Source organism: Xiphophorus couchianus, chromosome 6 (assembly GCF_001444195.1).
Source record: "Xiphophorus couchianus chromosome 6, X_couchianus-1.0, whole genome shotgun sequence".
Lineage (NCBI taxonomy): Eukaryota > Metazoa > Chordata > Actinopteri > Cyprinodontiformes > Poeciliidae > Xiphophorus > Xiphophorus couchianus.
This window is the reverse complement of record NC_040233.1, coordinates 1,456,651-1,567,428: the sequence shown is the minus strand read 5'-3', so window position 1 is coordinate 1,567,428 and position 110,778 is coordinate 1,456,651. Positions and strand designations below refer to the sequence as shown.

Here is a 110,778-nt window from a genome sequence, read left to right as displayed (position 1 = left end):
ACTTGGACATGTAGATATTATTAATTTTGTGCTATGCTCCACAGCAAAGGGAAAAACCGCTAAAGTACAACTCAAAACCACTTATTTCTGGCCCTCTGTATCAGTGCAGCTACGCGCAGACTCGTTGCCATAGCAACTGACAACAACGCCACAAAAAACAAACAAACAAAAAAACACTCAAATATTTCCCACACAAAGAGCATAACATTCAGTGTGTTGCAGTAGTATGGTTTTAGGTTATGGTTTTTGAGATTATTAATAAGTGATTGTTGTGGTAAGAGGAGAAAACTATAAATATATCGCTGCACTTGACTATACGTATGGCTAACTCGCTGTTACTGTCTCTTACTCTGCAGTTGTGGAGCCACAATGTCTGGGATCATGAGCGCCCCCTGCCATGAAGCAAGAGAACTGCCTGCCTCACCTCTAATCTGTTCTCGGCCGTTTCTGATCGCTCCTCAGCACATGAATCACGTTACACACACAGTTGGTGACAAAAAACACTGTACATTATATTATATAAGCTAAATTATGGAAAATCAGTTCATACATTAAATGTTTTTTAACCATTTAATTGGCGACGTACAGACAGGAGGAACATGTTCCCATAGAGTGGCAGCCAGAGAAGTTAGCCAGAGGTTGATCAATCCCAGGTGAGGCTCAGCTTACTGCTGCCTCACAGGCTTCACTTCTGGGCATTTGAATGGGAAAATTCAGCAATTTTGAAGAAAAAAATAATCAGAATTGGTTAAGCTAAATGAAAAATAGGTACTTTATAATACAAACCACAGGGTGAAAATAGCAATATAAATTATTTTATTATTATATATTATTTTTTCATGATGACAGGTGAGGCTCCCCTGACCGCACGTCACTGTGAGAGAGTTTTTGTAAGACATCTCAAAAGTACAGATGAGGGAGAACTAGGTTTGTCAAAGAAATGTACTAGACATGTGCAGAAATATTAAACTTATGTGTTAATAAATCTGTCATCTTCATAGTGAACCTTGGGTAAAAGCAACATGATTTGTTTGCTACACATGATGTTATATTATAAATAACAAGCCAGATGTCCTGAATAGACTAACATTTCTACTATTTGATATATACTTCAATTATTTTCTCTCACTGATAAGTTTGCAAAGATGAACAAATAAAGTCAGGTTCTTGTGATTTGATTATTTAAATTAGCTACCTTATTTTAAATAATCGACATATATCTCTAAGCCCTCATACGCTAACATATGGGAAAGTTGTAAACATTTATATCAGTGCAAAGAACTCTAACAATGATGTGTCAATTTCTGTGGAGATTGCTGTGTTACAAGGTCAAACAAACTGAAGATCTTTATCCTATCTTTGGTGTTTGCAACTGTCAAGGTTAAACCTGGTGATAATATCAATTCAATAAACACTTTGGCACCTTGACCTCATAAAACCTGACAAAACATTTTTCTCTCTTATATTGAGGGCTGCAGTTTTAGGTTGGCAATAGTTAATTTTCCTAATTTATCAGCAAATTCAGGAAGTTGGTTTGTTTCTGGGTGAGTGCTGAGTCACACATGTCACAGGCATGTGAATGTGCACTTGTTTGCATAGCTATAACCAACCTGGTGCAGCTACAACCAGACAGTGACCTTGAATAATAATGAAATTCATTTACTTACTATAAATTATTATTCATTAATTAAAATAAATTTCATAAAATAAAATTGCTCTCAATCAGTATTATTAATAAAGGTAAAGATTAATCAAATTTAAACTGTCCAGGGATAATCGAGCAAACATTACAGGAAACAAAAAAGTTACTTCAATTGAAAATAATCCTAACCCTAACCCTTAAACATAGGAATTTAAGACTGAGATTAATTTTTCGCAGATTTGCAGAGAAATTTGCGCATATAATACAAGCATTACATACAAACAAACAGAGGTTATTTGATAAAGGGCAAATAGATCAAATTTAAAGGGAAAGCTCTGGTGCCACAATAAAAACAATAAATTTTAAATATACTTGATAAAACGTCTTCTCTATGAGGACATTGATGACCTATTTTGATAAATAGTTAGAATTCTTTCCTTACTATTTACAACCAGCTGTAGCCGTTAAACTTTATATTTATAAATGTTTCCTTTTTGTAGTATTATTTGATTTGTTTTCGACTCAGTGACAGAACCTTTCTGTTTCATTCTTGTTTCTTACCGGCGATAAAAACTCTGTTGCGTGAATTTCCGGTTACTTTTCGCTCGCGGGACATGACCGCACTTTTCGTCCAAAAAGGTTTACTGCTAGCTTGCTCAAGTCAATCTGATTAAAGAGTCCGTTAGGGAAACAACTTCATGCAGAAATGAATTCCTTGACGCGGAAAAGGCTCTACGATAAGCTACCTGTGTGGATAGTGGAGGACCACCACCATGTAAGGATGTTTTTCTTCGGTCAGTGACTACAGAACCAACATGAAACTGGTCGAATAGCGCCAGATGTCGTGACAGCAACAAGCTACAAGTAGCTTGACTGTTGAAATACAAACCTTTAAGAACGCATCTTTATTCTTTACTGACCGCTATCCGAAAGAAATTGAATAAGATTCTCTTATATGAATAATGTCAAACTGACTGAATGAAAACCAAGATATTCAGCCCTGAAGAGGATAACAAAAACATTGATACTGAAAGTTCAGGCTAATTTACAGATTACCCATTTAAATGATTACTTCAATAATGTCTGGAGAATAAAAAAATGGACTTTACTGTCGTTCAGTAAAGTCCATTTGCATCAGAACCAAGTGACGGGGATATGGAAACGTACATGTACACATAATGGTAAAAATCAGATGAAGACTGTAAGGAAGAAAGTAAATCCCACCAATACAACAGGCACAGATTTTTTATTTAAATATATGGGTTATTTATCTGTACAATTAACAAATGGTGACAGATTAGAGTAATGCTATATATATATTTTTGTTTTGATAAATGTTATATAGTAAAACTATATTGTGTGTAAATTCTATATATTGTTGCAGGTGGTCCATCACATCTATCGAGCCATTGCATCAAGACATCTTCCACTCAACAACATCAGACTGGTTCATTTAGACTCCCATCCTGACCTTCTTATCCCTGTCAACATGCCTGCTGACACAGTGTTTGATAAGGAGAAACTCCTCAGGTAACAGCAACAGAATAATATAGTGTTTTCCACAGTTAGGAGAAATCAATTTAAAATGTATTGGCACATTTCAGTGCAAGAAGTAGTAGAAGAAAAATATATAGATTCTTAAAAGAATCCTTCTATGAAACGAGACATAAGGCAACAAAACTATTGCAACAAAAATTTGTAAAAAAAAAAAATAATAATAATTATTATGCAATCAGTTTGTTCAATAACTGACCCTGAGACAGGATTATTAGGAAGTAGTTTAGAACATGTTGACAAATCTTTTCAAACATACTATAAAACATTATACGCAAAACTGAAACAAAGATTTTAAAATATTTCTTGATTGAATAGACTAATCAACAATTGGACAATGACAGAATAAAAGTTTAACGAAGCCCAGTGTCAGTCTTCTATACCCAGTATAAAACAGACTTGATGCTAGCGGTAAAAAATTACAATAAAACACCCAGTACCGACGGTCTGCCATCTGGGTAGAATAAGGCTTTTGAAGAAGAATTGTCTTCATATTACAAAAGTCATTAAAATGGATTCTAGTATAAATTACAATACCGCCATCATTGTCTGAAGCAGTTATAACAGTTATGCCCAAAAAAGGCGATAATAAAACATTATGCAGCTTCTATAGACCTATATCATTCGTGAACCAAGATTACAAATAATATGCCTCTGTCATGGCCAATAGGCTGAAGGCAGCTTTCTCAGAGCTGATTGATGAGGACCAAGCTGGTTTTGTCAGTGACCAACAAACTCAGGACAATGTAAGACGTTCCCTTCATTTGATTGAAACCAGGGCAAGATTGCTGCGCCCATGCAAAGTGTAACCCAGGTAGCGCAACCTCTGACAAACAAACATGGCTATAATGGTGAAGGTGGTGATGATGTAGGGAGAAACGACCTCAGCTTTCTGCTCTGTGTTACAACCTAGATAAGGATTTTGCCCATCCAGTCAATGATCAATAACTTTGCGTTGACTTACATGACATACAGCAAGTGTGTTCTCTTCCTCACTAAATACCTGCCAGCAGTGCGCTACTGATCAATTGCTAACAACCTACTGATCTTGGGCAGGAGTTTGTTCACCCAACCAAAGAAACTCTTTTTGCATGCAGTTTGAGAGTTGAACAGATGCACACATTTTGGTTTGGCACATGTAAAAAACTGAACATGTGCCTTATTTGTTCTTGACTATCGTAGAACAAGTTTATGTTTTAAGTAAGTGCAGACTTCTTAAGAGCTGTGAAGATGTTTTAAAAAGTTTTGACACCTTTTAAGTATGTGATAGTTTGACAAACCTCAAGACCTGATTCCTGAAAAAACTGGAACCAGACAAGTAGGGGACTGAGTCATCACACCAGGGACGAATGTCATTTAACTGAGTTTTAGACTGGTACATTTGTTTTTAGAAAACTTTAAAAGGAATCAGGCCTGTTGTTCAAAGGGTTGTGTTTTTTCTCCTACCTTCATTTTGCTGAATCTGCTCAAATATATGGACACTTGATAAGAGTTTTATTTTTCTTTTGTCTTTTAGTGAGCTGAGTATAGAAAACTGGATAATGCCTATGGTGTATGCTGGTCATCTGAGCTACATGGTCTGGCTGCATCCTTACTGGTCTCAACAGATCAGTGAAGGAGAGCACACATTTAATGTTGGCAGAGACTCATCTACCACAACCATCAGGTAAGATAGACACAGATAATAAATGGTTATTTCTGTTGAAACTAGGCCTGTCACGATAGCAAATTTTGCTCAACGATTAATTGTCTCAAAATATTATTGCGATAAACGATAATATTGTTTGAAGACCTTTTTACACTGATTTAATGGAAATGATGTAATAATGCATGTGATTTCCTGCCAAAGATAGATACACTTTATTTTCAAAGGAACACTGAACACTGGAGCTGATAAACAAAATAAACAAAACAACCAAAAACAAAAATAAAATGGATTCTCAGTCTCCATTAACAAAAAATGCACTTGAATAAAAACTAAACAACATAAAGCCAAAGTGGAAATAAATACTGCATTTAACCAAAAGAGTGCAGATTATGAAGTGTGTATATTATGTTGCCCTTCAGTAATAATTAAATTTAAATAGAGAAGATGGGCACATCGACTACCTGATGCAATAGTTCACACTACATGATTTTTTGCTCATATTTTTCCCCTTACAACAATCTTAGAACGTTGATCTTTCTAAGATTGTGTGGTGTGTTGCGGTAGACCGTCGTTGCCGCTAAATCAGGGGTTTTCCCCGACTGGGAGCTTTAACTACACCTGTTGAATGTGACAGGTAGCCAATCAGAAAGCAAGGATTCTCCTCCTTGCTTTCTGAGGGGAAATTACGGAGGAGAATCTCTAACAGCTGACACGGCGCAACCCGAAGTCCAGCGGACATTGGAGATGATATGTGGAAACAACATTAATGTTTATTCAACATGCAAAGAATATAGAAATGACAAGAGGAGGAGTTGGAGCCAAATTGCTACTGCAGTTGATAAACCCGGTAACTGTTCAGCTGTTCTTCGTTAACGTGACGTAAATAGGTTCTAATGATTTTCATTCAGTCAGGACTGACACTAGCCACATGCATTGCAGGTAGATTGAATAAAGCATTGAATAATGCCTGGTTTTAAAATTAGTTCACTGGACTTGTAGCCATTATTTTGTGCCCATTGTTGGACAAACACACGGCAGGAACGAACCCGATCGAACAGTTATACCTAGGATTTCTGTCGGCTAATGTTTGGTCTGTCAGGTTTTGAAACTGGGCCGACAATCGGCTGGCAGATCTAAGATTGTGTAGTGTGCGCTGGGCTTTACACTAAGGAAATGAGGAAGGGAGGGTCAGTGGAGAGCACTGGAGTTTAGCCTTTTTTCATTCAGTGTCATCAACAGAAAGAGAAAAAGGCCGGAAGAGACGATAATGCCGATAATTAAAATGATTTCGATAGTTTTAATTTATCGTACGATTAATTGATTTATCGCCTAGTTGAAAGGAATGCGTATTTATTACTAGGTCAGTCTAGTTCAGGGGTCTGAGAGCTGAGGCTTCAGAACCCCAAGTGGCCCCCTGGTTCCTCCACTGTGGCTCCTTTACAACAAAACAAAATAAAGAATTTGTCTTGAATTATAAAGGTAATAAGACAGTGTAAGACTTGCAGTATCTGCATAGAGTATCTAGAATAGAAGGACAGCAATTCTTTGAGGCTTTTAAAAGTATTTTATTTTTAGGTTCAAGTTATGTGCTTTACATTGTTAAGTGGGCTGTGTATCTTTCATCTTTCTGTTATATAAAGGCATCACTCACCTGGTCTTATTTCACAACTAATATTTAATAGTTTTTTTTCCCTTTGTAAACTTTAAATGATCCACAAATGTTTTAATTTACTTTTTGAAAAACTAAAATTTGTCTTTTTTTGTGGCTCAAGACAAATTTTCTTTTGCGGCAGCGGGGCAAAAGTGTCTCTTTGAATTTAAAAGGTTGCTGACCTCTCTTGTCAGATTCCCCATCCCAAAGTGTCCCAGGACCAAAGGGATGTTTACAGGCAAATGACTGTAAAGCATGTTGGCAAGGGACCATTTGAGCCTAACATGCTTTACATTTGATTTACGGTAATTCATTTTATTAACAAATTGCCAACTGACAACTTGTCATCTCAAGGCACTTTATGAAAAAGACAATTCAAAACATTAATACATCCATTCCAATTAATTCTTGTTACCATCCACAAAAGTCATGTTCAGTTTATTATTACCACTGGTCAAAGTTTTAATATAAGGAAACCCAGCAAATCGCATCGAGTCATTGACTTGCAGAATTCACTCCTTCCGGACGGACATGTAGCAACAGAAGACAACCGCTTGCTTTGTGTCATTGACTATACAGCAATCCCTCATGCCAAGCATGCATGCAGGAAAAACCTCCAATATCTCCAACAACTTCTGCCACATCGTACTGAGTGTTTAAGAATACAGAGCATACACACAAAAGAAACAGAAGCACTGATCCAGGAGTACTTTCAGTGTTAGAGAAAAGTAAAAACATTTGGACGTAGCTTCTTTAGCAGCTTCATTTCAGAGAGAAACACAGCTTAACAAATAAGCTCAGAGCTGGTTTTAAAGGTTATAGGATGCGTGTACTGTTAGTTGTGACAAAATCTCTGCCAATAGTTATGTCTGGGAGAGAGATGGGGTTAAACATCGATTAATCTATATCAAGTTGTTGGGAACAGCAGTTCAGTCGATGACCCCTCCAGGAAGTTGTCACAGCTAAACAGAACCCCAGACTTTGTGTAGTTTTTACAGTAAAAATATGAGATCCTCTATTCTCAGAGTTTCTCTAGTAAAAAACAGAAAGAACAGAAGGTTAAATGTTACGTTATGTCTGTCCTGTTGTTATTTTCCAGGTTGACCAGTACAGAGAACTACTTCCTCAGTGATGGTCTGTATGTTTGTGACGAGCTGCTGGAGAATTCAAAACGTCTCAGACTGAACATAGTCAAAGTAAATCCTGTCAAAACATCAACTGGGCCACTTCCAGGTATCTTCAAGAAGTGATAACATCTTTTAAGTTTGAACTAGCTTTATTTGCGCCAAATTTATTTTCATAGGAAAGATTAGGTGGTTGTGAAATCTATTTTCCGAAAATATTTTAATTGGCATCAACACCTTAACTGTAACCCAACAAATACTTTAATTCAAGTCACTCAATCCTTAAGGACAGCGGTGTTTTATTTTTCCAATAAATTTGCATCTGAACTGTTTTTGGGGTAACAAGTAAGGGCTTAAAAAGCATAAACTTTGATCAGCTAATTTATGCAGAAGCCATTTTTTTTTTGCATGTTTCATTGGTATTTTGACATTTTTCTTACATTCATTCAGGTTCATTCAGATTGAAAGTTCTCCATACCATCAGCACAATCTCCAGCTTCCTGCACAGATTTTCTATCACATGGAAGATGTGACAATCTTTAGTTGACAAATACTACTTATAATCACTAACTAGTATTGACATTCATGAGGTGTTGGCTTTGCATAAATGAAAGTTACAGTTGGGGTTCACATTCTGTCAGTCTGATTCTGCAACAATTGTTCAGCTGGTCCAATGGGCACAGTGTGATACATTCACTACTTGGACTTTAAACATTTTTTTCAGTAAGCTGTCTTGTACAATAAGGAACTGTACATAAAAATCTTTGTTTTCTTGATTGTTAATCGTTTACAAGTAAATGTTACCTATATGGACTGTGATATGAAATGGCATGTCAACAATGGATAGAAGGAGCAGGTCTAAAAAGTGCATAGTGCCCTATGAGAAGCCAGAGTGATGTTTTTTACCCTATGTAAAAAAAACATGATAAACCATTTTTAAACTTTTTATGCTTTTAATGTGACATCAATCCCATACAATTCAACTGCAAAGTAAACAAATGTGTTCATTAGAAATATATAAAATAATACCCTCATGGTGTTTCATGGGGAGAATTATGCTACGTTCACACTGCAGGCTGAAGTGACCTAATTCAGATTTTTTTTTTAACGTAATGCGACCTGTATCTGATCTTTTCATGACAGACTGAACAGAACAGTTAGGATTCTTTTCGAACCACTTGCATATCCGATTCAAATGATTCAAACCTAATGTTCAGGTCACATTCATCCGAACTGAACGTCACTGATACTGGACAAATCTTACTATTCTGCGCCCTGATACGCACAAGCAAGATGTATACCAACAACCACGATGGTCTATAATGAGGATTAAGTTGTTAATATGCTACTCTGGTTGGACAATAGCTTCAAATACGTAAGCTATGCTCCACCGTTAGCCTCCATGTTTACTTCCGCAAACACTGAGCACTTCTTCTTTTTATGGCGGTTGGCAGATCACTGAGAACTCTGACGCTGTTGCGCCCTCTACTGCGCATGCGGGACACTTTCAGGTCCTTTACCCGTTCAGACTGCAGAACAGATACAGGTCGCATATGTGTGGCAGTGTGAATGGCTCCGGCAAAAAAAAATCCGATCTGACAAAAAATCGGATTTGGGTCACTTCAGGCTGCAGTGTGAACACAGCCTAAGATAACTTGCCATTCCGCAACTTGGGAACTTTTGCCCACACTACCTGTCACAGATCTGTATGAATATGGCATGGTTTGTCTACAGTATTTTTTTTTCTGGTGTCGTAAAGGATTTAAAAACAGATGCGTTTCGGAGTTTGACTTTACAAAATAATGAAATTAATTAGGGCAAGTAATCTTCTGGTGAAAACAGTGTTTATTGGTTTGGATTTATGCTTGTACTTCCTAGGTTGTGCTTAATGAACCGAAGACCTTTTTCATGGTCAGGTTTTGGGTTTTGAATTCTTTTTAAAGTCATTCAGCTGAAGCAAAACCTTAGTTCTATGTCAAAAAGTAATCCCAGACCCCACAATTTCCTACCTAATGTTTTAATTTGTTTGTGTGTTCTATGGTAAGTTTAAAGCTGTTCTTTCAGTGTTGAATAACACCTTTTTACAGTGAGTCCCACCGATTATTTGGAAACTCAAAGTTAACTATGCATTTTAGAAAAAATGCTGCTGGTGTTGCAGAACTTTAATTCGCTGTTGGCAGGTATGAATGGAAGACTGAAGGCTAACACTGTTAAAGGGTGTCCACATATGCATTTGTCTGCATGTTTTAAAAGCCACATTTCTTACAAACACATTTCAAAACATCTTTTTTATGTTTTGTCCTTCAAATGTGGAACATTTTTCAGAGCTTATTCATTGTCGTCAATTCTTTTTTTAGTTTTGCTACTTTTTAGAACCAATAACTTTCTGTCAAATAAATGTTAGAAAATAAATGTTCTATTTTTTATTTAATATGTAAATGTTCATATAATTTAACTTCTTATAATTTTCATTTGATGTTTTCTTGTCCATCTGACTCTGGATTTCAGGGCATGACACAGAGAGGGATTCTGTGACACATTTATCCAAAAAAGCTCGGACAGATCTGAGTGAGGATGGGGAGCCTTCATCTGGAACAACTCCTACACTGCTGCCAACAGAGGACAGCGACTTACAGAGAAAACTGAGCAGCAATTGCACAGATTTTGGAGCTGAAGATAAAAATGAAGGATCAACTAGTTATGTTGTTGGGAGATTAGCTACATTTCTCAGTGAAACAGATTCATACGTCCTAGACATTGATTTGGATTTCTTCTCCTGTAAAAACCCATTTAAAGAAATATACACGCAGGTATCTCATCTATGCTTGAATGTTGTTTTTCCAACAAGTTGATCTGTGTTTCCAAATGGTTTTGACCCAGAAAATAGTCAATAATTATTTTGTAAAAAAAAAAAAAAAAAGGTTTGGCTTCTGCAACACTTACAGATAAGCATAAAAATGATTAATACCCCAGGCAGACTGACATTTAGTTTGTTTCCCATTCGACCAAGAAGTTAGATTCTGGTTGGAAATCACATAGACCTTTTCCAAAACACAATAAGACAATGTACAAAGGTTTTTATAGTGGAAAATAACAATTTCAACTGTCATTGACATCTAGAGAAAAATTGCAATGTCTATAAATGATGTTAATACCTTTATCAATTATCAGAGGAACTTGTATTAATCTCATCAGTCATGATGAGATTAATATACATCATGTATTTATCACATGATGTAATAAATACCTGGGATCAGAGAAAATTCTTTATAAATTCAAGCTTGTACATTGATGTACATTCAGAGTGTGTCTATGCTATTTTTATACATGCAACCTATAATAATGATCTTGCTGTAGTCGAGATTCAAAGTATCATTTAAGACTAACCTGATAACTGTAATCCTTTTCCAGGAAGAGTATTCCATCCTCAAGAAGCTCTACTACTTCAGAGAACCAAGGATGGGTGCTGATCAGGTTAGAATAGTCTAACTCATGTCAGTTACAGAAAAATTGTGAAACTTAGTAACAGGAAAATCTATCTGTTTATATTAAACTGTAGGATAAGAAGTAATACATGTAATATTGCTCTGGAAAAAATTAAGAGGCCACTTAAAATGATCAGTTTCTCTGATTTTACTCTTTATAGGTATATGTTTGAATAAAATGAACATTGGTCAAAATAACAAAAAGATGCAGTGCTTTCAGACCTCAAATAAAGTTCATATTCATTTAGAAACAACAATACTAATGTGCTCATGTTTATATATATATAACAGTTTTTCAACACACTTGAAAACTGTTCTGGTAGGCTTTTCCTGAGGTCTTTGTAGCCAAATCTCCCAGAATAAGCCATGGTGTACAGAGCACAGAGCTTCCAAAGCATCAGGCGGACCTCATGATTCAAAGATATCAGTCAGATGAAGACTACAAAAGAATTCCCAAGGAATTAAATATACCATGGAACACAGTGGAGACTGTCATCATCAAGTGGAGAAAATATGGCACAACAGTGACCTTACAAAGAACAGGATATCCATTCCAGGTTGGTGATAAGACGAGAAGAAAACTGGTCAGGGAGGCTGCCAAGAGGCCGACATCAACACTGAAGGAGCTGCTGGAATTTATGTCAAGTACAAGCTGTGTACTACATGTAACAACAACCTCCCATGTTCTTCATATGTTTGGAAATCTCCCAAACACATGTGTGAAAATGCGTTAGGGTCTGATGAAACCAAGGTTGAACTTTTTGGACATAATTCCAAAAAATATATTTGGTGCAAAAACAACACTGCTCATCACCAAAAAAACATCATACCTGCAGTGACGCATGGTGGTGGCAGAATCATGCTTTGGGGATGTTCTTCAGCAGTTGGACCTGGGCCTCAATCCAACTGGAGGGAATTATATACAGTTCCAAGTACCAGTTAGTGTTGACACAAAACATTTGGCCTTCTGTCAGTAAGCTAAAGATGAAGAGGAACTTCATCTTTCAGCAGGACGATGACCCAAAACACACATCTAACAACAAAAGAATGTCCATACCAGAATGAGGTTGAAGCTTTGGAATGGCCAAGTCAGAATAAAGACCTGAATCCCATCGAACATCTGTGGGCTCACCTGAATAGGGCTGTTCACAGGCGATGAACTTGCAATCTGTCAGATTTGGAGGGATTTTGCAAATAAGAGTGGGCAAATATGGCCTCATCCAGATGGGTTATGTTGACAGGCTCCAACCCAAAAAGACTGAGGGCTGTAATAAAAGCCAAAGGTGGTGCAACAATGTATTAGTTTAATGTTGTGCATATTTATGCAACCAGATTATTTTACATTTTCTATTTTGTATTTCTCCCCTTTAAAGGTTTCAGTTTGTTTTTCAATTGCATTATACAGATTATAGGTCACATTAAAGGTGGAAAAAGTTGTAAAATTATTTGTATTGCTGTCATTGTTTTTACATCATGAAAACCTGGCATTTGAACATTTGTATAGACTTTTTTATAACCATTGTATCAATCTCTCTGTAAGGACCATTTCATAACAAATACGATGTTGCATGGACTGACGGCACCTTATGGGGCCCAGATAGAAGTGCTATTTTTGGGTTGGGGGTTAGATTTAGGACTAAGGTTTTAATTATGGTTAGGTTAGGGTTAGGCATGTACAGGGAATAGTACAGGGTTAAGATATATAAGTAAATGAAAAATGAATGGAAGTCAATGCAAAGTCCCGTTGAAGATAGAAAGACACACTGTGTGTGTGTGTGTCTGAAGGCAGAGCTGGAGGAGTGTGTAGATCGCCGTATACATCAGTTAGAGGACCTGGAGGCGGCATTCGCTGATCTGCTGGAAGATGACGGAGAACAGACGGTTACACGATGGGCATCTAAACCAGGGTATAGTCCCTCTGCTTTTATGTCATTAGAAAATGTCTGCAGCTCAGTTGCATATAAGTGAATGATGACAGCTTTGTACAATTTATTATGCATGCCAAATAATGTAAACTTTTTTGTCCACACATTTCTCATCCTCACCCTGATAGATAGGCGAAACAAGTTAATTTGTACAGTACCAATCACACACTGGTTAACTCAAATATAGTATGTCTTTTGAACATAGATATTTGGAAGAACTACTTGAATCTAATAAAAAATAACCTAGACGAGCTAAGTTTCTTACAGCTCTTAAACAGAGCATAGAACAGGATAAAGAAAGTTTTAAACCATTGAGTGCTAATACAACCTTGTGTGTGTAGCTGGGTTCTTATGTACAAAAGTGAATTCCTAAAACTGCTCCCAATTTTAAGCGTACTTCATTATATTTTTATCTAGGAAACCACAATCTGTGGCTGCATGTCGCATGCTGGCAGCTGCTGCTTTATTAATGTCATCTTTATGCTTCAGTTCACAACTCTAAAAATCATCTCTTCTGTCTTGAAACAGTCAGTGTGTCACTCTACTTATTTCTTTTTAGCATGTCTTCATTAGCCCAACTGGTTTCCAGTTTGAAGGCAAGAAATCCTTCACCTGACTATGAAATGGTAAGCATCAAAATATGGTAAGAATTCTTCTAATTTTCCTAAAGCTGCTGTTTACCACCTTGCCATCCATGTTGCCATTCCTATACAAATTGATTTACGAGTCTAAACATGAAGAAATGCTGCCATGTACTTAAAGTCTGTATAATGGTTCAATAGTTTGTATATTGTGCCTGTATTAAAATGAAGCATGTACAGTGTGCTGCTGTGAGAGAATGGGGCATATTACCTTTCAGATCATGTCATTCTGCTTTTATGATTTTGTCATACTTATATCCTGAATATGTGTGATGTTCTGTACACAGCATGTGTTGACCCCAAAGTAGTTAAATAATTGATAGCTGAATTATTTCAGAAAATGGGACAAACCAGCTTAAAGTGCTGTATACTGTACCAGAGGCCCCAATGCTGGCAGGACTGTTCAAAAATGTGATTTAAAATATCAGATTTTAATGAAATGAAAAGTGCTGCACAATGTTGCTTATTGTCGAGGGCTTTAGGGAAATCATTTCTTACATTTTTGAAGCCAGATTAAAACCAAGTAAAGATATCTTTATGAAGAAATCTTTAGATGTTGATGAAAGTTTCTACACCTTTGACTTAATGGAGGGTGTGCTGGATGGTTGTCAAGTGAAGGGCCATTAGAGGGCCCCCAGGAGCAGTTTATTTTTATTTTTAAAGAATGATTTCATGATCAAATATATATTATCGCTTGAACTGCCTTGTTGCTGAAAAAGTGCTATATAAATAAAACTTTTTTTTTTTAATTACAACTCTATCATGAAATTGTGTGTTTTTGTTAATATAAACACATAGAAATTATTTCTAAAAATAATAATAAAAAAATCAGTTAGACTTATAGTGGCCCCCTGGTGGCCCCAAGGTCCTAAGCAGCCACTTACTTTGCTTATGCCCTAGGGTGGTTCTGACCATTGTGACACAGTAATTTGAATGCGTGGTTCTGCAGGTTCATTTTCCTGCTCTGGGTCAGACTCCGACTCCAACATGTTGGATCCAATAAAGTTGGATAGACAAGTCTTTTATTGTTGACATCTTTAATAAACTTGGGAATAAAAAGTTTCTCTGCTGGTGGTTAATTGAATTGCTGCTATAAAACTACAAAAATTGCCAAACGGGGTGAAGTGGAACACTCTGCGACCTGGAGGTGGACAGAGCCTGAAATGTCTCATTCAAATTAAGAAAAAAACAAGTTGCTCAAAAACGAGCCTCAAAACAGGAGTAATCCAGGATCTGTGGAGCCTCAATAATGAGATATTACAATTTATATAGATCATCAGTGAATGATTTATATGTGAAAAGGAAGGATTTAAACACTTTAAAGTGTCACTGGCACAATGAAACCCATCACATGATTTAAAAAGATGAACTACTGTCTAAAAACTGACAGACATGGACAATCAGGATAACAGACTGAATCTGTGTTAAAACATTTTGCTCTCTGCTGTTTTCCTCCTAACCTTTAAATCTGGTTTTATGACATTTTTTTGCCTACTTCGACCAATCACTGCATGACTCAGGTTCACCAAGCAGGCCTGACCTGTGACTCAGTTGAGCTGCCGCACCACATCAGTACCGAGGAGGAGATTGATGGACTGATTTCTGCTGTGCAGCTTGTCCTGAAAGCTCTGCCCATGCCGACTCTGGTGACTATGTCAAGGTAAAGATTAACACTCGGTCCACAAGATCTGATTGGAGAGAAAATGAAGGAGTGAATGTAAATGTCTGTCTTGTGTTGACAGGTCTAGTCTAGATGAATACTGCCCAGCTGAGCAGGTGGATTCAGTTCAAAGTAGAGTTCTGGATGTACTAGAGGCATTGTATGGTGACCTTGATGTGCATAAAGACTACAAAAGCAGCAATAAAGATGCTAAGGACTGCCAGCCAAGCACATCTTAAACTGCCACACAAACAATTTATCATGAATGTTTTAACAACTCAAACAAATTTGGCTCAGAGTGAAAAAAAGAGTTACCGTGAATTGTCCGTTTCAAACTTTTTGTACTTTTTCCAGTTTTGGTCATTTTGTCCCCAAGATTGGGGAATAAAAATTGCTGTCTTTAAGTGACGTTTTGTACCGTCTTCAATAACTGTTGATTTAAAGAAATGTGATTGTATGAGCCCAATAAATAGAATTGATTTGACCAGGAATCATAATTTTTCATGTCAGAGGCATCTTACCTTAGATAAGGAGAAAAGGAACTATACAGTTGCTCACTGGTCCAGAGTCCTGATGTCAGATTAAGGTAAATTCTGCATTTCATGTGGAAACCAAGGATTCCAGGCTCTGCAGGAAGAGTGGAAAGGCACAGAATCCACGCCGCCTGAAGGCAGTTGTGAAGCTTCCACAGTCAATGATGTCTTGGGATGCAATGTCATCTGCTGGCATTGGTCCACTGTGTTTTTTGATGTTCACAGTCAGTATAGCCATCTATCAGGACATTCTAGAGCACTCCATGCTCCCTCTGCTGACAAGCTGCATGGAGATGCTTTTTTTATTTTCCAAAAAGACTTGGCACCTGCTCACACAGCCAAAGGTACTGAAAGTTGATTCAGTGACCATGGTATTCCTGTTCTTGATTGGCCAGCAAGCTCCTCTGATCTTTAACCACATGGAAAATATGTGGGCTGTGGTCAAGAGATCAAGAGAAAGATGAGACATCAGACCCAACAAGGCAGATGACCTGAAGGAAGCTATCAAAGCTATCTGAGCTTCCATTACACCTACGCATAATCACAGGCTGATGGTTGATACAGCAATTCATACGAGGAGGCCTGAGTTCATATAAATGTGTTGCATACTAAAAGTATTTTATTTAAATGATTACTATTTTTTAAAATTTATGGATAAAACATTATTTAATATATTTTATTGCAAGGTTGTTTTTGTTCAGCCAGAGAAACATTGCAGAATCTGAGCTGCTTGCTACGTCCCTGATTGGTTGGGAAAGTGTGTCAGATGGTTAGTTGTACTGTTGTAGCGCAGAAAATAAGAAACATTGTAGCGGTTTTCTGTGCCCGGCTGCTTCTGAGAGGAAACAAATCCAAATTAAAAATACACACAGCGTGGGGCAAATAAAGTTGCCGAAACTGAAGAAGGACTCCTGTCTGTTTTGTGAGTGCAACAAATGCACACTCAAATTCAAAAATACTTTATTGGTCCCAAAGGATAACTAAATGTTGTTGTAACTCATGAATTCAGATTCTTCAAAGAGTTATTGTAGATCTTGATGGCTGTTGGCAGGAAAGATCTCCTGTAGCAGTTTGTATTACAGCAAATCTGAAGAAACCTCTGACTGGAGATTCTCTGTTTTCTCAAGCCAGTCTCCTGAAGAGGATGGTCAGGGTTGTCCATAATTTTATTGATTTTATGAAGAATCCTTCTTTGAATCATCATCTCCAGAGGTTCCACAGTCGTCCCCAGAACAGAACCAGAACCAGAACTGAACCAGAACAGCACCAGCATTCTTTATCAGGTTGTTGAGCCTTTTTATGTCCCTTACATTTCACAAGTTTGTGCTTAAAGTATCAGTTTTTGATTGGTCTATTATGGTCTTCTAATAGGTCCAGTTTGCGCTTTGAAACAGTTTAAACAAATCCACACAGCACATGAATAATAGACCTCTGATCACTGTACTGCCACGTTCAAGAAGGTGGCAATGTAAAGTAGGTCTCAGTGACACTGAGGTGTCTATGTATTCATATCTATGTGTAAAACAATTGTCTTTTTACCCTACAGCCTTTTGCCCATGCATGAAATTTCCAGATGTAAACAATAACATGGAAGTGGTTTGTATAATAATGAAGCTCTATAAAATGACAGTTTCATTATCTGAAATGACTGGAAATATTATAGTTGTTTTTTTTTGACATGTCCTAGTACTCTTATTAGATTCTGTTTCTATTGTGTGTATCTGCTCTGTCTTCTCAAAACCCCTGTTGGTCGTGGCAGATCAGTGTACTCACCCACTTTCTGCTGGAGGTTTCTTCCAGATAAAGACAATGGGGAGTTTTTCCTCCCCATTGTTGAGACATGCATGCTTGGTATTAGGAATTTCTGCAAAGTTAAAGGCAAAATGCAATTAATTATCCACTGTTTAATTCAACTGATTGTAAAAGATGAAGGCTGCAAGACAACATCTGGATACATTCTGTTTGGATTCTTTAGATAGAAAACTTAATTTAACCAATGTGAATAATAATCTGAACATTATATGTATCATTATAATATCACCATATTTATGTTTATATTGTAAGTATTTCTTACTCTGTTTGCACTGCCATTAGTTTTTAGAGTCAGCTTTTTTTACTTTAATCTCATTGTACATGTGTTGTATAAAATGGTTAACAGAGTGATTCCTGGTCTGTCAGCAAATGAAGGTTGTGTCTGGCAGGAAGAAATCTCCATGGAGAAATGCACAAACAGTTACAGTAGATCTGCAAGACAACTAGTTTCTGTGGATATCTAATTCAAATATCATACAATATGAGGGAGATGTGAAAACAACACAGCCAGTCGATCTTTTTAAACGTTTTATTTTTAATCCCATGGCTCTTCAACATTTATGTTGGCTTTCAGGGATTAATCTTTGCTTTGAGATCTGCTTATGGCATCTTGAGATCTATTTCGATCTTCCTTTGATGAGTTTCAACCTCTGAAGCAACACAGAAATCTTCTGCGTAATTCACGTTTTGGTGATTTTGTAGATTAATGTAAAAATAAAAAGGCAACATACCATGTTAGACCAATAAAAGTCTTTCAAATTAGTTATTCCCGAGATCTTAATGGGTGTCTTACGGCATCGGATAGTATTTTTGTAAAAATTTGTAGTCTTTTCAGCTTATTGCATTGTTTACTTCCTGGTTCAGTAAAGGGGTCCTAAAAAGTCACGCCCACGAAAGACAAACATCTGTCTTTCCTAGTTGTAATGCGCGCTCCCGACACAGGGGGAACAGATTTTCACAGGGGAACAGAATTGCGCACAAGACCTCTACCAGTTAATCCATAACACCGGAGGCTGGACGGAGCAACCAAACAAAGCGTTCAAACTTTCTCCACAACACACACGGAATGTCAAATCCCAGAGGAGCAGACCTGAGTAGTTTCTGTTAAACTTGCACCAACAAACATCCACCAGCTCCAACAGAATCCAGCCTGGCCGCCAATTCACCAAACACCCAGCAACTAACCAACACCGCTTCAGCAGCACTAATATAAGAACTCTGGATTACAAGTTTTGGACGCATTAGGATTCATTTACCTGATAGCAGGTCAACAAGTCTACACACGAAAGACAATCAACAAAATTTGCTAGTGTTCCTGTGAATATTTAAAGAAGACATGGCTACTGCAGATCTATGTGGCAGTGTCATTTCTTCTTTATTGTTGATCTTTTTTCTCGTAATTTAATTAAACATCTTTATTCTTTTCATCAAGTGACTCTAAAACTCAACCATAAGAGACAAAAAACTATTGTCTTATATACTTTTATATCAGAAACGGGTTAAAATCTTCATTCAAACTGAGATTCTGAAAGTGTCACCAGTTAATCCAGGTTTGCTTCTTAAAGCGCCAGGTGTCCGTTAGATCAGGATCAATAACAGGTTGGATTATTGGACTTCCGTCGGTCGATATAGTTTAGTGGAGAAAACTTTGCTCTCTGAACTCAGCGACCGCTGGTACAGTTCAGTTAACGCAGTCATCTAATTCAAGTTTTGGACCAGTTTATTTTACTGTCTAAAATAATAAAATCCACTTGCTGCCAACATTTTAAAGGTAACATCGTTTAACAGGTTTGCCAGGCAAACTTTTAACTGTAAGGATTTTGTGAACTTACTAAATTACTCAGCTTTGCGTCTGCAGCCCAATTAAGGTGCAAACGAAATAATGTGGCTTCCATTAAGTGAGCAAAGAATTACCGTAGTTTTCATGATATCAAAACTGTTTACATTTATCGACATGTTAGCAGAACATGTCAGTCAATATAAGACCGAGAAAATGTAAAATAATCATCAGTTCTCTAAATGGTGAGTGATGGTACAAATTCTTACAGTTTAGCACAGCCTCTTCTTGAAGGGTGGCGTATTTTGGTGATATTTAAATATATTCTTGAATATTCCTTCACATACAAAGAATTATTATTGTTTTGAAGATATCATAGAGAAAGAGACATTTTCTAATCCGTTTATTTACGTTTGTCGCGTTTTGATTAGGAAACGACATAGCCACCTAATTTTTTTACATTTTTTTTTACAAACATCTGCGTTGAGGACCCCGTTTGACTGTCACTAGTTAATTTTAATGCGGCTCGTTTTGTTTTTAAGTTTATTTCCCCTCGTCACCAGCCTGCAAACTGTTTCCCAGTAGAGAACACAGACAAATACTGCAGATATGGATCATAATCTGTTGGTGTCTGACAGTATAATGTAGGAACGTTTATTATTATCATTTTGGCTGTTAACGTTATGTCATTTAGACGAGATTTTTATTGCAGTATAACTTAACATTACTTGATATTCCTCTCTAATTGGACACGTAAACTCCACGTAAAGCAACACCATCAGGTATGTGATTTAAATTTGATTAAATATGATGAAACCAACCTCATTGTTTAGCGACACTTCATGTGGGTAGTGTCGCTAAAAGAAGAAAGTTCAGAAACAGAGAGGTTGCATTGCAGGATCTGATCCAAAAACACACACTAGGCTAGAAGTGTTAATAAATCACATTACAGATACTTGAGAGTCAATTCCAATGTTTTTCTGATCAGTGCTGGTTACAAAAAGCAGAAACCTTCCACTTAGGTTTACATTGCGGCTGTTCATGAGATGAAATTAATTTATTCTGGTGAACATGAATGTGAATGGGATTGTGTTACTCATTGATCTGGTTTTGCTCCAATGCGGTGTTTTCGATACACACTGAATGCTGCTCTGTAGAAACTTGTTTTGAAACATAATTTTCACGTGCAACATTGAACATATTTGCTTCAAATGGGATTTATAGTAAAGTTTTGCAAACGGTTTTGTCACATAGTTAGCATTTTTCAACAGGCATTGATGCAGCCACCTACAATTTAGAAACAAATGCGGTGCACATAGATTTCAACCAGTTAATTTAGCCACCAGTTAATCCATAACACCGGTAATAGAGTCAGACTGGCAGCTAAACAAGGTAAGAAGAGAATGTTCTGATATGCTGAGTTATAAAGGCAAATCAATAAGTCATATATTATGTCGGCTACGTTTAAGCCGTCGAAAAGATATGATATCTTAGTTTAAAAGTCTGTTGCTGAGGATAAACCTTCTACTGAACAGACCTGTCAAGTCTCCCGTTTTGGTCGGGAAACTGCCGTTTTCTAACCCCGTTTCCCGCCGCGCTCCCGTGTTATTATTTTCCCGTAAACATCCCTTATTGTGGCGCCCGTTCTCACGTTAGCGCATTCCCAGTATCAGATTTTATTAGAATTAAATTAAACGCAGACAGATCACCGCAAACTCTTTTGCGCATTAATCCTTTGTATGACTTTATCAAATGTGTCCACCGAACTGCGCAGGTCACTGTGCACTTGAAATGACAGGATATGCTTATCATACACTAATATTACACTGCTGTTACACAGCTTCAATCTCACATAGTATCGATAACATCTATTTATCGCGGTTTAATAAAAAAAAGCCTGTAATTAATCTAAAATATCTTAAAGTATAGAGACAGAATAGCCCACAAAACCACATATTTTGTCCTGATTAAACGCCAAACAGTTGGTTAACAAAGCCATTAATAAATATGTTTAAGCTGCCTCTCATGTAAACTTAAAACATGAAGTAATACTTAATGTTACGCCCAAAAGGTCTAGGGGTTCAGGGGCGGTAACATGAAGTTGTGTCCAGAGAAAACAAGTGGAATGTAATTTTTTTTATTACAAAAGATGGTTTCACAAAACCAAAACACAATACAACTTCACCCAATTAAAACAAAAGGACTAACAAATTCAATAATTGTTAAGTGCAAATTAAATTACAAAATGTTCAAACAAGTCAGTCTAAAGTAAACTCAAAACAACCAACCCACAAGAAAGGACACAAGGGAGGACCAAACCTCCCAAACACCAGCGTCTAGCTTATGTAAAGTCAATCTAGAGCAGAGTCAAACTACTTAGCAGAACAAGCAAGAACAAAATAGTTGAAAACTGCCCAAAACAGTTGTAAACACCAAAGGTGGGGAACAGCTTAACAAAACCTCCTCCTACTAACTGCCCCACTGGAGGAATGATTTCAGGAGCCTTTTATAGGGTCCAATGGGGTGGCTGCTCTCCTGCAGCCTCCAAGCAGCCAATCAGGCGGGTGTTCTTTCACAGCTGATCCTGCATAACAAAAGGGAGCCTGCACAGCTTCAAGAGGTAACACATAATGAAAGCCAAGTATAAAATAATTTAAATAAAGCTTTTTTTAATTCTAAAATTTAAAAAAACATATTTTACAGTGTGCACTGGTCACCATCCATCCATCCATTTTCTAACACCCTTGTCCCTAGTGGGGTCAGGAGGTGCTGGTGCCTATCTCCAGCGAGACATTTCAGGCGAGAGGCGGGGTACACCCTGGACAGGTCGCCAGTCTGTTGCAGGGCAACACAGAGACAGACAGGACACACAACCACGCACACACACACTCACACCTAGGGAGAATTTAGAGAGACCAATTAACCTGACAGTCATGTTTTTGGACAGTGGGAGGAAGCAGGAGTACCAGGAGAGAACCCAAAATGCACAGGGAGAACATGCAAACTCCATACAGAAAGAACCCGGGCCGGGAATCGAACCCAGGACCTTCTTGCTGCAAAATGCAAATTACAAAATGTGTGTTAAAATGATTTTTGCAAGATCTAGCAAAAGTCTCTGTACTAAATGAACAAACTCTATGGGATGTTCAGGTTTAGCAACTTTTCAGACAAAAACAAAAATTGGTATCAGCCAAAATCTGAATCAGCCGGTCAGGCTTTTAAAAGATCGGTGATGAGTGACTGTCCAGAAAACTGCAATTGGTGCATTCTTGGTTGTAACTATGTTCTTTTTCTTTGAGGATGACTTCCCAGGTGTTGGATGACCTTAAGGAAGAGGATGAAGAGGAGGAGGAAGATGAAGAGGGTTGTGTTAACCCTACAGAGGTGAAAATGAGTCAGATAGTCATGCCCTGCCACTGTAACCATCAGCAGGAGCTGAGTGTGGGACAGCTGTTGAAATGGATGGACTCCACTGCCTGCCTCTCAGGTGTGCCATGCTGTTAGATGAGTTTCTGGAAACGACATTTCTTGTTGTCAGCAAAGCTAATCCAGACAGGAAATGACTCTTGTTTCATGTGAGCAGCTGAGAGGCATGCTGGAAGTCTCTGTGTCACCGCCTCCATGGATGACATCCACTTTGAACACACCATCAGGTAACAGGAAGGCCATGTGTGTATCAGAATAATGTGACATAAAGTACTGATCCGTCTGCTCCATGTCCTCAGCGTGGGTCAGGTGGTGAATATCAGGGCAAAGGTCAACAGAGCCTTCAGCACCAGCATGGAGGTCAGTGAAGCTGAACTGTGTAAACGGTGCTAATAGCTAATCCTAATGATGTTGAATAATTCTGAAGCGTTGATCACATTTCAAGTGTCACATATGCAGTGCTTTAATTTAATGAAAAGTAAAAAATTAATAACAGAATAGGGACATTTGACTTTTCTGTTTTTGTTACATTTAAATCTTCCAGATTATCAAACTTTACTGTCACACAAAGATAATCTGTAATCAGAAATGATTTAATTGAGTTGGGCAAACAAAACCAAGGCAGCCTGGTCCTAAATGTCCCCTACAGTTAGGCCTGTCGTGATAAACGATAAATCAATTAATTGTACGATAAATTAAAACTATCGAAATCATTTTAATTATCGGCATTATCGTCTCTTCCGGCCTTTTTCTCTTTCTGTTGATGACACTGAATGAAAAAAGGCTAAACTCCAGTGCTCTCCACTGACCCTCCCTTCCTCATTTCCTTAGTGTAAAGCCCAGCGCACACTACACAATCTTAGATCTGCCAGCCGATTGTCGGCCCAGTTTCAAAACCTGACAGACCAAACATTAGCCGACAGAAATCCTAGGTATAACTGTTCGATCGGGTTCGTTCCTGCCGTGTGTTTGTCCAACAATGGGCACAAAATAATGGCTACAAGTCCAGTGAACTAATTTTAAAACCAGGCATTATTCAATGCTTTATTCAATCTACCTGCAATGCATGTGGCTAGTGTCAGTCCTGACTGAATGAAAATCATTAGAACCTATTTACGTCACGTTAACGAAGAACAGCTGAACAGTTACCGGGTTTATCAACTGCAGTAGCAATTTGGCTCCAACTCCTCCTCTTGTCATTTCTATATTCTTTGCATGTTGAATAAACATTAATGTTGTTTCCACATATCATCTCCAATGTCCGCTGGACTTCGGGTTGCGCCGTGTCAGCTGTTAGAGATTCTCCTCCGTAATTTCCCCTCAGAAAGCAAGGAGGAGAATCCTTGCTTTCTGATTGGCTACCTGTCACATTCAACAGGTGTAGTTAAAGCTCCCAGTCGGGGAAAACCCCTGATTTAGCGGCAACGACGGTCTACCGCAACACACCACACAATCTTAGAAAGATCAACGTTCTAAGATTGTTGTAAGGGGAAAAATATGAGCAAAAAATCATGTAGTGTGAACTATTGCATCAGGTAGTCGATGTGCCCATCTTCTCTATTTAAATTTAATTATTACTGAAGGGCAACATAATATACACACTTCATAATCTGCACTCTTTTGGTTAAATGCAGTATTTATTTCCACTTTGGCTTTATGTTGTTTAGTTTTTTTTTCAAGTGCATTTTTTGTTAATGGAGACTGAGAATCCATTTTATTTTTGTTTTTGGTTGTTTTGTTTATTTTGTTTATCAGCTCCAGTGTTCAGTGTTCCTTTGAAAATAAAGTGTATCTATCTTTGGCAGGAAATCACATGCATTATTACGTCATTTCCATTAAATCAGTGTAAAAAGGTCTTCAAACAATATTATCGTTTATCGCAATAATATTTTGAGACAATTAATCGCTCAGCAAAATTTGCTATCGTGACAGGCCTACATACAGTTAAAAACTGGCTGTTCCACCTTTGGCAGCAACAGCTGCCATCAAGTGTTTGGAACTATGGAAATTCTGGAAAACTCCTCCTAGCTACATTGGAGAAGCACGTTAAATCTCAGTGGAATTAAAGTAGCCCACCGTACATTCACATCTACATCTGTCAAGAGTGTGAGTTTCTCCTGTGTGTCCTGTCCCAGGTGGGGATCCATGTGAGCTGTGAAGACCTGTTCTCTGATCGCCACTGGAGGGTGTGCCATTCCTACGCCACCTTTGTGACCCAACGAACCAATACTGGACAAAAAGTACATGTGGATCAGAACTGCTTGCCAAATACCTTTTGAGTCTACTTAGCTACCGTGCTAATGTGTACTGTCCTAATATAAAATTGGTTAGTTGTAAGTGCTAATTTGGACATTTGCTGTAATTATTGGGACAGGACCACACAATAAATAAGGTCGGCAGGGGAAGGAAGGAATAAAACAATCAGGCTTTTGAAAAATCATCATAAAAAATCATAATAACAAAATATTTAAATGAAAAGATGTGAAGCATGTTAATAGGTATAACTATGAATAAAATAAATACTAAGTTTTTGCTCGGAATTTCAGAGACATGTTGTCAGTAGTTCAACAATGTTCATTTTACTCAAACATATGTATAAAGAGTACAATCAGAGGACTGATCATTTTTTCCAGAGCTGTAAATATGTGAAACAGAATCTCAAGACTACATCATACCTGCCAACATCTACTAATATTAATGAGACACAAGCAGCTGTAGAGTGACACAGTCCTAGTGGGGTCTGTTCCCCCAGAAATCAAAATAAAATCTACTCAAAACTATGCATTTTCAGTCATTTGAAGAGCATTTTACTAAATTCATAGGATTAATAAACCTAAAACCAGTTTATTATCCAGGTAGAAGGTGAGGATAATGACTAGAGAAAAGGAGTCATTAACCTGAACTTTATTTGAAAATCATACTTAGAAATTGTATTACCCTTATTTTTATCTGAACGTTATGCGGCTGTTGGCCTTTTTTCTTTAAACAACAATGATTGTCCATCTTTGGAAAAGTAAACATTGTGAATCAGGGTTTTACTATTTCAGTTCACAGATCATGAAGTGGGTCTATCATAGTTTCAGTATCAAACATCTTTCTGTTCACAGACACAGAAACAGCCTAAGATTCTGTACTGTTCTTTAGTTTGACCTTATTTAAGTGACTCCAGAAAGATTTGAGAAATTAATTACAAAACAACAAAACAGTCACTAATCAAACTTCAAAAAAGACCAACAAGAGTAATTAACAAGGCTAAGAACCAGGATCAGGCTAACCCATTATTTATCCAAATATTTTGCACACATACAACATTTTGTACTGAACAACTACAAAATACTCTTCAAATAAATAAAGCCAATACTGTACACAATTTCCATTAATGAATAAAAAATAATTCTAAATTAATTAAGTACTGCATTACCCATTGCAAAAAATCACTAAGCATAATATTTTGCATTACAAATTGCCATCTGAATAAGGATGGCAATTGACTTGAGGATGAAGTCTGGCCTCTTTTAGCTGGTTAAAAAAGTCTATATAATGGTCTTTACTGTTTTCTTTAGAGGCTGGTTCTAGATCAAATTTACCACAGGGGATATTGTAGTCAGAGTGTTTTATGGGGAACACTTAAAAAAGAATTACACAATAAGCATAGCAATATATGATGATATATATATATATATATCAATATATTAAGTCAACGAAAGAGCCACTTGTGTCTCCAGAGACTCAGGTTTCAGGTCCCTGGCCTAGCAGATGGAAAATGTGATCCTATCTAGGGCTGTTCTAAACGAATATTTTAGTAATCCACTAATCTATCGATTATTCTTACGATTGATCGAGTAATCGGATTTAAAAAAACATCAGTAAATCTAACATAACAGCAGTATTACTATTGCATATCAATATCAGTCCAATTTTTCACATTTTAGTTTTCCTAACAATAACTTTTCTTTAGTTTAGAAAATGAACCTGTAGCAATAATGGCTCACTTCCTACGTTAACCTGAAGAAAAAAAAATACAAAAATCTGAAATTATATTCAATTTAATAATAAAGAGGCAAGCTCACAAATAGGCTTACAAAAAATGTCTATACTCCACCTTTTGGTTTATGTATTCATCTCCAGTCAATGCAATAGATGAACTCTCATCTTGCCCAGACATTTATAGCTTTTGTGTCCATGCTAGCGACGGGGATTTGACTCCTGCATTCGTCACACACAGAAACTCATCTACCAAGTGTGTAACGCCACCCATTAGTGGCAACCGGGATGATGTGAAATTTATTTTCCGGTTTGTCTGTAAAGATACGCATCTAAAGCACAGCCGCCCGCAGTGTTCAGTCTATCTGCTCACCTGTATAAATAATCCCGCCGTGCTCGTCCTCGCGGTTCGCTCTGAACCAGCAGCTCCAGGAGGAGAAAAGCTGCCGTACTCCAGGCATCGTGCCAGTCATTTTAAGGATGCTTATTGAACCCCCGAAAAACGACAAAAACCTGGACAGTATCATGGATCAATAAATTCCTCCCAGGCCGAACTTGAAAATTGGACGTTATGCTGCTAACACTTAGCTTTTGTCAACAACTTAGGCGGAAGTGAGAGCGCTGGGCAACGCAAGTAATGACCCGGCCGGAACACGGTGCGCTAAATAATAAAATATAACTTAACGAAGCTTCGAGGCAGATAAATTTTCCTCGAGGAATTTTAATAATTGAGGTACTCGAATCACTCGAGGAATCGTTTCAGTCCTGATCCTATCTCAATACGGCAGCTAAAAATGCAGCACTATAATTTTTAATTCATTGTTAAAGTAAAATTGTGAAGGTTAAAAAAATTCACCACTGAATATTTAAAAAAGACATTTATTTAGTATAATTTCCTCAGTAGCCTCCGTCTAGAACCGCCCCTAGGCTGCAGGTCTGTATCTGGTTCATTTTTGATTAGTATGTTTTTTTTCTTCATTGATAGGAAGTCAGATTATCCAAACTGGTAAACCACATTAATAAAATAATAGTGAAATAATACATTAAATGAACACTGACCAATGTATTCATAAAATATATCAACATTTCTGAATAAAACACACAGAAAGTTCTAAAAAACGTTTTTAATGTTGGAAATATTTATGTACTGTTGATCTATTAGCATGATTTGTTCTGGCCATATAATTTTGGCTAATGCTATTACATATTAAATAAAGTATCATCCAAACTCAACATCCTAAGCAAACAATCAAACCATTATAGTTTACTAAAAGCTCAATAAAAAAATTGATCAATGATAAAATGTGACAGGTGTGTCTATCGGACAGTTATGTATCGGTTCAATACGGGACGTGACATTTAACGGTATTTTACGGAGGGGTGGTAATCCTATTCAGGGGTGCTGAGGTCCAGTTTTAGACCTAAAACAGGGCTAGAATCGCCGCTGTTGGTCCCTTTCTTCACGTTATGCTGTAGGTATAAGAACAGAATAATAATACTCTTAATAAATTGATGAAAACCTGTTTGAAATATTGCTAGACAGTCTCCAGTAATTCTGAGGAAAGTGTGGTTTTAAAACTGGACATTATTGCAGATGACTGTAAGCTCTACCGGTGTATTAGCGAGGATGTTAAAAGTCTAGGATATGTTTCTTCACAGGTGACGCTGAGGCCAGTTGTTCCTCAGACGCAGAGGGAGCATGTGGAATACAGCGTGGCAGCTGAGCGAAGACGGGTCCGGATGCTGCACAGCGACATCGTCAAAGAACTCCTGTCCAGTGGCTCTGTGGAGCAGGGTGGGTGTGATGCACAGCGCCGTCGGGTCAGAAGTGTAGAAGTGTTGTTTGAGCGTGTCTCTCTGTACCAGCTGACAGCTCTGCAGTGTGTAGCGGAGTGGCAGCAGAGAAGACCAGGGTGGAGAGTGTTGAACTGGTTCTGCCTCCTCATGCAAACCACCAGGTTCTTCATGTACTTTTGTTTCTCCAGCTGTAAAGGGAAGAATGATCAATGGTAGCGTTCTTCCAGGGAACATTTGTCATGTGAAAGTAGAGACGTCATTGACTGTAATTCATCTGTATTCAGGTGAATACATTTGGAGGACAGATCATGGCCTGGATGGTGAATGTGGCAACAATTGCTGCCAGGTAACTCCTCACTTTGAATTGTTGCTTTTTTCATTTGCATTTTCAGTTTGATGGAAATGGTCAAACTATTGCATCTAACAATGGTGTAGAGAAACTACAAATGATCAACATGGTCAACAACCCACATTATACACACTCAGAAAATTAGGATGTAACACAAAAATGTTGGCACTGTTCATGTCAAAGGCTGAACTGCTGAGTTGGCAGTGGTCTAGCAACAGTCAGCGATAATGTCAACATGGAAGTGAAGCCACAAAAGGTCACTGTTAAAGGAGCTGGCTGCTCATAGACTTATGCATGCAAGCATATTCATGAAAAGTTATGTGGAAGAAAAAAGTAGAAAAAGCTTCACAAAGCAGGGTTGCTATTCTGTTTTAGAAAGCATGGAACTTCCTTTTATTATTTCAAATTGGTATGGGAAAAATAAAATAAAACATGGAACAAACTGCATTTCTGACCTGTTTGCATATTTAATATCTAAAGACATTCTTGATGTATAAAATATGTAAACCTGAAGCAGCAGCTCACATAGCAGATATGTCAAAAAGTACACTTTAATTGCATATTTAGTTAGAAAATAATGTTCTTACTCATCATTGTTCAGGCCTAAAGCCTTTCATGAATTATGTGTTTAGATTCCTAACAACTAATCAGGATCTGAATCTTCTGGTAAAAATAAAACTTAAGCTTATTTTTACAAAAGAACATTTGAACATTGCAAAACCAAAATCCTGAGATAATGACGACTTCATGAATGTTTCTGGAAAACTGGTTTGTTTGCTTTTAGGACAGTTTGTCTTTGAACTAAGTGTTTGAAAAAAAGACAAAATAATGAAAACATGAAATAAACTGGCAACTAGCAGTATTTTAAAGCAATTGTTATGTGAGGATTAAATAATTCCTATTAGCTTGAATATGATTATTCTATTTTTCTCTCTAATAGAGTTTGGTTTGCTCTTGTTCTAATGTGACTGTTCTGTTATTCTTCCTGTGCTGACCCAGCCGCCTGTGCCAGGCTCATCCGACTCTTCGGACCATTGACATGTTCACTTTCAGAGGACCCTCCCAGGTTGGAGACAGACTCCTGCTGAGGGCTATAGTCAACAACGCCTTCAAAAACAGGTATCCAGGGCTTCTGCTTTGACACAATGTCAGCTCAGATAATGGGAACCTTGCGTTTGGATAGTGTGAGGGCTCAGCACTCTCTCCAAGTGTCTCATTTATGAGACACTTGTAGGCTAATAGATGAGACAATTCCTTGCAGTTTGGAGGTGGGGGTACGTGCAGAAGCCTACCAGGAGGAGGGGCTTAACCGACACATAAACTCCGCCTTCATGACCTTTGAGGTTCTTGGTGACAGCGGGAAGCCATGTACTCTTCCCCGGATACGACCAGAACCCCTGGTGAGTTAGCTATACAGGACCTTAACCTCATAAAGCAACAATTATTCACTGTTTGTGTGTAAAACTCTGTTGACACTCATTGGTCATCAATTTCAATGTCAAATTTATTTCTAAAGCACATTTAAAAGCTACAAAGTGCTTCACAAAGGGTAAAAGCAACATTAAAAACAATAATGAAATCAAAAAATAGGATAAACTTAACAACAGGACAGTGCAACCAAACAGGTCTGATTGAACTCAAACTGAAACCAAAGAAATTAGTTTGCAGGAGAGATTTTTAAAAAAACTGTACAGACTCTGCAGCACAATTATGAAGGAGTTTGTTCCAGAGTCGTGTTTCTGCAATGGCAAAGCCTCGATCTCTACTGGGTTTTAATCTGGTCATCAGCTGCACTAAGAGCATGACGGAGACTTTTTGGATTGTAAAAGTTAAGGAGAACAGTTAGATAATTAGATGCCAAACTTTTATGAGTAAGTAACAATAACATCAATACAAAAATGAACAGGCAGCCAATGTAAATCCTTTAAACTGGAGTGAGAAGGTCATGCCTTCTGGTACCTGTTAAAAGACAAGCAGCAGCGTTTTGGACTAACTCCAAGTGATGGATTGATGATTGATTGATTGATCGATTCCACAATATAAATCCTTGCAATAATCTAATCTGCAGGTAATAAATGCAAGAACAATAGTTGTCAGGCTTTTAGGAAGAATGTAGGATTTGGCAATTTGGTATAACTGATAAAACTAAGTCTTGACTACAGTGGACATTTGTTTCTCAAGTTTAACAGAACTGTCTAAAAACACTCGGAGATTCCTGCCAGTGGGGTGATGGATAGTAGGTAGCCATTGGCCAAGGAATTCACTTTGTCTAGGAAGACGTTGCTCACCAAGCACCATCATGTCAGTGTTGTTGTTTTCCTTCATGTTCAGACAGTTAACCATTCTTTGACATCATGTAGGCAGTTTAATAGAGGCTGCAGAGACATTGAAGTTAGAAGGGAAATGAATTTGAATATCATGAGCAAAGCAATGTAAAGAAATGTTCTATGTCCTAAAAATAGGAGCCATTGTCAGAATGGCACAAAGAAAACAAATTATGACACTTGAAGTACAAGTGTCATATTGAGGCATACTGGTGTGCACGCATCATTGCACCAGCAATAATTTGCTGCTGGTACAAATCATTGCACAAGCAGCACAATGATTTGAAAATTGAACAAGAAGTTTTGAGAAGTTCAATTCTGTTTTGAGAAATCCACCAAAGTGACTGAGGAAAAACTGTGAATCTGTTTTCCTTATATTGACTTTGGAAGTTGTGGGTGGAGTTATCAACTCTTTGAAGTTTCTATTTCAAGTTTTTAAAAGAACCCCTATTACATTTTAACCTCCCATATGTTAACTTGTAAACTGTTAGTAATGTTAATGGCCTGCATGAACAAAGCTCAGAACTGTAAACTGATTAGTTGTGAAATATCTAATCAGCATCATAAACTTTTGAAGTTCAGAACTTTGTGTCGGCTCTCGCTGCATGAGCACTTAGAATTATGAGTTACTATAATCAGATTATAGCAATGATTATCATGACAAACACAGCAGACCTTAAGCAACTGATTGTCCAAGAACCTGTTGGCCCAGTGTGTGAAAGCAGATCTTAGACTACCTCAGGTTTTTTTTTGTTGTTTATTTACCTCCTCTGTGTGTGGGTGTGTGTGTGTGTGTGTGTGTGTGCGTGTGTGCGTGTGTGTGTGTGTGTGCCTGTGTGCGCGCACATATCCTTCATTTATAGGAAGGTGAGAGAAGATTCCAAGAAGCAACAGCCAGGAAAAAAATCCGCCTGGACAGGTGAAGGTTTGCTTTCCAGATCGATCATTAAAGTTCTGTTTGAACTTTAAATTTCCAATGACAAATTAAAATCTTTCAGCTCTGCAGTGTAACATGACATGTTACGAATGGGTTCATACTGTCTCATGTCAGAAAAAATGTGTTTCAGGAAGTACATCATCTCCCGCAAACAGAGCGAAGTTCCTCTGTCTGTTCCCTGGGACCCCAGGAACCAGGTGAGTTCAATCACTCACAGAACCAGGCAGGTAACACAACAATCACACATTTGGCAGTGCTTTTTTTTTACAGACATCAACAATACCTGCCACTCATTTATGTAAGACATGTTCATCACAGTTCAATATGGGAGCCAATCGTAAACTGAAACACTTGAACTGCTTAGTGACACAGAGGCAAAAGTTCTATAAAGTTTGTAATTTAATTTCATTTTAATTTAGTTTCAATTTAATTTATTCACAATAAATGAAGGACAAAAGTATATTCAAAAAAGTAATTAGATTAATCAAAGCATGGGATATTGTCAATATGTTTAAGAATGTCAATAAGAATATGAAAGAGAAAAAAGAACATACAGTCATTGGCAGTAGCTTAGCTAATGCTTCCCCCTTGGAAAGGTGTGACAGCTAAACCCAACAGCAGGTCAGGTGTACCTTCTGTGAAGAGAAAATATAAAGAGCTGCAGATGATGAATACTGAAAAGAAGGTAAAAAAGGGAAAATATGATCTGTCTTTAATTTTCACCTCAACTTTTTTTTTTCAAAACCGCTGCTTCAAAGACGACAAAATGGCTAAATTTAACTTCCATATTATCCATCCATCAATATGCCATTTTTAATCCAGTTTATTCAGATTATTCTGAAATATTACTTCTTTTATATTGTTATCTTTCAGATGCTTGATGTCTGATTTCCTGTCTGAAACACTTTTTTGTGGTTAAATAAAAAGGCCTTGCTTAGATCAGGATCTGTTCAGCCCAGTCATGTTCTTTTACAAACATCTCTGTCTGTGCACCAGGTCACTTTGGACCATCTCCAAACTGAAACTGAAATTGTTCAAAATCTCTTGTTATTCTTCCACTGTAAGATTTTTTTGTTTTGTTTACTGAAATGAAGGGGTGAGTCCAACTGTCCCATAACATCGGTCCCTTTAGCCCCAAGCAAATCCTCCAAATTGGTGTGACAGTACACATACTCTTTACTCTTCTCTTTAAAAAGTAGAAAAGTACTTTTAGATCAACCACTTGATCCTGTGACAGTGGCTGTTGGGTAATGATGGCCTCAAACACGCTGAGGGGGAGAAGTGACAATCAGCTGGCTGACTAATGATGCAGATGCATCACTCAGACAGAGGCTGTAGCAATGTGTGCTTGCACCATTGCTCAACGCTTCAGTTTACACCAAGACACTGACTCATATGGTGACTGTTTGTCATGTGCTGTGTGTCTTTGTGAGCAGGTGTATCTCAGCTACAACAATGTATCAGCCTTGAAGATGCTGGCAGCTAGGAAGAACTGGCGCCTGAGCACAGAGAAAGATAAGGTCTGAGGAAGTGCTTTTATCTTTTGAAATGAGATGAGTTTCTCTTTCCTGTTTCAACACACACAGCTGTGTGGTTTCCCCTCGTTAGGTCCGTCTGTACACCCTGGAGCAAAAGTCCATGTTGAGTTTCAGGGTGGAGGCTGAGGTGGATGTTCCTGCTCACAGAGCCTTTTGTTTGCTTGCTGAACTAAGCAACAGAACAAGTTGGGACATGCACTATAAGTAATGCAACCACACACACATTTACAGATATATTAACATAAGTCGTAATGCATCAACACATGTCTGTCAGTGAGTGTCATTTTCTGCAGTTCCTCATAATTTTGGTGTTTTAGCTAAAACGTGTCACCAACATATAATCCATCTAGAAGGAATAAATCTTAACTTGTGAACATGGTCGGCCTTGAATCAATGAAGAACATACAGTATTGAGTTTTCCTTCCTTACACCAAAGGCCATATTTTATTTCCCTTTACTGTGAACTCAGGTTTCTGGTTTGGCCAAAGAGACACACAGGTCACACTACTTGTTCATAACGTAAGAGAACTTAAATAGGATTAATCAGTGGAAAAAGATTGTTAAATATCATGTATCCTTAAATACATACTTGATGATAAACTTTGATGATTAACCGAATTGAAAATAGTAAATTGCAAACAAGTAAAGCAGTAAGTGAACTGCAAAACAAACTCTTTTAAGTGGTAGCATAAGATAGTCTAAACTGATGTAAGAAAGAAAAGAAAGAAAAGAAACACTTTTTGGAATCATCATAATAATAATAATGACACTGATTACAGATGAACTTGTTCTTGTTGTAGATGCACAGATCAGAATTTTGTGGTCAAATTCTGGTCTCTTTTTTTAGGAAGTTTTAATGAAACTCAGGATCAATGATTTACTTTGAACTGCCTTTTTGCTGAAAATGTGCTTTATAAATAAAATGACCTTACCTTCTGATAACAATGATCTCTCTCAGAACTATAAATAAGAAGATATAGAAATGAAATTAAAAACATGTTGTAGAAAATAGTTTCCTTTTTCAGAACTTCTTACATCGTTGTGCTTCAACAGTCTCTATATTAAATCCCTCACTGATACTGAAAATGGCAGACTCCCTTCACTCCCCTTCAGCATCCAGACTAAACCAGTGTTCTTAACATTCAGATATTTCGTTATGATTTTTGTCATAGAGATCAACATAGATCACACTAGCCGTTAAACCACAGCTCACTGCATGTTGCTTCAGGACGTTTTAAGACAGATATATGTTGTGTTGTAGCAGTTCATCCTTTACATGAAATACTTCTTAATTCATTTCAGTCTGCGCAAAATGAAAAAATGAATTCTCTTAAACTTGGTATACGCATGAAAATTTGAAGTAACAACTTTCCCTTTTATTCCATTTATTACCATTAATTTAGTGTAGACAGGATGTGGCATGACATTTATTTTGTTTTTGCTCTTTAAGCTCTTATTGGACAGTCAAAATCACACAGTAATACAGAATAACTGCCAGATACTGAAAGGTGACGATGTCAATTTAATGATTCTATAGAAAAAAATAACTAAATAAATCAAATATTTAGGTACTTTATCTGACAAAATTACATGTATTCATTCGTCTAAATGGTGTAAGGGAAAAAAGCTTCTCCGTTCTCCTGGCCAGAAACAAAACTAAAAGTGGAGTGCAAGTTCAGTCTGTTGCTTGAGTGTATGTTTCTATTCCCACTAATAAAGCGAAGCCAAAGGTGGCATGGGCAGACAAAAAGGCAAATATTACCAATCTGGATCCTCACAAAGATGGCAAAAACTCCATGCATGTGCATCACAACTGCTACACACACAGCAGTCACTCAGCACACATCTCAAGGGAAAATGCTGCAGTTCTTTCTACAAGAAAAACCCAAAGTTTGCTGCTTTGTTTTGCTGGGAAATGACATCAGGGTGAGCTGAGTTTCCTCTCACATTCATAATATAAAACACAACACTGTCCTGTTCAAAGTTTACAGAAAGTGAGCTCCACTTATGAACACATTCTTGAAAACCACTGGCTATAATTATTTCTACCTGATGATCTGTGTATATCTTGTCTAAATCAGGAAATGTGAGCTGATTCACGGTGTTGATGATGATGACTTCATTTATCGTGTGGTGACACCATCAGTGCATCAGGATGTGGGTGGGTCCCCCACCTCAACCAATTGTGGAGAAGATGTTCTCCAGGATTTCATCCTTTTAGCCTCTAGAAGGAAGCCCTGTGGTCATGGGTCAGTTGCATGTATAGACATGTCCTCCTGAAGTTGACCCACAGGACTGACAGCCACTCTTTGTCTTCCTTCTTCAGAGACTCTTATGTCATTGCTCTGCGCTCAGTCTCCCTGGCAACCCATCCTCCCTTTGAAGGATACAACAGAGGAGAGGTTCTGTGTGCTGGATTTACCATACTGGAGACCAACAACAACATGTCATTGGTGAGATTGTTGGTTAATCTGTTCTCTTTTAAAGCCTTTTTAGGTCCAGCCTTAGTTACTTTTCTACTTTTTCCCCAGATCAGTTATTATAACCAGGCATCTCCAGAGGTCCTTCCTTACATCTCCACAGATATTGCAGGCCTCTCCTCCTCTTTTTATCACACCTTCTGCTCCTGCAGCCAGTACCTGAGCAGAAACAGGCAGCCGGTCGCCTCTGAGGAGGTCACAGGCAACTATGGCGCCGCGAACACCAACAGCCCCACCTATCTGCTGTCAGGGGTAGTGCACAGCACCCCGCTGTAGACAGCAGGGCCAGTTTATGGGCCAAATTGTCAGTGTGCTGCTTAACACATGGAACCGTCAAAAAACGCTACAGTTGGTGTTTTCTGAAAAACACAGATGTTTTTTTAAATAATTCTCTGAGATGCAAACCAAAGAATAAAACTGAGATTTTAAGCTATTAACTAAGGTTGGAAATTGATTTTGTACTTTTGTTTCCTTATATCAAAATTTATTAAACATGTCTATGTTTAATAAATGACATTACAGCTCTTAGGAGAGATGATGTTTGCTGTACAGATTCAGGTACTGGGGTATATCAATAAAATACTTTTTTTTCACTTTGTGTTCTCTGTGTAAATTTTTAACACTGGTGTATCATTAAAAAGAACAAGAACTTAGAATAGACTAGAAGCAACTTTTATTATTCTGCAAAGGAGAAATTCAGGTAACGTAGAAGTTTATGTGTCTTAGTTTTAGTTTTACCTGTGCTAGTGTTTGTTATTATGCATGATACACTGCAACACAAAATAATGTTTCTTACTAGTAGCAATTAGTAAACAAACTTCATCAAATGAATTAATGAAAAAAATTGATTTTATTAAAAGTATATTTTTCTAAGCGGTCTCAATTTGATCAAAAATCGAAATAGAGTCGTAGAGTCAGAGAGTCGTAACGACACTTTTCAAAAGAATAAGATAAATAAAAAATTATTTGTGTTGTGATTCAATCACCTTTTAATCAAGTTAGTTGCTTGGTTTGTCATGACTTTTTAATCCAAAAGTACAAATGAACAAAATAAGCATATTCCATTCAAAAATCTTTTTGCTGTTAAATTATTGAAATATTTTTTTCATTTATTTCCTTTATTTAACCAGGTAAGATCCCATCAGGATCTACATCTCATTTTCAAGAGGGATTTGAGCAGAAATCTGTAAAACATGACAACCTGGTTACACAAATTAAAACATATGCACACATGGACGTACGAGCTGAACAAAGATATTGTTGGGGCCTGCCATAGCAATGCATAGGGAGCACAGCACCTAATATAATGTCTCTTTATGTCTTTGTTTTTCTTCCATCACCGTTAATGCGGCTCGTCCCGCTGCGTGCCCCTCAATCCCCCCCCAAAAAATGGTATCAAAACGTGCAGCTCGATCTCGAGAAGGGAACTATTTCTTTTATTGGGATTCGGAGTTACCATGGTGACATAAATTGAGAAAAACGACACCCCAAAATCCCATGTAAGTCAATGGAGCGAGGGGGGAAAAAATCCTAAAAATACCCTATTTTTGAGGATTTTCTGTGTCGTCATTAATTCACGTAGAAATGCCATTCAAATTTCACTTTGCCCTGTTCAGAAGTGAAGACAGCACGTCGATACCATTTACGGTTTGTCCACAACTCATCTCTAAGCGACCCAAAGTTTTTGATTTTTTGTAAAATTAGAGCGTAACTGACACTCCGCTAGAGTGAGAGACAGAGTGCCATTTTCAATCAATCAATCAAATTTTATTTGTATAGCACATTTCAGCAGCAAGACATTTCAAAGTGCTTTACATCATAACAAACACAGAATCACAATGCAACATAGAATCAATAATCAAAACACAGCATTAAGTAAAGTTCCATCAATAAATTTGTAATTGATTACATTTCAAATCCAATTCTAAACAGGTGGGTTTTTAGTTGAGATTTAAAAGAAGTCAGTGTTTCAGCTGTTTTACAGTTTTCTGGAAGTTTGTTCCAAATTTATGGTGCATAGATGCTGAAAGCTGCTTCTCCTCGTTTGGTTCTGGTTCTGGGGATGCAGAGCAGAACCAGAACCAGAACCTGAGAGGTCTGGAAGGTTGATACAACAGCAGCAGATCTTTAATGTATTGTGGTGCTAAGCCGTTCAGTGATTTATAAACTAACAACAGGATTTTAAAGTCTGTTCTTTGAGCTACAGGGAGCCAATGGAGGGACTTTAAAACTGGTGTTATGTGCTCTATCTTCCTGGTTTTAGTGAGAACACCAGCAGCAGCATTCTGGATCAGCTGCAGCTGTTTGATTGATTTGTTGGACAGACCTGTGAAGACGCTGTTGCAATAATCAATACGACTGAAGATGAACGCATAGATGAGTTTCTCTAGATCTGGCTGAGACATTAGTCCTTTTGACCCCAAAACATTTTTTAACTCATTTAAGTCTGCACATGACTATTGACATGGCATTGTTTCCTGTGTCTCTCTGTGGATATTATCTCAGCGAGTCACAAGCTTTGACCCTTTAGCCTTTGGGTGTTTTTCCTGCCAGGTCAGTTCTCAGTTTGACACGCTTATCGCTTCCTGCAGACATTTCTCACAAGGCACACATTCCAGAATGTGTGCCTTGGCTTCGACTGTTTTTCCATCAACTAATTAGCTTCCACATGTCAGCAGACAAAAAGCATTGAGCTGCCACCACAATCCAAGGCACTGCTGTATTTAGGATGACGTGCAGTTTGTTTTTTTCTTATACATTTTGCATGCATAAGAAATAATTCAGGTTTTTTTTGAGACGTACACATCCTCTTGTGGCTTTTTTCTCATTCAAGATCAAACACACATGAACACTGTTTATTCACAACTTTATTTTCTTTAAAGTCTTTCAATGATTTTATTTGACCAACTCAAAATGGCATAATTTAAAGTTTGTGACTGTAAATAGAAAGTTTAACAGTATGAGGACCTTCATTTTAACATTAGCATCGTTTTCCTTCATGATACATAATGCAAACAGAAAACATACTTTGAGAACTAACCAGGCTTTATTCCATTTAACTTTATTAAAATCAAGGTGTAATGGTTAGAGAAAAGAAATAAAGCAAACAACTCCTCGCTGACACTAAAGATAATCTCCATCATGCTAGATGAGAAGGTCCAACCTCATATGGTTGTGTCAGATAGTTTCTTTTATTTGCTAGTCATCGTGTAGAGATTTGCTTTTGATTTTCCTCCCTGTTGGGCCATGAGCTTCTTCATAATTCTAAATGTTTCTGCAGTGTCCTCCATGTCCACCTCCACTACAAAGTCACACTGGTTCCTCTCCTTCAGGGAGGGAAGTTCCTGTGGTTCTTTGAGCAGTGATGCTGCGGTGAGGTGAACAGCCAGCCTTTGGGACAGGCCTGTCAGTGAGGCTGGGATCAGAGGAGGCCAGTTCTGCTCAGCCAAGACCACAGTGACATACGGAAACAACTCCTCCACTGTGGACACAAAATCCTGAAATACACAGACGACACACAGTTCATGCTTATTTCAGCTCAGTAAGCATGAACTGAAGACCAGTAGGAAACAGTTGAATGCACTTGACTGTTAACCTGATAATCAGTTTGTTTCAAATTACCTTTTAAAAGTTATTTGTTAGCATTTTTATGACTTGTTCAAATATTTCAAGAAGTCATATTTTACGTAATGACCTAAATAATGATACACACATTTGTGCTGTAGCTGCTTTGGGAACTCTCCATGCTGATCCAGATGGGTCTGTAGAGTTCCTCTGCAGAGTAAGCGGCCTGCAGCAGTTTGAGGGAAGCTTCCAGAAGCTGATGGCCATGAACCCGAAGATAAACCCCCCAGGGTGCATCAGTCCTCTGCCCAAGCAGCTCAAAGACACGCTTCAAACACAAAATGCACACACAGAAAAGGTCCTCTTGTGTACATTGCATCATTTCATTGCTCCCTAAACTTTATGTTAAGTGTTGGTTTACAAAATCAAAGCTGACAACTGAAGTATTGGTATGTACATGTAAAACCTTTTATGCCTAAATTGGATTTTAATGTGAGAGACATAAGAAATGTAGTAGAAAAGAATAGCTCAGAACTCTGTTCCCCTTATATCATCAACTTCTTAAAATAATGGCCAAAGGTGATTTTGACAAAAGATATCATCACCTTTTTATTGTAAAAAGATGATTTAGGGGGGGAAAAAAGTCTTGGCAAAAAAAAAAAGCCAACTCTGGCCTTAAAATCCAACATGTGAAAGAACAACTTTTTCAGTGAATTCTACCCATGTGATGATTAACTGGAGCAAAACTGAAATATGTTACGAGCCCAGTTACAAATAAGTCATATCAAAACTAAATAATGAAGCCAATGTTAGCCTAGCACTTCAAGCTAATAAAAGATCAGCAGGAGTAAGGTGGGATTTTATTAAATACTGTAATCATATTTCTGAAGTAAGATGCTTAACATAAAAGATTAATCATTGAATGTTTAAGGTGGCATGTTTTAGGGACACTACAGCAGCTCAGTAAACTGAGCTAAGGTGTGAGAGTTTCCAGGGACAAGACAAACCCAAAGGAACTCCCTGGCTGAGGAGTGCTCTCAGCCAGGTCTACTGCAGTGATTGTGTAAAGCGATGTGGAATAAAAAGGTTAGCTCATCTCCACTTATTTACCTGAAGTGTGAAGGGCTCAGAGCTGGTCCCAGAACCTCCCAGCACAGGAACTCCAGGCTGATTTCTGTCAGAAACTACATGAAGAACCAGCATCCCACCATCCTCATCTAGAGACACGCAGATGAGAAATGAGATTCAGTGTTCAGTGCATCAGCACTCAGCTTCTTTAGATCTCGGTCAGCATTTCTGACTGGACTTTGCTGTGATGTGCAGATTGTGAACAAATTTCAGTCCAGCTTTGAGTGAGCAGGGCGTTTTTGCCACTGGATAAGGAGACATTTGTAAGAGTTGTGTAATTTTCTACATATTGGAATTATGAAAAGCATTCATAGTGGTGATATAGTCACTGAAGTTTTACGTTAAGGTCAAGTAAGTCCATGCCAGGGTCAGCAGTATTTCAGCAGTGACTCTGGACAAGGCTTCTTCCTGATCTCACAGCATGAGTCAGACAAACAGATCTGAACCAGGATGGAGCCAGAAATGCCTCCAGCCCAAGGCTTGGGTTTACATGTGAGCTGAACCAGAAATCAATTAAGGACAAGGTTTACAACAGCTAAAATACTGGAACAATAATGGACAGTTTGTCCCCGGAGGATATGAGTCAAGTGAAAAAGGTAGAAGGGTAATAAAAACTTAAAAGAAAAAGGTTTTCCATACTGCACTGGGTAAAGCCAGATACAAAATTCTTCTGGGATCTTATTCCGCTGTAGCATAGATTTTTTTCAGGGTCTGATAAAAGTGTAGAGTTAGACAGGGGCGATTCTAGGAATGGACTTTTAGGGGTGCTGAGCCCCCAGCAGGGCTAAGACCCATGAGAAGATATTTGTTGGTGCTTTTTTCTAAATCTAACTGCTTATTTACATACATTCAAAACAAAATTAAGAGACATGTCAGTAATTCACAGAACAAAAGAACAATGTTCATTGTACTCAAGTAAATACTTACAAATAGGAAAATCAGAGAAACTTTAAATTTTTCCCAATCGGGTTTTACTATTTCAGTTCACAGATCATGAAGTGGGTCTATCATAGTTTCAGTATCAAACATCTTTCTGTTCACAGACACAGAAACAGCCTAAGATTCTGTACTGTTCTTTAGTTTGACCTTATTTAAGTGACTCCAGAAAGATTTGAGAAATTAATTACAAAACAACAAAACAGTCACTAATCAAACTTCAAAAAAGACCAACAAGAGTAATTAACAAGGCTAAGAACCAGGATCAGGCTAACCCATTATTTATCCAAATATTTTGCACACATACAACATTTTGTACTGAACAACTACAAAATACTCTTCAAATAAATAAAGCCAATACTGTACACAATTTCCATTAATGAATAAAAAATAATTCTAAATTAATTAAGTACTGCATTACCCATTTTAAAAAAATCACTAAGCATAATATTTTGCATAAAGGTGCTGATGATACAAGTCAGGCTCCTTATAGCTGGTTATAATATATATATATATATATATACATAGGCCTGTCACTATAACAAATTTTGCTCAATGATTGTCTCAAAATATTATTGCGATAAACGATAATATTGTTTGAAGACCTTTTTACACTGATTTAATGGAAATGATGTAATAATGTATGCGATTTCCTGCCAAAGATAGATACACTTTATTTTCAAAGGAATATTTAACACTGGAGCTGATAAACAAAATAAACAAAACAACCAAAAACAAAAATAAAATGGATTCTCAGTCTCCATTAACAAAAAATGCACTTGAAAAAAAACTAAACAACATAAAGCCAAAGTGGAAATAAATACTGCATTTAACCAAAAGAGTGCAGATTATGAAGTGTGTATATTATGTTGCCCTTCAGTAATAATTAAATTTAAATAGAGAAGATGGGCACATCGACTACCTGATGCAATAGTTCACACTACATGATTTTTTGCTCCTATTTTTCCCCTTACAACAATCTTAGAACGTTGATCTTTCTAAGATTGTGTGGTGTGTTGCGGTAGACCGTCGTTGCCGCTAAATCAGGGGTTTTCCCCGACTGGGAGCTTTAACTACACCTGTTGAATGTGACAGGTAGCCAATCAGAAAGCAAGGATTCTCCTCCTTGCTTTCTGAGGGGAAATTACGGAGGAGAATCTCTAACAGCTGACACGGCGCAACCCGAAGTCCAGCGGACATTGGAGATGATATGTGGAAACAACATTAATGTTTATTCAACATGCAAAGAATATAGAAATGACAAGAGGAGGAGTTGGAGCCAAATTGCTACTGCAGTTGATAAACCCGGTAACTGTTCAGCTGTTCTTCGTTAACGTGACGTAAATAGGTTCTAATGATTTTCATTCAGTCAGGACTGACACTAGCCACATGCATTGCAGGTAGATTGAATAAAGCATTGATTAATGCCTGGTTTTAAAATTAGTTCACTGGACTTGTAGCCATTATTTTGTGCCCATTGTTGGACAAACACACGGCAGGAACGAACCCGATCGAACAGTTATACCTAGGATTTCTGTCGGCTAATGTTTGGTCTGTCAGGTTTTGAAACTGGGCCGACAATCGGCTGGCAGATCTAAGATTGTGTAGTGTGCGCTGGGCTTTACACTAAGGAAATGAGGAAGGGAGGGTCAGTGGAGAGCACTGGAGTTTAGCCTTTTTTCATTCAGTGTCATCAACAGAAAGAGAAAAAGGCCGGAAGAGACGATAATGCCGATAATTAAAATGATGTCGATAGTTTTAATTTATCGTACGATTAATTGATTTTGCAACAGGCCTATATATATATATATATATATATATATATATATATATATATATATATATATATATATATATAATGGACTGTTTTCTTTAGAGGCTGGTTCTAGACCAAATTTACCACAAGGAACAGTGTTTTTATGGAGACACTTAAAAAAAAGAATTAAAGAAAAACACAGAAATTTCATCATTTAAAAAGAAAATTGTGAAGAAAAAATATCTACCACTGAATATTTTATTTAGTATAATTTCTTTAGAACCCCTCTTAGCCCCCGTCTAGAACCGCCCCTGGTCTGCAGGTCTGGTGTATTTTTGCTTAGCATGTTTTTTCTTCATTGTCAGATTATCCAAACTGGTAAACCACATTAATAAAATAATACATTAAATGAGCACTGGACAAATTACTCATAAAATATATCAACATTTTTGAATAAAACACACTGAAAGTAATGTAATGTAGGAAATATTTATGTATTTACTATTAATCTATTAGTATGATTTGTTCTTTAAATGGCCACTTATTTTGGCTATTGCTATTATTTATTAAATATCATCCAAACTCAACATCCTAAGCAAATAATCAAACCTCAATAGTCAACTAAAATCACAATAAGAAACTTAATCAATCATAACTAAATGTTCTGTACCATGTCAGCCTCATCAGATGATTGAGGATGAAGAGACGCTGATATCTGGTTCTTTAGGTTCTGATGGGTCTGCAGTTCCTCTCCTGATCCATTCTGTCTGTCATACAGCAGCACACGGCGCCACGACGGACACTTTTTGTTTAGTCTTTCTATGTCCACAGTTTCTATCCTCTCTGAAATCGTTCCGCTTATAATGCGCGTTTTTTCACTTACTCTGTATTTATTTATTTTTTTTACCCCTCCAGGGGTCTTTTGTGGGCTCTAGTGTCCCTTATATGACAGTGGGCTGACAGGAAACAGGGACGGAGAGGGGGGAAGACATACGGCAAATGTCGTCGGGTCCAGGAGTCGAACCCGCGACGGCCGCGTCGAGAACTGAAGGCCTCCAAATATGGGTCGCTACGCCACCGCGGCACACCCACTTTTTAAAAGCGTTTTTGCTTCTAAGGACAGTGAATCGGGTCGAAGACGTTTGAAAAAGACGCGGGTTGATAGCAGTTTACCGCGGCTGCGCAGTGTCCGTCTCTAGGCAACTGTGACGTTCAGCGTCGGTCCGTAGCGTCCTGGGGTCCTTTAGCTCCCACCACTACAATTTAGCTGACCTTAATATTTCCTGTGTTTTATTTTGGTCATTATTGTTTAACTTAGTGTTGATGTATGTATGATAGGCGTTTCTATCGGACAGTTATGTGTCGGTTCAATACGGGCGCACATTTAACGGCCAAATATGGGACGACTCCGTATTTTACGGGATGGGTGGCGACCTGGTTCAGGGCTGCTGAGATACAGGGTTTTTTTTTTAAACAGGCCTAGATACGCCACTGGCGTTAGAGGATGTCAGAGATGCAAGAGGAAGATTGTGACACAGTGCTGCCTGGAAAAAAAAAGTCGTAGCATTCCAACAAATTATTGGAAGTGTTATTTCAGCAGGGCCTTCACCTGAGAGCCGCGCCAGCAGGAAGGCCTCATCAGCGACTGAAAACCAGCGCACTCCCAGACTGCTGCGCTGGGTGACATCAGTAAGGAAGCTGCTGCTCCAGTTGTGAACTGGATAAAGAAAGTCCATCAGGTTTCCTCCAGGATAAAACCTCCGAACACCACTGCGGTTTCCTGGAGACACATTCCAAAACCACTTCAATGAAGACATCAGTTTTCCTAAATCCTTTTTTCATATCTAGCTGGTATATGATGTAAACAACTACAATTTCTGAATGGTATCACAATGTACAAAACAATATGTCAGTGCAGCAGGTAACATTAGTGTTTCCAAACCAAGTCATAATTTCTTGGCATATTTATGTTTTAAAAGATGTTTTTTAAGAATCCCAAGTCTAAGTTATGCTTCATCATTTACTCCTTTTTTGTTGTTGTCACACTCTCACAATCTCTGAAAACAATGCTCAAACAAAAACAAATATTTTCCACATGTAAAATTAATTTGTGAAGTTTTCCGTTATCGGATTATTCCATCTACATTACAAGTACTGCCTGAACATTGAGCATTATTCTTTACTTGCGGCCTCTTTAAACGCTGTCAGCGTAGGTTCATAGATGTCGTAGTAGACTTGTGCAGGTTGGGTGTTGTCCCGGACAAACAGCAGGTCCCTGACGGTTGGATGATCTGAACCCTGCCACAGAGTCAAGCTGAACCTAGAAAAACATGTACAGCTAAACTTGTTACCAGAATGACCAACTTTAAGATCTGCTGAATTTATTTGCTGCTTCAAGCTTCAGGTCTGTCCACACATGTCTGTGTGACTGATATGTTGTGATCCTTGTAAGGTTGATGCTGTTTGGTACCTTGGTGACTGGTTGAGGAGCCAGCTGATGTGCTGCCATCCTCTGTGGACCAGCAGAGCATGGACTGGGAACGTCACCTGCAGAGATTCAGTGTTCAACTGACCAGAAAGTTACTGTTACGCTGCTGCGCAGTCCACTAAGCTGCAGCCTTCAGTAACTGCTAAAAAATTAAACTGTGCTATATATTTTTTTATGAAATTTGAAAAATAAATGTTTATTTAAATACATTAGAATAGCATAAACAGTGAATGCCATTTCAGGGGAGAAATTCACAATATGTTACTCTTTGATGGGGCAGACCAGATTAACAACCAGAGATGGCTGCCATTGTTATATTGACCCAACATCCATCCATTTTCTAACACCCTTATCTCTAGTGAGGTCAGGAGAGGTGCTGGTGCCTCTCTCCAGCTATTGACCTAACCTGTTCTACACAATACACACTATGCTGCATAAGATAAAGTCAGATTTCATTCCTTCTGCTTTTTAAGGAATTATGAATAGTTTAAAGCAGCAAATTAAGCTAACATGCATCCGCTGTTTCAGCTGTGCTGACCTATGACAGAGAACTTTACACCCAGTTTTACCCACAAATGTTTCTTTCCTCTCACCTTCTGAGGGACATCTTTGATCAGATGATACATGTGTTCCACCATTTCTTTGGAATAAGTTCCAATAGCAATTTGAGGAATATAGAGAACCTGTCAGAAACATAGTGATGTTAACTGTAAATGAGGACACAATCATTCTTTATAAAAATGATCTATTACACAGACAAAGGATCCAAGGCTAAACCTCAGGATAATGAGGAACATGTTTATTTATTAAAAACCCTGACAACAGTTTTGCATCAGCTTTGCTTTCCAATTAGTGACATTTTATGGAAATACAGTCTACTAAAAATACAACACAAATATTCCAGAACAATGTCCTTTAGTGAAGATGAATCTAAAGCAGAGACATCTGTCCTTAAATATTGTAGTACTTGTATATTTCTGCTTATGCCAGCACTATTTTCCATGCTTGCTAGGTCGATCTGAGTTTAGGTGCGTTACTGTGCATTTATCTCGTTAACGGAACTCTGCATGCAGTGGGTGTGTGTTCCAGGGGAATGTTTTGGTGGTGGGACTGTTTTGCTGTTGGATGCTCGCTGACTCTGGTGTGGACGTATAAAGTTCGTCTGCATCGGCGTTAGAGCACCTAAACCACCCAGCTGTACTCCTGTTTGGTTATCATCATTAAAGAAGGATTAACATTATTCCCTCCTGGAGTGGTTATTATCCTGCACCTTTACAATCCATCCGCGGGCCCCGTTAACAATAGTTTACATATTGATAAGTTTGGCAAAAAACTAAAACACCATATCAGCACCTCATACTACCTGTTAAGCATGGTGGAGAGGCTGATGATTGGGCTTGTGTAAACACAGGGCCTGGCTCTCATCTATTTATTGATTAAACATTGAACTCTGGAAACTGATAAAATCATAGCCAACAGTAAAATAATTCCACTGAATCATCAACAGCACAATATCCACATGCCACTGAAGTCTCTCATGGCAGATTGAGTCTTGTTACATTTCTTGGTCTTGACAATATTGCTTAGAAGATTCAATTTACATAAATGTTTTAAGATGCTTATTTTCTGCCATTAGTTCATCATGAGCTCAATTTGTGAAAACATAGACAGCCTGTATCCTGTGACCTTTGCATGACCCAGAAGACAAGAGGTCCTTGACAAGAGTCTTCACTTCTGCATCTCAAGAGGCAAAATGTAGACTATCAAGTTTGTATTAGGTTGGGAGTTTGAGACTTCTGTTCTACAAGTTATTGAATCATAACTCTGTGGTGAGAGTGGGCTTCTCTGCCACCACCAACAAAAGTAGATCCACACACAAACTGGATACATTTATGAACAGTGATTACCTGTCTTCATTTAAAGAAAAATATCCTAGGGACCAGATAGGAACCAAGACATTGACTGCAGAACTGTAGAAGTCATTGCAACACTCACTGGAGTTATAATGACTAAAAACATGAAACAAGAACACCAAACTGATGTTCCTGTTAGGTCATGAACATACACACCATCCATCCAGGAGACAAAGTCACATCTGGAAATGTCCTCTGAATCAACTGAAGAAATCTGGGAAAGTGATGAAAAACAGCAATTCACTAACAGCTGTGCTTCATAACTGATCCTGCTCAGCTAGTAACAATGTTTAATGATTCTTTCCTCTCTTCAGTTAAAGACTTGGCATCAAAGTTCTTACCAACTCCAACGGATAGACACAGTACAAAACCAAACAGTGTTCTGATTTGTTTGAGATGAAGGAAATTTATTACTCTGATGTTCAAAAAGCTAGCAATAGCTTAAGCAATTCTTGCACAAAGGATATGTATAATTAGATGCTATGTTTTTAAAAAATGCAGCAATATTTTAGTAGAATCTTTAACTCACATAGTTAATATTTCCATCAGAACAGGGCAATATCCCGATGCATGGAAAAAAGCTTTGGTGAAACCGATTTTTAAATCAGGAAGTCCCCATGAAATCAGTAACTACAGGCCAATAAGTCTCATTCCGGTCATGTCAAAAGTGCTGGAGAAAGTTATTCTAGAACAACTACTATTTTATTTAGAAAGTAACAATCTTCTGCATCCTCTTCAGTTTGGCTTCAGACATAATCATTCCACAGAGACTGCTATAAGTCTGCTGCTTGAAAAGGTTAAATAATCACTTGACAGGACAAATCACTGGTGCAGTTTTCTTTGACTTGAAAAAGGCTTATGAAACGGTGAATCACAATTTACCGATCTCAAGGCTTTCATCATTTAATTTCTCAGAATGGTCATTGTCTTGGTTTCAATCATTTTGAAAAAATCGTGAACAATGTTTTGTCATTAATAATAGTAAATCTGTCTTCCGTAAAATAGCAACAGGGATTCCACAAGGAACTATCTTAGGTCCGGCCCTTTTTAGTTTGTATGTTAACAGTCTTCCTGAAATTTGTTTTGAAGTTAACCTTCTAATGTATGCTGATGACACCATTGTTTACACATTGGACAAAAGCAGTATTGTAGTCAGTGAAAAACTTCAGAACAGCCTGCAGAGATCATCATCATGGCTAAATGATTCCTGTTTAACTCTCAATACAAAGAAAACAAAGTGCATTTGCTTTTCAATCAAGACAACATCATTACAGTCCTTGAATATTCAGATCAATGGGGCCCCTATTGAGAAAGTATCACAAGAAAAATTTAAGAATAATTCTGGATGCTCAGTTAAATGTTAGGAGCCATGTTGATAAAATCAGCAAAACTGTTAGATCAAATATAAACTGTTCTAAAATGATTAGAAATGGTTTAACACGTCACTGTGCAGAGATGTTCTTGAACTCAATGATCCTCTCACATGTTTCTTATGGAGCTGCTGTCTGGTCTCAGACTAGTCAAATATACTCAAACCATTAGCAAGTCTCTATAATCGGGCTTTGAAGGTTTTATATCAAAAGCCAATCAGATTCCATCATTGCCACATTTTGGCTAAATTTGGCATTTTGGACTTTCCTGAATTTATAAATTATAATCTTTTAAAATTGATTTTTAAGTGTTTGAGTGGATATATAAAACACTATTAAGCGATTGCATACAGAGACTGCAGGGCAACAGCAGATTTACTAGAGCAGCTACAGATGGAAACTGTAAGGTTCCCTTTCGAAGAACCACTTTTGCTCAAAGTGCTCTGTCCATGAGAGGATCTGCAGTTTGGAACTCACTTCCTGTTGATTTAAAGTCCGTTTCCAGTTTTAGTATGTTCAAAAAACAAACAAAACTCTGGTTATGTCAAAAACAGAACTGAATCCATTTTTGATGTTTTATGTTTCACATTTGTTTGTAGACGTCAACATTATGCTGTGCTATCTTAAATGATTATCACTTCAATTTTTTAGAGGTACTTTTTAAAAGCCCATCTAGGGACAAGTGCTGCTAATTAGCTGCTGCTATTGCACTATGACACAAACATGGGACTGCAGTTTGTTCAGTTTGTCTATATGGATGTGTGCCTGTCCCTACCAAATAAACTTAAAATAAATAAAATAATTTCACTTTTAAGTTCTAAGAATTCTGACCTGGTTCCATTGACTGGAGACACAAAGTTTGGTACATTGGGACCTCGAAGGATGTCTGCATTGAGCCACACAGGCCTGTTTATTCCTCTGCTGCTGTTCTTTTGCTTGAGCAGGTCCAGAGAGAAACCCACAGAGTCCAGAGCCTTGAAGTCAAGTTTTATGCCTGAAAGTTGATACAAACCGATAAAACTTCAATCATATCTGCCACACAAATACTGTTTCTTTGGGTGTAATCTGCACCTTTTCTAGAGTCCAACACAGCATCCAACCACTGGTCCAGGGTGTTGTCACTATAAACATCAGGAGGGTGAGCCATGATCGGTACTGGATTCTGATCAGGAGTTCCATAACCCTCCAGAGTAACGTCTGCCTCTAGGATCATAACATCAGCTTGAAGGAGGGAGAAAAAAACAAAACAAAAAAACCAGCTGTGTTTTTTAAGAATCATACTTTGTGATGAGCATGTTGTTACAATTGTTCAGAATGTAAACCAAGGACAAAATACTAATATGACTGCATCTATGTGCTCTTACATGCAAGAGCCATGTTCATTTGCTCCTTGCTGTTGGCTCGGTGGAACCAGGTTGCCAAGAGACCATCTTGTTCACTGATTTCACCTGACTGAACCAGGAAGTCCAGCATGTCTCCATCAGTAGGAAACAGCGGAACAGGAGCTGGGTAAAACAAAGAGTCAAATACAAGCCATGAGATCTGTCAAATGAGTCTACCAAATGACAGATTTGATTTCAGTGACTTAAAATGAATGATTAAAAAGCCAAATGACTGCACCAATCATCTGTTTGGCATACTTGTGATAAACACTAGTGTATTTTGTGGCCATGCCTTTTCTATAGAAATCAGTTCTCAAACTGCAGTCCTCAAAGGTCAGAGTTCTGCAACTTACATTGAACTGCCATCACAGGCTTGAATAGCTACGCTGGTAGGCCAACTCCTTTTAGAACAATAAGTTTCTCCACTGTCCCATCAGACCTTCTTTTTTAAAGCAAAAATTATATTTCTTGGTGCACCAGAAACACACAAATACATAGGATCTGGTTTGAATCCATGTGCCTGGGAAACACATAATACTGCCACTTTCGGATTTCTTTCTTGGTCATCTTCCATGAGGCCCACTTTGGCTCAACTGATGACAGATGGTGTGATCTGCCACTGATGTACCTTGACCTTGGAGTTCACCTTCAATTTCTGTGTAGGTTGTTCTGGACTCTTTGGTTACCAGTCATATAATCCTTCTCTTCCATTTGTCATCAGTGCAGCCGTGGTCAGGAAGGTTGACTGCAGTCCTGTGGACCTTAAACTTCTGAATAATCAGTGCAGCTGTTGTCACAGGGGCACCAAGCTGCTTGGAGATGATCTTATAGACTTTACCTTTAAACATGCTGCTCCATCATTCACATGTTAATCTCCTGGGACAACGCTCTCCTTCACTTCCTGTGATCCATGCTCAGTGTATTACGCACCATGTCACCAAACAGCACACTGACTTCTTGGCTTGAAGTTATTTCAATAACCATTGTTGGATTATTAGTCATTAACAGAAGGCTACCAACTTGTTTAGATAAGATAAGATAAGATAAATCTTTATTGTCATTGTCACAAGGACAACGAAATTCAAAAGGTGCCATCAGTCGGTGCATATGCCCAAAAACAAAAAATAACTGTCTCACAATTTACACACAACGCAAGAATCAACAAACTGGCAAAAAAAAAGTAAGAACAGCCACATTCTCACATCCATCATTCATGATGATTAATGGATGTTTTTGATTGCATTTAGTTTTGTTATTGCTATCGGGTAGAAACTGTCTCTGAGACGGTTGGTTCTGGTTCTGGTTGCTCTGTATCTTCTGCCTGAAGGCAGCAGTGTGAACAGAGAATGTCCAGGGTGAGAAGTGTCCTTTGTGATGTGTTGTGCTTTTCTTAGACAGCGGTCACTGTGCAGGTCCTCCAGTGAGGGGAGAGGGCAGCCAATGATTTTTTGGGCTGTATTCACAACCCTTTGGAGAGCTTTCCTTTGAGTTTGTAAATACTATGAAAATACAAGGCTTCCTATTTAATCATAAAGGATCAAAACTAAAGATGTGACCTCAAAGTGCGTCTCCGATGTCAGAAATGATTATTGTTTTCTATTTATAGGTTCAAGAAAAACCTGAGCAATAATTGGTTTTACCTTGTTTTATCACTTTACAACGGTGGATAAGTTTTGACAGTGTTACATTAACTCGATAACTAAATAACTAATCCAGTAGCAGGAGATGGAACTGTTAGAACCATCTGTTCTAGAAGTGGTTGTGCTTTACCTTTAACTTGATCTTACTTCCTGCTCTAGGTGTTCCCCTTGGAACACATTATGTGGATTGCTACTTTTATCAAGAAAACTCATTAAATTTAGTGATAACCAGAACTGCACTGAATTCATATATTTTGTATGTGAAATTTAGCATCATCTCAGGACATAGCTGGATTTTAATTTATAAGAACAAAAAGTGAACCACAACAACAAAGTTTGTACCTTTGGTTCCTGGTCTGGTGAGAATCACAACAGGGACAATAATGATGGCCAGGATAAGAAGTCCAACAGTAGTTGATAACATTATCAACCATTTCTTGGTTAGGCAGCCCAGATAAAAGTCTTGTTCTCGCTTCTGATTTTGGCCTCCATCCTTATGATCAGGCTTCATCCTGGAGGGAAACAAAATGTGAAATACCTGAATGGTCTGCTTTCAATTCATGCTTAAAAATGAAACCCTTAATTCTCCTGCAGCTGTACCTTCTTAGATAACATATGTAACATAAAATAATAATGTTAGCACATCATGTCAACACCAACCTGCTTTGACAGCTAGTCTTCTTTGTTCTGGTTCCTCTCAAGTCTCCTACTTTGTTTTCTTGCAGCTTTTAGCCAACTTGATGAATAAGATTCTGACATGCAGTGTTTGAGAGAGCTTAGGAATATGCCTCCTATTTATATGCATCTTATCTAAATAGCAGAGTCCACAATCATAAAGCAGATAAGGTCCATGGGCAATTTCTGCTCTCCTCACATCTAGACAGAAAGCAGCTGCACATGTGTTCCTTGACCTCACAGCCTGTTGGCAAATAAATATTAAGTTATGAACCTCATGTTTATGGATTTATCTGGTCACCAGACATCATACATCTAATATGTCTCTAAAACTTATGAGACATCATATTAGAAGTTTAATTTAAGTTAAAATGATACCTGTAAACAGAATGATTCTTCAAAGAAATGGCTGAATTTATGTATACTCTCTCCAAGAGGTTGATGAAAGATCTGATGGGCAAACATACTTTAAACGTTTTCACTTTTCACACCTCATAACTAATAACCTTTGTGAAATTTATGAATAATTTATGTATAAAGTAATGAAATACCTTTTAACAAAACAAAAAATCTGAAAAATATGCTGTACATGTGTTCAGTTCCCCACGCATACCATATTTCACTATAATCATGGATGCAAGTCTTTTGAGGTCTCCATGTCACAGACTTGCTTATGGCCAGTGGCAGAGTGGAAATCACCTAAAAAAAAATCTATTTCATTGTAAATAATTTATGGATTTATCTTTTAAATCTGTCAGTCGAGTCGGCAGTGCATGGGTGAAGAAAATGTGTAAGAACCAGCAGAAAATAACGCAAAAACAAATCATGATCTGGAGTTGCTGTTGCTGGGAGAGAAAGACTGATCGGAGCAGTCTTTCTGTGCCTGTCTGAATTACTACCGGTAAGTCCATAGGAGGCCAGCAGAGGGCAGTAGAACATAACACTTCCCTTAAGTGACAATAGAATTGACAGGTAATGTACTCAAAAACAGTTTATTGTGTTGTAAATCAGTTTATTTAAAAAAATGTCAAGTACAGCAATATCACTTGTTAATTTTACAAAAATAGAATGCTCAGTTACACAAAGCAGCTTTGCGTCACATTAATTTAATTAATTACTTTATTTTTGGGTAGAAGAAGACAATTCATATTACAATGTGAGAACCACAGAGAATGATTAGACCCAAAACAATAATTCTGTCTTTAATCTCAGAATTCTGACTTGATCGGTTATGTAATAAAAGTAACACAAAACAAAAAAGAAAAATAAATCGCTTATATTTCTGTAGCATATTTGTAAAGATAATATACATCAATGTAAATGGTTGATGAATAAAAATATCAAATAGGCTAATTCCTCAGAAGATAAGATACGACTCATGAAGGAGCAGACAGACTGGAAGTTTGCAGTTGCGAGTGGCTTGTATTTATAGTGAGGAAAATTATATACCGTATTTTCTGGAATATAGAGAGCACCAAAAAAAAAAAAAAAAAAAAAAAAAGCTGGAAGCATACATATATAAGCCGCACTGAGCTAAAAGCCGCTGGTATCTCTGCCGCTCTCGGTTTTCCACAAGGACGCAGTGGAGGGCAGCGTTCTTAATAAATCTGCTGTTAAGGACGCAGTCCTCCATTTCCAATACCGAACCATGGATTCGTTCACGCTGAGTTTACATTCAGCGGCTCTATTTCCCTCCTGTACTACCAGAGCCATAGCCTTCAACTGAAAAGCTGCATCCTACGAGTTTGAAGAAATGTCTCCGTTGTGCCTGCTGCTAGCATGTGCTTGTTCTAAAATGAAAAATCAGAACTTTCTTTGATTTCCAATGATTCACTTCCTGCTGAAGAGCCCCCTGGTGGTTGTAGAGAAAGCCACAGAAAAGCCGCACTGGGCTATAAGCAGCATGGTACAAAGCGTAGGAAAAAAGTAGCGGCTTATAGTCCGAAAAATACGGAACATATTTACAGCGTCAGTGGAAACATCCAAATGACCATATAAAAATGCACAAAAGAGAAAAACAAAAAAAACAAAACAAAAAACAACAAAAACAAAAATTAGTCAATTTTCCCACAGTTCCATAATTAATGAACCACACCCTTCAGTTCATTGACCCCATGCTGGGGTGGGTTAGAGGTCCCAAGCAAGTTAATTATAAAGTGCTTGGTGCAGGTCATGGGCTGACAAAAGTCAGATCAGAGTGAGGACAAAATCGTTCATTGGCTGCAAGGAGCCTCCTACCAGCCTGCCAGGGGAAGCAGAAGTCTTCCATCACACACCAGAAGTGCAATCTTTCTTACGCTCTAGGCCTGGCCTGAATAATAAAACAGGACCATTTTTTCAATAAACAAATGAAAGGCTGTAACTTTGTGTTGCAAGTTGGTGGGGATGAAGATGAGTATGATGATGCATCCACAGTTACTGGAAGGCCTTTTTTTTTCTAGTGCTAAGAATAAAGCCAAAACTTACATGTGAGCCAGACAGTCTTATTCAATAAATTAGGTCATACATCCTGATCAGGCTTGTCAGATTAACAGTATATTTCGAAAATAATCTTTTAGCAGGTATTAAACATACTACAAAATATAAACATGTTAAAACGAAAGTCATCTAATTAATTTATATAATGTCTTTCATTTGCTGACAAAGGAACTTTTCAGTCATATTCTAATTTACGAAATCAGCCTGCATTTGCTGAATGCTTACCTACAATTTAGTAATTTTCTTTGTGAAGAATTATCACATAGTTGTTTTTTATTGTTTGATTTTATCAAGTGCTAAAAACATCAAACATGAGATTCTGTAGCAATTAAAAATGTTATTAAACATTTCAAAAACAGAATAAGTAACTTCTGTGTAAACCTAATGAATCCTTGTCAGTACAAACTTTGTATTTTACAATGATGTGATTCTGACTCCACAGCTGGTTGGCAAAACCTTTAGTCCTGCTGACTCACACATAGCAGATGAGATATGATGCGTCTTTAATATAGCAAATAATAAAGACGCAAAACCTTTTTTGGGTCTGGTTGGAGTTCCTGAATAGAGTTATTACTGGATTCTATAAAATGTGGCTTAAAGCTGCGATGATGATGTTTGGATATGTAAAATATATTTTCTCTCTGCTAATAAATCTACAGTTTGGTTTCTGTCAGTTCTAGAAACAAGGGAGAACAAAGCGAATTTCTCTTTACAATGGCCCATAATTTAATTTTACTTAATAGGAGCAAAGATTTAAAATCTAACAAACTTTGGCTCTTTATGCTTTATGAAATATTTCATCCTATTTGATGACTGCTCTGAATTTTGCCACGTTCTACGAAAAATGATGCAATTTGTCCTGGGAAAAATGTAGAAAAACGGCTGATTGTAGTATTTTTTTCTCAGCGTGTCAGCTTAAGGTCACACGCAGACTCGTTGCCATGGCAACTAATAAACAGCCCCCGGAGCGAGGAGCACAGATTACACTCACACACAAAAAGGACAAACAAACACCAAACAGAATTTTCTGTCCGTTGCAGATTTATGTTTTTGAATTTCCATTTTGCGATCATTAGGAAGGGATCGCCTGAACATTAGCGGTGGTTGATTAACTTAAACATCTGCACTTCCTTATTTTTGTGTAAATTGAACCGAAATACTCCGAACTGCGCAGCAAGAGTACATGTTAAGGTGATAAAAGTTAAGCTAGCATAACCAACATACTCTCCACTTTCTTTATATATATATTTTTAAATAATGCTTTTTACTGACCTGTGATAAGCCATCTTGTTATCATAGTGTTGACAATTAATCTTTGCATCCCCTTCTCAGATTCTTTGCTTTATTGTGCTATTTCCCCGACCACCGATATTCAGATTCTATGTAAAGCAAAAGCTCATGTGGCGCTCAGTGAGTCACCTGATGTCCAGTCCACTAGATCGCTGAACTGACTTGCCATTTACCTTTTACAAAGGAATTTTAAAAATCATTACCTGGCTGTTAATGCTTTGAATACAATGTGCAGGTGCTGCCGAGTTACATATAGATGCAGGAACATAAAGAAGAAGAAGAAAGGTTCAGGAAATATTGCTGGAGACACGCCCACACCAGTCCTTCAGGAAGTTACGCCTATGAATAAATGTAATCCAATCATTCCAGTGTGCACACAAATTCAATAAATGGCACTTTTTCCACTATAGACAATTCCAACAATCATTTTCAGTCAATATGCATATTCAATAAATATAAATTACATCCATGAAAAATCCAATAAATATGCACTATATAAATTAGTTAACATGAAATACAAAAAAGGAAAAAAAAGATAATAATCTAAACAAGTGTTCAATAATTATTTAAGGCACTTTATTGTTCACATATGGGTTATTCAAAGCTAGTATGGGCGTCTGGATTTACATAGCAGTCAGTAATCTAGCAGCTACACAAACAAACAGTGACATCAATGAGCTAACCGCTAAGTTACACACAGAAACACTCACCAGATCTACAGTTTAGATCTCATCTCAGCAGCTCTGCTCCTCTCACCGCGTCCTACTGTTTCACACTTCCCCGCTCCAGCTAATATGCCTAGCAGATAGGCTGCGGTGCCACATGTGACCCTGATACTGAACAGCGATTGGCTGATCAGTAGTCTCGCGAGACTCGTCGATATATTAGAACTATCATGAGATTTGAGAGATAAATGGGAAAAAGCGGAGAATGGGGGAATGGAAGTTAAAATTTACATCCGGGTTACATTCCTCCGTAAAGTTAGCTCTTCTCCAGCAGCATGACTCACGGGTCTATCGTTGAAGTGCGTTGCTTCCAGCAACCCATTTGCATAAAAGCCAGTCTTCTGAGATTAAAGTCAAAGTTCGGATTTTTTCCCCCAGTGGTCTTAATCCTCTTTCTTTAGAGAACGGCGTATTTGTGTAAACAAGTCCACATTTTGTGCCTTGATCGAGCAACGAAACCTGTAACTTTCAATCGTCAATAGGGGTCAGTGTTTGGCCTCTTCACCGCAGTGGCTTTGTGTTGCCCCGACAACAAGCTACAACAGAGGCCGTTCCACCATGTCTACTTCTGTAGCAAAAGAAGGGAAAAAGATGAGATATACAGTGATGCTGAGGCCGTAAGTTGACAGCTCGGTTCATAAACATTAAGTTAGTTAATATACTGTTAAATAAAAGCATTGGTAGCTGTGCTAATTTACCGTTATGGTGTTTCGTAGCTCTAAACGCGGCAGCAGCTTGCTCGCCTTGTCCAGCAGACGGAGTTTTACTTTCAGCGGCAGCAAAATTCTGGACAGAATGGCGGGTCCTACTCCGAGACAAGCTGCTCGGGTAACTTACACCATGAATTCGACAAATAATTACAAATTCTTGTTAACCACATGAATACCTGAACAAAGGCGCTGGGTGGCGCACCATGGACAGATGGTATAGTTCTGACCATTTGCTGCTAGTCTTCCCCTTCTTCCCCCTATTTACTATTAAATTAAGTGCCTAACAAAACCTAAAAAAATCAAAGGGGCTTTGTAGCCTAATATTTACTAAATTATGTCATATTAACTAAGTTCAGATGTGTAATACTTACTGAATAAGGAAATATTATGCATTTAAAGAAATGTGTTTGGTATTTTGCTGCTTTTAAATGTTCAGAGGTGTTTAATGCAACAGATATAGCTGACTGTTCTCCTGTGTTCAGGTGTTTGATGAGGAAAACAATGATGTGACTCCTCAGCCATTTTACCCGGCAGATCTCGGAGCAGAGCCAGGCAGCAGGTTCTTGGTGGATGAACTCTCTGCTGGATCAACATCAGACCAGACAACATTCACTGGGAGCTTCACTATGCCTTTTTCAAGGTAAGAGAGCTCAGTGCTGTGCACCAGCAGGAGGTGGGGAGTTGACCTGTTCAGGAGGGGTTCAAGCTGTACTATACAGCAGCACTTCTGTTTACAGAGTATTATCATCATTTGTACAGACATTTTTTTCAGTTGTATTCTACCTTGTTGCTCATAATAGTTCACTTCAGTTCCATGTCCGAAATTGACAATGATGTAATGGCGTGAAGGAAATATTGTGAGCACATGCCAGCCAAGTTCCAGATGAAAGTGGCCAAAAAGTAAAGACGCAACACATGTAGCATCAAATCCAGACATCAATGTTTAGTACCCTGGTCCCCCAGAATGCAAGTAGTGATAGCAAAACCTTCAGCTGAATGAAGAGCTCCAAAATTTAAGATTTACATGGTTATCTATTCAGTCATAAGGAGGAAGTCAGGAAATCAATTCCTCGAAGACTTATCAGACCAGCACCCTACCTGGTGATTTAAAAGCACCCCATGGTGAAACTACACACTAAAATTCTGACTGCCTTTCTGTAGACGATGTTGTTTCAGCTACGGTTCTTTGTAGCAGAAATTTCCCCAAGTGGAAGCAGCTGAAAGTCTCATTCTTTTTGACAAAATTAGTCTGTATTTGTCTTTTGTGAGGGGCAACTTTTCACAGGAGCTGCTGGTCATCTCCTATGCAGCCATTATGCAGTTTGGCCTGTGTTTATGTATCACTTTGTGGTTTGACTCAACCTCAAAGTAGGATTGGTTTAAACTGCAATGAACAATTAGATTTGCAGAGACCATTGTCAGGGCTGACCTTCTCCACATCCAGGACTTGTAGAGGATTGGGAATAATTCCACTTGAGCTGTGGTGTGTGTTCTCTACAGAGAACACACATTGTTGACAAAAATTGTGTATATCTTTTCCTTCAGGTCTGCACTATAAAGCACTATTTTCAAAAACTAACATTGTTAAATCATCAAATAGCAGCGGTGGGCACGGCTAGCTAAAAAGTTAACTGCATTGACTTAACTTTTTAGCTAGCATAAACATTAGTTTATGTTTAACATAATGTAATGTTTATGTAAACATTAGTTCTACTAAAACACTATAACAACCTAGGAGTTAGCGGCAGGTAATGCTAAGGCACCAAATTCAACCATGTTGATACCACCATGTGTCATTAGAAAAATGTGAGAAAGCTCTAAAACCCATTCACATAGAGTATTGAGGGTAGGGCTCTTCAGAATTCAAACAAAGCACAATTCAACAACCTTCCTGTCAATCAGTGTTAGTGTGTTAGTGAGGAAGCTGCTTTTTTCATGATGACTGTGTAGTAAACATCTGCTCTGACATTGTTTTTCAGGTCAGTTTTGGGTAGCAGCAGGTTATCCAGCCAGTCAACCATAGAGTCTGTGAACGAGGAAATGGAGGAAACATTTTGCAGACGTGACTTTTCCTTCAGCTTACCAGGTTCATCACCACAATATATACAGTAACTTGCAAAAGCGTTCATATCCCTTGAACTCTTCCGTAAATTATCTTATTACAACCATAAATATAAATATATTTCTTTGGAATTTAACGTGTCAGACCAACACAAAATGGTAAACAATTGTGAATTAGAAAAAACATTATACATGATTCAAAATTTTTTTGCATATAAAAAACTGAAAAGTGTAGTGTGTAAAAGTATCCAGCTCTCTGCACTGTATTGACATAGTTTTGCCCATTCTTCTTTGCAAACAGCTGAAGTTAAGTCAGATTAGATGGAGAACATTTGTGAACAGCAGGTTTCAGATCTTGATTGGGTTGAGGTCTGGACTTTGACTGGGCCATTCTAACACATGAATATGTTTTGCTTGAAACCATTCCATTGTAGCCTGTCTTTATGTTTAGGGTGGTTGTCCTGCTGGGAGGTGAAGCTCTGCCCCAGTCTCATGTCTGTTGCAGACTCCATTGTCCTGTATTTGACTCCATCCATCTTCATATCAACTCTGAGCATCTTCACCGTCCCTGCTGAAGAGAAGCAACCTCAGAGCATGATGCTGCCGCCACCATGTTTGACAGTGGGCATGGTGTGTTCAGAGTGACGCGCAGTGTTAGTTCTCCTAAAAGTGGCCTAAAAGTTGAATTTTGTTCTGGTCTGACCAAAGTTTATTCTTCCACGTTTGTTGTGTCCAGCATGACTCCTAGAAAACTGCAAATAGGACTTCTTATGGTTTTCTTCTTGCCGCTCTTCCAGAAAGATCACATTTGTGCAGTGATGACTAATAGTTGTCCTGTGGACAGATTCCTCCTCTGAGCTGTGGATCTCTGCCTTTGGTCCAGAGTCACCATGGGCCTCTTGGCTGCATCTCTGATCAGAGCTCAGCTGGAAGTTTAGGTGGACGGCCTTGTCTTGTTGCCATTGTTCCACACTCTTTCTATTTCCAGATGATGGACTGAACAGAGCTCTGTGAGACGTTCAAAGCTTGGGAAATCTTTTTATAAATTTTTTATTTGAAAAATTTTTTTTGAGTCAAGTATAATTTTTTTTTATATTTCACATTTCCATACCGCTTGGTTTTGGTCTTTCACATAAAACTCAAAGGAAATATATTTAAATTACTATGGAAAAGTTCAAGGGGTATGAATACTTTTTCAAGCCACTGTATTTAGAGATGTGCACACTGACTGTAACTTTTCAACCAGTTTCCTTGCACTGGTTTTTGTAAAGCTTCAATGCTGCCTCTATGTTTTGAGAGTGTAGATCATTACCAAAAGCCTCAGGTTTTCGAAAGACAGCCGACGTCTCCAAATGCAGCGTGTTTCTTGACTGGCAAAAGTTGAGAGCTCAAAGAATAAATCAGATATTTTGTTCTACTCCATTCATTATGCGCATTTCTGTTCTTTGCTGAAAAAGACACCTTTTAAACATTGTTCTGTTTTGTAGAATCTTTGTTACCAGATGAGAAGAGGAAAAAAGGCTCAGTGAAAGAACAAATGACACAAGCTCTGTTGAAAGGGATTAAAGACATTTTAATCACAGAGACAGACACTATTTCTCTGCTGGACATTCCCCCCACCTTAGTGTCAGTGAATGCTGATGATGCAGATGTCATAATGTAAGGGAAATTGTTTTTGATTTTTCTTTTTAACCAATATTTAAATTGTTTTTATCTCTGATTGGAAAAACTATTGTTAACTCAACCTTGTTTTGTATTGCAGAGAGAGAAATAAACAGTATTCTGAAGTTTGTAGAAACAGAGGAAACAATGAGAAGTATGTGGAGCGAGCCATGCAGACACTGAATGGAGCGACTAAGAACAAACAGATACAGAACAACCTCATGCTCATGGTGGACACAGGTTTGATTCAAGACAATATGTTCACTATAAAAAAGTATAGCACACTGCAAAATATGCCAAGCTCAAACAAATTCAAATGTTTTTTCCCATTATATAAGTGAAGAAAATCTGACAATTGGACTGGTATGTTTTTTAATCAGCATTCAAGAATTATTGACATAAAATGTATATATTGCTCAACAGGGTTTCCCCCAGTGTATTATCAGCCTGGCGGGCCACCAGGCTTTACTTGCCCTGCCACCAGGCTACATGTTGTTTGTTTATTTTAAATAGGGTTTTTCATAGGGGTTTTTTGTTGCCTGATGTAAAATCATTTTGCTTGACAATGTCAAACATTGATACATTTTAATTGTTGTTATTAAACATTACCAAACACGCCGTTTTGAAGCTAAACAAACCCTAGAAAGATACAGGGCCAACCATGAGAATCAACTCATTTAAAGATAAAACTCAGTTTCACACAAACACAAACATTCTAGCATAAATGTTTGACTGGGCCGTTCAAGGTCGCTAACAAGCTAATCTTCTATTTGCAGCTCGACAAATCTTTTCTATAAACATTACATTACCAAGACATATGCAAACTGTTGTTGCGCAACACCCCCCCCCCCTCCTTTCTGTCTCTACTCTCTCACTCTCGTACTTCCTCTTCTGAGAGGGGAGATGTGCTACCAGCTCTCCGTCTAACGGGTCCGTTGAGTTTCCTAAATCTGCTGGGATTTACCCTGTCCAGAACTGAAGTAAACTCTGTTTAAGCTGGTTTCGAGAAACGATTCGCCTGGTTATCTGACGGCCTACATCCAGGTGTCCCACCCTTCTTCCCCCTGTGAATTAGCCAGACTGAGCAGCCTACAGCCAACTAGTTTCACAGAGCACACCTGTTAACGGTCGCTCGTTCTCTATTTTACAACTTCCATCCATCCATCCATTGTCTGTTCACCCTTGTCCCTAATGGGGTCGGGAGGGTTGCTGGTGCCTATCTCCAGCTACGTTCCGGGCGAGAGGCGGGGTACACCCTGGACAGGTCGCCAGTCTGTCGCAGGGCAACACAGAGACATACAGGACAAACAACCATGCACACACACACTCACACCTAGGGAGAATTTAGAGAAACCAATTGACCTGACAGTCATGTTTTTGGACTGTGGGAGGAAGCCGGAGTACCCGGAGAGAACCCACGCATGCACAGGGAGAACATGCAAACTCCATGCAGAAAGACCCCGGCCGGGAATCGAACCCAGGACCTTCTTGCTGCAAGGCAACAGTGCTACCAACTGCGCCACTGTGCAGCCCTATTTTACAACTTGCATTTGTTATTGAACCAGGTAGGTTTTAGTAACTCGGGCGAGTCCCAAGGATGATGTTTTACATTTGGGCTACCAGCAACCTAAAAACATTTTCCACCTCTTCCTCTCCAGAATCAAACATCACAGCTATTTTACAACCATCAAAGAACTTTAAGGTGACTCATTAACTGAATGTCCACAACATCTTTTAGATTTTCTTTATGCTAAATATTTTATTAGTAAGGCATTTTTGCAAGGGTCAGTACAGCTTAATTCAGTAGCAGAAATAATCAAATAAGTAAAATCAATCATCTAGTCTATCGTTCCCTACTGCTGACACTGAGAACTAAAAAAGGAACCTTAGAGCGAGACGGACGGAGTTTGGCGCCTCGAACCCCAGACCTGGCACGACGACGAAGAAGGTGTGGCAGCAGGAGGAGGAAGTTGATCGACGAAGGCAGGGATCTCTGTAGGTCCGATGAATTTCTTCTCCGCATGGATGGTGAGGTCACACAGGACTTGGTGCTGGCAGGAAAAAAGGCACCAGTTCTTCTTCCTTGTCTTTGTCTTCATCTTTGTCTTTGGGGTCAGAACCCAGCCGATGAGAGAAGTGCGATTCGAAGCCACAGATTGTGGGCCTGACGGGTTGGTCTCCATGAGCAGGACAGTCTCCGGCTCCGTGGCCCCGGCTCTTCTTCAGCTGCAGAGTTCTTTGTCCATCTTGATCTTGGCTCGAAGCTGCCCGGAGGATCCAACGAAAGGTTCCTCTTTTGCACCCACCTTTTATAGGGTTTATCCACCCCCCTGGTGCGCCTGCTGTCTGCTTAGACAGATGATCTCATATCCATCACTGTCTTAAGAGACATCATGTCATGATGTCTGTGCCAATGTCTCAGGGCTGCTCAACCTCCTGTTTCCATATAAGGTGCTGATCATCTCTGCTCTCCTGTTAGTTCCCCTTTTTCCCTTCCTGTCACCTTTCACCTACCATCTACCTCCAACATATCAGTGATGTTTAATTGCAGTTTTACAACCTTTTACACCATTTCAAGTTCAATGTCAAAATCACATTTATATCACATTTATTTTCTTCAGCTTCTCTGATCTATCATTCATTTATGATTTTATAACCATAACTTATTAGTTACTCTTATTATGATCTTAATGTGAGTTATTACAGATGTTTTTCTGAAAAGAAACCAAGAATAATACATGATTCTAATTATTTACTACTAAAGTTACAGTTACTTGTTTTTCTTGTAGTTCCCACAAATATAAGTGTAAGTATTATTACAAGTAAACCAATATTCATATAAGTATTTTACTTTGAATCTTATCCAGTTACTAATAATGTTTAGATTTCATTCTTTAAAACTTTACCTTTAAACTAAGGAATAGTCTCAGCTATTTTTATAAATCTGCAGGCTGGAAACTTCCTCTTTTTCCAGGAAACCTGCTTTTCTTGTTTAATGACTCTCTCTGACTGACTATGATTTCTTATGATTAGATAGAAAAAAGTAGAATTAAAGCAAAGTTTGCATGAGACAAAACAACACACACTACCAGATTTATTTTATTGACACTTAAGTCTACTGTTGGGCCTTGATGTCACTTGAGTGATTCATTATAAAGATAACTTTATTTATTATTACTGTTAAACTAACTTTATTGACACTTAAGTCTACTGCTGGGCCTTGATGTCACTTGAGTGATTCATTTTAAAGATAACTTTATTTATTATTACTGTTAAACTAAAATCTCCAGCATGGGGAAGTGGGATGAGCTCGGATTTTCTTGACAAAACATAAGACCATTTAGAGTTTAAAATGCCAGTAAAAGCATTTGAAATCAATTTTAATATGGACAGGCAGTCAGTTCCGAAACTTTAAAATCAGTGTAATGTGAGTTTGCTTTCTGGTCCTCATCAGCATTCTGGCACCTGAGATCTGAAGTAGCTTTTTGTTAGCGCAGCAATCTGTCTTGCATGTTATAAAAGACTGAACTGAATCCTCTGCATTGGACTAGAACTGAACAGAGTTTTGACCTGGGCTGAACGATTCACTGTCAGTGTTTGAAGTTTTTCTGTTTGAATTTCTTTGACAAAAACTAAAACCTTTTTAATCACAAACATAATCTTTCATACAGTGGAAGTGTTTTTAAAAGAATTTCATCCCTATCTATAGCCACGATTGTGTCCGCCTTCGACATGTATGCGCCTCCAGAGCAGGAAGTGATGGTTTACAGCCCTGAAATGAAACAGACCAATGATGCAGAGACTGTTGTGGACTCCAGGAGAAGTCCAGAGAGGAGTCTGTCCCTGACCAGCTCAGCTAGTACAGGTAACCTGGTATAGGTAACAGAGATGAAGTCACGTAAAAGAGTTGTCCTGCTTCAGTTTGGTTGTTTTAAAACAAATGTAACTCAAACATATTCCTTTACAGTTATTTCCTCCTGTTCGCTGAAAGATGTAGAAACAGTTGGGAGCAGTTTAAACACACAGGTAGACTTTGAGCTCATCATGACGTCAGATAAATTCCAGTACTCCTTACTTCTAATGGAGAGGACTGTACTGCGGAACAACTTCCAAAGTCAGCTGGCTGCTTACAGAAAGCTGCCTTTGCTGGAAGGTAATTTCAGACTTTTTGTACAAAGATATATATATATATATATATATATATATATATATATATATATATATATACACACTGTATATATATATACAGGGGTTGGACACCTGTATATACCTGTATAACTGTATAACACCTCTCATTTTAGTGTGGGAGGTTTCATGGCTAAATTGGACCAGCCTGGTGGCCAATTTTCATTAATTGCACATTGAACCAATAAGAGCAGAGTGTGAAGGTCCAATTAGCAGGGTAAGAGCCCAGTTTTGCTCAAAATATTGCAATGCACACAACATTATGGGTGACATACCAGAGTTCAGAAGAAGACAAATTGTTGGTGCACGTCTTGCTGGCGCATCTGTGACCAAGACAGCAAGTCTTTGTGATGTATCAAGAGCCACGGTATCCAGGGTAATGTCAGCATACCACCAAGAAGGACGAACCACATCCAACAGGATTAACTGTGGGCGCAAGAGGAAACTGTCTGAAAGGGATGTTCGGGTGCTAACCCGGATTGTATCCAAAAAACATAAAACCACGGCTCCCCAAATCACGGCAGAATTAAATGTGCACCTCAACTCTCCTGTTTCTGCCGAAACTGTCCGTCGGGAGCTCCACACGGTCAATATACACGGCCGGGCTGCTATAGCCAAACCTTTGGTCACTCGTGCCAATGCCAAACGTCGGTTTCAATGGTGCAAGGAGCGCAAATCTTGGGCTGTGGACAATGTGAAACATGTATTGTTCTCTGATGAGTCCACCTTTACTGTTTTCCCCACATCCGGGAGAGTTACGGTGTGGAGAAGCCCCAAAAAAGCGTACCTGTTGCATTTACAGAGTGAAGCATGGGGGTGGATCAGTGATGGTTTGGGCTGCCATATCATGGCATTCCCTTGGCCCCATACTTGTGCTAGATGGGCGCGTCACTGCCAAGGACTACCGAACCATTCTGGAGGACCATGTGCATCCAATGGTTCAAACATTGTATCCTGAAGGAGGTGCCGTGTATCAGGATGACAATGCACCAATACACACAGCAAGACTGGTGAAAGATTGGTTTGATGAACATGAAAGTGAAGTTGAACATCTCCCATGGCCTGCACAGTCACCAGATCTAAATATTATTGAGCCACTTTGGGGTGTTTTGGAGGAGCGAGTCAGGAAACATTTTCCTCCACCAGCATCACGTCGTGACCTGGCCACTATCCTGCAAGAAGAATGGCTTAAAATCCCTCTGACCACTGTGCAGGACTTGCATATGTCATTCCCAAGACGAACTGACGCTGTATTGGCCGCAAAAGGAGGCCCTACACCATACTAATAAGTTATTGTGGTCTAAAACCAGGTGTTTCAGTTTCATTGTCCAACCCCTGTATATATAAAGAAAGTCAAGAAAGTGATTACAATGATTTTCTCAGACCCTGACAGACTGGTAAAACCTAAGGAAGGGGAACAGAGTGAAGCAGAGACTTCCTGCTCTCCAGCCCTACAGTGTCTCTGGGTTTTCCGCTGTGAGCTCAGCAGAGGCTGTAGGGTCAGTAGCATGGCCTGGAACAAAAAAAATCCGGTAAGACACACACTACCCAGCTGATACATATACAGGAAAATTGTGAGGTCAGAAAAACTCTGTAACAGGACATACATTGAAATAATAATTTCCCACTAATCATGACTTTATTAAGTAGGAATCTAGAATCCAGATTTTTTGGGCCCAAGTTTGACTAAAAATGCTTTTCTTTTTCTATTGTCATGTTACATTTTTCACACAAAATACCACTGATGAGGCATTGCCTTCCATTCTCATTTCCTTTGTGAATAATTATCAGTATCATAGATCAGAATCATAAATTGCATTTCCACCAACCGTTGATGTTATACTTTCCTTATTGCCATTAAGCCATTTCCTTCAGCTTCTGGATTATAATTAGCTGGTTGTTAACGTCTAAGCCAAGACCTCACAACAAAAATTTTGATGTGTCTCTGTTATATAATTGCACAGTTATTGCCACTGATATTTTCACCTCATCATAACATTGACTGTGGTGTTTTTGTGCTAGGACCTCCTTGCTGTAGGTTATGGTGAGACTGACTACAGAAACCATGAACAAGGTCTGGTGTGCTGCTGGTCTATTAAAAACCCGACGGTATGACTGACTTCAGTTCATGTCTCCTCAGTAATCAGATGTTTGTGTAGTTTCAGTAATAAATCTGGAGGATATATAGGTTAGGGCAATAATCAGACACTGCTGTCAAATCAAACGAGATGTTCTCACTGTACTATTATTGTAATATTAAAAATAAAAGCTGGTCTTAATCCGGACACTTTCATTCCCAAGGAAGTAGCCCATAACATCTGATTCCAAAATCAGATTGCTAATCAGAAAATTAGATGCCTTACAGTATTTGGTTGTTTATAAAAGACCTTTGCAGAGGCAGAAATCAATCAATCAATGAATCAATCAAATTTTATTTATATAGCACATTTCAGCAGCAAGGCATTTCAAAGTGCTTTACATCATTACAAACACAGAAACACAATGCAACATAGAATCAATAATCAAAACACAGCATTAAGTAAAGTTCCATCAATAAATTTGTAATTGATTACATTTCAAATCCAATTCTAAACAGGTGGGTTTTCAGTCGAGATTTAAAAGAAGTCAGTGTTTCAGCTGTTTTACAGTTTTCTGGAAGTTTGTTCCAAATTTGTGGTGCATAGATGCTGAAAGCTGCTTCTCCTCGTTTGGTTCTGGTTCTGGGGATGCAGAGCAGAACCAGAACCAGAACCTGAGAGGTCTGGAAGGTTGATACAACAGCAGCAGATCTTTAATGTATTGTGGTGCTAAGCCGTTCAGTGATTTATAAACTAACAACAGTATTTTAAAGTCTGTTCTTTGAGCTACAGGGAGCCAATGGAGGGACTTTAAAACTGGTGTTATGTGCTCTATCTTCCTGGTTTTAGTGAGAACACCAGCAGCAGCGTTCTGGATCAGCTGCAGCTGTTTGATTGATTTGTTGGACAGACCTGTGAAGACGCTGTTGCAATAATCAATACGACTGAAGATAAACGCATGGATGAGTTTCTCTAGATCAGGCTGAGACATTAGTCCTTTAATCCTGGAGATGTTCTTCAGGCGATAGAAGGCCGACTTTGTCAAACATCAGAGTGCATGCAAAATGCAAAATCTCTCATTTATTCACAGGAGTAACAGCAGAGATAGTGGCACAAACAGTTCACCTCTACACTATGTACATGTTTGATCATATTACTTCATGCTAAAACAATGGAGCAGTGGCAGCATGCAAGGCATTGACATGCAAGGAAGTTGCCATCATCTGGTCTAGTGTGGGGTTAAAAATCCCTTAGACCTTCACCATGTTTTCTTTTATGTTGGCCATTGACAACATTTCTTACCCAACTAGATTAATTAATGTATTTTTTATTTCCTTTATTTAACAAGGTAAACTCTGTTGAGATCTAGTTCTCATTGTCAAGAGAGACCTGGGCAGAAGTCTGCAATACATAGCAACCTGGTTACAAAATAAAAAATATTGCAGTTGTCTGCTTCATGTGTGAGTGTGAGGGTGTATGAGGGTGTGTTCGTGCATGAATGTGTGAATGACTGAATGTAATGTGAAGTGCTTTGGGGTCCTCTGGACTTGATAAAGCACTGTACACGTACATGCCATTTACCGCTTCACTGACAACAAGTATCTCTACATATCAGTGTTTAGAATGTTCAGCAGCCTTTGGACTCCTGATTTCTACTACATTTGTTCTGTCTTGTCATTGTTACAGTCTCTAGTTGTCCTTCAAGATAGGTGATGGGCTGGTTAGGTATGTAGAAGCTTCAGCTGTTTTCATTCTTCTCTTCTTGCAGTGGCCTGAGCGAATCATTAACTGTGACAGCGCTGTAACAACTGTGGATTTTTCATCTAACAGCCCTGGGCAGCTGGCTGTGGGGATGAGTGACGGCAGCATTGCTATCCACAATGTGCAGAGTGCAGATAATAAGTCACCTTTCATCAGCAGCCGGTGAGGAATGAGTGTTGGTGGATGGTGTGGCTCTCTTATCATTATTTATAGAGAAGTTCAATTAGAGATGCACCGAAATGAAGGTTTGGGCCAGTAGTGACACCCAATATCAATATTGCTGTCATAGCTATTCCACACTGTGAAGAAATGACCACACTGTTGAGATTCCTTCTCTCCTTCAGTTTGACAACCCACAGTCACTATGGCACGCCCTCTCTTAATACACACACAGCAACAAGATTGAAATAAACTTTGATAATTAACACCAATGCCAACGTAAATGGCAACATATGGTACATCCCTGAGTTACTTTCCTAGGTTGCTGTTCTGTTTCTTCCGGTATGCAGTGAATGTGCCAAAAGACACCTTGGGCCAGTGTGGCAGCTCAGGTGGAACCAACAAGAACTGAGCTTCACTGGAGAGGAGAAGGTTGAATCTCTGTACTCTGTGGGAGCAGACGGCAGAATCTGCAAGTGGTTTGTCATCAACTGTGGCCTTGACTGTACAGGTACAGTTCTCCACTGTAGAATCTGCCTTTTCAATTTTCAGCTCACAGTGCTCTTTGAGGCAAAATGAAACAATATGTTATTTAAAGCCGCTATGAATTTTCCTAACATTTATATGTGAAAAACAAGATGCATATCCATATTTTCCAAAAACAAGATGTTTAGATATATGAAGAATTAATATAGGTATTTAAAGGGACAGTGTTAGATTAAATCTACTTCTTTGAGCTTTACATCATGTTATCAAAAACATATCTGGAGTGTTGCCCTGATTCTTTCATGTATGTTTTGAGAATTCTTTTAATCTCCCATGGCAACCATTCAGCGGTGCAAAACGCCTGGGTGGACCTAGTGCCACCTTCAAGATGCAGCCCTACTCAGCTCCTTCAGACTAGCCAGTAGCAATTAGCAAACAATTGGTGGAACTGTGAATCTGCTGAGCTCATTGTGAGCTACTTCTCAATGCAACGGCAGTAAAAATGTTGTTGAAGGATTAATAGAGGAGTGATATTGTGATGACTTCCTGAAGGTGGAGTTTCAGAAAGAGCAGGAGTTTTTAAAGAGACAGAAGCCCAATTTCAAGGTGCTAAGTATCAAAGTTCAATTTCTTTTAAGTCATATTTGATATACAGGGTGGGCCATAAGTTTCCATACATAGGAGAATATAAAATGTATATTTCTTTTATATTTCAGATACCCAAGAAGATACGTTTGACAAAAGAGCAAAGAATTAAAATGATACAGATGGCTGGATCGGGAAGCAGAAAACTTTAACAGAAAACATGGAACGAGCATCACACACAACACTGTGGCAAAACTTATTTGCAAGTTTCATAAAACTGGAAATGCGCAGCGATTAGACAGAGTCCCACAAAAATAAAAATGGTTGTCCAATATAAAATGTTTATTTTTTCTATGTATGGAAACTTATGGCCCACCCTGTATTTACCATTTTTATAACAACTAAAGGTAGTAGTTACTTGATTGTGCTAGACATTTCCTCTGTGTGCCTGGACAACACATAATACTACCACTTTAAGATTTGAAAAGACTTTAAAATGTTTCTGTGAGCAAATTTATTCCCACTTAAAAGAGCTAAAATCACTACATTAGTTGTTGTGAAACAACCTAGATATTAAGGGTAGGACGTTGTTTTGTTAAAAGTTACCTTTTTTCTTCAGTTAAGAATACACTCTTAACAACGAATACGTTGTTAAATAAGATTAACAACTGAATATTTAATTGGTTATTGTATAGACCTGATGAAGCTCAAGAAGATGAATAATACCCTGAGAAAGACTGAACAGAACAAGCCAGAGAAGACAGCAGAGTGTGTGCTGTCTGTTCTCACCCCTGGTCTGTGCTTTGACTTTCATCCAAGTGTAAGTTGCTCCAGAATATCTGTAAGTTACTGGCTGCTCATATGCCAGCTGACTCATAGCATGTTTCTGTTTGTGGCACCATGCTTCTACAGGACTCCAACATCTATTTGACTGGTACCTGGGAAGGTAACATCCACAAGTGTTCCTGCTCCAATGGTCACCAGTTTCTGGAAACTTACAGGAAACATTTTGTAAGTTTGACACAGTAAAAGTCACCTCCTCTTTCTTCCACTGCAGTGAAATCCACCAAAACTAAGTCAATCTTTCTTACATTTACAAACGTAATGTTACTCTGGTGGGATGCCATTAGGAAATTTATCAAATTATTTTAACTCAATTCAAGTTTTTTTCATCAAGGCCAGTGCAGTAAACAATGTTACATGATAAAAACAAGCAACTGTTTTGTATAAAGGTTTTCTAGCCACAGCCTAGCCCTTTTTTGAAGGACAATTTTGTTTACAGAAACTTCATGGTTCATTATATTTGGCGTTTCTGTAGTTTTGCTTATTTATTTCAGAAATGTAAAATGTCTTTCAGTTCCAGTGTTAAATGTTCATTAGAATTTAAAGTTTAATGATCTTTGAGAATGTGTTCCTGCATTATTGTACCATTACCTCCATATTACTTGAAAATTGTCTTGAACAACAATATTATCAATTATTGCAATAATTTCTGGGATAATTTATTGTTGAGCAAAATTTGTTATTGTAACAGGCCTAGCTGATTAACAGCAATCAATATTTTTTTAAAAGAATCAAATACAAACATTTGGATCAAAAAGTGTTTTAATTTTGAATAAAATTTGGTTACTTACTGAATCAATAATTAAAGTAACTTGTGTATGTTGAAGCAGTTCTACATTATCTCGGTGGAAACTGGAGTGTTGTGGATTCCAGAATTCTGCTTCTCTTGGTGGCAGCGTGTTGGAGTAGCTCTTTTTGAAAATGGTATTTTTAAGTTAACTACAGTAGAGTATTTTTTGTTCTTCTGGTATAAAGTAAAAACTAAAAACGTTTTGAATGAAAAACATGTTAGCATAGCAACACATAGCTGTTTTTCTCTCATCAGGGAGTCTCAGTACATACCACATGTTCTCTGGCTTTAGATTTTTTAATTTGAAAGTCTCTGCAGTAACAATAATCTGCACAGGATGTGCCACATTTAATTTGGATTTTTTAAGATGATTTGTAATGTTACTGTGTGGTTTTTTTTTTTAACATCACAATAGGATCTGTGCTCTTTTGAGAACAACAGTAAGTTTCACAAACCCCAGCTCTGGTGGTTTGTTCACTCCCAACCGTAGCAAAATGATCATTCTCCAAGAACCTGCAGCTGTTGTTGGTCATTGGAACGGAACAATAGCACCTTATAAATCTACATAGAACTGATTAATAGCACCACACTAATGTGAAGCAATAATCCTTAGAATAAATGACATAATTTGAGTGACTTTTTTGTGTTTGTGTTGTTTCCTGTCAGTGTCCTGTGAACTGCATCACATGGTGTCCTCTCCATCCTGATGTGTTCCTGAGCTGCTCCTCTGACTCCACCATCCAACTCTGGAAGCAGGACTGCATTAACCCTTTGTTAAGCTTCACCTCCAACCAGCCGGTGGCTGAAGTCAGGTGGTCTCCAAAGCACGCCACAGTATTCGGTGCTGTTAACGAAGAGCGGCTTGAGATTTGGGACCTGAACTCCAGCTTGTAAGTGTGAGGAATTTGCTTGCTTCATTTCACTCTGCCAGTAAGCACATCAGCACGCAGAAAAGAACTGGAAACAAGGGGAGAAAGTGAACCTGATTCCATAACTTCTATCTTCCAGTTTGGATCCAGTAATTGTGCAGCCTGCTGCTCCTGGACTGAAGATGACGTCCCTTCTGTTTGCATCCCTCACAGACTGTGTTGTGGTAGGAGACAGTGATGGCCAGGTGACGGCGTACCAGCTGCAGAACCTCCATGTTGGAGAGAGCAGCCAGGTAAATCACACAAATATGTCAGGCTTAAATAGGTGGGAATATAAGGGACATAAATAATTTGATTAGATTTTCAGTGATTGTGAAAATTTATCTTTTGAAGTACCAAAATCCAGACATGGAAGATCATCATTCAATGAACAGACTTCATAATTTTGTTAGCTCCATTTGGCAATTTATGACCAAATATTGAGCAATTTAAATCAGAGCAAGAGGAATGTTTATGACAATTTATTATTGCAAAGATGTCATGGCCCTAATCCACATGGGGTTGTTTACAACACACGTTAACACACTCAGATTGTGATTTGGAACCTGATGTTTCAGGGAGATGTTATTCAAGGCCTCCTCCACTCTGCATCTCCCAAAGAACTTCAGGAGACATTGATGTAGTGGACACAGAGCACCATGATGCATCTCTAGTTTAAATGTATCTACAAGTCTTCAGCTACAAGGTAAATCCATCCGTCCTTCATCAGTAGCTTATCCCTGCCGGTTCCCAGTCTATCACAGAGAATGATTTAGAGAGTTTGATTAACACCAAACAACATAACAAAATATCCACTAGCGGGTGTTCTAGTGCGGTTTTCAAAACTTTGCCTGTCCAGCTTAATTTACAAAAGGCAGCACATTTTTATGTTCTGAACTAACATGTTTCATTTATATGATGCCCCAAACAATAAAGTGCATCTTGGTTGTTTTCTGTTTCTTCATATCTTTGATTGTCTTGTTTTTTTTTTTTTACATTGAAGGCAAATCCATATGAATTTATCATTATACTCTAAGTGTGTTAATTTTAACATGAGAAAGAAAAGCTTTAAAAAAGATTTAAATTGGTCATCACAGTACAGGATATAACAGTGAGTTATTTTCTCCATATGTTTTTGAATTTTAAATATTAGATTTACTTCCAGTTAGGAGAGGGCATTTATCGTATTGTCGTATTGCATTTATTGTGATAAATTTTGAATTTTGATTTATTGTTGCCGTAATAAATTCCAATTAATGTTTTAAAAACACAAAACTGTCTATATTGTTGGGATTGTTACTTTTGCTATTTTCTCCACTGTTTGCTCAATGAAATATTCTAAAAAGTGTTTTTGCGTCATCCTACTTTTAAAAAAATCACTATTAAATTAAGCCTAATAGGAGCAAAAGGTTCCCAGCAGAACATCAGTCACTGTCTTTGACCAGCAGGTGGCAGCATTGTGGTAATATTCAGCTGGTTTGGCTCTAGCAGCCGATGATGGGTGTAGTTAAAGTCAGGATGACAGCAGCGTACTGAGCAGAGTCTTCAAGGTATTCTGTTTGTGCCACAAAACATGTTCTTCATGCCTCACTTTAAAACTTCTGTTAGTTCATCTCTAAAAGGTCTGTTGTCGACATCAGCAGTTCAAAAGTGAGAGAAAGCAACATGTTGCTATGTTCATCTTCAGACAATCCCTGTCTGCGTCACAGACAACCACCACCGGTTGTTCATGGGGTAAAATTCAGCTCGACTTAAAGCAGAACTCACAATACACTGCAGGGGGATCTGTCACAAGAATCAGGTAAAATATGTTACACCATTAATTTGATAAGAAAATAAATATCCAACCACTCAATATGAAATTTGTTGATTTTTAGCAACAATGATTTATTAAAAAAAAAAAATCACAATACTAAGAAATAATAATAGTTATCTTGATAACTAAATCAATAACCAAAAATCCCTCAAAAAATAATTATAGGTTAGATTTAAATCACTCAGTTTATATCAGCAAAGAACCTAAATAATTAAATGTCCAAAATTTTCCATTCTTTTTTCAAAAGAATAATGTCCACAAAGGACTTCCATATCCTCCAACAAACAAAACAAAGTCCTGGAAGTATTTCTCTGTTTTAATCCAAAGTCCCAATCCAAAATGAAAAATCCAAAACGTCAAAATCCCCCCAAAAAAGATAAGCAAAAAGAGTGGTACCACCAAAAGTCCAGATCTCACCGGAGTGTCTTTCTTCCCCCTCGGTGGCGTCCTCTCGCACCGGGCGGCGTTTCCTGGGTACAAGCTCCGATCCGGTTTCTAAATGCACAATCTGCGGCGCTGGGTTGAACTTTGATTGCTGTTTTATCTCTTTTTTTTTATTTTTAACTTATTTTAAACATTCAATCAAGTCAAATCTCCCGCTGCACAGATCTGACTGTGTGCGTCTTCCTCTTCGACGCCACGCCCCTTTTTATTCACTAATTTCAACCACACCTAAAACCAGCATGATGCTGCCCAAAATCAGCTTTAAACAGTGGAGATTTTAACTATGAAATAACAGCAACTGTTCTACAAAACAGTTTGATACATTTACTCTTTAATGTATTTATTCAGAAAAAAACAAACATAGTGGTTATGTTACAATGGGTATTACAGGAAAAATATAATTCTTAACAGCTGATTTGTTCATCGACTGTTCTCGCAAATCAATGAAGCAGAATTCAACAGCTTCATGAACACAATGTTTAAGGCCTTCTCAGACTCTGGCTGATCCAGTTTTGCAATCTGCTCACTGTCAGATCCATAACCTTGTTCTCCCAGCTGAGTTCAGTGAATCAGTGCAGGCCTGGTGCTGAACAGACTAAGGCTGAAAGGGCTGAGGAGAGAGGCATGCAATGTCAAAGAGTTAGAGATGCAAAGACAGAAAAAAAATGGTGTCTGTGTCACCCAGCAGGACAGTCATCACCCACCTCTTGATCTGTGTGACAGTGGAAGAGCTTCTTCTAAGCTTTTTAGAAGAGGATGGAGGAAGGGAAAGACTGATTTTAGGTGACTTAGGGGGAGGGAGGATGGAACAGTGGGACTCCTTTGACATGTTTGACCTGAAAGAAAGGTAGAAAGAAATTTGACATCTTTAAAGGGAGGAAGGGAGGGAGGGAGCTAAAGATTAGGGTGATGGCAAGGAGACATTAAAGACACTAATAATAAACCATAAACGTACCAGGAGAAATATGCAAAAATCTTTCTCAGCAATTATATGAAAGATTTGAGTGCTGCAATACCAATTTAAAAATTCATTCTAAGCACTATGGAATGTGGTGGACAAATACTGCTACTTCCAGCTGGGCTGCTCTAGGTAATTGTACAGGCTTCTAAGTTACAGGATATACTTCCTGTGGGGGCATTGCCAGTCGTGACAACTTCCTGTCCCTGTATGAATCACCCCTCACTGCTGTCTCGAGGGGTAAGAATTAAAAGTTAGGGTCAGGGCAGTTCTTGCTCCTTGTAAGGAACTTAACTGACCCAGGAAGATGGAAGACAAAATTCAAATTCTAATTAATATTCAATTAATTAGAATTTTAAGCTTTGAGCTTGAGGAGTGTTTTTCTTCCTCCTAAGGATAATCACATGAAACCTGCTGCTGTATGAGCGGGCAGTACCTGGAAGAGGAGGAAGCTGATCTTGGTGTCCGTTTTCCCTTCACTGCTCTCAGATTGTCTCCCTGGGTCAGACTGGTTTCCTTACAGTTGCTCTGCTCACATAAAAAATCAGTGTTACTTTGACTACACTTCTACACTGCTTAAAAACAGATGCCAAAAACTTCAACGACCCACTTCATCCAAACTGTAGGATTTGCACAGAGCGGTTTTGATTGACAGATCATTCATGCTTGTAACCAGATGAGGCATTGCTTCTTGTTTGCCCAGTGGTACCGGGTCAGAACCAGGCAGATGGTACTGCTGCTGCTGCTGCTGCTGTCGATTGAACCTCTGCTGGGCAAGCTTCTGTTTGGAGCGATGCACATCTCCCTGAACCCACAAGCTGTGTTGTTTCCTGCACGCACGCACACACACACACACACACACACACACCCCTTCTCATATTACACAATGAGTGATAAATTACTCTAGCTAAAAATATAACTTGTTAGCATCTTCTCATCAAGTTGCAGTAGTGGTGATTTTTTTGGGTGATGTGTCCTCATATCTGATGGAAACAATTAACAGTGCTGAGAAATAGATTACCTCCTGCTGTTTTTCAATCTATATCAGTCAATGGGATGGAAATTTATTCACTTCAGATTGATAATGACATTGACAATGTGCAAAGCTTTTATTAATAATTCAATAAATAAATTATTAAGAGATAAGTGTTTGTTAAAAAAAAACTAAAGGTTAGGACAAATATTTAAAACAACTGCACTTTAGCTAGAGGAATTTCTGTGAGAAATAATTGTTGTCAAGAGTTAAAACTGATTTCCATTCTTTAAAACAAAAATAGAAAAATCATTTGCTAAATAAATACAAAGTCTGATTGTGATCGTTTATTTATTTTTTTCTTTTACTAATTTGTAAATTAGAAATATGTTTTAGAAAAATATACTGGATGATTCTGTTGTTTCGAGTGAGATAATGGATGTAGAAAAAAGTCAAGGTATAGAGAGCCTGTGCTCCCACTTCACTTTTTTTTTTACTTCATTTGCCATGATCATCAAAAGTAGAAGAAATAAAGATTTTAAATATTTCACTCTATTTGTAGTGAATGTATGCAATATGAGTTTCACCTTCTGACATGAGTAACAGTAAATCTTGAACTTTTCACCATATTTAAGGTTTTTCGGGCATACTTGTTCATACACTCCACATAATCCATTCATGAACATAAAAGATTTCTTGAGTTTCCCTCAGAGATTGAGTTAATACCAATCTAAAATATGACAAATTATTCTAGAAACAGGCGTCATCAAAATAAAAATTTCAAATGTAGTTTTTCTTGTTGATCCTTAACAAAGTCTTAAACTTACTCTTCTAAGAAGTTCTGCTGGGGTCCAATAATTGACCCGGGTCGGCAGATCCTGATCCAAGCGATAGCCTCAGCTGCTGTGAACCTGAAGTGCTTCATCAGATAGCAGGCGATCAGAGTGCCTGTACGGCCCAAACCAGCTGAGATTGGAAAGTGATACATTTAGCTTCTGCATGGTTCTTAGAGCGCAAGGAAAAAAAACATCCAACCGCACCTTTACAGTGCACAGCTACAGCTCCCTCTGCACTCTCACACACGTGCAGGAAGCGTCTAACGATCAGGTCAGAGGGTGTTGAGCCGTCCATGAAGAAGAAATCATGGTGTTCAAATTGTGCGTCCTCAAACCGTCGGCTCTCGTACAACTTCTTATTCAGGCGGACCACATCAGTCACGTTGTTTTGGCCGAAGAACTCAAAGTATGCCTCAGGTGCATGGAGAGGATAACCTTAAAATTCACAAGGACAAAGTTACAGTGGGTTTAAGAAATAACACTTGATGGATGCCAGGATATTCAAAGACAATTAAAGACGTTCTTTATCCAGGCTGACTGAGCTTGAACTATTTTACAAAGACAAGGCAAAAGATATTTCAGTCTCCAGACGTTCAAAGCTACTAGAGACAAATTCCAGAAGGTCTGCAGCTGGAAGTGGAAGGAAAGGTGGCACTGCAAAGTGTTGACTCAGGAGACCTGGATCAATATAAAGTATACCACAACTTTTCAAATTTGCCTTTACTGAAAATGTTGAAAACCAAATATATTTTCCATCTTTCTCTCAGTTTTGTAGTTACTTTGCGTCACATCAAATCCAACCAAAAGACATTGAGATGTACTGTAACTATATCATGATGAAAGATGAAGAATGACAACAAAATGTCCTGACTTATAAAGGTGTAATGGTTCCATTAGTTTTGTAAGGCAAACCAAGGAAGACTGTTCCCTCCTTTGGCATTCCCTGCAGTAATGAGAATTCCTCCACTCACCGTTCTCCACCCTGTTTCGAGCATGAGGGCTGCTGAAAGCCAGAATTTTTCCTGGGATGATCCAGTTCATGTCTCCATTTTCAACTCGCTGAAGTCAGACACAGCAAAAACACAAATGGAAGTTACTGAATAATGTGCATCAACTATTCACACATGAGATATCAAAACCCTTTATAGTTTTGCTGACAATTAATATCATGGAATAAACCCAAATCAAACTTAAGGGTTGCCACAGCTAATCACTTTTACCTCGTAATGTTCATATTTCTCAGGACTAAAAGTTTCAAAATCCAGGAATCTGTGCTGCAATGCCTGCAAGAGAGAAACATAATAACTGTTCACTAGAACCAGAAAAGCCAACTGTCACTCCAGGGTAGGAGGAGATGGAAACATGAGGAGAGGCGAGCCGTGCACACTACCTTACGTATTCCCTGTAAACAGTCCAGGACAGTGAGGTTGAAGGTGCTCTCTGCCGCCGCTGCATCCCTGTGGGACACATAAACGTTAGGATGTCGATAAGCTCAACAAAGGTTTAGATTAGTGTAATACGGAACCATTCATCAGCCAGAGCTTGTAAATAAATTCAGGAGCAGTATTTCATTTATATGTTCTTGTTACAGCAACATTTAAAAAATAAGAAAAGTCACAACAGTAAAACAGCAAAGAGAGCAGAGGGAATATTCATCAGTGCAGATGGAACTTCTGCATAGCATGACATTAGATAACGTTATTATCAGATCACTGCTACAATATGTTTATGCACATATGTACATTCCTTAGCATTAGCACATTGCATGACAAAAGTCTGTTGCAGTTTTCACACAAGAAGGTTTTCATTGCAGATAAAAATATATATTTCTGCATCAGGTAAGCAGAAAGATTATACTGAACTGTAAGATAAACTAAAGGCCTATTTCACAGTTTTTCAATAAATCTGCCCTTCAACTGACCATCTACAACTTAAAATATTTAACCTAAAAATGTGAAGTAGATAATAGAGGGATGATTTGGGGTTCTGTCTTTGTGGTTTTCTTACTAGATCTTGCCATTTGAGCTTAGTTTATTCTATTCTGTTAGTTTCTTTGTGCATTTATTCTTCTCCGTGCATCTGGACTTGTTTCTTTAAATCATGTATTTATTGTTAGTTCCAGGTTTTTCCCTTCAGTTCTCTAGTTTTAGTTCATTGTTCTCCTTTCCCTCAGCCAGCTGAGATCCATCTCCTGATTTCCCTCTGTCTTCGCTCTCAGCTGCTTCCATTCACCTCTGATTAGCTACACTGGTTTCTTTGTCTCTCCAAGGATTAGGCTCTTCTGATTATTCCATTCCTCAGGGTTAGGGTTAGGTTACCCCGATCCTCCCATTTATCTGCTCGATTTTCTGTTTTGTCCCTGAGTTACAGCTGGTTTACTTTCTCTGCTGTTTTTACCTGTTTTGTTGTTACAGTTTAAACGTTTTTTCAATAAACATCATTCAATAATGGGCGCATAAGTGGCACAGTTGGTAGAACTGTTGCCTTGCAGCAAGAAGGTCCTGGGTTCTTTCTGCATGGAGTTTGCATGTTCTCCCTGTGCGTGGCGGGTTCTCTCTGGTTCTCTGGCTTCCTTCCACAGTCCAAAAACATGACATGTCTCTGTGTTGCCCTGCGACAGACTGGTGACCTGTCCAGAGTGACCCCGCCTCTCGCCCGGAACGTTAGCTGGAGATAGACACCAGCACCTCCTGACCCCACTAGGGACAATGGTGTTAGAAAATGGATGGATGGATCATTCAATAATGTTCATCAGGGGCAGGGGCAACAACAAGGCAGCAGGGGCAACAACAAGGCAGCAGCAACAACTTTACCAGCTTGGAGATTCTGATTGGTGTCAGCCATATTTGTGAAATACAGAAAAATGAACCTTTTTCCCAAGTCATTGGAAGCAGCATGATCATCCAGGTTCATGAACTGGATCTAGTGTTACACACTCGGTTCAGATGAGCCATTAGTGTAAAGTAACTAGTTAACTGGTTAGATTTCCAAGTAGCTGGATTTTCTTTTTGTCAACAAGGAGAAAGCTGCTAACTGGTGCATGTTTGTGGGTTTGTACCTGAATGGCAGGTAGGGAGTATTATTTCCTGAGATCAGAGTTCTGTAGGCTTCATCTGGACTCCTTTTCAAATAGATAACCTACAAAGTAAAAGTTAAACTGGGTTAGTAGCAATGAGCAACTAGACAAAGAAGTATACTGATGGAGTGATGAGTGAGGGGGAAAATGAAATTATATTTACAGAGTAGGCAGCGATGAGAAAAGCAGCGTTGGCTCTCTTCTTTTGGTCATAGCTGGTGAAGTGAACCAGTTTCTTTCTAGACATTGTGAAGGACTAGCCAGACAAAAAACATCCAAAGAACAAAAGATCACTAACAGATAAATAATAAAGGTGAAGGAACAAAATTTGAAATGGTTAAAACTTTCAGTATTACCTTGAGCTTCTTGTTGAGTTTGCAGCAGTATTTGTAGAGCATTGCGAGATTCAGGGGCCCAAAGTCTGCGTAGAAACTAGAACATAAAGTGAGAAATGTTATGTAATTCCATTGGTTGTTTTTAGTTATCAAACAGTAAAAAATAAAACAACTTATGTAACAATGAGATATAGTGTATCAGAATGTAAAAATGAATCACTTAAAATCCAACATGGCTGACATTTACTTTGACAGTGTTTGTGGATGTTACTAAATGTTAATATTAAATGTTAGAAACAGAATGTAGTCAGGACATATGTTTGTTTTCAGTTTCCTGTTAATCCTTCCAGACCACATGCACTCTCCCTTGGTGATTGGCTGATCGTTGGCCACACCTGAACCGGGTCGGACTATCAGACACACATCCAGAGTAAACTGGATTGAACTGGATTACCAAGAGAAAATAACAGACAAGTAGGAAGAAAATGCAAACTCCACATGGAAGGACTCTGGCTGGCAGATGTTCCAGTCAAGTCAGTAATCTGGAGTAAAAGATTTGCTGAAGATTCTCCGTGTCACAATTCTGGGGTGTTTTGTGTTTGTATGATGATTTCCATATTCATTTAACTAGGCTGAGATCTTACCTTTAGCAATCCATTTCTTCATATTGAGTTTCATATTTTGTTCTTAGTTTGTATTCTTTGGGCATTTCTAAGTTTATTAGTGTTATGCCTTTTTCCTTTAGTTATTAACCATAACCCTATGATGATAATAATAATAATCCATTTTATTTATAAAGCCCATTATATCTCCAATTGAAATCTCAAAGTAAGTAAGTAAAGTTTATTTATCAAGTACTTTTCACAGAAATGAAATCACAAAGCGCTGTACAATAAAAATCAACCTTGAAACAATACAAAACATAAAACCAAGATAAGAAACACAATAAAATCAAGAGATAAAAAACTGGGAAAATAGAAATGTTTTAGTTGCTTTTTAAAAACCTCGACAGAGTCAGAAAAACGGAGCTGCAAGGGCCAACTGCGGGGCCACCGACTGAATGGTTCGGTCCCCTTTAGTTTTTAACAGTGTTCGTGGAACAACCAGGAGATTCAGACTTAGAGAACGAAGACCACAAGCAGCAGAATATTTAGTTACAAACTGACAAAGATAATCAGGAGTGGCTATGTAATGCTCTATATGTCAGCACAAGTACTTTAAAACAAATTCTAAAATCAACTGGGAGACAATGTAGTGAATATAGAACAGGACAAATATGACAGAATTTACTGGATTTGGTGAGAAATCTGGCTGCTGTGTACATTAATAATTACTTAATAATTAATTACTGCATACAGTAACTATACTGTAGCTTTAATGTAGCTGAACCAGTTTTGGATTTTCTATTAGACCAGTCTGATAGAAATTCATTACTAATGAACTTAGGTGTCCTCTTTACTGCTGTAACAGCATTAAATAAATAGATTCACCATAATGTGACAGAAGTGTGCAGAGTAGGTTTTCCAGAGTCAGTTATAGTTTTAAGAGGAAAATCTTTGCTTGAAGTAAACTTGATGTGCTGACTCCACTTCCTGTAGTAAAGGAAGGACGCCCTGCCCTCTGCTGGATGGGATCTGCTGGGATCAACAGACCATCCATACGGGTTTCTGCTAGTCTTGCATGATTCTGGGGCTGATATTCAAACTTTAAAAGTGACACAAAAAGAGGATCTCTTTGTGATCTCAGTTGTTATTGGTACAACTGGTATGATTCATTTGCTGTTGACGAAAAGCTTTAGATTCTACAGTATTTAACCTCTTATTTGTTTCTATATCAGATTTATTTTATTTACATATTTATAGTCCTTCTGTTAATAATGGTGGTTTGAAGTAAAATATTCTTATGAATTTGGTACTTCTGGCTAGAATAATGGCATTTTGTGTTTATTTGATAATTTCCACTTTGATGTCTGACGATGATGACATTCCAAGTGCCAGACTTGAAGCCTGATGGTGTCTGCTTACATGATTAAGTGTCTGGTCTGAACGCCATCATGGAGATTGTTCTAAATCTCTGCATCAGGCGGTGCGCTGATCTCATCTTGGCCTACATCTTACCGTGGAGCCATAAGCACAGGCTAACCACCATCATGAATGAGGTTACATACATAAACTAATTTGAATTCCTCCCCTCAAAATGACATATGCATATTACACAGCCTAACCATAAAAAGATTTCTCTATTATGCTTGGGTTACATGAAAAAGGATTGTAGTGAAAAACACCTTGGTGTTCTGGTTTATCTATGAATACAAATGTGGAATTATAAACACACACTGTTTAAAGCCTCTAACCTAGAAAAGAGCACTTCCACCAAACTGCTTATTAGCGTCAAAATCTGCTAATTTTATTTAAAAGGAAATCTCCCTGATCAGATTTAAAATACCTTCAAAAATATACAAATACCTGCAGAACGTCAACTCATGAAAGTGGCTGTTGGGAGGTGAGGGCGTCATGATTAGGTCTGAAGTCTCCGGCTCATTCTGCATGACTCACTGCTTTGTGCTTCACTTTGTCAGAGAATCATCATCAGTGAGTTTAAATCTGTGTAGATGATTCAGATTCTGAGCATCTTCAGCACATGTCAAACTCATGGCTATTTCTGTGGTCCTCTAGACCAGGGGAGTCAAACTCCAGTCCTCAAGGGACCCTAACCCTGTCCTGCAACTTTTAGATGTGCCTCTGCTGCACCACCTGAACACAATAATTAGGTCATTAAGGCTCTGGAGAAATGATCTACACAAGGAGGAGGTAATGAAGCCATTTCATTCCAGTGTTTTGTAGCTGTAAAAACTGCAGGACAGCTGCCCTTGAGGACTGGAGTTTGACACCTGTGGACTAGACTCTGTGATTGGCTTATATATAAGTTACTCCATTCACACGATTGGCTGAAACAAGGAAGATATCTCATTGGTTGTATTGAGCCACAGCAGGAAGCCTAAACATTCCCAGATAAATGCAGTGAAGTCTGCAGACCAGAAGCAGCTTTTAAATCAGATATATTAGAAATACAAATGTGAATCTTTCTAAGAATTTGTGAATATTCAGACTGTTTCAGCTCCATATTTCAGTGTTTTTCCCCGGACTCCCTTTTGGAGGAAATCATTATTTTCTTTTAGTTTACATATCAGTATCATAATTATGACAGAAAAATATGACTTTAAATCACTGTCTGTTACTAGGTAAGAAAAATAAGTGGCAACTGTAAGGTAAGGTGAATCAAAACTAAATCATTCAAGATCTTGAAAGCAGTTATTAAAACATTAATAGATATGATTTCAGAAGTATTAATATTGTCACCTTCTTAAACAAAATAGCCTACATTATTTTTGTAAAATGTATATTTATTTGTTTGTTTTGCCTAAAATATCATTTGGAAAGAAACAGGTGGAGATTTGTTTTTGTTTTTTTTATGCAAAAAATTATTTAGGCCGATATTTGATGAAGGTGACAATATGAATTGTTTTAGACATTTAAGATCCAGTGATGAGTCTGACTAACATCAGAGACGTGTGACCTGTGGCTCAACTCCCCTCACATGCATGCTTGGTCTACTGGAGACAACTAGTTCTGAGTTCCTGTGTGTGTGCGTGGGTGTGTGTGTGTTAACGTGTATTTTTCTGTTGGGTCTGACCTTGTAATAACCCTGGTTTCTTCTCTAGCTGTTCTTTAAAACCAACAAACATAAATTCTTCATTTTGTTTGACCTAGTTTCTTTCCAGGCTGTTTGCACCGACAGTCTGACGGTCTCAGGTCAGGTTGTGTGAACAGCTGAGAGTCGAGCCGGGCTCAGAGACTGCAGCAGGGTGGCTGCTCACCTCTCATAGATGAACTCCTCATCAGTGCTGAAGAAGTGTGTGTTGGCAGTGTTCTTTGGTTTGACACGAAGAGTAGCAAAGTACAGTCGATCTGCAGGGTACAGGACACACACACGCACACCCCCACACATACACGCAAACACACGCAGACAGACAGGATTTCATTATTATGACAGGTGTTGTGGACTGGACTCAGGCAGCTCTGACTCCATGTCCCAGCAGCCCCTGCTGTGGTGTGTTGGTCTGGGTCTCATCACCTTCAGACAAACCAGATGAACCTCCAGCTTACTTCTGAGTTGACTAAAACTTTGAGTTTATATTTTAAGCTCAAGAATTCTTAAGAAAGGATCAGTGCTTGGATTAGATAACGCCAACTTCTTCCACCGACTGCCTAACATGGCAGCATGCCAAAACCTTTCACCTTAAAATGCAATATTCACTTAACCTCAGTCCAAGGGTGACTGAAATTATGTTAAAAATAAAATTATTCATACTTTGAAAAATCAAAAGCTGTAAACAGGAACCCAGCAGAAGAAGACTTTATTTAAATCAAGATGTCAGGAAAACTAGTTCTGGTTTGTGATTCCTAAAATAAAAAATGATAGATTATTTTTAAATAGTTTGTACACTTAACCTTAACTGTCACCCTGAAAACACTAACAAGTCAACGTGTCCATGACACCAGTGTCGTCATGACAATTTACGGTTGTGTTTTTTCTTTTTAAATAATCATAATATACCAAAGAGAAATGTCAATTCTTTTGTTTAATAATTGATTAACATCTACGTTTAAATCATTTTCTTTCAATAACCAGTGGCCCCCACCCGGGGTCAGCCATATGAACGTGATGGGCCCCTCAGATTCCCCATCTGGCCCATTTCTCATGCACTTTTTTAAAGATACATTTCAGAAAGTAAAGGCTGACCTTTAAAGAGTTGTAACATGTTTTTGTCTATAATTTTTTTAAGCAACTTCCATCCCACCTCCTGTAAATATTACATCAGTGAATAAAACATTGGAACTTCTGAAAGGAATTACAGAAAATGAAAAGTGGTCACCTTAAAATTGAATGATTGACGGTTATGCAGCTCCATATTTTTACCAATAACTAAATCTAATAAGAATAAGCAAGTGTTTATTGCCATATCCATTCATAAATGATAAATGTTCTGGTGGAATGTCCTTGTTAGGAATCGGTTTTTCTCTGTGTTGATTTGAGTTCTTTGTGTGTTTATTTTGAGTTTGTGTGTTGTCCTGTCTTCCCCTCGATTATTCCCAGATGTGTCTCATTCCCTGATTATCTCCTGTGTATTTAATGTCACCTGTGTCTCTGTCGGGTCCTGGTCTAGTTCTTGTCTCAGTTGGCGTCTTGTCGCTGTCGCCTGTGTGCCCAGTCCGTCTCTTCCTCCGTTTAACCGGTTGCTACCGGCGTCGAGCCCTAGTGTCCGCTCGGCTGTGCTGCCCGGCATTCTGGATTGTGTTTATTCTGGATATTTTTCATGAAATCTTCATTTCATCCACTTCAACCTGGGTCTATGGCGTCTGCCTCACCACCACACCCCACTTTTCATGACAGTCCTATTCTTTCAGAAAAGTTCCAGTGACAAACCTTTTGATACTTCAGTATATCAAAAGGTTTATAGGTAATATACAGTATGTTAGTAACACCAGTCTCAGTGTGCAGCTTACAACACATGCAGGTTGTATTAATATTGCTGAAATATGATGGATGTGAGATTTGCATTGAATAATTATTTGATACAAAATAAATATTCTTGCTGAACTTACCTTTGATAAATTCTGCCTGTTCGTATTCCTCTGCCATTTGACCAGTGAGGTTGAAGTGTTGCTGTCAGTGGAGTCTGACCAAGCCTCTGTTTCACTTTAAAATAAACGGATTATTTCTCGGTCTGATTTAGCTGATATGACACCACTTGTGATGTGGCCAAAAGCCTGGGCGTCCACAGGGGAGGAGCATGGTCCGTTATCCCACTGCGTTATCTCTGCCTGGATCCAGCACTGACACTACTGACTGTAGTAACTCCTGAAGTTGGTTTTAGTTTGGTTCCTTCTGTTCAGCTCAAATGAAGAAAGTCAGAACTTCAAGATTCTGTCTTCTCTCCAGTTTCCTACAGCTGAAAGGCTTCCAGAACGTTCCATCAAGCCGTCCACACACTCAGAAAACACTAATCTCTCTGCTGATCTGCACTGCTTGGACACACACTCACACATCACACACACATTCACACACACTGACATGCAAGTTCCCAGAGCCCAGCAGGGCTGAGTAGGTGAACAGTTTATGCATGCTTATGCAGTAATCCCTTTTCCTTTATGTAATAGCTGATAGTAATGCTTTCATAATATTGTTTCTACGTTTGTGCATCACTAAGCAACCTCTGATAGCTTCCAGTCCCAGACTGGTTCAGCTGGCCTGAGGCGTTTTTGTTCTGTCACCTGATGGTGCCAACAGTCTGAGCTCCAGAGCTGTGAGCTTCACATGGCGCTAGCTCACTCACAAGTCTTAATGGTGATTACAAAGTATTTTTTCTAGGTTATCCAACTAAACATTTCAGAGTCCAGCGTCTGCTTAGGGTGTCAAAACAATTTGAGATATATGTAGCCTACGCTTGTTGCAATAAGGAATAAATCAATAATTAACATTATAAATTAAAATGAGCTCAATACTCATAAAAGTCTTAACTGAGAGTTTGGATGTTTTACATGTCTTGTGTCTAGTTTCAAATTTTGTTTGCAGAGACCTTATAATCCATTATGTTTATGGTTTGGTGGTGTTTGGTTTGTATTTTTTCTAGCTTCCAGTTGTGAAAAACGTCTATTGTTTTCAGTTGTTTTTATTTATTTATTTATTTTTTATTTAAAATGTCCAAATGTCATGTATTCTTCATATAAAGTGCTATGAAACAACATTTACTGTGCATCTGTGGCTGCTCACCTCTCATAGATGAACTCCTCATCAGTGCTGAAGAAGTGTGTGTTTGCAGTGTTCTTTGGTTTGACACAAAGAGTAGCAAAGTTTGCACCAACAAAAACGCTTCACATGGTTCCAACTGTGAAGCGTAGAGATGCTGGCATCTACAGATGGAATAATGACTAAGGTACATTAAATTAACTTTTAATTTTTCAGCTGTCCTACACTGTAACAAATGACTGTAAAAACTACATCGTGAAAATTCAGTAAGGTTTTGAAAATACAGCTCTTCACTGTGATCTGAAATGCGTATGGAAAATATATGGGGCCTGATTGGACCGCTGGATCACGTGCGGAAATTTACAGCTGTACTGTAAATTTTTAATTTTTAATGTAGCTACTGGAGGCGAACGTTCACAGGCTAGAGGCACTTACAGGACTCTAGCTTGTAAGTACTTTTTAAAAAACATATTGCTTTTTTGTGTTTGTTTGTGTAAGAAAATATATTTGATGTGGTTATATTGAGCTACTCTCGCTTGTTTGCTAAAGCTAACTTCGGTTATTTCTCAGCTAACATTATGTGCAACACAAGTTCTTTTTAGTTCACCTATGCAGATGGTTATATTCTGGTCTTTTTGCGGAAGTTGTTTGAGGGTAGGATGCCTCAACTGTTTTTTATTTTATTTTATTTTCTCTCGCACATAGGACTGTCCACGTTAACGCGTTTAATGCGTTAATTTTACATAACGCAGATTAATGAACCATCTATTTTGACATCAGCGCCTCTCTCCCGCGGAGTGATATCTAGTTCACAGCAACACGTTACACACGGGGAGCTACGAACAGCGAAATACTTTTTCCGCGACAGCTGACAGACAGCAACAAGAGTTGAACAGTTTCATCTTTCTTGAGTTGCATCTTTAGCCAACTTTGTGCACATCTAGTTTACTAGCCTGTAATTACACGAATTACCCCGGTCTTCACCGGATGGATGAGGACAATAGAGAGCCGCTTAGCACGAACTGACGGTTATATCTATCAGACAAGTATACCCTGTCATCACCATATGATCTTAGTTAGTCAGCAACATAGAATCATGACGTAGATCGTCATACATTTGCTATTAACAGCGGTGTGACATCCTGACTTAGCGGTTAACTAGGCTAATGAGTTTCACAAGGGGGCGTGTTGTAGCTGACTGCAGCTGTAGCTAGACTCTGCTTTAAATACACTTTGAAACCACGACAATGCATTTATATCTATCTAGTTATTATTGAAAGCAATTTAATGGCTTATTTTCGTCCCAGTTCGCGTAAACTGAACTGAGCTCCTCTGACGGTCGGACTTCTTAATGCGCATGCGCAGGCATGCGTACTCACTGCATGTACGCTATTCTGACAGCGTATGATAATCTGATAGAACACCTGCTCATCACAGGAAATGAATGTAGAGGAACATTTCTAAGCCAGTATAAACCCTCCTGAATATAAAAACCTAGAAAACTAAGAAACTTCAGACATGGTTGGTTTGAGACAAAACATTTTTTGAGAATGTGAATGTTTGATATGGGCTTCATGGCCCATATCAAACGTCGACGTAAAACGCGGTATTACGTCGATTCGCGTTTCCCCATCAGATTCGGTTCCCCCTGCCTCTTCTTGCCGCTCCGCACAGGCGGCAAAATACGCGCGTGCTCGTTATGAGCACTGAGAAAGCACGCGCGTAGCAACCACGCGCTTGTTCAGTGCGCTTATCTGGAGAACTACGGACACGTGAAAGCTCAAACAACGAGTTTCGGCAAAGTTGTCACAATTTCTTCAATTACAATTACTTACTTAATTGCAACTTTTTGTAATTCTACAAGACTACTGTAATTTTATGACAAAAATGTGATGAAATCACATTAACCATGTTATATAATTACTGTGCTATTTTAAAGAAAATACAGTGACACTAATCAAATTACAGTAAGATAGTAATAAAAATGACAGTAAAACTGCAATAGAATTACAGTAAGGCTATTGTAAAAAAAAATTACAATAAGGGAACTGTAAAGTTACTGTAATTTCTTTACCGTAAAAATTACAGTAACTGGCTGGCAACCCTGCTGTCAGTAAGTTACTGTAAATTCTCCAGTGACTTTTTTAACAGTGTAATTTACACGAACTCTAAGACAGAGGTCAGAAATATGAATTATGACCATCCTCACCCTGAAAAAAGAGATTAAAAAAAGAAAAAATACACAGAAATGAATAATAAAATGAACAAAATAAATCCAAGAATGACGTTGACACTGAGTGTTTGTATACTTCTGACCATGCTAAAGTCTAACACTCGTAGTCAGACATAGATGTTCCTCTGTGAGACACAGCCCTATATCTGGTCTTAGCTGCTCCAGTTAGCCAATTAGGCATAAGATTATATCCATGAAGGGAGGGAATGAGCTGAGGACATCTGAGGACATCTGAGGACATCTGAGGACACCTGTCCAAGAGTGGAAAGTGAGAATAAAGAGAATCTTTATTGAGCCCAGCAATAGGGCACATGGTCTCTTAGCTCTGCCACACTGCTGCTCGTCTCACCAGAACAAACTGTTTTCACTGTTTCATTCCACACACAGAGGAGTATTGGGACAATGCTATCATCAGCAGGAAACGGAAGTCTTCATGGAAAAGACTGCCCTCTGGTGTCCATTTAGATGATGAAGTGGGTTTAACTTGTCTCACTGTCTGGTGCTTTAAAGGGTTTTTTTTTATTGTTGTTTGCTAAATGCTGTCCCTTGTTTCTGCCTCTCCTACCAGTAACCTCAGCTTCTGTGGGGTTTCCCCTGTTTTCCTTATTTGCTTTTCTTTTTGAGAATGTGTTTTTAAAACAGTATTTACATAGAATTTAATAAATTGATTTGTAAATTTAGATCTCATCTCAAATGTCATAAATATCTGCATATTTGAACCCATGTGCCTTAAAAAAAGAAGGTAATATTCCCAGGGTGGTGTTGCTGAGCTGCTTATTTTTTGGATCGAAGAACTGAAGTTGCATAATATTCATGAGCTCCACCTAGTGCTGCCACATTCATATCAGTGTATAAATGTGAATATGGTTCCAAAGTAAAGCACTTTACACATGGAGATGACATCAGTGCCATGACTGAGTGTGTGACTGACTATATAAACCTCTGTGTGATCAGAACCATTCCCACCAGAATAGAGTCACTGGATCACCAGTGACCTAAAGGAACTATTAAACCAGAAACAAAGAGTCTTTAGGAACGAGACAGAGAGTTACTGAGGAGTATACAGAAGAAGCTCAAAGTCAAGATTAGAGTCAGCAAGGAGAAGTACAGGAAGAAGCTGGAGAATAAACTGAAGAGGAACAATATCAGAGACGTGTGGTCAGGCTTAAAGCAAAAGGAGGATCAGACAGATGAAAGTCTGGATAGAACTGAACACATTCTTCAGCAGGTGTAGTTCAGGAACAAGTGCATCATCATCATCATCATCATCATCATCATCATCATCATCATCATCATCATCCTCTCCTGTCTCCAGCCATACAGACATCCCACCTTCCTCTGACCCGCTTTGCCTCCAGCTTCCACTTTTCTGTATCTAGAAGTGAAGAGGCAGCTGGAGAGACTGAACCAGAACCAGGCTGCAGGTCCAGATGAGACTCTGTGGGATTCTGCAGCATCTCTTCAAGAGAAGGTTCCATTGTTATGACTTCTTTATAATATGTTAAGCATAATTTATGATCTCTAAATCTAACATGAGTGTACATAATTACAAAAGGGTGAAGTGAAACATATTTAAGTGCAAAGCATGATTTATTTTGAAGAATGCTCAACAGAATCTAATTTTTTCTTTTGTCACTATCTTATCTTGTATTGATTTCGGTTGCTACGTTACAACCAGCTGTTGCAGTTGTCATCATCTTTCGCCGTTTTTGCTCAATAAAGACTGAACAGAAATGTTCAGTAAAAGACACTTGAGCCTCTGTTATGATTGAAGAAGCTTTCACTTCTTTGTTGCCAAACTCGGTAAAAAGGACTTTATTGATTCTTCTGAACGAAGTGAAGCTAACTGCTCCGTTGTTAGCTTCACTTGATCATGTGGTTGGCGATTTGAGCTTCTGGCTCATTCTGCACATTTAATGAGTACTCACTGAAGTAACGTGTCAGGGAGGTGACACACTGAAGTGTCACTAAACTTTCCCATCTGCTCCTCTCATGTTGCCAAAACCCAGAATTTGTTCCCAATTCTACCAGATTCTGAAAACAGAACACAAAAATCCAAAAAGAAAAGATGTACAGCATATTTAAAATGTGGCTGTAGCCATCTTCAATCAGCCCCAGGTCATCAAGTTCTGGTCTGACTCTCAGCAGTGGAGTCACTCATTCATTACATGAAGCTTCACATCCCAGAGAAGAGTACAGAGATCTGTTCCAGGAGCTATTTTTTATTTATTTATTTTTTTTTATTTAATATTTTTATTAGAAGGGAAAGAGACATTACAGGCAAAATCTTTACTCTTAACAAAGTATACCGTGATATACACCTTCTTTATGGCATCGATAGAAACGAACAGGTTACAGAAATAGAAGAGGTAGAAAATACCTAACTGACAAAAGGCATACAATTTACCTCCTATGAGTATTTTTCTTTTTCATACGAGAACAAGACACAAGAACAAACCTAGTAAAAAAAAAAAAAAAAAAAAAAAAAAAAAAAAGGGGGTAGGATGGGGTGTAGCATTCAATCCGGGGGAAGAGACTGAAGAGAGTGAAAGAATGTCATGAGAGGGCACCATAAGTTATAAAATTTGGCTGAGTTGCCTTTCACTGAATATCTAATTCTCTCCAGTTTTAGAAAGGACATGGTGTCTTTTAGCCACTGATTGCTAGAGGGTGGTTTAGTTAATTTCCAGTGGAAAAGAAGATGGCGTCTTGCCAATAAGGAAGTAAATGCTAAGACGTCCAATTGATTGGAAGTGAACTGTTTGTAGTTAACTGGAAGCCCAAATATGGCAACATGGGGAGAAGGTTTAATATCCAATGAGAGTATCTTTGACATAGTAACAAAGTAGGTCTGCCAAAAACTATGAAGTGATGAACCGGAATAAAACATGTGAGTTAGATTACAGGTAGGCGCACGACATTTCTCACAAATGTCAGTAACGGAGGAAAATTGCGACAATCGATTTTTAGAGAGATGAACCCTGAAGAGAACTTTAAACTGGATAAGAGAAAGTCGAGCACAGATTGAGCTTGAATGAATTTTTTTAAGGGCATTATTCCACCAATCCTCTCCCAAATTTAGACCAAGTTCGAGTTCCCAAGCAGCCTTAATCTTAGTAATGGGTGAAGAATTAAAAGACAGAATTTCATTATAAACTTTAGAGATATATGACCTTTGAAGAGGATCCCAACTCAGGAACAGCTCCCAGTACAGGTTTGGTGGCCTAGAGGGAAAACCGGGAAACAGAGCCCTGGCGCAGTGTCTGATTTGAAAGTACCGGAATAGATGGGAAGGGGGGAGATTAAATTCTGATGCAAGGTCTGTAAAGCTGCGAAAAATACCTTCTTTGTAAAAAACCTTGAAACATGACAGCCCTTTATTATCCCATGACAAAAAGGCGGGATCTGTGAGTGCTGGTTGAAACAAGTGGTTCCTCATTAAAGGAGCGAGTGTAGATGCTGAGTTAAGTTTGAAATGCCTCCTAAACTGGTACCAAATTTTTAAGACGGAGCGAACTATTGGGTTGTTCGTAAAGCCAGAGGGGTTGGATGTAATGGGAGAAGTGAGAAGAGCAATTAGTGAGGATTGAGAGCATGATTGTGCTTCCAACTTGCACCATGGGAAGTTCAGGGATCCAAACCAAAATGAAATTTTGTGGATATGGGCCGCCCAATAATACAGCAGGAAGTTTGGAAGTGACAAACCACCGTTGAATTTGCATCTATGAAGAGTGGATTTGCAGATTCTGGGTGATTTACCACACCATAGGAAGCCAGAAATAACTTGATCCAACGTTTTAAAGAAATGTTTCGGCAGAAACAGTGGAAGACTATTGAACAAAAATAAGAATTTGGGTAAAACATTCATTTTAATTGCATTGATTCTACCTATAAGTGAAAGAGGTAAACTATTCCATCTTCGGAGGTCCAATTTAACTTTAGCAATTAAAGGCAAAAAGTTAGCAGCAAAAAGAGAGCTTAATGACCTGGTTATACTGACGCCCAGGTACTTAAAACCAGAGCAGCTCAACTTGAACAGAATGTCGGAGTGTAAAAGCTTTAATGCAGCCGCGTTGATAGGGTAGCATTCACTTTTAGCAATATTTACTTTGTAACCAGAAAAAGATCCAAACCTTTGAAAAGTAGATAAAATTGACGAGATGGAAAGACTAGGGTTTGAGACGTACAGCAATAAATCGTCAGCATAAAGAGATAGTTTGAATTCTGTACCTAATCGGGAAATTCCGGTGAAAGTGTTAGAGGACCTTAAAAAGATTGAGAGAGGCTCTATAGCCAAAGCAAACAACAAAGGGGATAACGGGCATCCCTCTCTAGTGCCGTGGAAAAGTCTGAAAAAACTGGATTGAATACCATTGGAGGAGACACTAGCATGAGGGAAAACATAAAAGAGATGTATACAAGAAATGAATGCATCACCCAGTCCAAATCTCTTTAAAACTGCAAATAAGTAATCCCATTCAACTCTGTCGAACGCTTTCTCGGCGTCGACCGAGATCACAACTTCAGGTATTTCAGTGGAGGATTTAGAGTAGATAATGTTCAGGAGTGTACGGACAATAAAGAAGAGTTGCCTCCCCTTAACAAATCCAGGAGCTATTTTTGATGAAATGTCCCATTACAGAAAATCTGTTGGAGGAATGGAAGGACAGCAACACTGCAGAAGAGGAAGAGAGATAAGTTTTCCAAAGATCTTGTCAAAATGAAAAATGTGGGTCTTGGTGTCAGGGAGATCTTGAGACAGTCCAGAGGGAAAACTGCTGGATGGTGGAGGACGGACAGGTTTGCAGGTATGAGGAAGAGGAGTTGAGTGTTGCCAGCTGTGGAATGAGATCAGGAGGTAGAGACCAGAGGTATTTGGAGGGAGGAATCCAAGAACTTCTTCAGAAGAAACCTTTAAAAGAGGACACGTAGAGGTGAGTCGCAAAGATAATCCAGCTTTCACACAGAGTGCCAAAGGTTTGAACGCTGAAGAGCTCAGAGTACCATAAAGGCTAACACTCGAGCATCGAGGGAATGACAACAAACTCCTCTTATCCTCTGGCTGATTTGCCCAGATGAATTGCAGGTGTGCCAGATGTACAGCAGGTCCATCCTCCACAGCGGCTCATTGGCTCCCCCTGGAGGACACTGAGGAAGGCAAACCCCACACAGAACCCAAAATCCAGCCTCTGGGCGTTTTAAATGCAGCTCTATATTAAGCACTGTTGAGGATTTGGGTTGTGACTTCTTTATGTACATGTTCTTATTTGTCTGTCATTTGCAATTTTTTGAACAAAATAAGAAGCTACTTTTTTAAATGCGTAAGTGACGCAATGATTTGAAGTGTGCACAAGTATTTTGATAAATTAAATTCTGTTCTGAGAAATGCACTGAAGCAACTGAGAAAAACTGTAAACTAAATATTTCATTTCATATTCATTAGATCATTCACACACTTGCTATAAACTTATTGCATCTCTGGCAGTGCTGTTTACATTATATACATGTATAATAGGATACTTTTACTGGCCAACTGATTTATCGACCAGTTGATTTCTGGGCACCAATTTCCTTAATTTTGGTGGATCTTGATTGGCTGATACTTACATGTGAAGCCCATCTTATCCACTGATCTTAATTTTGTCAGCAAAGGTTTATAAATCATCTCTGTCCTCTTCTGCTCTGCAGTGAGACGTTTGACTGACAGACCAACCCACCAGGTCAGGTCTGCACATTTACAGTTAACAATATTCACCCCACTGTTAACAACTCAGTAACTTTCTTGCTATATTTAGCGACATTTTAGACAAAAAAATTCATATCAGCCAAATTCAAAATCTGCAGGTCAGGTGTTTTTAAAGATCAGTAACCAGGGATCGGCCAAAAAACTGCAATCAGTGCACACATTCATGACATTCATTGATTAAATAAATTTCTTTTAAGCGTAACTTCAATAGCTAAAACTTTAATTTATACCAGGTGAGTCTTTCTCCCCTGAGAATGTGGACCGGTATCAGTACTGGGCTGATTCTGAGCCTTCAAATGATTTTAACAGAAGTTTCACATAACTTAGAAGTTAATGTAAAAATAATGTTTGTTTTGGCCACAAAATGATTTTGCTCAGCAGCAAACAACAAATCCCCAACTACAGTATAGAGCAGCTCATTGATGTAGCAGCTATGTAGCCTGACATAAAAACATTTTGCTAGACAATGTCAAACATTAAGAAGTTTTAATTATTTTAAGGTTTTAATTAAGCTCATGATACTGGCAAAGCATGTGGTACCTACTGCGGCCACCAGGGGCCCCCAAGAGCAATTTTGTTTTTTTCTTCTTACCAATAAAATAATAATTTTTACATACATTATCAAATATATATTATTGTAAAAACAAATCATTTCATAGTGAAATTGTGTGTTTTTGATATTATAATGACCTAGAAATTATTACTAAAAAAAACAACAACAAAAAACAGCTCCACGGAGGCCTCTTAGTGGCCCTGGGGCCCTAAGCGGCTGCTTAGTTTGCTTCTGCCTTAGGCCGGCCCTGCTTTGTACCATGCTGCTTATAGCCCAGTGCGGCTTTTCTGTGGATTTTTCTTCAACCACCAGGGGGCTCTTTAGCAAGAAGTGAATCATTGGAAGTCAAAATTGGAAATCAAAGAAGAAAGTGCTGATTTTCATTTAGAACAAGCACATATTAACAGCAGGTACGAAGGAGAAATGTCTTCAAACTCAGCCTCTCATCATGGAAACCACACAAACAAGTTCATATGATGCAGCTTTTCAGTTGAAGGCTATGGCTCTGGTAGTACAGGAGGGAAATAGAGCCGCTGAATGTAAACTCAGCGTGAACGAATCCATGGTTCGGTATTGGAAATGGAGGACTGCGTCCTTAACAGCAGATTTATTAAGAACGCTGCCCTCCACTGCGTCCTTGTGGAAAACCGAGAGCGGCAGAGATACCAGCGGCTTTTAGCTCAGTGCGGTATTTTGTTTTGACCTAGTTAAATATTTTACTTACTTACTTTAAGGTAAATAAGATATACAAGCAGTAATTGAACACGAACATTCAAGAGAAGCACAAGTTTCTTCAAAGTGTCCATTTCATGCCTCCCTAATTCTGACCCAGTAAAACGGGACGCAGGATCCTGCATCACTGCTACAGGACCGACTCAACCGGTGCTGGAGGCCTGCTGTCAAGGGCAAAGAGAGGGAGGAGATGATGCTGTGTGTGTGTGGGTGTGTGGGTGTGTGGGTGTGTGTGTGTGTGTGAGAGAGAGAGCATCTGACTGCATGGTGACGTCACCCTGCCTTCTCCTGCGCCTGAATCCTCCGCCGTCCGCACCGTCCGGGAGGAGGAATCCAAACAACTCAGCGTCAAAAACAACACTGTGCTTTTCATCATCCATGGAGCGGAAGGCAGAGACGCGTCGGTTGTTTTTCTTTCTTCCTTCTTTTTCCTCTGTATTTTCCATGTCCCGCATCTAGGAGAAGACGGGAGGAGGAGAGAGGGGGAGGATGTGGAGGCTGCGGGATGGATCCTGGAGGAGATTATGCGACACAGGCAGCAACAGAGATCAGCGTTCCCTGTGCTTCTCCTCTCCCTGCTGCGAGTCTTGCGGGACTCGCTGCCTCTGTGCACTGATCAGCCTGATGGAGACGGAGTCAGCTGAAAGATGCCAGCATCTCTAAATTACAGACGGTTGAAGGAAGAAGCTGCATTGGGTTAGGCGGAATGCGGCGGTTCGGGCCTGTTTGGATCATGTAGGCTAACGTTGCATGGTCGGCCTGCAGACTCATCTGCTCCATTCATTGGGTGGAGGAAAACACTCTTATATAAGACTCCAAAAGGATCACAATATGATTGAACCTGTCCTGAATGCATGACGTCGTTGCATTTAGATCAAATGTTGATCATGTAATCCAGCATTTCTATTACTACAAACTTACTACTCTTTTATGCACATATTAAGGAAATGAGGCTGTGTGATAATCTGAAACAAAGAAAAAACAACAGAGACCTTTTTCTTTATATTCTACTTCCTCCTGTGTACCAGACCACAGGAGGAAGTCTCTCATATCAGTCACCTGGTTCTGCTCCGTCATGGCCGTCTGCCTGATGCCCTTGACATGTCAAGCAGAACAAATGATCAGGAACATGCATGTTCTTGTGCAGTTGGTAAATGTTTGGACATCTGTGACCTTCTATGATTTCTACCTGCTGTTTACCTGACCATGTGTGTTTCTTGGCTCCTTTCTCTCCGTGTTCACAGTGGACCTTGATTTAAAATCAGTCAATTAAGGCACGCGGTGAATGCCAAGAGAGAAGTCTCACTGCAACGCTGGAATTGAACGTGACTGTGCATTTTGATTTTGCTGTTCCGGGTTTTGCATCCATTCTCCACCAGCTTAGACATGATCATAAAGAGCATGTGTGATATTTCCTTTGCTGACTTATTAAAGTCCAGCTTGGATACAAATGGTTCCGTCTCAGTCAAGAGAGTGACAGCACATGAAAAATATACCACATTGTTGAATTAATACTTGTAAACGTTCTGTAACATTGACAAAAAAATAAAGTACAGTCATATTGAATATTGCTGAAAAGCTCATTTATTTCAATAAATCATTTCACTAAGTGAAACACAATACAGATTAGTTACACTCAGGCTGCTGTTTTCAAGCCTTTACTTCTGGTAAATAGGATTTTCTATATTGAAGAAACATTACATCTACAGTATGAAGCCTGCTACTGGGTTCATGAAACAACACATCGGTTTTTCTATGTGCCCTGCAGGAACAGATTTGTTCTCACCATGTGTTTTGGTTGAAATTATTTTATCAATAAATAGACAATATTTTTCTACTGATCCAGTGTCAATTGTTTTCTTGAACTTCACAATAGAAAAATAGGAGTTGATTCTCCAAAACCCCCCAAGTTTTTAATTCAACAAGCGCCATTAACCAGTCACAGATACATGGAGCTTTTAGGGTGTGCTCTGTTGCCTTATAACTGGATGAACCTATCTGTGGCGCAAAAGTTATGCAGAAAAACAAATCAATTTAAACCCTTGCAGCAGAATTTAAGAAATGTTGAAACTATATAAACATTTAAGCATCTGAGCATTTAAAGCTAGTGCTGCCTATCCTCACTGAAAACCAAGTTAAATGAAGGACATGAATGTATTGACATTAAAAATAAATCCATAAATTGCTCAGAACAATTTATTTTTAATGTTAGTACTGTAATATAAGCCATTTTACTGCCAAGCTCCTTGGCAGTTTTCAGGGAGAATAGGCAGACTGGGCTTCAAATTTAATGTTCAAATAAAAACAGATTTGTTCAATGTTGTTGTTATTGAATGTGGTCCCCAGCTTCTTTTAATATGTTTGCTGGTGGATCCTCAACACCATATATGACAGAAACACCCTAGAAGGTTTGTCTGATCTAGCATAACTAATACAACTCTCAAAACTGTCTTCAAAAAAATTCACAGATACTTGCTTGTTTACATTTAAGCAGCCAAGCCACTTTGTAGAAAGTAAGCTGAACTAATCTGACCTGGACTGGCTGGTAATCCGCAGTAAGCATCTGTCTACATTTAGTCCTGAAAAGTGTCTCTGTGTTCATACTGGCTTCAGGTTTGACCTTCGCCCAGTATTTCATAAAAGCCTTGAACTCTGTTCCAAAATAATCCTGTATTGTGTTCTATAGACATACGCGCACACACAAAAGCACCCCCCCCCCCCCCCCCCCACACACACACAAATGCCATTTAACAACCTCAATTTTGCAAAAACGTTCCTATGCTCAGTTGAAGTAGCTATTGGTTTGTCCAAAAGGAGAGATGGAAATTCTTTCTTTCTTTCACACTGCATGCTGAGGGTTGGTAGAGGAGCGTGTGGTGAATCCAATACTTACTTTCTTTCTTTTTTTTTTAGTTAAAAGAAAATCTAAAAGTAAGCACAATGCGTTCAGCCGTACAGCTGCAGTTGCTACTGTTCCTGTTTGTTATGAAATCTGAAAGAAAGACTGCAAAGTTATCACTCAACACTAAAACATGCAAGGGAAACGATTTTTAAGGAATCTTAAACAAAAACATTAACAATACCTGTGCTTTAGTTGCAACAGTCGACAGGCTCACAAACAGCCCAGTGACTGTTGCACCCAAACTCCACTAACAGGGCCTGCAATGAATTTCCCGTTTTCTTTGCACAGAAAAGTAAAAAAAAAATTAGAGGATTAATCTCCACATCCACTCTAAATTCACAACCAATGCTATGCCCAAACATAACAAATGCAGAAAAAAATTACTCAATTTCAACTACTTAACTATAAAACTTAGAAGAAATTATAAATCAATTAAGTTCAGGTTACTGCTGTCTTTCAATAAGAACGTTCTGTCTGTCATTGTATCTGATCTGATCACATAGTAAATGTATCTCTCATCAGGTGTTTCCCCCAGGCTTTAAAAACAGCACTTATCAAACCAATGATAAAAAAAAACAAAAAACAATCTTGTTGGGAAGCTGGGGTTTGGGTTCTGTGTGGATTTTTGTTCAGTACTACAGCCATCCACCAGAGGGAGCCAGGAGGTTGCTCCTCATTGCTGAACTATTACACGCACCTGCAAATCATCTGCTGCATCAGCCAGAGCTTAAAAAGAGCCCGTTGTCAGTCCTCTGGTTCCTGGTTGTTAGCCTTGCATGGTGCTTTGTGGCTCCCAGTGTTTGTTCTTTCTGTGATCTCTGTGGTTTTTGTGACTCACTGTTATGCTCTCTTTTAAAGGTTCTTTCAGCAGCATTCGCCTTGGTTTCTCCTGGTGTTTTCAATTGTCAGTTGACTCTCAGTGAAGATCTCTGGTTCAACCCCCCATGACTGGCAACAACTTGCTCCTTTCCATCCTAGTCAGTGCTGTGTAACCTGTCTACCCTCCAACACCAGTGCTATCCAGCAGGCTGCTCCATAGATCCCTCACTCCCTTCTTTCTACAACGGTGGATCAAAACTCCCACACAAGGACTCAACCACTGGAGTCCATCACATTCCCCTAGGGGGCTCATCATCTTCATCTCCAGTAAGAACAACATTCAGTCATCAGCGCATCTATTACTCACAGTCCATCTACTCTGTTTCCAGTGAACCCCGCTTCAGGGCCGTGCAGAGACTTATGGAGGGGCAGGGGCTCAAATTTAAAAAAGGGGCACATTGAACAAAAACAACAACATAGCAACAACCCATATTAGTTAAGAATCTAATTGGATCCTACTATATCATTGCCATCATGTGGGGACAATGCAAAGCAAATCTAGTCTATAATTTCACCAACAGGTAAAAAGTTTTTGTTTCTGCTGCTGGCAGTCCTGGAGATTTGAGCTGATCTGAGATTGTAGCTGTTAAACAGACCAGAGGAGAGAAAGTCAAAGGTTATGAAGTTATGAAATAAGCTAATTTGCTGCTATTTTACTAAATAAGCCCTAATAATATCTATTTAACCTCTACAACAACTTGGCTGCAGTCTGATTTATAGATCAGAAAACTCAAAGGGGTTAACTCTATATAATAGTTTGATGTTAAACCTCTAGATCTAGAATTATAAGACTGAGATGTCAAGGCAAAGAAAACTCAGTAGCTGCTGGTAGGGGCCTCCAGACACTCAGGGGCCCCTAGAAATGGTTTAATTGTAACACAGACCATAGATCTAAACACGAAGCATCATTTATAGAGAATGACAATGTTATTACATTTTATTTAATGCATTCAGTTGAGAAAAATAAATAGTACATTTAGGATTTAATTAGGACGTTTACTTTGTAAAAGTTTAAAGAATCATCTTGATAGTTTGATTGTTGTGTTACCATGGCTACAATATAGTGTAATCTTTGTGTGTGAGTTGGGTTTGTTCACAAATACATCACAGCAAATAACCAATAATCAGTGATTGATTTTAAACTTGGCCAATAAATCTGGTCTCCCTCTCACAGATTCACCTTATCTATATTTAAACATGTTAGCGATGCTGAGGTTCTTAGTAGGACGGGTTCCAGAGGGAGAGGGGTTCTGTCTAAGGCCCCATATTACCTTGGCCTGGCCCTGGAAGAACAGCTGCTGCGATGTGCATCTCTGGAATCTACCTGGAATCTACACAGTAAAAATGCCAAGTGTTAAAATCTCAGGTGTAGTGTTAAATAAAGAGTGTGAGTGTTGTTTTGACACCACACAGCTTTAAAATAACACTGCCAGTGTAAATAGAGCTTTGGAACTGACGTCACTGCATGTGACGTTTACGTCTCGCACAGTCGCTCGGCGCCATCTTTAAAGGCCGCAGACCAAAACAAACTTTATTCCGGCGTTTTCATTGTGTTACCGACCGCATTGAAGTTGTTTTCAAGTTGGATATTGGATATCCGCGCTCCGCGGAGTAAGGGGCGTTTAGCTCAAGGTTGATCCGATTTATGAACGCCAGCTGTTCTCAGTGTTGTATAGTAACGAAGTAAAAACACTTCACTACTTTACTTAAGTATATTTTGGAGTACTTCATACTTTCCTCGAGTATGAAAATTTTTGATGACTTTCACTTTTACTTCACTATATTGCCGAACTTAATTGCGTACTTTTACTCCGATACATTTTCAATGTGTGGTTTAGTTACTCGTTACAAAAAAGCGAGAGAGAGAAACGCAAGTGTTTTGACCCCACCTACTGATTAGCAAGTAGCAAGTAGGCTACCGATCAAAGTCCGTAGCCTGCTTGCCTGGGCTTGTTCATCACCACCAATAGGATACACCTGTTTAGCTTCTCCCATTAAACACAAAGCAAGTCTCGCAATCAGCAGCAGCCACATGGAGGAGGAGACGGAGACCACAACGACTGCAACTACGTCGGACACGGCTCCAGGGGAACCACCAGCTGGTGATGAGAGCCCATGGCCTTATTTAAACACAATATACTCTTTCGTGGGTGTTAAAGATTCGTCGTACCGCATGCAGTGTATGTTATTCCTGCCCGAAGATGTGGAAATTCTATCTTACAAAAACTCCCCGTCCCACTTGAAGAAACACATCGAGGTAACGTCTTATGAAATGGTTATAATCCTCCTGTTTCAGTAACTATAGCTTGGTCACTAGGCACTATTGTGAAATCTTGAGCATAACGTTACCTGTATAAATGAACTTTGGCATTGTTTCAGTTCCACACGTGGTGTATTTAGCTTAGGCCTAATGTTGACTGCAGCAGGCTACCTAGACTCCTCTGTTCAAGGGGGACAGAAACCATAGCGATAGCAATTTAGACTAAATTTAACGAATATAGAAAAGGCATGCAAGTTCAAAACCAGGTTTACAGATGCCAATAAGCTGCATTTCCCTCCCAATTCTTTTTTTCTTTTGCATAATGACCAGTTGTGTGCACCACCTACTGACTGTAGCATTGACTGATTCACTGATTTGTGAAGTAGAGTAATCGTAACAGATCTTTTTCTTCATGTTGGCCGCATTTTCTGTACTATTTATTTTTCTCATTTTCAGCACTGACCTTACTTGAAGGGAAAACTTAAGGCTTACAAAAACTTTGTATTTTCTGTCCTGGAGGGTTTACTAAGAAGCTGGTTCAGTTGTAAAGCAGGTTAAGTTAACCTTGTGCTATAGGTAAAGCACCTCATTTTCTTAACTAAATGATGCCTGCAGGTATATCTATTAGCAGGTTTAATTTTGCCTGCACTTGGTTGGGTACATTATTTTAAGTGTATTTGACAAGTTTACCAAAATATAAAAAATGTCATTCAAACTGCATTTGCTTTGTTTTACTTTTTACTTGTACTTTTCATTACATTACTTGAGTACATCCATTTTTACAGTAATTTCCATACTTAAGTACAAGAAGTTTCAGATACTTTAAGACTTTAACTCAAGTAACATTTCAGTCAGTGACTTGGACTTTTACCAAAGTCATATTTTGGAGAGGTACTTATACTTTTACTAGACTCTGAGATTTCAGTACTTTATACAACACTGCTGATTGTTGTCCTATGGACACCTCAGCTGTAGATCCAGAGTGATCATGGGCCTCTTGGCTGCATCTCTGATCTTTCTTCTCCTTGTTCCAGATGAAAGTTTAGACCACAGGTGTCAAACTCCAGGCCTCGAGGGCCGCTGTCCTGCAGGTTTTAGATGTGCCACAGGTACAAAACACTGGAATGAAATGGCTTCATTACCTCCTCCTTGTGTAGATCAGTTCTCCAGAGCCTTAATGACCTAATTATTCTATTCAGGTGATGCAGCAGAGACACATCTAAAAGTTGCAGGACAGTGGCCCTTGAGGACTGGAGTTTGAGACCCCTGATTTAGAGGGACGGCCGGGTCTTGGTAGATTTGCAGTGGTCTGATACTCCTTCCATTTCAATATGATCTTATTAGGCCCGAGCAGCAAAGCGCTGCGAAGGCCTATTGTATCTGTATTGTTTCTTATTATTACGATTCTGCCCCCCCAAAGAGGCGCCTTTTTGGGGGCTTTATCATATTCAAAAACTCACCAAACTTGGCGGTCGCGACTAGAAAATTTAAAAATTTTGAATTTTAAGGTTGTCGCAAAAATCGCAAAAAAAATTGCTCAACGGCGGCAACTAGCAATTTTCTGTTGACACAATGGTATGAACGTACTTCATCGTAGAGACATGAAATTTGGTACACTTGTAGAGCTCACCAAAAGACTCAGAACTTACATTTGATGTTATAAGCTAACTATCACAGGAAGTCGGCCATTTTGGATTGAAGGTCCCATTTTGACCCCGATTTTGACGTTTACAGCCTTTGTATTTGATCGAACTCCTCCTAGGGATTTTGATTGATCGGCTTCAAACTCGGTCAGTCTGATCATAAGGCATGTTTAATTTAAAGTTATCAAATTGGTGAGTTTTGGAGCATGCTGAAGGGGGGTTACCAGTGGTCAAAGTTCACCTACTCGCCATGAAACACGAAACTCTTATATTTCCTATACAAAAACACATAGAGGGACCAAACTTTCAGTGATTGATCGTCATCGGGTGCCCTACAATACCCTATGGTCAAATGATGACATCACTTAGGCCACGCCCCCTGAGAACAGGAAGTGTCATGTGTTACTGTGAACGGTCGTTATCTTAGCCCTTTGACCTAATCAACATGAAACTGGGTCCAGAGACAGAAGACATGTTGGTGTGTTGTGGATTCCAACCCCGACCGGCTTTGACATAGCAGGTGGGTGTGGCGGCGTGGCGAAGTGACCTGTAACGCCGTTTGGCTCTGAATTCCACAATTTCGGGCCCAGCTGCTCCAAACTCACTAGGATGGATCCGTATCCACCCACCGACAGGAATTCATAACAAAATTTGGTGGGCGTGGCCTAATTTCTCTATAGCAACCCCTAGGAGATTTTAAATGATCAGCCCCAAGCCATGTTTTAACCTAGAATTACGAAACTTGGTACACATGTGTATCTTGTCAGGACGTACAAAAAAGTCTCTTAGAGCCATGGTCGAAACCCAACAGGAAGTCGGCCATTTTGGATTGAAGTTCAGATTTTGACCGCGATTTTGACGTTTACAGCCTTCGTATTTGATCGAACTCCTCCTAGGGATTTCGATTGATCGGCTTCAAACTCGGTCAGTCTGATCATAACGCATGTTTGATTTAAAGTTATCAAATTGGTGACTGTATGAGCTTGTTGAAGGGGGGTTACCAGGGGTCAAAGTTCACCTACTCGCCATGAAACACGAAACTCTTATATATCCTGCACAGAAACTCACAGACACCCCAAACCTTCAGTTATTGATCATCATTAGGTGTCCTAAAAGATCCTGTGGGGAAATTATGACATCGCTTAGGCCACGCCCCCTGAGAACAGGAAGTGTCATGTTTTACTGTGAACGGTCGCTATCTTAGCCCTTTGACCTAATCAACATGAAACTGTGTCCAGAGACAGAAGACATGTTGGTGTGTTGTGGATTCAAGCCCTGACCGGCTGCGATGAAGCAGTTGGGTGTGGCGGCATGGCGAAGTGACCTGTAACGCCGATGCCATAAGTTTGCTTCTAGATTCCACATGTTTCGACCGAGCTGCACCAAACTTGGCCTGAGTGATCCTGATGTGATGCCTGAAAATTCTATGTCATCATAGTATGACGTGATCTAAGCCCTGCCCCCTCAGAACGAATGAGAGAGATCTTCTGTGTTAAACAGAATAAACAGTCCATGTTCGTCATTTGTAGGGCAATGCCGCCCTCTGGTGTCGAATTACTAAAATAATTAAACGTTTTCAGTAATTCGACACCAGAGGGCAGCATTGCCCTGCAAATGAAATACTTCGATTTTGTAATACACAGGAAAAAAGGAAAAATTTGTATTTCTAACACAAAAACTCACAGAGACACCAAACTTTCAGTTATTGATCATCATCTGGTGTCCAATAATATCCTATGGTCAAATGATCACAGCACTTAGGCCACGCCCCCTGACAACAGGAAGTCTCATATTTTACTGTGAACGGTTGATAGCTTCTGCACCAAACTTGGCATGAGTGATCCTGGTGGGATGCCTGAAAATTCTATGTCATCATATTATGACGTCATCTAAGCCCCGCCCCCTCAGAACAGGAAGTGCTATTTTTTGAACTTGTAAAGTTCCATCTATGGCTCTCTTGACCTAATCAAAGTGATTCTGTGTTGGATGACAGACAGGAAGTTGGTCTCACTTGCTTTAAATTGCCAAGAGTTTTCAATGGCTGCAACGCCGTTGGTATACGTTTGCCTCTGGATTCCACGTTTTTTGACCGAGCTGCACCAAAATTGGCCTGAGTGTTCCTGGTGGGATGCCGGACGATACTACGTCATCATATTATGACGTCATCTAAGCCCCGCCCCCTCAGAACAGGAAGTGCCGTATTTTTCCTTGGAAAGCTCCGTTTCTGGCTCTCTTGACCTAATGCAGATGATTCGGATGATGAGCTCTGTCAATGCTCGCTGCTGGCTGAACCGTGTGGGCGTGGCCAAATGGCGAATATCAGTCCCTCGCCATATTCATACGTTTGGCTCTAATTCACACATGGATCATCCGATTGGCGCCATACTGGATATGTATGACCTTTGTTCACCTCTAAAGAGCCCAACGGGTTTGAGATGTAATTTGAATCCACTGCGCCCCCTAAGTTGATACATCGGCTATATCTCCTCGATGCATCGACCAATCTTCACCAGATGTTTTGACAGTCGTCGGGGAGCGCTGCCGAACGCATTCACGCATGTTGCCCGGTGGACGGGCGGGGAAAATGCGCGACAGCTTCTGGGGTGGCTGGCGGGCGGCGGTGCTGGAAACTGCGGCAGAGCTTCTGCGGTGGCGAGCGGGTTGCGGCTCTGGGAACCGTGCGAGAGCTTCTGCGATGGCTGGAAACCCCGCGGTGGCCAATAGGCCGGAGCGGCGCTTGCTGCGAGGGCCGCCCGAGGCTGCTTGCAGCTTTAATTCTATTTATAATTATCTCCTCCCTCCTGTTTATTCCTCTAATTTTTACTACATCAACTGTATTTTGTATCCTGTATAAATGCCTTCCATTCATTTCATTATCCCACCTAATTTTCCATATCTTCTTACTTTCTCTCCAAACTATGCTTTTGCCTTCAGATTTAGATAACTTTATTGGCATATCAATATCTTCTTTTTTAATAGCCTCCTTAGCCAACCTATCTGCTCTTTCATTACCCAAAATACCCACATGAGCAGGAGTCCAAAATAATATTAGATTTTTATTTTGTTCACAAATTCTATGATGAACAGCCATAATCTCATATAATATATTTTGATGATTATTTGTACTTCCTTTTCCAATATTTAACAATGCAGATAATGAATCACTACAAAAACTATTATTTTATTTATATTAGTATCCTCCACCCATTCTAAAGCTAATAATATAGCACATAATTCTACTGCATATATACTGAGATAATTAGATGTTCTTTTTGAAATATTAATCTTTAATTCAGAAATCACTACTGCTATACCAGTCGCTTCATTTTTGGGTTTTTTCGAACCATCAGTATAAATTTGCAAATAATCATTATATTTATTCTGTATTTGATTATAAAATTCTTGGCAGATATCTCTTATATTTCTTTCCTTAATATTTGATAATGATCTGTCTATATTAATATATTTCCATGTCCATGTAGGTCTCAAAGGCCACAATACTGTTGGACTAAATTCTTTGTTATATACATAAAATGTTTTTGCTCTGTCATCCTCAACCCACCCAAAACTATCATTTGTTCCTTTCCTCTTTCCCAACAATTTTCTAATACTTTCTTAACTGGATGATCTTCAGTATGTCCTTTTAAATGTATCCAATAATTAACCATTATCTGTTGTCTTCTGATACATAATGGCATTTCTCCTGATTCTACTTGTAAAGCACATACTGGAGTCGATTTAATTGCCCCTAAACAAATTTTCAATGCTCTAGCTTGAATAACATCTAATTTTTTAATCTAGTTTTAGCCGCTGAACCATACACCACACTCCCATAATCTATCCTTGACCGAATTAGAGACACAAACATTTTTAAGTGATTGAAAACTTGCACCCCATGTCAACCTGCTAAACACCTCATAATATTAAGAACCTTTTTACTTTTCTCCATAATATGTTCTATATGATTTTCCTAAGTTAGTTTCTTATCAAAAACAGTTAACCCTTTATAATTCTTTCCCATATAAATACAACTTTTTATCAACCCCATTTTTTTAATTTGTAAAAAACATTACTTTTGTCTTTTCGATTGAAAATTTAAAACCCCACTCTATCCCCCACTTACCACTTTATCTATGCCCACACCATTACTGACCCACTGCCAAACCGGTCATGCTGAAGGATGTTGCAGGCAGCAGACCGCTCTCCACGGCATCTCCAGACTCTGTCACGTCTGTCACATGTGCTCAGTGTGAACCTGCTTTCATCTGTGAGGAGTACAGGGCGCCAGTGGCGAATTTGCCAATCCTGGTGTTCTCTGGCAATTGCCAAATGTCCTGCACGGTGTTGGGCTGTGAGCACAACCCCCATCTGTGGACGTCGGGCCCTCATACCATCCTCATGGAGTCGGTTTCTAACCGTTTGTGCAGACACATGCACATTTGTGGCCTGCTGGAGGTCATTTTGCAGGGCTCTGGCAGTGCTCCTCCTGTTCCTTCTTGCACAAAGGCGGAGGTAGCGGTCCTGCTGCTGGGTTGTTGCCCTCCTACGGCCTCATCCACGTCTCCTGGTGTGTCTCCCGGTAGCTACTCCAGCCTCAGGACACTACATTGACAGACACACAATCCTTCTTGCCACAGCTCGCATTGATGTGCCATCCTGGATGAGCTGCACTACGTAAGCCACTTGTGTGGGTTGTAGAGTCAGTCTCAGGTTACCATGAGT

The 110,778-nt window shown here is 38.8% G+C and overlaps 5 protein-coding genes and 1 long non-coding RNA gene across 15 annotated transcripts; 4 read left to right on the top strand and 2 right to left on the bottom strand.

Moving 5' to 3' along the window:
* Positions 1-2,209: 2,209 nt before the first annotated feature.
* c6h5orf22 (chromosome 6 C5orf22 homolog) lies at positions 2,210-15,814 on the top strand. 2 transcript variants are annotated; one of them, XM_028020106.1, is made up of 10 exons: positions 2,210-2,417; positions 3,027-3,172; positions 4,713-4,862; positions 7,595-7,728; positions 10,128-10,429; positions 11,031-11,093; positions 12,890-13,011; positions 13,589-13,655; positions 15,191-15,330; positions 15,413-15,814. In XM_028020106.1, exons 1-10 carry the CDS (start codon positions 2,349-2,351, stop codon positions 15,567-15,569), a joined length of 1,350 nt encoding a protein of 449 aa, XP_027875907.1. In that variant the 5' UTR covers positions 2,210-2,348; the 3' UTR covers positions 15,570-15,814. The 2 variants fall into 2 exon arrangements, with proteins under 2 accessions (XP_027875907.1, XP_027875908.1); XM_028020107.1 differs by having other exon boundaries at positions 2,214-2,436.
* Positions 15,815-18,125: 2,311 nt separating this feature from the next.
* On the top strand, positions 18,126-19,002 carry LOC114146225 (uncharacterized). Its single transcript, XR_003595868.1, has 2 exons — positions 18,126-18,595; positions 18,658-19,002. It is a non-coding gene; the product is annotated as an uncharacterized LOC114146225 (long non-coding RNA).
* A 1,569-nt stretch (positions 19,003-20,571) lies between these two features.
* acot11a (acyl-CoA thioesterase 11a) lies at positions 20,572-36,880 on the top strand. Of its 2 annotated transcripts, none has more exons than XM_028020104.1 (17): positions 20,572-20,844; positions 22,752-22,939; positions 23,036-23,105; positions 23,178-23,238; positions 25,014-25,118; positions 28,522-28,657; positions 28,729-28,820; positions 28,944-29,005; positions 30,008-30,127; positions 30,270-30,408; positions 32,196-32,251; positions 32,400-32,466; positions 33,706-33,789; positions 33,878-34,011; positions 35,889-36,056; positions 36,134-36,260; positions 36,344-36,518. In XM_028020104.1, the coding sequence occupies exons 2-17, from the start codon at positions 22,753-22,755 to the stop codon at positions 36,350-36,352; spliced, it is 1,617 nt and encodes a 538-aa protein (XP_027875905.1). In that variant the 5' UTR covers positions 20,572-20,844; position 22,752; the 3' UTR covers positions 36,353-36,518. The 2 variants fall into 2 exon arrangements, with proteins under 2 accessions (XP_027875905.1, XP_027875904.1); XM_028020103.1 differs by having other exon boundaries at positions 20,581-20,844; positions 36,339-36,880.
* A 2,256-nt stretch (positions 36,881-39,136) lies between these two features.
* fam151a (family with sequence similarity 151 member A) lies at positions 39,137-57,715 on the bottom strand. 4 transcript variants are annotated; one of them, XM_028021087.1, is made up of 14 exons: positions 57,618-57,715; positions 57,111-57,246; positions 52,807-52,976; positions 50,807-50,947; positions 50,514-50,663; positions 50,274-50,436; positions 48,229-48,286; positions 46,753-46,842; positions 46,142-46,218; positions 45,855-45,991; positions 45,281-45,451; positions 40,962-41,068; positions 40,000-40,179; positions 39,137-39,784 (listed from the first exon to the last, which is right to left on the bottom strand). In XM_028021087.1, the coding sequence occupies exons 2-14, from the start codon at positions 57,173-57,175 to the stop codon at positions 39,479-39,481; spliced, it is 1,815 nt and encodes a 604-aa protein (XP_027876888.1). In that variant the 5' UTR covers positions 57,176-57,246; positions 57,618-57,715; the 3' UTR covers positions 39,137-39,478. The 4 variants fall into 4 exon arrangements, with proteins under 4 accessions (XP_027876888.1, XP_027876891.1, XP_027876890.1 ...); XM_028021090.1 differs by having other exon boundaries at positions 57,111-57,145; positions 57,618-57,709; XM_028021089.1 differs by lacking the exon at positions 57,111-57,246 and having other exon boundaries at positions 57,618-57,710.
* Positions 57,716-57,859: 144 nt separating this feature from the next.
* dnai4 (dynein axonemal intermediate chain 4) lies at positions 57,860-93,091 on the top strand. Of its 3 annotated transcripts, none has more exons than XR_003595959.1 (18): positions 57,860-58,249; positions 58,349-58,460; positions 58,825-58,982; positions 60,322-60,428; positions 61,891-62,062; positions 62,166-62,305; positions 65,775-65,930; positions 66,033-66,218; positions 67,634-67,782; positions 68,273-68,359; positions 70,097-70,251; positions 70,599-70,759; positions 72,015-72,139; positions 72,232-72,330; positions 73,619-73,842; positions 73,961-74,114; positions 74,439-74,566; positions 92,721-93,091. XR_003595959.1 is itself a non-coding variant. In XM_028021085.1 (17 exons), the coding sequence occupies exons 1-17, from the start codon at positions 58,191-58,193 to the stop codon at positions 74,502-74,504; spliced, it is 2,310 nt and encodes a 769-aa protein (XP_027876886.1). In that variant the 5' UTR covers positions 57,861-58,190; the 3' UTR covers positions 74,505-74,824. The 3 variants fall into 3 exon arrangements, 1 of the variants encoding a protein (XP_027876886.1); XR_003595958.1 differs by lacking the exon at positions 92,721-93,091 and adding an exon at positions 86,069-86,193; XM_028021085.1 differs by lacking the exon at positions 92,721-93,091 and having other exon boundaries at positions 57,861-58,249; positions 74,439-74,824.
* LOC114146761 (dual specificity protein phosphatase CDC14AB-like) lies at positions 75,963-92,714 on the bottom strand. Of its 3 annotated transcripts, none has more exons than XR_003595960.1 (14): positions 86,176-87,480; positions 82,320-82,395; positions 82,127-82,219; positions 81,946-82,025; positions 80,278-80,344; positions 80,108-80,170; positions 79,859-79,946; positions 79,092-79,322; positions 78,879-79,017; positions 77,689-77,908; positions 77,515-77,606; positions 76,825-76,956; positions 76,094-76,730; positions 75,963-75,973 (listed from the first exon to the last, which is right to left on the bottom strand). XR_003595960.1 is itself a non-coding variant. In XM_028021092.1 (14 exons), exons 1-14 carry the CDS (start codon positions 87,999-88,001, stop codon positions 76,682-76,684), a joined length of 1,458 nt encoding a protein of 485 aa, XP_027876893.1. In that variant the 5' UTR covers positions 88,002-92,714; the 3' UTR covers positions 75,982-76,681. The 3 variants fall into 3 exon arrangements, 2 of the variants coding, with proteins under 2 accessions (XP_027876893.1, XP_027876892.1); XM_028021092.1 differs by lacking the exon at positions 75,963-75,973 and adding an exon at positions 87,965-92,714 and having other exon boundaries at positions 75,982-76,730; positions 86,176-86,266; XM_028021091.1 differs by lacking the exon at positions 75,963-75,973 and having other exon boundaries at positions 75,982-76,730.
* Positions 93,092-110,778: the final 17,687 nt, after the last annotated feature.

What these genes read in the sequence shown, in the direction of transcription:
- c6h5orf22 (XM_028020106.1), top strand. Translation starts at nt 2,349, where the DNA reads ATGAATTCCTTGACGCGGAAAAGGCTCTACGATAAGCTACCTGTGTGG. An exon ending in ATCAACTGGGCCACTTCCAG is followed by an intron (nt 7,729 to 10,127) that starts GTATCTTCAAGA and finishes TCTGGATTTCAG; the next exon opens with GGCATGACACAGAGAGGGAT. An exon ending in CTTCACCTGACTATGAAATG is followed by an intron (nt 13,656 to 15,190) that starts GTAAGCATCAAA and finishes TGCATGACTCAG; the next exon opens with GTTCACCAAGCAGGCCTGAC.
- acot11a (XM_028020103.1), top strand. Translation starts at nt 22,753, where the DNA reads ATGACTTCCCAGGTGTTGGATGACCTTAAGGAAGAGGATGAAGAGGAG. An exon ending in GAACCAATACTGGACAAAAA is followed by an intron (nt 25,119 to 28,521) that starts GTACATGTGGAT and finishes GTTTCTTCACAG; the next exon opens with GTGACGCTGAGGCCAGTTGT. An exon ending in GTGGCAACAATTGCTGCCAG is followed by an intron (nt 29,006 to 30,007) that starts GTAACTCCTCAC and finishes GTGCTGACCCAG; the next exon opens with CCGCCTGTGCCAGGCTCATC.
- fam151a (XM_028021087.1), bottom strand. Translation starts at nt 57,175, where the DNA reads ATGTTCCTGCATCTATATGTAACTCGGCAGCACCTGCACATTGTATTC. An exon ending in TTCAAAGCATTAACAGCCAG is followed by an intron (nt 52,977 to 57,110) that starts GTAATGATTTTT and finishes GTTTCCCTCCAG; the next exon opens with GATGAAGCCTGATCATAAGG. An exon ending in TCAAAGATGTCCCTCAGAAG is followed by an intron (nt 46,219 to 46,752) that starts GTGAGAGGAAAG and finishes GAATCTCTGCAG; the next exon opens with GTGACGTTCCCAGTCCATGC.
- dnai4 (XM_028021085.1), top strand. Translation starts at nt 58,191, where the DNA reads ATGTCTACTTCTGTAGCAAAAGAAGGGAAAAAGATGAGATATACAGTG. An exon ending in GACCAGCTCAGCTAGTACAG is followed by an intron (nt 65,931 to 66,032) that starts GTAACCTGGTAT and finishes ATTCCTTTACAG; the next exon opens with TTATTTCCTCCTGTTCGCTG. An exon ending in GGTCTATTAAAAACCCGACG is followed by an intron (nt 68,360 to 70,096) that starts GTATGACTGACT and finishes CTCTTCTTGCAG; the next exon opens with TGGCCTGAGCGAATCATTAA.
- LOC114146761 (XM_028021091.1), bottom strand. Translation starts at nt 86,306, where the DNA reads ATGTGTGGGGGTGTGCGTGTGTGTGTCCTGTACCCTGCAGATCGACTG. An exon ending in GAGGAGTTCATCTATGAGAG is followed by an intron (nt 82,396 to 86,175) that starts GTGAGCAGCCAC and finishes TTTATGTTCTAG; the next exon opens with TTTCTACGCAGACTTTGGGC. An exon ending in AACTCAACAAGAAGCTCAAG is followed by an intron (nt 82,220 to 82,319) that starts GTAATACTGAAA and finishes TTGTCTGGCTAG; the next exon opens with TCCTTCACAATGTCTAGAAA.